This window comes from Salvelinus fontinalis, chromosome 29, assembly GCF_029448725.1.
Source record: "Salvelinus fontinalis isolate EN_2023a chromosome 29, ASM2944872v1, whole genome shotgun sequence".
Lineage (NCBI taxonomy): Eukaryota > Metazoa > Chordata > Actinopteri > Salmoniformes > Salmonidae > Salvelinus > Salvelinus fontinalis.
In genome coordinates, this window is record NC_074693.1 from 30,121,804 (window position 1) to 30,265,982 (window position 144,179).

Genomic DNA, 144,179 nt, shown 5'->3' on the forward strand with positions numbered 1-144,179 from the left:
GTAAGTTTTTGAATATGCAATTTAAAAGAGAGGCCGTCATCAATTAGAATTCCAAGATATTTATATGAGGTTACAACCTCACTCTCCTTGCCCTGACAGGTAGTAATAGGTGAAAGGTTCAGAGGTCTATTTCTTGCATTAGAAAACACCATTAGTTTAGTTTTGTCAGTATTGAGGATAAGCTTCAATTGACACAAGGAATGTTGAACAGTATAAAAAGCAGTTTGCAAGTTCTGGAAAGCTTTTGTAAGAGATGAGGCACAACAGTAAATAACATTATCATCAGCATAAAAATGAAGTTGTGCATTTTGGACATTTTTGTCTAAATAATTTATATAAATAGTGAATAAGAGAGGACCAAGTACAGAGCCTTGGGGCACACCATTCAGGACAGACAATTTAACAGACATAAGCCCATCAAATTGAGTGCACTGAGTTCTATCAGACAGATAGTTAGCAAACCATGCAACTGCATGCTCCGAAAGACCTACACTCAACAATCTCTGCCTTAGTATAGCATGATCAACTGTATCAAAAGCCTTAGAGAGATCAATAAAAAGTGAGACACAGTGCTGTTTTTTGTCAAGGGCTTCAGTGATATCATTTAAAACCTTCATGGCTGCTGTAATTGTGCTATGCTTCTTCCTGAAGCCCGATTGGTACATTGATAAAATAGAGTTAGTAAATAAAAACTACTATAGCTGTTCACTTACAAGGGTTTCAAGTATTTTCACCAGGGGTGGCAGCTTTGAGATTGGCCTATAATTATTTAAGAGTTGGATCTCCCCCTTTTAAAAGTGGTAGGACAAATGCTGATTTCCAGATCTTTGGAATTTCATTACATTCCAGGGTTAGATTGAACAGATATGTAAGTGGTTCAGCTATGAAATCAGCTGCCAGATTTAAAAAGCAGGGATCCAAAAGATCAGGACCTCCAGGCTTTCTTTGATCTAAGGATTTCAGGGCTTTATGTACCACCTGCACTGAGAATGGCAGAAAGCTAAAAGTTTGACCAGCTCTCACTGGTTCATCCATACAGGGTTGTACAGAGACAGAGGACACTGATTCAAACAGCCTACCAGATGATACAAAGTGCTCATTGAAACAATTCAGCATTTCAGTTTTGTCATATATAGCAACAGAGTCCTGTCCTTCTCAGCCTTCGCTCAGCTCCAGTATGGAGCTGAGCGAAGGCTGAGAACAGGGCTCGCTTATTTCATTATTTAGTCTTCACATCACTTCTCATTACAGGCACTCCATTATACCAAGCCAATTTCACTGATTCTCCCCACATAGTTGTGTGCGTGCATAAGGGGAGACTGGTGCGTAGGTGTACAGTACCAGTCAAAAGTTTGGACACCTACCCAATGTAACTCCAAGTCAATCACACTTCTGTGAAATCAAACTGTCCACTTAGGAAGCAACACTGATTGACAATACATTTCACATGCTGTTGTGCAAATGGAATAGACAAAAGGTGGAAATTATAGGCAATTAGCAAGACACCCCCAAAAAAGGAGTGATTCTGCAGGTGGTGACCACAGACCACTTCTCAGTTCCTATGCTTCCTGGCTGATGTTTTGGTAACTTTTGAATGCTGGCGGTGCTCTCACTCTAGTGGTAGCATGAGACGGAGTCTACAACCCACACAAGTGGCTCAGGTAGTGCAGTTCATCCAGGATGGCACATCAATGCAAGCTGTGGCAAAAAGGTTTGCTGTGTCTGTCAGCGTAGTGTCCAGAGCATGGAGGCGCTACCAGGAGACAGGCCAGTACATCAGGAGACGTGGATGAGGCCATAGGAGGGCAACAACCCAGCAGCAGGACCGCTACCTCCGCCTTTGTGCAAGGTGGTGCACTGCCAGAGCCCTGCAAAATGACCTCCAGCAGGCCACATGTGCATTGCTATTTGACCAAGAAGGAGAGTGATGGAGTTCAAATGACCTGGCCTCCACATTCACCTGACCTCAACCCAGTTGAGATGGTTTGGGATGTGTTGGGCTGCAGAGTGAAGGAAAAGCAACCAACAAATACTCAGCATATGTGGGAACTCCTTTAAGAATGTTGAAAAAGCATTCCTCATGAAGCTGGTTGAGAAAATGCCAAGTGTGCAAAGCTGTCAAGGCAAAGGATTGGTAAAATATATTTTGATTAAAACAAATACAAATGTGGGTTACTACATGATTACATGTGTTATTTCATAGTTTTGATGTCTTCACTATTATTCTACAATGTAGAAAATAGTAAAAATAAAGATAAACCCTTGAATGAGTAGGTGTGTACAAAATGTTCACTGGTGCTGTATGTGTAGAGATACGTTACCGTTCAAAAGTTTGTGTCCATTAAAATAACGTCAAATTGATCAGAAATACAGTGTAGACATTGTTAACGTTGTAAATGATTATTGTAGCTGGAAATGGCAGATTTTCAATGGAATATCTACATAGCAGTACAGAGGCCCATTATCAGCAACCACCACTCCTGTGTTCCAATGGCACGATGTGTTAGGTTAATCCAAGTTTATCATTTTAAAAGGCTAATTGATCATTAGAAAACCCTTTTGCATTTATGTTAGCACAGCTGAAAACTGTTGTTTTGACTAAAGAATCAATAAAACTGGCCTTCTTTAGACTAGTTAAGTATCTGGAGTATCAGAATTGGTGGGTTCGATTACAGGCTCTAACCAGAATAGAAAGAGTGGGAGGTCCCGGTGCACAACTGAGCAAGAGGATAAGTACATTAGAATGTCTAGTTTGAGAAAACAGACGCCTCCCAAGTCCTCAACTGGCAGCTTCATTAAATAGTAGCCGCAAAATACCAGTCTCAATGTCAACAGTGAAGAGGATGCTGGCCTTCTAGGCAGAATTGCAAAGAAAAAGGCTGAGACTGGCCAACAAAAAGAAAAGATTAAGATGGGCAAAAGAACAGACACTGGACAGAGGAACTTTTGAATGGCAGTGTATGTGTAGAGGTGTGTGTAGGTTTATGTTTAGAGGTGTGCATGTGTAGAGAGCTGTGCATGTGTAGAGAGGTGTGTATGTGTAGAGAGGTGTTTGTGTGTGTGTAGAGGTGTATGTGTGTTTTGTATACGCCACAGACGCTGAGCCCTGGCTGTGGTCAACTGAAACACACATCACATCCCTCTGTTGTTTTCCCCCAGTCTCTTCACAACGAGCTGAAAGCAAAGAGCTTCCATTCCATAATATGTCATTGATTGACAGAATCCTAACAAGCACACCCTTCATACAGGTCCAAAAGACACAATCACCCATTTACCTGGAATCAGCAGAAGATTATTTAATGTCAATTGACAATCCTGGGCTTCACTGCCAGGGTTGTGACTGACGAGGTATGTGTGGAATGCTGGCAGGGAATGCTGCCAGGTAGGGCCCTATAGAGAGCGGTATAGAAAAAGAGAGGAAGCGAGAGAGAAGGAAAAAGAGAGTGGATGGTGGGTGCATTTGTGTGTCTGTGGGCCCTACAGCCTAAGTGGGCATTGCCAGTCTGACTGGCGACACACTGATACATCTACTCTCTCACCATGGCCCACTTCTCTGTTCCAGTACGTGGTATGGAGACACACACAGGAGATTGACTGTATATATGAATATGGCCCAATTCCTTTAATGGGACATTTCTAAAAATGTTTACTTTAATTAATCATTTCCAGCAACACCCCAACATCAACATATGTAAAAATGGAGATTCACTTTGAGGCAAGCAACACTGAAGCATGCATGAGAGCACCAGCTGTTCTGGACGACTGTGTGATAACTCTCGGTAGACGATGTGAGCAAGACCTTTAAACAGGTCAACATTCAAAAAGCTGCGTGGCCAGCCGGATTACCACCACGTGTACTCAGCATGCGCTGACCAACTGGCAAGTGTTTTCACAGACATTTTCAACCTGTCCCTGACCGAGTGTGTAATGTCTACACGTTTCAAGCAGGTCACCGTAGTCCCTGTGCCCAAGGAAGTTAGGTAACCTGTCTAAATGATTACCGCCTGCAGCAATCACGTCGTAGCCATAACATGCTTTTGAAAGGCTGGTCATGGCTGACATCAACAGCATCATCCCGGATACCGTAGACCCACTCCAATTCGCATACCGCCCCAACAGATTCACAGATGACACAACCTCAATCGCACTCCACAATGCCCCTTCCCACCTGGACAAAATGAACAACTATGTGAGAATGTTGTTCATTTCCTACAGTTCAGCGTTCAACACCATAATGCCCACAAAGCTCATCACTAAGCTAAGGACTGGGACTAAACACCTCCCTCTGCAACTAGATCCTGGACTTCCTGACGGGCCGCCCCAGGTGATAAGGGTAGGCAACAACACGTCTGCCACGCTGATCCTCAAACACTGGGGCCCCTCAGGGGTGCGTGCTTAGTCCCCTCCTGTACTCCCTGTTCACCCACGACTGCGTGGACGAACACGACTCCAACACCAAGTTTGCTGACGACGCAACAGTGGTAGGCCTGATTACCGACAACGATGAGACAGCCTATAAGGAGGAGGTCATAGACCTGGCAGTGTGGTGCCAGGACAACAACATATACCTTCATGTGATCAAGACAAAGGAGCTGATTGTGGACTACAGGAAAAGGCGGGCCGAACAGGCCCCCATTAACATCGATGGGGCTGTAGTGGAGCGGGTTGAGAGTTTCAAGTTCTGTGGTGTCCACATCACCAATGAACTATCATGGTCCAAACAAACCAAGACAGTCGTGAAGAGGGCACAACAAAACCTTTTCCCCCTCAGGTGACAAAAGATTTGGCATGGGTCCTCAGATCCTCAAAACGTTTTACAGCTGCACCATCGAAAGCATCCTGACCGCCTGGTATGGCAACTGCTCGGTATCTAACCGCAAGGCACTACATAGGGTAGTGCTAACGGCCCAGTACATCACTGGTGCCAAGCTTCCTGCCATCCAGGACCTATATACTAGGTGATGTCAGAGGAAAGCCCCAAAAATGGTCTAAGACTCCAGTCACCCAAGTCATAGACTGTTTTCTCTGCTACTGCATGGCAAGCGGTACCGGAGCGCCAAGAGTAAGACCAAAAGGCTTATTAACAGCTTCTACACACAAGCCATAAGACTGCTGAACAATGAATCAAATGTCCACCAGACTATTTACATTGACCCCCCTCCCACATTTGTTTTTATACTGCTGCTACTCGCTGTTTATTATCTATGCATAGTCACTTCACGCCTACCTACATGTACAAATTACCTCGACTAAGCTGTACCACCGCACATTAACTCGGTACCCCCTGTGTGTAGTCTCGTTATTTTGTGTTACTTAAAAAAAAATATATATATTTGAGTTTATTTGGAAAATATTTTCTTAAGCAACAATGCAGTTCAAGAAAGAGTTAAGGGCTTGTAAGTAAGCATTTCATGGTAAGGTCTACAACACCTGTTTTATTCGGCTCATGTGACAAGTAAAGTTTGATTTGTGTTTCCTTTACGTGTCTGTTGCTTACTTACTGAGGACCTTTTTTCTTTCCTGGTCACTGATCTGAAGGATAATAGGTGATGATAGTATCATGATCTGCTCCAGCCAAATGGATTCCAATATAACAATTCCTGTTGCTCACGCAAAAGACCTGGTCCAAATTTTTATGAGCAGTTTATTTCCCTTGCCTTGTTTCTTTGACTAGCTATTGATCTAAAAGGAAGATAAGATTATAATAACATGGCGATCTTTAGAACTCAAGATAATGCGACAGTGTGAATGCATTGCACAACACAATAACCTAACCAATCACACCCATGAAGAAAACAAAAGAAAAACCCCAAAAGATAATGAGTTATTATAGACAGCCATGCAGATTCCATCATCTTATTCACATTCTTTCATCCACTCTTGGTTCAAGGGCTCAGCCTTTTGTTTAGCATCCCCTGACAAAACAGTTGGTTAAAGAATGCATCACCGAAACACTGTTGTTGTGGAACGAGAGAGCGAAGAGAGCTGAGGAAGAAAAATAATGACGCAGCTGGCATGTGAGCTCCCTAGGATGCTGGTAAAGCGTTCTTGTATCCCGAGGTGGAGATCACATGACGATATTATATTGTCATGGCGACCAAGGTCAAGTGTTCTGGTAACAGAAGCTCACAGTGTTTTGATTAGTGTAATACTGTTTTCTTCATTCACATCTGCCTTAGATAGAACAACAATGCTGTCTGGCAACTATCTGCCTGTCTATATGCCTGTGTGCGTGCGCCTATGTTTGTCCGTCTGTATGTATCTGTCTGCTGTCTGATCAAGTCTTTGTAGTGTGGTAGTTGTGGCCCTCAGACTGAACACCGAGACATACAGAGAATCAGTGGGCCTACACTGTTGCTGTGATGAAACAGGAAAAACTTATGGGAAAAAACTGTTTTGCAACATTCTTACTTCCTAATGCATGTTCTTATGTACAGTGAACTGTATTACGACTGAGGGTAGCGGACAGTAATCTGAGTTGCGTAACCACTCAGACTCTTTGAACTGCCTCCTACTGTTAGACAACTGAGAGAGGGTTACACCTGTGTAGCTCCCGCACCCTGCTAACCAGGCCGGCTGACACCTGAGCAGCAGTGGTTGTCAGAACCCCCTCTATTGGTTTGACCCGAGTGTGTGTCCCCTGTCCCGACCCATCCCCCCAGTCAGAAATGTCAAGTTTCCCTGCCAACGGCCAGTCTAAGTCTGGCTGGTGGACCCAGTAGAAACGTCAGTGAAGATCTCAACCACTCACCCCTTGTCTGTTATTATGACCTCCACATAGTTGAAAGGAGACGAGGCGCTAGCTCCCGGGGCGGAGAGGTGATGGATGACTTAAAGCAGCCTAATAGTGCTCCTGCTCAGAATGAAGCAGAACAAATATCTGCTTGCTCTCTGACAGATGTTTGTGGCCTTTGTGTCCATCATACCACTGGTGTACCATTCTGTTGTTGGTTTCCCTGAGAGGGAGAGTTAGAGACAAAGGGGAAGTGGCGAGGGAGAAAGAAAGGGATAAGGAGAGAGAGATCTGAGTTCCTCTGTCCGACAGACATCCCTGTGTCATTTTCCCTGGTCTGAAAAGGATCATTCTAAACGTGACATATCTCCTTAATGCTACAGAATGACTTAACTACTCTCCTCCATTCCCATACCACCATCTCCACACCTGTTCCTTCAGAGACTGTATTCTGTCTTTATGTGCAACGTGACCATCTACAATATAGTATTGATTTGAAACACCAATACAAAACCATACTCTCCTAAAGACCTCCATTTACATGGCTCCATCCCCACCCACTCTTGATATATACTCTGGCCACGATCTATATATCTATAGGATATCTATAGGTAGCCTAGTGGTTAGTGCTGACAAGGTGAAAATCTGTCGTTCTGCCCCTGAACAAGGCGGTTAAACCTCTGTTCCCTGGTAGGCAGTCATTGTAAATAAGAATTTGTTCTTAACTGACTTGCCCAGTTAAATAAAGGTTAAATTAACAAAATTATATCTATATGATATCTAAACTACCATTCAAAAGTTTGGGATCACTTAGATATTTCCTTGTTTTTGAAAGAAAAGCACATTTTTGTTGATTTAAAATAACAATAAATTGAACATGAATATAGTGTAGAAATTGTTAATGTCACCGGGAAAAACCTAATGCCAACTTGTATGGAGAGATCCTAGATCAGCACTATTACGCTTTGTGGATACGGGCCCAGATCTGGATGAGGTGACAACCCTTTATAAAGTGATTTAAGCAGCTGACAAAGTACTATGTTATAATCATCATCATGATTTTGCCCTGCTGAACAGAACAAAGTTCAATGTAACAGTCACAACTACATAAGACCTATATAAGCCCAGTATACTGTATAATGCTGTTTCTGAGTTTCAATGTTTTTGACTTAGGGAACATTTATTGTTGTTTTTCTGGAAATATTTTCTGGAAACTATTCTGATTCCTTAGAATTTTGTTTGGATTGTTGTTTTCCACAGACATTTAAGAGGTAGGACAGAATCCATGTCTGTTTAACCCTCCTGCTGTGTTCCGGTCAAAGTTTTCTCTCTGAAACATGTAGTTCATTTCATCTGATTGTCATAAGGTTCTATGACTTTGTCTTGTCAAAAATGACCGGTCATTAGAAATGAATGAGTGAGACTACAATTAGTGTATAAAATTGAGTTCAGGCACATGCCCATTCATCAGATGGACACACTTCCTCTCCCAGACCCCCACATGCATGTGTGTTTGAACACACACACAAACCTCACTCCCCTTCTTGGTTTCCATGGAAACTCCCACAGGAATCTTTCCCCAATAGAATCTTTCCCCCACGGGAACTACACCTGTTGGCATTCTCACAAACAATCGCAACATTGTTTCAATAATATATAGAACTTTTCTCGCAGCTCTGGTATATAAAGATTTTTTGAGGCCTTGCTCACAATTCATTGTGTGGCAGCACAATGACCAAACGATATACTGTATGTGAGGCTCTTGATCATATCTTTGATCATGACACTGGTGAAGAGGAGAGAGGCCAGGAAACTGACAGTGAAGATGCATTAGAGGAGGACGTGTCAGAAGTTGAAGACAACACAGAATATGATTCAGACCAAGAGACAACCGATGTGGAACAATCCGGTGATGAGGAAGAGGGCCCTGCTGAGGTTGTTGTTACATTCCAGTGATGAGGAAGAGGGCCCTGCTGAGGTTGTTGTTACGTTCCAGTGATGAGGAAGAGGGCCCTGCTGAGGTTGTTGTTACAATCCAGTGATGAGGAAGAGGGCCCTGCTGAGGTTGTTGTTACAGTACAGTGATGAGGAAGAGGGCCCTGCTGAGGTTGTTGTTACAATCCAGTGATGAGGAAGAGGGTCCTGCTGAGGTTGTTGTTACAATCCAGTGATGAGGAAGAGGGCCCTGCTGAGGTTGTTGTTACGTTCCAGTGATGAGGAAGAGGGCCCTGCTGAGGTTGTTGTTACGTTCCAGTGATGAGGAAGAGGGCCCTGCTGAGGTTGTTGTTACGTTCCAGTGATGAGGAAGAGGGCCCTGCTGAGGTTGTTGTTACAATCCAGTGATGAGGAAGAGGGCCCTGCTGAGGTTGTTGTTACGTTCCAGTGATGAGGAAGAGGGCCCTGCTGAGGTTGTTGTTACAGTACAGTGATGAGGAAGAGGGCCCTGCTGAGGTTGTTGTTACAGTACAGTGATGAGGAAGAGGGCCCTGCTGAGGTTGTTGTTACAGTACAGTGATGAGGAAGAGGGCCCTGCTGAGGTTGTTGTTACATTCCAGTGATGAGGAAGAGGGCCCTGCTGAGGTTGTTGTTACGTTCCAGTGATGAGGAAGAGGGCCCTGCTGAGGTTGTTGTTACAATCCAGTGATGAGGAAGAGGGCCCTGCTGAGGTTGTTGTTACAGTACAGTGATGAGGAAGAGGGCCCTGCTGAGGTTGTTGTTACAATCCAGTGATGAGGAAGTTGGTCCTGCTGAGGTTGTTGTTACAATCCAGTGATGAGGAAGAGGGCCCTGCTGAGGTTGTTGTTACGTTCCAGTGATGAGGAAGAGGGCCCTGCTGAGGTTGTTGTTACGTTCCAGTGATGAGGAAGAGGGCCCTGCTGAGGTTGTTGTTACATTCTAGTGATGAGGAAGAGGGCCCTGTTGAGGTTGTTGTTACGTTCCAGTGATGAGGAAGAGGGCCCTGCTGAGGTTGTTGTTACGTTCCAGTGATGAGGAAGAGGGCCCTGCTGAGGTTGTTGTTACATTCCAGTGATGAGGAAGAGGGCCCTGCTGAGGTTGCTGTTACAATCCAGTGATGAGGAAGAGGGCCCTGCTGAGGTTGTTGGTACAATCCAGTAATGAGGAAGAGGGCCCTGCTGAGGTTGTTGTTACATTCCAGTGACGAGGAAGAGGGCCCTGCTGAGGTTATTGTTACAGTACAGTGATGAGGAAGAGGGCCCTGCTGAGGTTGTTGTTACGTTCCAGTGATGAGGAAGAGGGCCCTGCTGAGGTTGTTGTTACATTCCAGTGATGAGGAAGAGGGCCCTGCTGAGGTTGTTGTTACGTTCCAGTGATGAGGAAGAGGGCCCTGCTGAGGTTGTTGTTACGTTCCAGTGATGAGGAAGAGGGCCCTGCTGAGGTTGTTGTTACGTTCCAGTGATGAGGAAGAGGGCCCTGCTGAGGTTGTTGTTACGTTCCAGTGATGAGGAAGAGGGCCCTGCTGAGGTTGTTGTTACGTTCCAGTGATGAGGAAGAGGGCCCTGCTGAGGTTGTTGTTACGTTCCAGTGATGAGGAAGAGTGCCCTGCTGAGGTTGCTGTTACATTCCAGTGATGAGGAAGAGGGTCCTGCTGAGGTTGTTTTTACGTTCCAGTGATGAGGAAGAGGGCCCTGCTGAGGTTGTTGATACATTCCAGTGATGAGGAAGAGGGCCCTGCTGAGGTTGTTGTTACATTCCAGTGATGAGGAAGAGGGTCCTGCTGAGGTTGTTGTTACGTTCCAGTGATGAGGAAGAGGGCCCTGCTGAGGTTGTTGTTACATTCCAGTGATGAGGAAGAGGGCCCTGTTGAGGTTGTTGTTACATTCCAGTGATGAGGAAGAGGGCCCTGCTGAGGTTGTTGTTACGTTCCAGTGATGAGGAAGAGGGCCCTGCTGAGGTTGTTGTTACGTTCCAGTGATGAGGAAGAGGGCCCTGCTGAGGTTGTTGTTACGTTCCAGTGATGAGGAAGAGGGCCCTGCTGAGGTTGTTGTTACAGTACAGTGATGAGGAAGAGGGCCCTGCTGAGGTTGTTGTTACATTCCAGTGATGAGGAAGAGGGCCCTGCTGAGGTTGTTGTTACGTTCCAGTGATGAGGAAGAGGGCCCTGCTGAGGTTGTTGTTACAATCCAGTGATGAGGAAGAGGGCCCTGCTGAGGTTGTTGTTACATTCCAGTGATGAGGAAGAGGGCCCTGCTGAGGTTGTTGTTACGTTCCAGTGATGAGGAAGAGGGCCCTGCTGAGGTTGTTGTTACAATCCAGTGATGAGGAAGAGGGCCCTGCTGAGGTTGTTGTTACGTTCCAGTGATGAGGAAGAGGGCCCTGTTGAGGTTGTTGTTACAGTCCAGTGATGAGGAAGAGGGCCCTGCTGAGGTTGTTGTTACAGTACAGTGATGAGGAAGAGGGCCCTGCTGAGGTTGTTGTTACAGTACAGTGATGAGGAAGAGGGCCCTGCTGAGGTTGTTGTTACATTCCAGTGATGAGGAAGAGGGCCCTGCTGAGGTTGTTGTTACAATCCAGTGATGAGGAAACGGGCCCTGCTGAGGTTGTTGTTACAATCCAGTGATGAGGAAGAGGGCCCTGCTGAGGTTGTTGTTACAATCCAGTGATGAGGAAGAGGGCCCTGCTGAGGTTGTTGTTACGTTCCAGTGATGAGGAAGAGGGCCCCGCTGAGGTTGTTGTTACAGTACAGTGATGAGGAAGAGGGCCCTGCTGAGGTTGTTGTTACAATCCAGTGATGAGGAAGAGGGTCCTGCTGAGGTTGTTGTTACAATCCAGTGATGAGGAAGAGGGCCCTGCTGAGGTTGTTGTTACGTTCCAGTGATGAGGAAGAGGGCCCTGCTGAGGTTGTTGTTACGTTCCAGTGATGAGGAAGAGGGCCCTGCTGAGATTGTTGTTACATTCTAGTGATGAGGAAGAGGGCCCTGTTGAGGTTGTTGTTACGTTCCAGTGATGAGGAAGAGGGCCCTGCTGAGGTTGTTGTTACGTTCCAGTGATGAGGAAGAGGGCCCTGCTGAGGTTGTTGTTACATTCCAGTGATGAGGAAGAGGGCCCTGCTGAGGTTGCTGTTACGTTCCAGTGATGAGGAAGAGGGCCCTGCTGAGGTTGTTGTTACGTTCCAGTGATGAGGAAGAGGGCCCTGCTGAGGTTGTTGTTACAATCCAGTGATGAGGAAGAGGGCCCTGCTGAGGGAATTTGTCCTGGTCTTCATCCCCACCTGAGAGGAGAGGTCGGCTGTCGGCTGAAAGTGTTATCAGGATGACCCCAGGGTCAACGAGATACGCCATATCCCGTGTTGATGACATAAAATCCTGCCACTATTTAAACATTTGAAATGGTTTCATAACAAATGTCCTTGTTAAACTTTGACACAAGTACTCTGTGATAAATAGCACAAAATGTTTCATCTGAGTATTTGTTATAGTCAAACTAATCCATACATTATGCTTTTTTTACTCAAAAACGAGTTGTATGAACTCATGTCAATGAGCCCTACAGGCCATAAATAGCAAATAGAAGTTAAAAATGTATAATGTTCACAAGAACTTAAGTTGATAAAAAGATCTAACACAACATTAGGTGATAATGTATGTATTATTATGGATTTATAATCAGCTATAATGAGGCGGTCATTTTGGACCGGGAACACGTAATTAATTAACATGAAACAAACACACAGGAGGGTTAAAAATCTCTTTCCATACACGCACACACACAGACACACCATGCAAACTCTTTTACAATACCATTAATATTTCCATAAAAGTCCTTTTGTATCAGTACCTCCTACAGAGATTTACTAGAGCACCCTGGTAGGGTGACATCACCTCATTTTGCTCACTTGGAGCCATGTTCCACAGCTATGTGTGGAAGAATGACAAAGGTATCAAAGTTATTTTGTCATGTTAGAGTACATTTCCATAACATAAAGAAGTTCCTTCCTCAGAGAGAGGCTGCTGGTATTTCCAATCTAAATTTCAGTGTAATTCCACTCTGGGACGAGTGATGAGGTGCTGTAGCCAGCTCAGTTCTGTGTTTGCTAAAAGTTTGGTTGCACTCTCCTGAGAGAATACTTGGCTAGGTGTCAAATTACTTTTAATATAGGATGCAATGTCTGGACAGGATATTATAGTATAAAAAGCTGCTTTGTTGATCTGTGCTGACATGGTTAGAAGTTTGAATGTGAGTCATTATCCAGAACAGAGCATGTTTGTTCACCACAAGAAAACAATCCGGCTTCTGGGGCTTCCACACAGCCCATTAAAAAGTAATGAACCAATTTGAGCTCATAAAGAATTTCAAACACTGCTGTCTTTAAAAAACCACCGGGACGGTGTCTCTGCAGCTCGTCAACAAACGAACGTGAATCCGTTTGGTTGATTGGTGCGTCACCGGGAAAGCCTAATGCTAAATTTTATGTCAAGGATTGTCTAAAACCTTGGCTACATTTCATACCAAATAAACTTAACGATGTCGATTAAAATGTAGCTAGGTAAGTTGTGCTGTAATAACTTGGTTAATAACAAAAGGCTAAATTTTTCTCTTACTTTTCTGTTTCATTTGTGTGAAAATACTGGCCTGCAGCGAGAAACCTGGATAAAATACAAATGTGTAGAACATAGCATAAAAAATGTAGAATCTTTAAAGTGCTAACATTGTCTCACCTACAACATATGCACACACACACACCCTTGCTGCTCCTGCTGGTTCCCATGGAAATGTGAAACGCGTGAACAGGCGATAATGTTCAAGAGAGGTATGTTTGTAAATGAGAGATCCTAGGATCATGTGTGTATAGGAACACACCATAGTTGTATATCTATTATAGGAACACACCATTGTTAAATATCTTTTATAGTAACAAACCGTAGTTTCAAAATATATGTTATATTTTAGATTCTTCAAAGTAGCCACCCTTTGCCTTGATGACAGCTTTGGACACTCTTGGCATTCTCTCAACCAGCTTCATGAGGAATGCTTTTCTAACTTGAGGAGTTGAGGAAACAGAGGAGTTCCCTCATATGCTGTACACTTGTTGGCTGCTTTTCCTTCACTCTGCGGTCCAACTCATCCCAAACCATCTGAAATGGGTCGAGGTCGGGTGATTGTGGAGGCCAGGTCATCTGATGCAGCACTCCATCACTCTTCTTCTTGGTCAAGTAGCCCTTACACAGCCTGGAGGTGTGTTGGGTCATTGTCCTGTTGAAAAACAAATGATTGTCCCACAAAGCCAGCAGCATACCACCCTGCATACCACTGCTGGCTTGCTTCTGAAGCTAAGCAGGGTTGGTCCTGGTCAGTCCCTGGAGACCAGATGCTGCTGGAAGTGGTATTGGAGGGCCAGTAGGAGGCACTCTTTCCTCTGGTCTAATAAAATATCCCAATGCCCCAGGGCAGTGATTGGGGACACTGCCCTGTGTAGGGTGCCGTCTTTCGGATGGGACGTAAAACGGGTGTCCTGACTCTCTGAGGTCATTAAAGATCCCATGGCACTTATCGTAAGAGTAGGGGTGTTAACCCCGGTGTCCTGGCTAAATTCCCAATCTGGCCCTCAAACCATCATGGTCACCTAATAATCCCCAGTTTACAATTGGCTCATTCATCCTCCTCCTCTCCCCTGTAACTATTCCCCAGGTCGTTGCTGCAAATGAGAATGTGTTCTCAGTCAACTTACCTGGTAAAATAACGGTAAAATAAATAAAAGAAAAAATAAAATAAAAATAAGCACAAACCAGATGGGATGGCGTATCGCTGCAGAATGCTGTGGTAGCCATGCTGATTAAGTGTGCCTTGAATTCTAAATAAATCACTGACAGTGTCACCAGCAAAGCACCATCACACCTCCTCCTCCATGTTTCACAGTGGGAACCACACATGCTGAGATCATCCGTTCACCTACTCTGTGTCTCACAAAGACATGACGGTTGGAACCAAAAATCTCCAATTTGGTCTCATCAGACCAAAGGAGAGATTTCCACTGGTGTCCATTGCTCGTGTTTCTTGGCCCAAGCAAGTCTCTTCTTGTTATTGGTGTCCTTTAGTAGTGGTTTCTTTGCAGCAATTCGACCATGAAGTCCTGATTCACGCAGTCTCCTCTGAACAGTTGATGTTGAGATGTGTCTGTTACTTGAACTCTGTGAAGCATTTATTTGGGCTGCAATCTGAGGTGCAGTTAACTCTAATGAACGTATCCTCTGCAGCAGAGGCAATTCTGGGTCTTCCTTTCCTGTGGCGGTCCTCATGAGAGCCAGCTTCATCAAAGCACTTGACTGCACTTAAAGAAACTTTATACATTTTTGAAATGTTCTGTATTGACTGACCTTCATGTCTTAAAGTAATAATGGAATGTAATTTCTCTTTGCTTATTTGAGCTGTTCTTGCCATAATATGGTCTTGGTCTTTTACCAAATAGGGCTATCTTCTGTATACCATCCCTACCTTATCACAACACAACTGACTCAAACATGAATTAATCCACAAATTAACTTTTAACAAGGCACAACTGTTAATTGAAATGCATTCCCGGTGACTGCCTCATGAAGCTGGTTGAGAGAATGCCAAGAGTGTCCAAAGCTGTCAAGGCAAAGGGTGGCTACTTTGAAGAATTTCAAATAGAAAATACATTTTGATTTGTTTAACACTTTTTTGCTAACTACATGATTCCATGTGTGTTATTTTCTATGTTAATCTACAATGTAGAAAATAGTAAAACATATAGAAAAACCCTTGAATGAGTAGGTGTTCAAACTTTTGACTAGTACTGTATATACAGTATATCTATCGTAGTTACTCACCATAGTTATACATCTATCATAGTAATACACCGTAGTTATATATCTATCATAGTAATACACCGTAGTTATATATCTATCATAGTAATACACCGTAGTTATATATCTAGCATAGCAATACACCGTAGTTATATATCTATCATAGTAATACACCGTAGTTATATATCTATCATAGTAATACACCGTAGTTATATATCTATCATAGTAATACACCGTAGTTATATATCTATCATAGTAATACACCGTAGTTATATATCTATCATAGTAATACACCGTAGTTATATATCTATCATAGTAATACACCGTAGTTATATATCTATCATAGTAATACACCGTAGTTATATATCTATCATAGTAATACACCGTAGTTATATATCTATCATAGTAATACACCGTAGTTATATATCTAGCATAGCAATACACCGTAGTTATATATCTATCATAGCAATACACCGTAGTTATATATCTAGCATAGCAATACACCGTAGTTATATATCTATCATAGTAATACACCGTAGTTATATATCTATCATAGTAATACACCGTAGTTATATATCTATAATAATAACACAGTTTAGTTTATATGGCTAACCAATATAGAATTGTAATGATGATGACCTTTTACATGTATCAAAACACCTGACAAAGATTTGTAAGTAACTGATATGATCCACATTTGAGAAAGATTGTTCCAGAAAGTTCTACGTACATCGGATGTCTCAGATTCTATTCAGTGGACCTTGTGTATCATAGACATAGAATCCACCTCCCACGACAAATGCCATTCTATTTAATTGATGTGTACGTCCTCTTCCTTCAAATAAGCTGAACCCTGTTTTACAATTTCACAATAGCCAGTACCCAAACAATAGGGGCCAACTCTTACTAATCGCTGTACTGCGTACGCTCTGTATCTGTCCTCTATCCCAATGCAGCACCAGCGACTAGAGGAGCCAGGATTAATGCATGTGCCATAATGTTAGTATGCTGTGCCTATAAACCCAACACCAAATAAAAGTTAACCACAAGCTTGACATGGCATCTGAGAAGTATCTGTTCATTATTATTTATCTAGGCGAGTCAGTTAAGAACAATTCTTATTTACAATGACAGCCTACCCCAGCCAAACCCGGACGACGCTGGGCCTATTGTGCACTGCTCTATGGAACTCCCAATCACAGCTGGATGTGATGCAGCCTGGATTCAAACCAGGTACTGTAGTGACGCCTCTTGCACTGAGATGTAGTGTCTTAGACCACTGCGCCACTCGGGGGCACAGACAACCTCTTCATGTAGGGTATCTGCTCCCCGTGTTGGGTTGGAGACTTCTTACTGCTCCTGCAGACAGGCCTAGCTGTAAATTAGTTGCTGTTTATTCATGTTTCTAACTCATAATATGGTATTTTCTTAGGTTTTCCAACATGGCAACCCGGTACAACATGGAAACCCAGTCCATCATTGAAACCCAGTCCAAGCAACCTGTTTGTCTTCTCTCTCTCGTTCCCCCTCTCTGTTTAGTCGTTCTTTTTTCACTCTGTCTGTTCACAGCTCCTCAGCGGTCATAACAAGCAGGTGATTAAGTCTCTGTGTCTCTGTGTACTGTGTGTGTGTGTGTATCCATCTGTGTGATGTCTAATGCCTCCCCTACTGTATGCTTCCATGGGTTCATTATCAAAATGTCAGTGTTCTAGACTGGCCTGTGAACTACCATGTTCTCTCTCTCTCCCTCACGATTCTCTCTCTCTCCACCTTTCCCTCTCCTTTCTCTCTCTCCTCCCTCTCTTCTCTCTCTCTCTCTCTGATAGTTATATGGACTCATACTCACAGACATACTTTCTGGAAGCTTTAATGTTTATAACTGCCTGTCTGCTTCTTTCTTTCTCCTTTAATCTAGCTGTTTCTCTATTACTTTCTCCCTCTCTCTCCACCCCCTCTCTCTCGCTGTTTCTCTCACCCCTCTCTCCTCTCTTTCTATCGCTGTTTCTTCACCCCCCTCTTCCTCTCTCCAGCCATGCAGAGTGTTTGTGTCATTGCTTGGCACAGACACCAACATATATAGAAGTAGTCAGGAGCTGTTATGAACCACATGTGATCCAGGCTCTGGGTCCGTGGTTGCAGACAGACACAGACAGACAGACAGACAGACAGACAGACACCAGCTATCACACCATGTCATTAGTGGGAGAGAGACAGGCAGAAGCCACGGAGAGGAGGAGGGAGGAGGAGAGATATAATTAGGTTAAGAAAGGGAAGAGAGTGAGAAAGAGAGGGATGCTGTGCTGAACGCTATGTCTTGGTGAGTTCTCAGTGCTCTGGCCCGTGCTTGACTTTCTCTGTGGTGTTGCAAGCCATACTTGGCAGACTGAACGAGTAGACTTTCTCACGCTTGAATGTGCGTTCAGGGTTTGTTTTGATCAGGCTCTATGGGGACTATGAGTTATTAAAATATGCTTTCGGTCGAATAAGTTCAGGCTCTGGGTGTAACTAGTGGTGCCAATTCCATTTACATCAACTGTAAAAAGAGTCTGAACCAATGTTGAAATGTTTTTATGTATCAAAGATATTGGGTGCTATTGAACAGGAATGGTATGTTTAAGCAATATGCCCTGAGGTGGTGTGGTATATGACCAATATACCACGGCTGAGGGCTGTTCTTATGTACGATGCAACACGGAGTGCCTGGACACAGCCCTTAGCCGTGGTATATTGGCCATATACCACAAACCCCGATGTGCCTTATTGCTATTATAAACTGGTTATCAACGTAATTAGAGCAGTAAAAATACATGTTTTGTCATACCCGTGGTATACGGTCTGATATACCATGTCTGTCAGCCAATCAGCATTCAGGTCTCAAACCACCCAGTTTATAATACAAAATAACAATGACCGGAGTTGAATTGAAATGGAATTGTCTCCAACTCTGGTAATGAAATTTATTTAGCGCTCAGAAGTTTCTGAATTGTGAAAACCGATGAGGACCAGCCACATTTTACATTACTCTATGTTGGTATATTTGGTTGTTGCTGTCATAGCCTGGTCCTCACAGTCATTTCAGTCACCCCTATGAAAGTCATTACCAGAGCCAAACTCTGCTTTCAACATTGAGAAATGTTAGTGTCTGTAAAATAATGATAGTTTGATAGTTTGGTAGAACCATAATGGTGGACACAGACGCTGGACCACTATGGCTGTCAGCCTGCCACTGATACATCCAGACCCAAAATGGTGCTTTCTGGACACTGGATAGAGGTTAAGACTAGGTTACAGTTAGAATCAATGGTTTTGTGTATCCGGCAGGTCACAAGAGAATTTTAAGTGGCTTTATGTGGGTCACAGTGCACACAAGTTTGGGTACTAGTGACCAAGAGAACTATACCCAACTCTCAGTCCCTCCCTGAGTGCACGTTTAGTTTTTTACTCTAGCACCACACAGCAGATTCAAATAACCAACTCATCATCAAGCTTTGATTATTTGAATCAGCTGTCTAGTGCTAGGGCAAAAAACAAAACTTACACCGGACTGAGTTTGGTCCAACCTGACATCTCTATGGTTTCTGCACTCACAAAAGTAAATGTTTGGCAGGGTTGGGTTCCATTCCATTAAAATTCCAGTCATTCAGGTAGTACAATGACATTCCAATTCTCTTCAATGCTTTTCAATTAGGAACATTTGAAATTGTATTTGGAATTTGGTTAACTTCCTGAATTGAATGGAATTTAAATGGAAATAACTACAAACATGGTCTTTGGTGGTTCAAAATCCAAAAGTGTACTTTGGTGCATAATACGTTTCTATCAACTTATTGTCCCCAATGAGACGTTGAATATGTCTCTCACGTCTTGTCTCTCACGTTGAATATGTCTCTCACGTCTTGTCTCTCACGTTGAATATGTCTCTCACGTCTTGTCTCTCACGTTGAATATGTCTCTCACGTCTTGTCTCTCACGTTGAATATGTCTCTCACGTCTTTCGTTTGGTGGCCACCTTTTCCTCATCCTATGCAGCTGTGATGTCTTGCCTACTTTACTTAAATGATGTCATCTGGACAACACCTCACCTGTGACTCAATCATTACTGTCACGCCCTGGCCTTAGTATTCTTTGTTTTCTTTATTATTTTAGTTAGGTCAGGGTGTGACATGGGGAATGTTTATGTTTTGTTAGTTTTGGGTGTTTATATGGTAAAGGGGTTATGGGGTGTAGTATATGGGTTTGTGTTGAGTGTAGATGTCTAGCGTTGTCTATGTATGTTTAGTTGTCTAGGAGAGTCTATGGTTACCTGAATGAGTTCCCAATTAGAGACAGCTGATTTCGGTTGTCTCTGATTGGGAGCCTTATTTAGGGTAGCCATAGGCTCTCATTGGTTGTGAGTAATTGTCTATGTAGAACGTTTGTAGCCTGTATGTATGTGCACAACGTTTGTAGCTTCACGGTCGTTTTGTTGTTTTGTTCGTTTTGTTAAAGTGTTTCGTGTTTATTTTTGTCATCTTTTAAAATAAAAGAAGATGGCTTATTTTCCAACTGCTGCGTTTTGGTCCGTCAATACCCCCACTCGATCGTGACAGAATTACTCACCATAGGACCAAGCGGCATGGAAGGCGGCAACAGGACCTACCTACACAGGATTTCTGGAGTTGGGAGGACGAATTGGAAGGAGATGGACCTTGGGATCAACCTGGAGAATATCGCCTCCCTCGTGAAGAGCTGGAGGCAGCGAAAGCCGAGAGGAGGCGATATGAGGAGGCAGCACGGAGACAAGGCTGGAGACCCGTGAGTACAACCCAAAAATTTCTTGGGGGGGGCCTTAAAGGGAGTGTGGCGAAGTCAGGTAGGAAACCTGCGCCTACTCCCTGTACTTACCGTGGAGAGCGGGAGTACGGGCAGACACCGTGTTACGCAGTAGAGCGCACGGTGTCTCCTGTACGCGTGCATAGCCCGGTTCGGTACATTTCAGCTCCACGTATCGGCCGGGCTAGACTGAGCGTTGAGCCGTATGTCATGAAGCCGGCCCAACGCATCTGGTCACCAGTGCGTCTCCTCGGGCCGGCGTACATGGCACCAGCCTTACGCATGGTGTCCCCGGTTCGCCTACATAGGCCGGTGCGGGTTATTCCACCTCCCCGCACTGGTCAGGCGACGGGGAGCATACAACCAGGTAAGGTTGGGCAGGCTCGGCGTTCAAGGGAGCCAGTACGCCTGCACGGTCCGGTATTTCCGGCGCCACCTCCCCGCCCCAATCCAGTACCACCAGTGCCTCCTCCACGCACTAGCTATATGGTGCGTGTCTCCAGCCCTTTACCACCAGTGTCTAAACCACGCACCAAGCCTCCTGTGTGTCCCCAGAGTCCTGTGCGTCCTGTTGCTGCTCCCCGCACTAGCCCTGAGATGCGTGTCCCCAGCCCGGTGCCACCAGTCCCGGCACCACGCACCAGGCCTACAGTGCGCCTCAGCCGGCAGGAGTCTGCCGTCTGCACAGCGATGACTGAACTGCTCGTCTCCCCAGCGCCATCTGAGCCATCCGTCTCCCCAGCGCCATCTGAGCCATCCGTCTCCCCAGCGCCATCTGAGCCATCCGTCTGCAATGAGCCTGCAAAGCCGCCCGTCTGCCATGAGCCTGCAAAGCCGCCCGTCTGCCATGAGCCCACTGAGCCGTCCGCCAGACAGGAGCCGCTAGAGCCGCCAGCCAGACAGGAGCCGCTAGAGCCGTCCGTCAGACAGGATCTGCCAGAGCCGCCAACCAGACAGGATCTGCCAGAGCCGCCAACCAGACAGGATCTGCCAGAGCCGCCAACCAGACAGGAGCAGCCAGATCCGTCAGCCAGCCATGAGCAGCCAGATCCGTCAGCCAGCCATGAGCAGCCAGATCCGTCAGCTAGCCATGAGCAGCCAGATCCGTCAGCTAGCCATGAGCAGCCAGATCCGTCAGCTAGCCATGAGCAGCCAGATCCGTCAGCTAGCCATGAGCAGCCAGATCCGTCAGCTAGCCATGAGCAGCCAGATCCGTCAGCTAGCCATGAGCAGCCAGATCCGTCAGCTAGCCATGAGCAGCCAGATCCGTCAGCTAGCCATGAGCAGCCAGATCCGTCAGCTAGCCATGAGCAGCCAGATCCGTCAGCTAGCCATGAGCAGCCAGATCCGTCAGCCAGCCATGAGCAGCCAGATCAGTCAGCCAGCCATGAGCAGCCAGATCAGTCAGCCAGCCATGAGCAGCCAGATCAGTCAGCCAGCCATGAGCAGCCAGATCAGTCAGCCAGCCATGAGCAGCCAGATCCGTTAGCCAGCCATGAGCAGCCAGATCTGTCAGCCAGCCATGGGCCGTCCCTCAGTCCGGAGCTGCAGTCCCTCAGTCCGGAGCTGCAGTCCCTCAGTCCGGAGCTGTCATTCCTCAGTCCGGAGCTGCCCCTTACCCTGGTGCTGCCCCTTACCCTGGTGCTGCCCCTTACCCTGGTGCTGCCCCTTACCCTGGTGCTGCCCCTTACCCTGGTACTGCCCCTGACCCTGGTACTGCCCCTTACCCTGGTACTGGCCCTTAGTCCGGAGCTGTCCCTTAATGCAATGGGATTAATGTGGAGAGGGGTCATTTTGAAGAGGCTAAGGAGGTGGTTAGGGACTGTGGTGAAGTGGGGACCACGACCAGAGCCGGAGCCGCCACCGTGGAGGGAAGCCCACCCAGACCCTCCCCTAGACTGTGTATGGTGCGCCCGGAGTTCGCGCCTCAAGGGGGGGGTTATGTCACGCCCTGGCCTTAGTATTCTTTGTTTTCTTTATTATTTTAGTTAGGTCAGGGTGTGACATGGGGAATGTTTATGTTTTGTTAGTTTTGGGTGTTTATATGGTAAAGGGGTTATGGGGTGTAGTATATGGGTTTGTGTTGAGTGTAGATGTCTAGCGTTGTCTATGTATGTTTAGTTGTCTAGGAGAGTCTATGGTTACCTGAATGAGTTCCCAATTAGAGACAGCTGATTTCGGTTGTCTCTGATTGGGAGCCTTATTTAGGGTAGCCATAGGCTCTCATTGGTTGTGAGTAATTGTCTATGTAGAACGTTTGTAGCCTGTATGTATGTGCACAACGTTTGTAGCTTCACGGTCGTTTTGTTGTTTTGTTAAAGTGTTTCGTGTTTATTTTTGTCATCTTTTAAAATAAAAGAAGATGGCTTATTTTCCAACTGCTGCGTTTTGGTCCGTCAATCCCCTACACGATCGTGACAATTACGGGTCAATTGTATAGTGTCATTTTCCGAGCCTCAAACTGACTGCGCTGACTGAACATACATGCAAGTACGGATGTACACACAAACACACACAAGTACGCACACATGCATGCACAAACTCACACACATGCATGAACAAACTCACACACATGCATGAACAAACTCACACACACACATAAACAGTCCTCATAATAGAAGTGCTTGGTAATACAATAACATAAAGTAACAGGGAAGCCCTGAGTTGAGCTACGAGGTTAAGAGGGGGAAGGACCCCTACCAGGTAGAACCCCTACCTGTCCCAGACCTGCTGTTTTCAACTCTTAATGATCGGCTATGAAAAGCCCACTGACATTTATTCCTGATTATTATTTGACCATGCTTGTCACTTATGAACATTTTGAACATCTTGGCCATGTTCTGTTATAATCTCCACCCGGCACAGCCAGAAGAGGACTGGCCACCCCTCATAGCCTGGTTCCTCTCTAGGTTTCTTCCTAGGTTTTGGCCTTTCTAGGGAGTTTTTCATAGCCACCGTGCTTCTACACCTGCATTGCTTGCTGTTTGGGGTTTTAGGCTGGGTTTCTGTACAGCACTTCGAGATATTAGCTGATGTACGAAGGGCTATATAAAATAAACTTGATTTGATGGAGAGTGAAAAGAGAGAGAAACGAAAGGAGAGAAATAAAATAAAGTTGTGATGAAAATGATTGATTGAGATAGAAAGACAGAAACACTGTGAGAGAGGCAGAACGAGAGAGACAGAGGAGTGAGTGAAAGAGCTTGTTTGTTCAGGCATTGATCCAGGACTCCCTGGGTCCAAGTCCTCCATTTACCAATTTGTGTTTTACCCTCGCCACCTCCCTCGCTCTTTCTTCCTTCCTCTGGGAACAAACAGCGTCGCTCGGGAACACCGGACCCCTGGTTGCTAAGCAACAGCACACTGACTTGATGGAGTAGAGGCAACTTCAGAGTGCTCCATGAAGAGGGTATCAAGGCCTTTATTAGACCTTAGCCCCATAACCCCAGACGTGCACACACACACGCATGCGTACATGGACACACGCACGCATTCGTGCACATGCACTGGTCACAAAACGCCACCTTGCTCCCTTCACCCCACACAGGCTGATAACCATGTCTTTCTGTGCCAAAACAATACAAATATACCCCAACATGTAGAAAGGCACATGTTAAATAGATAAATAGCTACATGTACACTGAGTGTATAATCAGTAGGAACATCTTCCTAATATTGAATTGCACCCCTTCACCCCTCCCCTTTTGCCCTAAGAACAGTCTCAATTCATCAGGGCATAGACTCTACAAGGTGTCGAAAGCGTTCCATAGGGATGCTGGCCCATGTTGACTCCAATGATTCCCATAGTTGTGTGAAGTTGGCTGGATGTCCTCTGGGTGGTGGAACATTCTGATACACACGGGAAACTATTGCGTGTGAAAAACCCAGCAGCGTTGCAGTTCTTGACTCAAACCGGTGCGCCTGGCACCTACTACCATACCCTGTTCAAAGGCACTTCAATATTTTGTCTTGCCCATTCACCCTCTGAATGGTACACATACACAATCAGTCTCAAGGCTTAAAAATCCTTATTTAACCTGTCTCCTCCCCTTCATCTACACTGATTGAAGTGGATTTAGCAAGTGACATCAATAAGGGATCATTAGGTTTCACCTGGTCAGTGTATGTCAAATAAAGAATGTTTTGTCCAGTCAGTCTATACTGAACCCGTGCACTCTATTATAATTACAGTATTGTTTACTATCATTATCAGGTATTGTTTACTAGCATTACAGTATTGTTTATTATAATTATCAGTATTGTTTACAATCGTTATCGGTATTGTTTACTATCATTACATTATTGTTTACTATCATTACATTATTGATAGCTATCATTATCTGTATTGTTTACTGTCGTTGCATTATTGATAGTTATCATTACATTATTGTTTACTATCATTATAGTATTGTTTACTACCGCTACATTCTTGTTTATTATAATTACAGTATTGTTTACTACCAGTAGAGTATTGGTTACTATCATTGTAGTATTGTTTATTATAATTACAGTATCGTTTATTATAATTACAGTATTATTTACTATCATTACAGTATTGTTCACTATCATTACATGATTACTTACTATAATTACAGTATTGTATACTATCATTATAGTATTGTCTACTATCATTACAGTATTGTTCACTATCATTACATTATTACTTACTATCATTACAGTATTGTATACTACCATTATAGTATTGTTTACTATCATTACAGTATTGTATACTATCATTATAGTATTGTTTGCTATCATTACAGTATTATTTACTATCATTACAGTATTGTATACTATCATTACAGTATTGTATACTATCATTATAGTATTGTTTACTATCATTACAGTATTATTTACTACCATTTCAGTATTATTTACTATCATTACAGTATTGTATACTATCATTATAGTATTGTTTGCTATCATTACAGTATTATTTACTACCATTACAGTATTATTTACTATCATTACAGTATTGTATACTATCATTATAGTATTGTTTACTATCATTACAGTATTATTTACTATCATTACAGTATTGTTCACTATCATTACATTATTACTTACTATCATTACAGTATTGTTCACTATCATTACATTATTACTTACTATCATTACAGTATTGTATACTATCATTATAGTATTGTTCACTATCATTATAGTATTGTTCACTATCATTACAGTATTGTTCACTATCATTACAGTATTGCTTGCTATCATTACAGTAGTGTATACTATCATTATAGTATTGTTTACTATCATTACAGTATTATTTACTATCATTACAGTATTGTTCACTATCATTACATTATTACTTACTATCATTACAGTATTGTATACTATCATTATAGTATTGTTCACTGTCATTACAGTATTGTTCACTATCATTATAGTGTTGCTTACTATCATTCCAGTATTGTTTACTATCATTACAGTATTGTTTACTATCATTATAGTATTGTTTACTATCATTATAGTATTGTTTACTATCAGTACAGTATTGTTTACTATCATTACATTATTATTTACTATCATTACATTATTATTTACTATCATTACATTATTGTTTACAATCATTACAGTATTGTTTACTATAATTATCAGTATTGCTTACAATCGGTATCGGTATTGTTTATTTTCATTACAGTATTGTTTACTGTAATTATTGGTATTGTTTCATATCATTATCGGTATTTTTTACTATCATTACATTATTATTTACTATAATTTCATTATTGTTTACTATCATGAAATTATTTTTTACTATCATTACAGTATTGTATACTATCAATACATTATTGTTTACCTTCAGTATCCGTATTGTTTATTATCATTACAGTCTTGTTTACTATCATTATCATTTTTTAAACTATCATTACACTATTGTTTACTATCAGTACATTATTGTTTACTATAATTACAGTATTTTTTACTATCATTACCAATATTGTTAACTATCATTATCGCTATTGTTTACTATCATGACATTATTGTTGACTATCATTACAGTATTGTTAACCTTCATTATCCATATTGTTTATTATCATTATCGGTATTGTTTAATGTCATTATCAGTATTCTTTACTATCATTATTGTTTGTATTACCTATATTTTACATTTCAGAACTCTCAGTTCAAATGTCGGTCTCCGTCTTTCCTTTCAGCACCCTCTCCTCTTTTACGAGGTAAAGATGGATGAGTTCCTCTGTCTTCCCTGGTTAAAGAGGGGTATAGCTGTGATAATAACAGACAGGATTAAGGGGGAATTGGACTCACTGATCCACTCTCTAATTCTGTCCTACTGTGCACCACACCACATCAACCAGAGCTGTGGACTTTCTCTTGTGGTTACTACTTCATGCTGGGCCATGAGTGTGCGTTGGGTTGAAACTCCTGTTTCTTTCTCCCCAGTGGCCTTGCGTGTGAGAGTGTTTGAGTATGTGTGCATTCGCGTGCGTGCATGCTTGCATGTGAGCACATGCGGGCAATCACATAAAACACACACACTCCACAGAGACTGGCCCTTAAAAGTGGTTGCCGTCTGTACTGCTCGTTGAGAAGAAAGGCAGCGAGAAAGCCATCATTCAGTGATTGGCCTTGGGAGTGCTTAACCTGTTGGGGATGGGGGCGCTGTTTAGACTATTTATGCTAATGTGGCTAATTTTTTAAACGGCTTCCCACAAAATCCTTGATCGTACAATATGCATATTATTATTATTATTGGATAGAAAACAGTCTATAGTTTCTATAGGAGTTGAAATTTTGTCTCTAAGTGGAACAGAGCCCATTCTACAGCAATTTCCCTGACATGGAGTCAGATTTGAGAAATGTTGGCCACTTTTCTGAAGTCAGTTAAAAGGGCACTGTCGTTGCTATGACTATACGGACACTTCTTACGTCTTCCCCTGGATGCCTTTACGTGATGACGATTCCAACGGGGTCGATTGCTCGTTCACAGGCCCTACAAATGAAAAAAACCTTTAGCTAGCAAGTCTTTTCTTGCTGCGTAACGCGCGTGGAAGACACCGACCCTCTCCTGTTCCAAGCGTTAGTTTAGCCTGTTATATTTCTCCGGTCATCTTTTCACTCGTTATAGGAGTTAAAAACATCATAAGGTAGTTAATTTAAAGCGTTTTATAGCAATTTATATCCGTTTAGTGCGATTTTGGGACATTTATTTTTGCAACGATGTGAAAAGTTGGGCATGCTTTTCAGTTCATCCCGAACTCAGTTGACATTTCCACATGGCAAGAGGACAGCTTTCCACCAAAAGACGATTTCTCCCAAGAAAGGATCCTTTGCCCAAGATACTGATGGAAGAACAGCTCAAGGTAGGACATTTTTATTATGATAAATCGTGTTTCTGTCGAAACATTTTAGTGGCTTAGGACGCCATGTTTTTTGACGTAGCTTCGCTTGGCGCAAACTGTATTGAAAAGTAAGGATAAATTAAAAAATGTAATAACGCAATTGTATTAAGAATTAAATTGTCTATCAATCCCTGTCCACCCTATATTTTTTAGTCACGTTTATGAGTATTTATGTATAAGAGTAGATCACTGTCTAAGTGGCGCAAGGACATTTTCTGACCAGCTGAGCTACATTTCACATTGTCTAACCATGATTTTGGTGGCTAAATATAAACATTTTCGATCAAACTGTATATGCATGTTGTAATGTGATGTTACAGGAGTGTCATCGGAAGAATTCTGAGAAGGTTAGTGAAAAAATTAATATCTTTTGGCGATGTTGACTTTTATCGCTCACTTTGGCTAGAATCAATGCTGGGCTGCTAATTGCTATGTGCTAAGCTAATATAACGATTTATTGTGTTTTCGCTGTAAGACACTTAGAAAATCTGAAATATTGTCTGTATTCACAGGATCTGTGTCTTTCGATTCGTGTATGCTGTGTATTTTTACGAAATGTTTGATGATTAGTAGTTAGGTAAACACGTTGCTCATTGTAATTATTCTAGTCCATTTGTGATGGTGGGTGCAATTGTAAACTATGCCATCTACCTGAAATATGCACTTTTTTCTAACAAAACCTATCCCATACCATAAATATGTTATCAGACTGTCATCTAATGAGTTTTTTTGTTGGTTAGGGGCTATAAATATCTTAGTTTAGCCGAATTGGTGATGGCTACTGGTGTTGGTGGACAAATAAAAGATGGTGGATTATGCTAATGTGTTTTTTAGGTAATAGATGTACATCTTTACATATTGTGTCTTCCCTGTAAAACATTTTAAAAATCGGAAATGTTGACTGGATTCACAAGATCTGTGTCTTTCATTAGCTGTATTGGACTTTAATGTGTGAAAGTTAAATATTTAAAAAAAATATTTTTTTTGAATTTCGCGGCACTGGTTTTTCAGTGGGGGGGGGGGGGGGGTGTGCCGCTAGCGCCACGCTGATCCTAGACAGGTTAACCTGTCTAGGATCAGCGTGGCGCTAGCGGCACACCCCCCCCCCCCCCCACTGAAAAACCAGTGCCGCGAAATTCAAAAAAAATATTTTTTTAAAATATTTAACTTTCACACATTAAAGTCCAATACAGCTAATGAAAGACACAGATCTTATGAATCCAGTCAACATTTCCGATTTTTAAAATGTTTTACAGGGAAGACACAATATGTAAAGATGTACATCTATTACCTAAAAACACATTAGCATATTCCACCATCTTTTATTTGTCCACCAACACCAGTAGCCATCACCAATTCGGCTAAACTAAGATATTTATAGCCCCTAACCAACAAAAAAACTCATTAGATGACAGTCTGATAACATATTTATGGTATGGGATAGGTTTTGTTAGAAAAAAGTGCATATTTCAGGTATATGGCATAGTTTACAATTGCACCCACCATCACAAATGGACTAGAATAATTACAATGAGCAACGTGTTTACCTAACTACTAATCATCAAACATTTCGTAAAAATACACAGCATACACGAATCGAAAGACACAGATCCTGTGAATACAGACAATATTTCAGATTTTCTAAGTGTCTTACAGCGAAAACACAATAAATCGTTATATTAGCGTAGCACATAGCACATAGCAGCCCAGCATTGATTCTAGCCAAAGTGAGCGATAAAAGTCAACATCGCCAAAAGATATTAATTTTTTCACTAACCTTCTCAGAATTCTTCCGATGACACTCCTGTAACATCACATTACAACATGCATATACAGTTTGATCGAAAATGTTTATATTTAGCCACCAAAATCATGGTTAGACAATGTGAAATGTAGACAAGCTGGTAAAGAAAACGTCCTTGCGCCACTTAGACAGTGATCTACTCTTATACATAAATACTCATAAACGTGACTAAAAAATATAGGGTGGACAGGGATTGATAGACAATTTAATTCTTAATACAATTGCGTTATTACATTTTTTAATTTATCCTTACTTTTCAATACAGTTTGCGCCAAGCGAAGCTACGTCAAAAAACATGGCGTCCTAAGCCACTAAAATGTTTCGACAGAAACACGATTTATCATAATAAAAATGTCCTACCTTGAGCTGTTCTTCCATCAGTATCTTGGGCAAAGGATCCTTTCTTGGGAGAAATCGTCTTTTGGTGGAAAGCTGTCCTCTTGCCATGTGGAAATGTCAACTACGTTCGGGATGAACTGAAAAGCGTTCCCAACTTTTCACATCGTTGCAAAAATAAATGTCCCAAAATCGCACTAAACGGATATAAATTGCTATAAAACGCTTTAAATTAACTACTTTGTGATGTTTGTAACTCCTATAACGAGTGAAAAGATGACCGGAGAAATATAACAGGCTAAACTAATGCTTGGAACAGGAGAGGGTCGGTGTCTTCCACGCGCGTTACGCAGCAAGAAAAGACTTGCTAGCTAAAGGTTTTTTTCATTTGTAGTGCCTGTGAACGAGCAATCGAGCCCGTTGGAATCGTCATCACGTAAAGGCATCCAGGGGAAGACGTAAGAAGTGTCCGTATAGTCATAGCAACGACAGTGCCCGTTTAAATGACTTCAGAAAAGTGGCCAACGTTTCTCAAATCTGACTCCATGTCAGGGAAATTGCTGTAGAATGGGCTCTGTTCCACTTAGAGACAAAATTTCAACTCCTATAGAAACTATAGACTGTTTTCTATCCAATAATAATAATAATATGCATATTGTACGATCAAGGATTTTGTGGGAAGCCGTTTAAAAAATTAGCCACATTAGCATAAATAGTCTAAACAGCGCCCCCATCCCCAACAGGTTAACTCTCCTCTCTTTAAGTTTAGAGGTAAAAAGTGAAATAGGATTTGGATGACTTGTCTTACTTTTTCTATGCTGGGCAAGTTGTGGAAAGTTATATCAAGGGTGTTTTATCATATTCCAGTGTGATTCAGATCATGGACTGTTTGGAAAAATCCTGTACAAAGTCAATCTTGTCATTTGCCTGATCTAAGTGTTAACGGGGATTGTGACGAGTTAGTGCATGTCACCTGGCACTTCAATCTTTAGGGAGTATCTACGACAGTGACCAGGTGCAGGGATCTTAGATGTTGGACAGGGATGTGAGATGATGGACGTGTGGTATAGAAGCATGGTGTCATTGCTATGAATCATTATTTGAAGAATTTGCAAGTGAAATATGCATCACGGATATTGACGCACAAGTCAACAATACATTGCATTCGGGGCCTCCCGGGTGGCGCAGTGGTCTAAGGCACTGCATCGCAGTGCTAGTTGTGCCACCAGACACTCTGGGTTCGAGCCCAGGCTCTGTCGCAGCCGGCAGCAACCGGGAGGCCCATGGGGCAACGCACAATTGGCTTAGCGTTGTTAGGGTGGGTTTGGCCGGCAGGGATATCCTTGTCTCATCGCGCACTAGTGACTCCTGTGGCGGGCCGGGCGCAGTGCGCGCTGACCAGGTCGCTAGGTGTACGGTGTTTCCTCCGACACATTGGTGCGGCTGGCTTCCGGGTTGGAGGCGTGCCGTGTTAAGAAGCAGTGCGGCTTGGTTGGGTTGTGTTTCGGATGACGCATGGCTCTCGACCTTCGCCTCTCCCGAGCCTGGAGTTGTAGCGATGAGACAAGACAGTAACTACTAACAATTGGATACCACGAAATTGGGGAGAAAAAGGGGTTAAAAAAATAAAAAATAAAAAAATACATTGCATTCAATTTACAAGACATATGTGTGGGGTGAGGACCAGGAAACGGTTGTTGTCCAGAACAGAACAAAACATAACAGCTGCTGGGAGGAGCTATAGGAGGACAGGCTCATTGTAATGGCTGAAATGGAATACATGGAACGTTCTCTAACAGATCCAACATATGGAAAGAACATGTTTGACTCCGTTCCTGCCACCAGCCTCCTAGGATGGTGCTGTTCCATGTACATCACAGAGATGGAGGGAGGGGAGGAGAATATTTGGTCCACACTGTAATCACTGATCTCATAAGCAGAGCTACAAATGATAAAACCTGACTTTAAGGGCTGTGACAACCCTGTCCAGGAGAGGAATCTGTGTGTGCGACCCATTGGTCCCTCATATGGACCCAGTCACCCGGGCCAGGCAGCTTATGTAAGGCCCTAGTGTTTCATCTGTGTGAGGTAGGTAATAGCTTTTCTAATGTGAATGTGTCCCGGTGATGTCTGCCTCCTAGGTATTTGTCTCTACAGCCTAGTACTCTAATACCTGGGATCCTCTTAGCAGGCCAGAGGTCAGTTAACCATGATTAAAATGTTAACAGTAAAGGTGACGTACGTATGTGTGTACGTTTGTACGTGTGTGGGTGTGTGGGGGGGGGGGGGGTGAGTGTGCGTGCGCATGCGTATGTTTGTGTATAGGTCTGCGTGTGTGTGTGTGTGTATAGGTCTGCGTGTGTGTGTGATTAGAGGTCACATCTGTGTTCCAGCGAGTATCAAGGCTAAAAGCAGACTGTATCAGAGAACTCAATATATTGTGTATTATGATTGACTTGTAGAAGTGTTGATCTAGGATCAGTTTTTCCTTTTATATTATAATTAATGGAACTAGATCCACACTCTGAGAAGGTTTCTGAATATGGGCCCTGATCAGGAGTGTGAGGTGACAGTCTTGAGAGGAACTGAGGCTGTGGTCACATTAGCCTGTAAGGCACCGCTTCTTGTCAGCCTGTAAGACATTTGGAATGGAGCACTATGTATGCCTATTCAAATCTCAGCTCTCTGTGACCTCCACAACACCACAACTGATCAGCAATAATAGTTACCTTTAATACAAAATACGTGGTGCTATTTATGCTGAAAAACAGGTTGTTTTGCAACGGTGTCCTTCATATATTTTCATCACTTCAACCTACCTCTTTGTGAAAGTCTTTCGCTCACAAATTGTTGGTCCAAATCCCCAATAGTTATTACATAGCCAGCAATCACCTGGACTGTCTGTTCAACCCTCCCTCCCTCATCCTTTACTCCTCATTCCTCCCTCCACCTCGGCTCAGGAACTAAGACTAGGACAGACGTGGTGCAGCCTAGGAAGGCAGGGGCAGTCCCTGGACAAATAAAAAAGACAGGATTATTAGATTGAGAAAGAGAGAGATTGTTTCTTCGTCACGCTGTAAGCATGGCAGATTTCAACTGGAACAGATATGTGTATGTGGGAGACTCTCCAGTGGGTTACAATACCTTTAGATTGGTTCTGACATTGCTCTTATGTAGTTATTATGAGTGTATTTGTTGATTAGTATGTGACAAATAGGTCGGGAAGGTTTTGGAGGTGGAGGTGCTATGAGAAGGTGTTAAAATATATAAACAATTTTACACAACATTAAGGTGAGATACTCTCTCTCCAAACCCAACGCCCCCCATGCCACTCGCTCTCTCTCTCACTTTCTCTCTCTCTCCCCCTCTCCCTCTCTATGAGTAATTCGTTCACACAGTAAAGTGCAGTTGATTGGTCCCTGGTTGTCAGGATCCCCTGTTGTATTCTGGGTAATGGAGTTAATGTCCATGTCTGCGCATTAAAATTAATCAATTATTGTGTACGGTTCTGCGAGCAGTACAGAGTTCAGATACATATGTCTACAGGCAATCACGGATTACAAGGGGAAAACCAGCCATGTCACAGACACCGACATCTTGCTCCCCCGGACAAGCTAAACAACTTCTTTGCCCTCCAGTCTTTTGACCAATGTCCAGTATCTTGACAACAAGGTAGATGAAATTTGAGCAAGGGTTGCCTTCCAGAGAGACATCAGAGATTGTAACATTCTCTGTTTCATGGAAATATGGCTCTCGGGATATGTTGTCAGAATCGGTTCAGCCACCGGGCTTCGCCATGCATCGCGCCGACAGAGATAAACACCTCTCTGAGAAGAGGAAGGGTGGGGGTGTATGGTTCATGATTAATGACTCATGGTGTAATCATAACAACATACAGGAACTCAAGTCCTTCTGCTCACCTGATCCAGAATTCCTCACAATCAAATCATATTACATTCCAAGAGAATTCTCGTCAGTTATCGTCACAGCTGGGTACATTCACCATCAAGCAGACACCAAGATAGCCCTAAAGGAACTTCACTGGACTCTATGTAAACTGGAAACCATATATCCTGAGGCTGCATTTATTGTAGCTGGGGTTTTTAACAAAGTAAATTTGAGAACAAGGCTACCTAAATTCTATCAGCATATTGATTTCAATATGCGCGGGGGTAATACACTCAACCACTGCTACTCTAACTTCCGCAATGCATACAAAGCCCTGCCCTGCCCTCACTTCGGCAAATCCAACCACAATGCCATCTTGCTCCTACCATCTTATAGGCAGAAACTCAAACAGGATGTACCAGTGACTAGAACCATTCAACGCTGGTCTGACCAATCGGAATCCACGCTTCAAGATTGTTTTGATCATGCTGACTGGGATATGTTCCGATCAGCCTCAGAGAAAAACATTGATCTATATGCTGACTCTGTGATGGAACTTATAAGAAAGTGCATTGGAGATGGTTTACCCACTGTGACTATTAAAACCTACCCTAACCAGAAACTGTGGATGGATGGCAGCACTCGGGCAAAACTGAAACTGCAAACCACCGCATTTAACCATGGAAAGAGGTCTGGGAATATGGCTGAATATAAACAGTGTAGTTATTCCCTCCACAAGGCAATCAAACAAGTGAAATGCCGGTACAGGGACAAAGTGGAGTCGCAATTCAACGGCTCAGACACGAGACGTATGTGTCGGGATCTACAGGAAATCACGGACTACAAAAAGAAAACCAGCCACGTCACAGACACCAACGTCATACTTCCAGACAAACTAAACACCTTCTTTGCCCGCTTTGAGGATAATGTAGTGCCACCGTTGCGGCCCGCTAACAAGAACTGCGCCCCCCCACCCCCACCCTCTCCTTTTCCGTGGCCGACGAGAGTAAAACATTTAAACGTGTTAACCTTCGCAAGGCTGCTTGCCCAGACGGCATCCCAAGCCGCATCCCTAGATGAACTAAATGACTACTGCCCCGTAGCACTCACTCCTGTCATCATGAAGTGCTTTGAGAGACTAGTCAAGGATCATATCACCTCCACCTTACCGGCCACCCTAGACCCATTTCAGTTTGCATACCGCCCTAACAGGTCCACAGACGATTCAGTCACCATCACACTGCCCTACCTCATCTGAACAAGAGGAATACCTATGTTAGAATGCTGTTCATTGACTACAGCTCAGCATTCAACACCATAGTACCCTACAAGCTCATCATCAAGCTGGAGGCCCTGGGCCTCAACCCCGCCCTGTGTAATTGGGTCCTGGACTTTCTGACGGGCCGCCTCCAGGTGGTGAAGGTAGTTAACAACATCTCCACCTCGCTGACCCTCAAAACTGGGGCCCCACAAGGGTGCGTTCTGAGCCCTCTCCTGTACTCCCTGTTCACCTACGACTGTGTGGCCATGCACGCCTCCAACTCAATCATCAAGTTTGCAGACGACACAACAGTAGTGTGCTTGATTACCAACAACGACAAGACGGCCTACAGGGAGGAGGTATGGGCACTCAGAGTGTGGTATCAGGAAAACAACCTCTCACTCCACATCAACAAACAAAGGAGATGATTGTGGACTTCAGGAAACAGCAGAGGGAGCACCCCCCTATCCACATCGAAGGGACAGCAGTGGGGAAGGTGGAAAGTTTTAAGTTCCTCGGTGTACACATCAATGACAAACTGAAATGGTTCACCCACACAGACAGTGTGGTGAAGAAGGCGCAACAGAGCCTCTTCAACCTCAGAAGGCTGAAGAAATTTGGCTTGTCACCCAAAACCCTGATTAACTTTTACAAATCCACAATCAAGAGCATCCTGTCGGGCTATATCACAGCCTGGTACGGCAACTGCTCTGCCCTCAACCGCAAGGCTCTCCAGAAGGTGGTGCGGTCTGCACAACACAACACCGGGGGAAAACTACCTGCCCTCCATGACACCTACACCACCCGAATTACAGGAAGGCAAAAAAGATCATCAAGGACAACAACCACCTGAGCCGCTGCCTGTTCACACTGCTACCATCCAGAAGGCGAGGTCAGTACAGGTGCATCAAAGCTGGGACCGAGAGACTGAAGAACAGCTTCTATCTCAAGGCCATCAGACTGCTAAACAGAAATCACTAACTCAGAGAGGCTGCTGCCTACATTGAGACCCAATCACTGGCCACTTTAATAAATGGATCACTGGTCACTTTAAACAATGCCACTTTAAATAATGCCACTTTAATAATGTTTACATATCTTACATTACTCATATCACATGTATATACTGTATTTTATACCATCTATTGCACCTTGCCTATGCCGCTTGGCCGTCGCTCATCCATATATTTACATGTACATATTCTCATTCACCCCTTTAGATTTGTGTGTATTAGGTCGTTGTTGGGGAACTGTTAGATTACTTGTTAGATATTACTGCGTTGTTGGAACCAGAACCACAAGCATTTCGCTACACTCGCGTTAACATCTGCTAACCATGTGTGTGACAAATAACATTTTATTTTATTTTAACACAGTGCCACCAACGCGGCCCGCTTCGGAGGACTGTGGGCTCTCGTTCTCCGTGACCGACATGAGCATGAGTAAGACATTTAAGCGTGTTAACCCTCGCAAGGCTGCCAGCCCAGACATCCCTAGCCACGTCCTCAGAGAATGTGCAGACCAGCTGGCTGGAGTGTCTACGGACATATTCAATCTCTCCCTGTCCCAGTCTGCTGTCCCCACTTGTCCCCACTTGCTTCATGTCTACCATTGTTCCGGTACCCAAGAAAGCAAAGGTAACTGAACTAAATGATTATCGCCCCGTAGCACTCACTTCCGTCATCATGAAGTGCTTTGAGAGGCTAACTAAGGATTATATCACCTCCACCTTACCTGACACCCTAGACCCACTTCAGTTTGCATACCGCCCTAACATGTCTACAGACGACGCAATCACACTGCCTTTTCCCATCTGGACAAGAGGAATACCTATGTAAGAATTATATTAATTGACTACAGCTCAGCCTTCAACACCATATTACCCTCAAGCTCATCATTAAGCTTGGGGTCCTGGACTTCCTGACGGGCCGCCCCCAGGTGGTTAAGGTAGGAAACAACACCTGCGCTACGCTTATCCTCAACACAGGTACCCCACAAGGGTGCATGCTCAGCCCCCGCCTGTACTCCCTGTTCCCCCATGACTGCGTGGCCACACATGCCTCCAACCCAATCAGCAAGTTTGTAAATGACACAACAGTAGTAGGTCTGAAAATCAACAATGACGAGACAGCCTACAAGGAGGAGGTGAGAGCCCCGACGGTGTGGTGCTAGGAAAATAACATCTCCCTCAACGTCAACAAAACAAAGGAACTGATTGTGGACTTCAGGAGACCGCAGACGGAGCACGCCCCCATCCACATCGAGGGGCCACAGTGGAGAAGGTGAAAAACTTCAAATTTCTCGGCGTACACGTCATTGATAATCTGAAATGGTCCAATCGCACAACAGCGCGTCTTCAACCTCAGGACGCTGAAGAAATTTAGCTTGGCCCCTAAGGCCATCACAAACTTGTACAGATGCACAATTTAAAGTATCCTGTCTGGCTGTATCATCGCCTGGTACGGCAAATGCACCACCCGCAACCGCAGGGCTCTCCAGAGGGTGGTGCGGTCGGCCCAACACGTCACTGGGGGAACACTGCCTGTCCTCCAGGACACCTACAGCACCCAATGTCACAGAAAGGCCAAAAAGATCATCAAGGACATCAACCACCCGAGCAATGGCCTGTTCACCCCGTTATCATCTATATGGCAAAGTCAGTACAGGTACATTAAAGCTGGGACCGAGTGACTGAAAAACAGCTTCTATTTCAAGGCCACCGGCTACCACCCGCTTACTCAACTCTGCACCTTAAAGGCTGCAGCCCTATGTACAGCCATCTAATCACTGGTTACTTTAATAATGTAACACTGGTCTATTCAACTATTGCTGGATGAATGAATGAAAATTAATGAATGAAAATAAATTTGTATTTTTATGTCAAATCGCCAGTTAGCAACCCATCCCTTATGGGAATAATTGACACATAAACAAACAATACAATAATTCACTGTGATAATTCAGTGATAATTATTCTGGTGTTCTCTGCAGTGCGCTTCGCATAAAGAGTGAAGAAAAAATATATAATATATTTTTTAATTTAAATATATATATAAAATAGTAAATAAGGTTAGCAAAACAATAATTATAAATACAGAAAAATGATTCAGAAGGCATTTGAACCCAGTGTGGCACAAAGATAAGATTCATGCGGGAGACATTGTCACATAGAAGCTAAACATTTTTATAATTTAATTGAATGTGTCCCTTTTTTATTCCAGGCTTTATCTAATTATTCCACAAATGGAAATACACAAACAAAAAACATTTCAGTTTCTCCTCATATATATACTAAATACTATATTCTATATACGGTGCATTCAGAAAGTATTCAGACCCATTCACTTTTTCCACATTTTCTTACATTACAGCCTTATTATAAAATGTATTAATTAAAACATTGTCCACATTAATCTACACACAATGCCCCATAATGACAAACTCAAAACAGTTTTTTGGAAATTTTTGCAAATGTATAAAAAAAAAAAAATGAAATATCTTAATTACGTAAGTATTCAGACCCTTTGCTATGAGACTCGATATTGCGCTCAGGTGCATCCTGTTTCTTTTGATCATCCTTGAGATGTTTCTGCAACTTGATTGGACAAGTTGTATTCACACCCTTTACTCAGTACTTTGTTGAAGCACCTTTGGCAGTGATTACAGCCTTAGGTTTTCTTGCATATGACAAGCTTGGCACACCTGTATTTAGGGAGTTTCTCCCATTCTTCTCTGCAGATCCTCTCAAGCTCTGTCAGGTTGGATGGGGAGCGTTGCTGAACAGCTACTTTCAGGTCTCTCCAGAGATGTTTGATCAGGTTCAAGTCCGGGCTCTGGCTGAACCACTCAAGGACTTTCAGAGACTTGTCCCGTAAGCCACTCCTGTGTTGTCTTGGCTGTGTGCTCAGGGTCGTTGTCCTATTAGAAGGTGAACATTCGCCCGAGTCTAAGGTCCTGAGCACTCTGGAGCAGGTTGTCATCAAGGATCTCTCTGTACTTTGCTCTCTCGATATTTCTCTTTATCCTGACTAGTCTCCCAGTCCCTGCAGCTGAAAAACATCCCCACAGCATGATGCTGCCACCACCATGCTTCACCGTAGGGATGGTGCCAGGTTTCCTCCAGACGTGACGCTAGGCATTCAAGCCAAAGAGTTCAATCTAGGTTTCATCATCCAGAGAATCTTGTTTCTCATGGTCTGGAAGTCTTTAGATGCCTTTTGGCAAACTCCAAGTGGGCTGTCATATGTATTTTACTGAGGAGTGGCTTCCTTCTAGCCACTCTACCATACAGGCCTAATTGGTGGAGTGCTACATAGATGGTTGTCCTTCTGGAAGGCCCTCCCATCTCCACAGAGGAACTCTGGAGCTGTATCAAAGTGTCCATCGGGTTCTTCGTCACCTCCCTGACCAAGGCCGTTCTCTCCAGGATGTTCAGTTTGGCCGGGTGGCCAGCTCTAGGAAGAGTCTTGGTGCTTCCAAACTTCTTCCATTTAAGTATAATGGAGGCCACTGTGTTGTTGGGGACCTTTAATGCTGCAGAAATGTTTTGGTACCCTTCCCCACATCTGTGGCTCGACACAATCTCTACGGACAATTGACTTGACTTGGTTTTTATCTGACATGCACTGTCAACTGTGAGACCTTATATAGACAGGTGTGTGCCTTTCCAAAGGATGCCCATTCAAATGAATTTACCACAGGTGGACTCCAATCAAGTTGTAGAAACATCTCAAGGATGATCAATGGAAACAGGATGCACCTGAACTCAATTTTGAGTCTCATAGCAAAGTGTCTGAAAGCTTCTATAAATAAGGTATTTCTGTTTTTTAATTTTAATACATTTGCAAACATTTCTAAAACCCTGTTTTTGCTTTGTCATTATGGGGTAAAAGTTTTATTTCCTCCCTTCTAAACTCCCCTGTGGTAGTGTGCTCCATACTGTCAACAACTAGAATTATTTAAGAAGATCAGAAGTGGGGCTTTTATTTTCTTCATGGTAAATTACCATCTAGTTTTTCACATGCAAATAGCATTTTCCTGTAGTGCTCTAAGCATGCCATTTCTGAGAGCAGCATTTATTTTTCAACTCAAAGCAATGAGCCCAATCAGTCCTCCATGACAACAGATTTAGAAACAACCTTGTAGGCTAATTAGTCCTTAGTTTTTGGGTTATGTTCAGGTAAAACAATTTGGTTAATCTATATTTCCATATTTCCAAGTCCTGTTCGTGAAGATCAAGGGCGATTAACTTAATTGGAATGACTGGAAAGCAGAGAGACTCCGTTTTTTTATTATAAAGATATAACCTAATAGTATTATTATCTGTAGTAGAAAGCAGTGGGTTAGTAGAAGCCTACATAACCAACCCATAAAGTAAAATACAACATCCATGTATGGCCAGCTATGTAAACTCTAACATTGATTATCCTGCAATAGATGTCATTCAATTAGTAATAAAGTAATATTAATTTTTGACTTCTTAAAGGCCAGGTTGACATTTATTAGGACGAGTCGTGCCCTGGAGGCAGAACTGAGCAATTTCCACTAGATGTGCAGCTGCAAAGTCAAAATTGGCTATTTGTAAACAAAATTAGCAATTTTTTTCTTCATTTAAGGTTATGGTTAGGCATAGCAGTGGGGCTAAGGTTAGGGTGAGGTTTAAAATCAGATTTTAAGACTTTGCAGCTGTGCCATCTACAGGGTTGGGGAGTGACGGATTACATGTAATCCGTTACATTTAAGGGATTAGCAAAAAACGGTAACTGTAATCCGTTACGTTACCAGCAAACATATTGTAATCAGATTACAGATATTTTTGAGAAACTTTAGGACTACTTCAAGGAATACTTTGGGAAGGATGTTTGGGTAAAACTATCTGGCACTGTGTGCAAAGCTGTCATCAATGCAAAGGGTGGCTATTTGAAGAATCTCAAATATAAAATATATTTTGATTTGTTTAACACTTTTCTGGTTATTGCATGACTCCATATGTCTTATTTCATAGTTTTGATATCTTCATTATTATTCTACAATATAGTAAAAATAAAAAACCCTTGAATGAGTAGGTGTTCTAAAACATTTGACCGGTAGTGTACTGTATATATTTCCATTGATTATTGAAGAATATAACTTATAAATGCCTCATGAGCTTAGTTCATCTGTCACACTCCATGAGAACCCAAAATATATGCTTGTTTAAATCCAATGTTTGTAAATGTAAACAAACACTGTATAGCCTCACAACACTGTTAAAACAATAATTTTGGATGATCAATCCTTGGGTCCATAGCTCTGTCTATTAATCTGAGAGTGGTTACATTTTTCCAGGCCCGTCCCTCATCTTTTTATATCAAAACAGAGCCAGGGCGAACGTTTTGTTATCGTTTCATCTGTGGATTTGCCCTTTAAACAGCTGCATATTATCAAGATATCATAGTGTCACCAACAAATAGGAAAACAATAGGCCTATAGCAAATGCAGCATATGGCATTCATTTTTCACATGTAAATAGCACTTTTCAGTAGCGCTCAAAGCATGCCAAAGCGATGGGTTAGAAGAAGCCTACATAACCAACCCATAAAGTCAAATTTAGCATCCATATATGGCCAGCTATGTAAACTTTAACATTGATTTATCCTGCAATAGATGTCGTTCAATTGGTGACATACATTTTTGTCTTCTAATGCCTCTAAAAGGGAAAGTAATCTAAAAGTAACTGAATGTAATCAGATAACGTTACTGAGTTTGGGTAATCCAAAAGTTACGTTGTGATTACAATTTTGGATAGGTAACTTGTAACTATAACAGATTACATTTAGAAAGTAACCTACCCAACCCTGGCCATCTACTAACCTGCACCTCTTAAGGGGGTTAAAATGACTTGCTTCCAGGTAACTAGTAACTGTAACGGATTACATTTAGAAGTAACCTACCCAACCCTGGTGTACATTTTGGTGTATGGTCTAAGCATTTCTTATCCACAGTGCCTGGAGCGCAGCAGTAGCTTTTGGCCTTGGTGTGTTTCACCATGAAAACTTAGGCTGTTAGGGAGCCCGAGGGGAGACCGGGGGTGGACCAGGGAAGAGGTGGTCAAGATGAATTGGGAACAGACCAAAATGACATTCCAATAAGCCTGAGAGCATCGCATGGACCTGCCTCGGATGCTGCCCCAGGCCACCGAGTGTGTTGTGTGTGTGTGTGTGTTTGTGAGTGAGGTGTACTCTGTACAGCTGGCAGTGGACACCGGGGATACTGCCCATGTGTTCCAGAGTTATGGGGAAAGTGGGAGAAAGTTTTATGCCTGTAGGTGGATTATATCTCGCTCTGTTTCTCTCCCTCTGTATGTGTGTGTGTGAGAGTATATTTTGCCTGGAGTTGGATTTCCCATCTCTTCCGATGCAGCTGGGCAGGTTGTAGATTGTGTGTGTGGACAAAAAGGAAAGCTTTGTTTGCATGTTTATTATTTGGGAAATTGTATTTAGACGAGCTTCAGATGTTACCCATTGTTTTTCCAAATGTCATTTCATTGACATTCCAAGAAGAAAAGTTGCTGGAAAAACATGTTTCTATCCCACAAATAAAGCGGAAGCAAAAACGTCAAATAATATCAAACTCATAACAGTTCCCTGGGTGACCTATTAGTGCTTCAGTAAGCATTATGAGTGTCTGTTGAAATATAACCAGCATTTCTCCGGAACGAGGTCGAGTTTCCGATGATTCTCAGATGGCTGGCGTATCATTCCAATTTTCCAGCCGCTTTTTAGCCGGGAACATTTCCCCCTGATGTTTTATGTACCCAGTTGGATCAAAACAACACATTTACAACAACTGATTTTAAGAGACAACCTTTCTCAACATTTATCACGGCTGTAGTCTAAGAAATTGGGAACGTCCCAGTGTTATAGATGTCTACTGGCGTTTACGTACGACAGTGCTCATTTGAAGTTGACTGTGGAGAGTTGGATGAAACTAAGCTCCATCTTGTTATTGTCTGGGTTAAATCACCTTAAACAACATTTACTGAGGTTCTTTCAGGATGAATTACAGAGAAATGACTGAGTGGATGACGATGATATATTTGGGTAGCGATTACACAAACATGCTAAGAATGTGACATTTGATGTAAAGGTGAAATCTCTGGTCTGATGATGTCACATTTGAAGGTGACATCATTAGCTTAACTGTCCTTTTGTGTGTTCTTAAACATACTGATCTTCAAACACAACCATTACACTAAAAACAGCCCTGGAAACTTAGTAGATCATTTATGAGACAGATTGGCTACAGATTGTGCTTCTATCGTCAGTTAAGTAGAACATTCAACCAAAGTCAAAACAGGAAAGCCATGCTAGTGATTTTATTGTGGAAATGATGTCTTGGCTTACCATTGATGTGTTTAGCCAAACATGCCTTCTTCAGCGTCAGTTAAAGACTAGACCATTTACTGTCTAAATCATCCCACCAGACACCAGACCCTGAGCCCCAGTCTGTGGTGAGGCAGAACAGCAGCAGAGGCTAAACTTCTGTCTGGATAAGTGGGTTTTATTGAATGTTTCTCCATCAGGATCGATGGCTGGCTGTTGCGTGATATTCAGTTGGGCACTTACCTTACCACCTCAGCACCAGCCTCGGGACCTCTCCTCTCTCTCCTCCGAGGTGCTGCTTCCTCATCCGTCAGGTAAACCCACCAATCAGAGAGCCAGGAGAGCCCTGAACCCATCGCACTCGTTCCTCATTCACGCATGAGCCGGCGGGTGATTGACAGCTGGGACAAAATATGGTTCACGCCGGCATCCAATTAGCAGCAGAAATTGAATAATTGACCTGAGGTAGAGGGAAGAGCGAGGAGACCTGAGGAGTGTGTTTATGTGTGTGTGTGCTCATGTTCTACATTTTCTCACTGCCAATGTACTAGTACACAACCACCTGTTTAGCCAACCTCCCTGTGATAGGAACTCATACCTTCAACTGTCTATCCCCCAACTTATACCTTCAACTGTCTATCCCCCAACTTATACCTTCAACTGTCTATCCCCCAACTTATACCTTCAACTGTCTATCCCCCAACTTATACCTTCAACTGTCTATCCCCCAACTTATACCTTCAACTGTCTATCCCCCAACTTATACCTTCAACTGTCTATCCCCCAACTTATACCTTCAACTGTCTATCCCCCAACTTATACCTTCAACTGTCTATCCCCCAACTTATACCTTCAACTGTCTATCCCCCAACTTATACCTTCAACTGTCTATCCCCCAACTTATACCTTCAACTGTCTATCCCCCAACTTATACCTTCAACTGTCTATCCCCCAACTTATACCTTCAACTGTCTATCCCCCAACTCATACCTTCAACTGTCTATCCCCCAACTTATACCTTCAACTGTCTATCCCCCAACTTATACCTTCAACTGTCTATCCCCCAACTTATACCTTCAACTGTCTATCCCCCAACTTATACCTTCAACTGTCTATCCCCCAACTTATACCTTCAACTGTCTATCCCCCAACTTATACCTTCAACTGTCTATCCCCCAACTTATACCTTCAACTGTCTATCCCCCAACTCATACCTTCAACTGTCTATCCCCCAACTCATATCTTCAACTGTCTGTCCCCCAACTTATACCTTCAACTGTCTATCCCCCAACTTATACCTTCAACTGTCTATCCCCCAACTTATACCTTCAACTGTCTATCCCCCAACTTATACCTTCAACTGTCTATCCCCCAACTCATATCTTCAACTGTCTGTCCCCCAACTCATACCTTCAACTGTCTATCCCCCAACTTATACCTTCTGTGATAGGAACTCATACCTTCAACTGTCTGTCCCCCAACTCATACCTTCAACTGTCTATCCCCCAACTCATACCTTCAACTGTCTATCCCCCAACTTATACCTTCTGTGATAGGAACTCATACCTTCAACTGTCTGTCCCCCAACTCATACCTTCAACTGTCTGTCCCCCAACTCATACCTTCAATTGTCTATCCCCCAACTTATACCTTCAACTGTCTGTCCCCCAACTTATACATTCAACTGTCTATCCCCCAACTTATACATTCAACTGTCTATCCCCCAACTTATACATTCAACTGTCTATCCCCCAACTTATACATTCAACTGTCTATCCCCCAACTTATATCTTCAACTGTCTATCCCCCAACTCATACCTTCAACTGTCTGTCCCCCAACTCATACCTTCAACTGTCTATCCCCCAACTTATACCTTTAGCCAAGCAATATACACCACATGATGTGACAGCCCGACGCAGCTCTATCACCAGGCGTACCCTCCCATGGCATTACAGCCCGACCCAGCTTTATCACCAGGCGCACCCTCCCATGGTATTACAGCCCGACCCAGCTTTATCACCAGGCGCACCCTGTTACATTCCCCAGTTTCTGTGTTCTGTTTTGTATTTTAGTGTGTGTGTTTTAGGAGATGGCTTCCTGAAGTACTCCCCAACCAGCTGATTGGTCGACCCCAGACTAATTGGTGATTGGAGCTGACCCCGCCCCCTCGTCAAGAAGCAGCTGACACTAATCACCATTGCCACCTGAAGATAAAAGCCAGTGTTCTGGCCCAGGAGTTTTGGAGAGAGAGAGAGATGAGATAAGGAGTAGAGATTTGGAGATTGAGAGAAAGAAAAATTAGATTGTGATATAGTGTGGGTTGTGTATCAGAAAGTGTTGTATGTACTGTTGTTGGTAGCAGTTTTTCTATGTCCTGTGTTTGAGTGTTTGTGAAATCATTAATAATTACTCTGTTTCATTTGTTCCCAGGGGGGAAGGAGAAGGCACTTTGGGAGTGCTTAGGCAAGAGGCCCGCGGGCATACATATACCCGTAGTATATTTACTGTCTAGACACACTAGGTAAGACCTGGGCGGACCACCCCCTGTATTTTGGTTAGGGCACCAGACGGTGCTAAGTTAGGTAAGTTAAGTGGGTAGGCAGGTTAGATAGGAGAGGGGGAACTTTGATATTTACTTTCTTTGCTTTGGTTCCGTCCAGCCCCTTTTCCCCATATTACCGTGTAAGAAAATAAATCCTAGTAACGGTAAAATCTGCTTTTGTGTTATCCTTACTCGCACCTACAGTCCATACCTCTTGCACTTCAGAGAGTTGAGTTGTAGCAGGGAGTTGCGTTCCCTCTTCTTAGAGGCGTGCGTAACACACCCTCCCATGGCATTACAGCCCGACGCAGCTCTATCACCAGGCGCACCCTCCCATGACATTACAGCCCGACCCAACTTTATCACCAGGCGCACCCTCCCATGGCATTACAGCCCGACCCAGCTTGATCACCAGGCGCACCCTCCCATGGTATTACAGCCCGACCCAGCTTTATCACCAGGCGCACCCTCCCATGGTATTACAGCCCGACCCAGCTTTATCACCAGGCGCACCCTCCCATGGCATTACAGCCCGACCCAGCTCTATCACCAGGCGCACCCTCCCATGGCATTACAGCCCGACCCAGCTTTATCACCAGGCGCACCCTCCCATGACATTACAGCCCGACCCAGCTCTATCACCAGGCGCACCCTCCCATGACATTACAGCCCGACGCAGCTCTATCACCAGGCGCACCCTCCCATGGCATTACAGCCCGACCCAGCTTTATCACCAGGCGCACCCTCCCATGGTATTACAGCCCGACCCAGCTTTATCACCAGGCGCACCCTCCCATGACATTACAGCCCGACGCAGCTCTATCACCAGGCGCACCCTCCCATGGCATTACAGCCCGACCCAGCTTTATCACCAGGCGCACCCTCCCATGGCATTACAGCCCGACCCAGCTTTATCACCAGGCGCACCCTCCCATGGCATTACAGCCCGACCCAGCTCTATCACCAGGCGCACCCTCCCATGGCATTACAGCCCGACCCAGCTCTATCACCAGCTGCACCCTCCCATGGCATTACAGCCCGACCCAGCTCTATCACCAGCCGCACCCTCCCATGTCTACCTGCACATCTGCCTGCCTTATTCAACCTACATTGACTGGGGGACAATTCTTCCTTCTCTCTCTGTATCTGCTGTATCTGGTTCTGTATCTGGTGCTGTATCTATTTTATCGGGTGCTACATCTGGTGCTGTGTCTGGTGCTGTATCTGGTGCTGTATATGCTGTATCTGGTGCTGTATCTGGTGCTGTATTTGCTTTATATGGTGCTGTATCTGGTGCTGTATCTCGTGCTGTATCTGCTGTATCTGGTGCTGTAAATGGTGCTGTATCTGGCATGGTAATTGGTGCTGTATCTGGTGCTGTATCTCCTGTATCTGGTGCTGTATCTGCTTTATCTGGTGCTGTATATGGTGCTATGTCTAGTGCGGTATATGCTGTATCTGGTGCTGTATCTGCTTTATCTGGTGCTGTATATGGTGCTATGTCTAGTGCGGTATATGCTGTATCTGGTGCTGTATCTGATTTATCTGGCGCTGTATCTGGTGCTGTATCTGGTGCTGTATCTGGTGCTGTATCTGGTGATGTAAATGGTGCTGTATCTGGCATGGTAATTGGTGCTGTATATGGTGCTGTATCTGGTGCTGTATCTCCTGTATCTGGTACTGTACTGGAGGGCTGTATCTGGTGCTGTAAATGGTGATGTATCTGGTGCTTTACCTCGTGCTGTATATGGTGCTGTGTATGGTGCTGTATCTGGTGCTGTAACTGTTGCTGTATCTGGCACTGTATCTGGCACTGTTTCTGGTGCTGTATCTGGTGCTGTAACTGGCACTGTATCTGGTGCTGTAACTGGATCTGTACCTGGTGCTGTATCTGGTGCTGTATCTGGTGCTGTAACTGGTTCTGTACCTGGTTCTGTACCTGGTGCTGTATCTGGTGCTGTATCTGGTGCTGTATCTGGTGCTGTAACTGTTGCTGTATCTGTTGCTGTATCTGGTGCTGTATCTGTTGCTGTATCTGGTGCTGTAAATGGTGATGTATCTGGTGCTGTAACTGTTGCTGTATCTGTTGCTGTATCTGGTGCTGTATCTGGTTCTGTATCTGGCGCTGTATATGGTGTATCTGGTGCTGTATATGGTGTATCTGGTGCTGTATCTGGTGTATCTGGTGCTGTATATGGTGCTGTATATGGTGTATCTGGTGCTGAATCTGGTGCTGTATATGGTGTATCTGGTGCTGTATCTGGTACTGTATATGGTGTATCTGGTACTGTATTGGGTGTATCTGGTGCTGAATTTTCTGTGTCTTGTGCTGTATCTGGTGCTGTATCTGGTGCTGCCTGGCCGTCTCCTCTCCAGTGATATTAGGAGCTGTTCACCTTTAAAGAGACACCAGACACAGCCAGCTCAGTCAATACTGGAGGTGTGCAGCAGAATATATTACAGCCAGGGATTTCAGCTGGGCCATGTGTGTGTGTGTTTTGTAACACTTCTATATGTGTGTCTTGGTTTATTTACTGTTTATGTGCCACACCCTCTTTTAATGTTCTGTATCTGAATATCTATTTCATTTCTCTCCAGATAATAAATCAAACCAAATGACGAAACACTGTTGAGTCAGTTCACACTACAGACCTCTCTCTATATATATTTCAATTCAAAGGGCTTTATTAGCATGGGAAACATATGTGTACATTGCCAATGCAGGTTTAATAAATAATAAATACAAGTGAAATCAACAATAAAAAATGTACAGTAAACATTACACTAATAAAAGTTCCAAATACAGACATTACAAATGTCATGTTATGGCTATATACAGTGCAAATAGTTAAAGTCCAAAAGGGAAAATAAGTAAACAGAAATAAGAGATGTATTTACAATGGTGTTTGTTCTCACTGGTTGCCCTTTTCTTGTGGTAACAGGTCACAAATCTTGCTGCTGTGATGGCACACTGTGGTATTTCACCCAATAGATATGTGAATATCAAAATTGGATTTGTTTAAAAAAAATGTCTGGGTCTGTGTAATCTGAGGGAAATATGTGTCTCTAATATGGTCATACATTTGGCAGGAGGTTAGTGCAGCTCAGTTTCCACCTCATTTTGTGGCCAGTGTCTGTCTTCTCTTGAAAGTCAGGTCTGCCTACAGCGACCTCTCTCAATTGCAAGGCTATGCTCACTGAGTCTGACCATAGTCAAAGCTTTCCTTAATTTTGGGTCAATCACAGTGGTCATGTATTCTGCCACTGGGTCTGTTTAGGGCCAGTTAGTGGTCAGGTATTCTGCCACTGGGTCTGTTTAGGGCCAGTTAGTGGTCAGGTATTCTGCCACTGGGTCTGTTTAGGGTCAATCACAGTGGTCAGGTATTCTGCCACTGGGTCTGTTTAGGGCCAGTTAGTGGTCAGGTATTCTGCCACTGGGTCTGTTTAGGGCCAGTTAGTGGTCAGGTATTCTGCCGCTGGGTCTGTTTAGGGCCAGTTAGTGGTCAGGTATTCTGCCACTGGGTCTGTTTAGGGCCAGTTAGTGGTCAGGTATTCTGCCGCTGGGTCTGTTTAGGGCCAGTTAGTGGTCAGGTATTCTGCCACTGGGTCTGTTTAGGGCCAGTTAGTGGTCAGGTGTTCTGCCACTGGGTCTGTTTAGGGCCAGTTAGTGGTCAGGTGTTCTGCCACTGGGTCTGTTTAGGGCCAGTTAGTGGTCAGGTGTTCTGCCACTGGGTCTGTTTAGGGTCAATCACAGTGGTCAGGTATTCTGCCGCTGGGTCTGTTTAGGGCCAGTTAGTGGTCAGGTGTTCTGCCACTGGGTCTGTTTAGGGCCAGTTAGTGGTCAGGTGTTCTGCCACTGGGTCTGTTTAGGGCCAGTTAGTGGTCAGGTATTCTGCCACTGGGTCTGTTTAGGGCCAGTTAGTGGTCAGGTGTTCTGCCACTGGGTCTGTTTAGGGTCAATCACAGTGGTCAGGTATTCTGCCGCTGGGTCTGTTTAGGGCCAGTTAGTGGTCAGGTGTTCTGCCACTGGGTCTGTTTAGGGCCAGTTAGTGGTCAGGTATTCTGCCGCTGGGTCTGTTTAGGGCCAGTTAGTGGTCAGGTGTTCTGCCACTGGGTCTGTTTAGGGTCAATCACAGTGGTCAGGTATGCTGCCACTGGGTCTGTTTAGGGCCAGTTAGTGGTCAGGTGTTCTGCCACTGGGTCTGTTTAGGGTCAATCACAGTGGTCAGGTATTCTGCCACTGGGTCTGTTTAGGGCCAGTTAGTGGTCAGGTATTCTGCCGCTGGGTCTGTTTAGGGCCAGTTAGTGGTCAGGTATTCTGCCACTGGGTCTGTTTAGGGCCAGTTAGTGGTCAGGTGTTCTGCCACTGGGTCTGTTTAGGGTCAATCACAGTGGTCAGGTATTCTGCCGCTGGGTCTGTTTAGGGCCAGTTAGTGGTCAGGTGTTCTGCCACTGGGTCTGTTTAGGGTCAATCACAGTGGTCAGGTATTCTGCCACTGGGTCTGTTTAGGGCAAGTTAGTGGTCAGGTATTCTGCCGCTGGGTCTGTTTAGGGCCAGTTAGTGGTCAGGTATTCTGCCACTGGGTCTGTTTAGGGCCAGTTAGTGGTCAGGTATTCTGCCGCTGGGTCTGTTTAGGGCCAGTTAGTGGTCAGGTGCTCTGCCACTGGGTCTGTTTAGGGTCAATCACAGTGGTCAGGTATTCTGCCACTGGGTCTGTTTAGGGCCAGTTAGTGGTCAGGTGTTCTGCCGCTGGGTCTGTTTAGGGCCAGTTAGTGGTCAGGTATTCTGCCACTGGGTCTGTTTAGGGCCAGTTAGTGGTCAGGTATTCTGCCACTGGGTCTGTTTAGGGCCAGTTAGTGGTCAGGTATTCTGCCACTGGGTCTGTTTAGGGCCAGTTAGTGGTCAGGTATTCTGCCACTGGGTCTGTTTAGGGCCAGTTAGTGGTCAGGTATTCTGCCACTGCGTCTGTTTAGGGCCAGTTAGTGGACAGGTGTTCTGCCACTGGGTCTGTTTAGGGCCAGTTAGTGGTCAGGTGTTCTGCCACTGGGTCTGTTTAGGGCCAGTTAGTGGTCAGGTGTTCTGCCACTGGGTCTGTTTAGGGCCAGTTAGTGGTCAGGTGTTTTGCCACTGGGTCTGTTTAGGGTCAATCACAGTGGTCAGGTATTCTGCCGCTGGGTCTGTTTAGGGCCAGTTAGTGGTCAGGTGTTCTGCCACTGGGTCTGTTTAGGGTCAATCACAGTGGTCAGGTATTCTGCCGCTGGGTCTGTTTAGGGCCAGTTAGTGGTCAGGTGTTCTGCCACTGGGTCTGTTTAGGGCCAGTTAGTGGTCAGGTATTCTGCCACTGGGTCTGTTTAGGGCCAGTTAGTGGTCAGGTATTCTGCCACTGGGTCTGTTTAGGGCCAGTTAGTGGTCAGGTATGCTGCCACTGGGTCTGTTTAGGGCCAGTTAGTGGTCAGGTATTCTCCCACTGGGTCTGTTTAGGGCCAGTTAGTGGTCAGGTATTCTGCCACTGGGTCTGTTTAGGGCCAGTTAGTGGTCAGGTATTCTGCCACTGGGTCTGTTTAGGGCCAGTTAGTGGTCAGGTATTCTGCCACTGGGTCTCTTTAGGGCCAGTTAGTGGTCAGGTATTCTGCCACTGGGTCTGTTTAGGGCCAGTTAGTGGTCAGGTATTCTGCCACTGGGTCTGTTTAGGGCCAGTTAGTGGTCAGGTATTCTGCCACTGGGTCTGTTTAGGGCCAGTTAGTGGTCAGGTATTCTGCCACTGGGTCTGTTTAGGGCCAGTTAGTGGTCAGGTATTCTGCCACTGTGTCTGTTTAGGGTCAAATTGCTGTTTTTTTGTTAATTCTTTCCAATGTGTCAAGTAATTATCTTATCTGTTTTCTAATGATTTGGTTGGGTCTAATTGTGTTGCTGTCCTGGGCCTCTGTTTGTGTTTGTGAACAGAGCCACAGGACTAGCTTGCTTAGGGGACTCTTCCCCAGGTAAATTTCTCTGTAGATGATGGCTTTGTTGTGGAAAATTTGACAATCGCTTCCTTTTAGGTGGTTTTCTGGATTTTGATAGTTAGTGGGTATCGGAGTCTCAATTTGGTGTTTGTCCCATTTTTTAAATTCCTGGTTGGTGAGTGGACCCCAGACCTGAAAACCAACTGATTCAAGTATTTTTAGCCAGATCCTAATTGGTATTTTGAATTGTATGTTCCTTTTATGGCATAGAAGGCCCTTCTTGCCTTGTTTTTCAGATCGTTCACAGCTTTGTGGAAGTTACCTGTGGAGCTGATGTTTATGCCGAGGTATATATAGTTTTATCTGTGCTCTAGGGCAACGGTGTCTAGATTAAATTTGAATTTGTAGTCCTGGCAACTGGACCTTTTTTGGAACACCATTATTTTTGTTTAATTAAGATTTACTGTCAGGTCCCAGGTCTGACAGAATCTGTGCAGAAGATTTAGGTGCTGCTGTAGGCCCTCATTGGTTGGAGACAGAAACACCAGATAATCTGCAAGCAGTAGACATTTGACTTCAGATTCTGGTAGGGTGAGGCCGAGTGCTGCAGACTGTTCTAGTGCCCTCGCCATTTTTTTGTGCAGTATGCTGGGAGGTCTACCCCGCGGGTTGGTGATAAAGGGGAGGTACGTGCTGCGGCGTTGGGTCCCTCTGCAGGGAGTACTCGGGCTGGGCAACCCGACGCTGATGGCACCAATTATGGGAGAGTGCCAACCAGCTGTGCAGGCCACATAAATGGAGCAACGTGGCACACTGTGGGATGAAAAAGGAGAGGCAGGGAGTGAGCCTACAGATGGGAACGAAGCTCCGGGGGCACAGTACCAAATAAGACGAGGTAGCCCAGAAGAAGGACTGAGCCAACCCTAAGTTATTGTTTGTTTATTTTATGTAGCCCAGTAAGAGGTGTTTCTGACTAGAACCTCCCAGTCTAAGTGTCCATCTTTGTGTGCTCAAACCCAACACCCCACGGTTTACCACATATGGAGGAGAATGCGGGCAACTCAGTAACTTTGGGTGCCATGGGGTCGAGCGTACAGAGATGGCCATAGAGGAACTGGTGACTCAGTTTATCCTCAGCCAGCTGAAGCAACAAGCTCTGCAATAGCAAGCGCTGAGAGGAACAGCGCCAACAAAAACACCAATTTGTAGCAGAGATAGTCCAGCTAAAAGTTGATACGACCCAGGACTCTAGCCCGAATCAGTTCATAGTCAAGTTAATGGAGGAAGATAATGTAGAGACGTATTTGTGCACCTTCGAGAGGACAGCGCAGCGGGAAAGGTGGCCCAAGCCTAACTGGGTCAGCCTTTTACCACCCTACCTTCCCAGGAAGACCCAAAAGGCCTACTTTGACATGAACGCCAACCAGGTAGCGAATTATGAGGGACTCAAACTCAAGATCCTGAGCCATTATGGATTCAGCCTCGCAAGTTGTGGTCCACGACCGGGCCTTCCATTCCACCATCTCTTCCCACGCCCAGATTAGCGACCTGATGCACCTTACCAAGGGCTGGCTACTGACCGACGTACCATCCCTCCCGATAATCGATAGGTCTTCCTTGATTGGTACCTTGAGGCCCTCCCCTACGAGATGAGGAAGGCGGCGAGTATGCAGAACCCCGAAACCCTGGAGGATTTGCTGGCCAGAACACGCAGGATCTGCTGAAAGGGGCCCGGGCGGAGAGAGTAGATGTGGGGAGGGGGAAAAAAAGCACAGAGAGAGACGAGGGGCTGAAGGGGGCCCAGATAGAACCAGCCGTGGCCGTGAAGTGGGAGGGCGAACCAAACCGACAACAACGTCCACTGCTAGACCCAGATCAGAGGCGCTGCTATGAGTGTGGCGAGCCGGGACACCTTGGGTGGAGCTTCCCCGGTCGGGAGGAGTCCATGCCCTCCAACAAGTTATGTCACCTCCTGTTGGGCACACACCAAGACGGCTCCTCCGATGGTTCCAGTATGAATGTCTGGCATCAACACCAGTGCTCTGCTGGACTCCGGCAGCATGGTGACCCTGGCCCAACTGCAGTGGCTACCATGAGAGGGGAAAGTGGAGGTGACGGTGTCATGTGTACACGGGGACACAAGGAAGTATCCAACCATGGGGGGAGTGCCAGATACATGTGGGGGTCGTTCATAACCTGCACATGCCCATTTTCCTTGGCAGAGATTTCCCTCTCTTCCAAGCGCTGTGGAGGTGCGACCTGGGGAGACGGACGCTCAAGGAAGGAAGGAGAGGCAAAAGGACAGTCGCCTGCTCAACCCACGCACGCCACGAGAGGTGTCCACTGGGCCCGTGTCAGACCAGGAGGAGGGAGACGACCCCGCACTGGGAAACGAGCCATTGCCCGAGGAGTACTTTAGGTTCCCCTTTATGGAGATGGCGGGACCAGACGGGCCACCCAAAATGGAAGGCCTCACAGGCCAATTCGGGACGGCCCAATTAGGCCCCTCGCAACCTCCAGAATGCGAGGGACCAGGTTGTCGTGGTGGATGGTGAGCTGTTACCCGTGGTAAGTGAGTTGTGCTACCCACAGTTCACCATAAAGCCAAATTAATTATATCAGGTAGTAAACCACAATGTGGAGACAAAATACTTGTTACTCCTACCTACCCAGTATGTTAATACTGTCTTGCAGCTCGCCTACACCCACCTGCTCGGGGCCCACCTGGGGATGGAGAAAACCAGGGAGCAGATCAGGAATCGTTTCCACTGGCCCGTAGTGAAGCGCATCGTAGAGGACTACTGCTGTACCTGCCTGGAGTGCCAGATCACAGCCCTGAGGACACATTATTAAAACCCTTTGATTCATCTGCCCATTATAGGGGTGCCATTTGAGTGGGTGGCGATGGATCTGGTGGGTCCGTTAGTGAAGACCACGAGGGGACACCAATACATCCTGGTACTCATGTATTATGATACCTGATATCCAGAGGCGTTCCCCTTACGCACGGCAGCAGCGAAAGGTATCGCACGGGGGCTCTTCCATGTATTAATGGGGTGGCAGGTAGCCTAGTGGTTAGAGCATTGGGCCAGTAACCGAAAGGTTGGTGGTTTGAATCCCCGAGCTGACAAGGTAAAAATCTGTCGTTATGCCCCTGAACAAGGCAGTTAACCCACTGTTAAATAAAGGTTAAATAAAAAATAAAAAATATTCAGCCAGGTGAAAACCCTCGGGAAATTCTGACAGACCAGGGCACCGCATTCGTGTCTTGTGTAATGAAATATGTCTTCAATCTTTACGAATCAAACAGGTGAGGACCAGCGTGTACCATCCACAAATGGATGGGCTAGTTGAATGTTTCAATAAGACCCTAAAGCAGATGCTGAAGAAGGTCATCGAGAAAGATGGGAGGAACTGGGACCAGCTGCTGCCCCACCTGATGTTCTCTGTGTGTGACGTGCCCCAAGCGTCCACTGAGTTCTACACCTTCAAACTCCTGTATGGCCGTGGGCCCTGCGGATTGCTGGACCTAGCCAAGGAGGTCTGGGAGGAACAACCGACCCCCCCCCCCCCCCCCCCCCTGCGCAGTGTGGTGAACACGTTGAAGGAGAGGATAAAGGCGATTTGGCCAGTGGTGAGGGAGCACATGGCCCAGGTGCAACGTGCCCAGGAATGTGTACACAACCAGGGGGACCAACCACAAGAGTTCCACCCGGGTGAGAAGATCTTGGTGCTGATCCCCACAACGGAGAGAAAATTCCTGGCTACGTGGCATGGGCCTTACGACATCGTCGAGCGGGTAGGCAACGTCAATTACAAGGTCCGCCAACCGGGTCGGAGAAAACCCATCCAGCTTTACCATGTGAACCTACTGAAGAGATGGCACGCAGAGAGGTGCTGTGCGCAACGTGGACCTGGCCACAGCAGAACCCCTCCGTCGAAGTTGGTCCAGTGGAATACGTCCATGTTCTCTGGATACCAAAAGCCTGGAGTGAAGCGGTCCAGCGGAAAGTGACAACAATGCTAGAGATGGGCCTACTGGAAGAGTCCCACAGTGAGTGGTCTAGCCCTATAGTGCTGGTACCAAAACCGGATGGACCGTCCACTTTTGCAACGACTTCCGGGGCCTGAACTAGGTCCTAACCCCCCACAACTGCAACTTGGGCTACTCCGAGGTGGAGTACCTGGGCTATAGAATCGGGCAGGGAAACGTGAAGCCCCATGAAAAAAAACATAGCCGCCATTAGGGAATGGCTGGCCTCCTGAACCAGCAGGGGAAGTCTTCCTGGGGTTAGCAGGCTACTACAGTCGATTTGTACCTAACTTATCAGCAATAGCTTCTCCCCTGACAGACCTACCCCAGAAGGTGCGGTGGACAGAGGACAGAGCCTACAGATGGGAACAAAGCTCCCGGGACAAGGAATCGAATAAGACGAGGCGGCCCAGAAGAAGGACCGAGCCAGCCCTAAGTTATTTTTTTGTTATGTTTATTTTATATTGCCCAGTAAAGGCGTGTCTTCTGACTAGAACCTCCCTGTCTCTGTGCCCATTTCTGTGCGCTCAAACAAAACACCCAACGGTTTACCACATTTGCTATATATATATGTTAAAGAGGGTGGGGCTCAAGTTGCATCCCTGTCTCACCCCAGGGCCCTGTGGAAAGAAATGTAATTTATGTTAACTTTCTTAGGTTGTCTGCTTGAAATGAATCTACATTACTACTGCTAAAGGACGAGCTGTAGGTATAACCCGTTTTTGTTGGTTGTTTTGTCAAAGTTGTGTCTAGGGGGCATATTTGGAAGGGAATGCTGTCACCTCCAGGTAGGTGTTTGTCCCCCTGTGTGCTCTCTCTCCGTGTCTCTATTTCTCGCTCTCTCTCTTTCTAAGTGATGGACAAAGATGAAGATCACTCTGAGAATACTTTAATTTCAACGGAATTCTTTGCCAGTGAGGGTGTGTATGAGTGTGTGCATGTTCAAGTGTGTGTGAGGGTTTGCGTGTGGGTGTTTGTGTGCATGACCATATCCTATAACTGTTGGCTTCAGATTGACCCTGTGTGGTTCCCTGTTATTTTCTTCAGATTGACCCTGTGTGGTTCCCTGTTATTTACTTCAGATTGACCCTGTGTGGTTCCCTGTTATTTACTTCAGATTGACCCTGTGTGATTCACTGTTATTGGCTTGAGATTGACCCTGTGTGGTTCACTGTCATTGGACACCATAGCAAACTGAGCACACCAAGACGAGTGTTTACACAGACAATATCCCACAAGTTGGTCTTCATTATGACACACAGACAATGTCCCACAAGTTCGTCTTCATTATGACACACAGACAATATCTCACAAGGTGGTTTTCATTGTAAAATACAAAGTCCCACAATTTGGTCTTCATTGTAACACACAGACAATATCCCACAAGTTAGTCTTCATTATAACACACACAATATTCCACAAGTTAGTCTTCTATTATTATAACATCCTGCTTTATTAGGGATGTATGAGGCATCAATAGGAGTATGTCCGCTCAGCTGTAACTCATTGGCGGGGTCAGAGGTTACTTGGCAGTATAGTGTGAGGTTCTGGCAGGAAGCATGGCCTCTACTTCCCTGTGCTGTCACTACAGGAGGAGGTGCCCTCTTTTATCTCCAACCAATCATCATTATGGAGATGGGATGTGTTTTTGCGTTATCATTCTGTTGCTACAGAACACCTTTTTTTTGCCTACCTGGTGGTGTAGCGGTCTAAGGCACTGCATCACAGTGCAAGAGACTTTACTACAGACCCGGGTTCAATCCCTGTATCACACAATTGTATCGAACAATTGGCCCAGCTTCGTCAGGGTTTGGCCGGGGGGGCTTTGCAAGTAGGCCGTCATTGTCAATAATAATTTGTTCTTAAATTACTTGCCTAGTTAAAGGTTAAATAAAATAACATCTTTGACATGGTTATTTAGCAGATGCTTTAAACCAAAGTGTTATCAGGGTGTGGTCAGTAGGCCTTGGTGCAGAAAGATCCAGTCATGTGATCAGGTTGTGGTCAGTAGACCTTGGTGCAGAAAGATCCAAACATGTTATCAGGGTGTGGTCAGTAAGCCTTGGTGCAGAAAGATCCAGTCATGTGATCGGGTTGTGGTCAGTAGACCTTGGTGCAGAAAGATCCAGTCATGTGATCAGGTTGTGGTCAGTAGACCTTGGTGCAGAAAGATCCAGTCATGTAATCAGGTTGTGGTCAGTAGACCTTGGTGCAGAAAGAACCAGACATGTTATCAGGGTGTGGTCAGTAGGCCTTGGTGCAGAAAGATCCAGACATGTTATCAGGGTGTGGTCAGTAGGCCTTGGTGCAGAAAGATCCAGACATGTTATCAGGGTGTGGTCAGTAGGCCTTGGTGCAGAAATATCCAGACATGTTATTAGGGTGTGGTCAGTAGGCCTTGGTGCAGAAAGATCCAGACATGTTATCAGGGTGTGGTCAGTAGGCCTTGGTGCAGAAATATCCAGACATGTTATCAGGGTGTGGTCAGTAGGCCTTGGTGCAGAAAGATCCAGACATGTTATCAGGGTGTGGTCAGTAGGCCTTGGTACAGAAAGATCCAAACATGTTATCAGGGTGTGGTCAGTAGGCCTTGGTGCAGAAAGATCCAGACATGTTATCAGGGTGTGGTCAGTAGGCCTTGGTACAGAAAGATCCAGTCATGTTATCAGGGTGTGGTCAGTAGGCCTTGGTACAGAAAGATCCAGTCATGTTATCAGGGTGTGGTCAGTAAGCCTTGGTACAGAAAGATCCAGTCATGTTATCAGTCTGGTCAGTGGTCAGCCTGGTGATGCCTGGAGCCTTGAAGCAAGGCCAGGGATGAGGCCAGGAATGAGGCGCTTGGCAATGCAGTCTGAGTACATTATGAAGACTAAACAAGAGAAAGTGATGCCCTTGTCATGGAGAGATGTAGGGGGTGATGTAGGAGGGAGGGAGAACACATACACTGAGAAAGAGACAACTCCTAGAAAGAGTGATGAGAAAGAGAGAGAAGAAGCCCAGACACACTGACCATACTGGAAGCCCAGACACACTGACCATACTGGAAGCCCAGACACACTGACCATACTGGAAGCCCGGACACACTGACTTTATTGAAAGCCCAGACACACTGACCATACTGGAAGCCCAGACACACTGACCATACTGGAAGCCCGGACACACTGACTTCACTGAAAGCCCGAACACACTGACCATATTGGAAGCCCAGACACACTGACCATACTGGAAGCCCAGACACACTGACCACACTGGAAGCCCAGACACACTGACAATACTGGAAGCACAGACACACTAACCATACTCGAAGCACAGAACCACTGACCATACTGGAAGCCTGGACACATTGACCATACTGGAAGCCCGGATACACTGACCATACTGGAAAACCGGACAACACTGACCATACTGGAAGCCCAGACACACTGACCATACTGGAAGCCCGGACACACTGACCATACTGGAAGCACAGGCACACTGACCATACTGAAAGCCTGAAAACACTGACCATACTGGAATCTCGGACATACTGGAAGCCCGAACACACTGACCATACTGGAAGCCCAGACACACTGACCATACTGGAAGCCGAGACACACTGACCATACTGGAAGCCCAGACACACTGACCATACTGGAAGCCCAGACACACTGACCATACTGGAAGCCCAGACACCCTGACCATACTGGAAGCACAAACACACTGATCATACTAGAAGTACGGACATACTGACCATACTGGAAGCCCAGACACACTGACCATACTGGAAGCCCGGACACACTGACCATACCGAAAGCACAGACACACTGACCATACTGAAAGCCTGAACACACTGACCATACTGGAATCCCGGACATACTGACCATACTGGAAGCCTGAACACACTGACCAAACTGGAAGCCCAGACTCACTGACCATACTGGAAGCCCAGACACACTGACCATACTGGAAGCCCAGACACACTGATCATACTGAAAGCCGAGACACACTGACCATACTAGAAGTCCAGACACTGACCATACCGGATGCCCAGACACACTGACCATACTGGAAGCACAGACACACTGATCATACTGGAAGCACAAACACACTGATCATACTAGAAGTACGGACACACTGACCATACTGGAAGCCCAGACACACTGACCATACTGGAAGCCCGGACACACTGACCATACCGGAAGCAAAGACACACTGACCATACCGAAAGCCTGAACACACTGACCATACTGGAATCCCGGACAAACTGACCATACTGGAAGCCCAGACACACTGACCATACTGGAAGCACAGACACAGACCATACTGGAAGCCTAGACACACTGACCATAATGGAAGCCCAGACACACTGACCATACTGGAAGCACAGACACACTGATCATACTAGAAGCCCGGACACACTGACCATACTGAAAGCCCAGACACACTGACCATACTGGAAGCCCGAACACACTGACCATACTGGAAACCCGGACACACTGACCATACTGGAAGCCCGGACACATTGACCATACTGGAAGCCCGGATACACTGACCAAACTGGATGCCCAGACACACTGATCATACTGGAAGCCGAGACACACTGACCATACTAGAAGCCCAGACACTGACCATACCGGATGCCCAGACACACTGACCATACCGAAAGCCTGAACACACTGACCATACTGGAATCCCGGACAAACTGACCATACTGGAAGCCCAGACACACTGACCATACTGGAAGCACAGACACAGACCATACTAGAATCCTAGACACACTGACCATAATGGAAGCCCAGACACACTGATCATACTAGAAGCCCGGACACACTGACCATACTGGAAGCCCAGACACACTGACCAGACTGGAAGCCCGAACACACTGACCATACTGGAAGCCCGGACACACTGACCATACTGGAAGCTCGGACACATTGACCATACTGGAAGCCCGGATACACTGACCAAACTGGATGCCCAGACACACTGATCATACTGGAAGCCGAGACACACTGACCATACTAGAAGCCCAGACACTGACCATACTGGAAGCCCAGACACACTGACCATACTGGAAGCCCAGACACACTGACCAGACTGGAAGCCCGGACACACTGACCATACTGGAAGCCTAGACACACTGACCATACTGGAAGCCCGGACACACTGACTTTATTGAAAGCCCAGACACACTGACCACACTGGAAGCCCAGACACACTGACCACACTGGAAGCCCAGATACACTAATCATAGTAGAAGCCCATACACACTTACCATCATGGAAGCCCAGACACACTGACCATACTGGAAGCCCAGACACACTGACCATACTGGAAGCACAGACACACTGACCATACTGGAAGCACAGACACATTGACCTTACTGGAAGCCCAGACACACTGACAATACTGGAAGCACAGACACACTTACCATACTCGAAGCACAGAACCACTGACCATACTGGAAGCCTGGACACATTGACCATACTGGAAGCCCGGATACACTGACCATACTGGAAAACCGGACAACACTGACCATACTGGAAGACCAGACACATTGACCATACTGGAAGCCCGGACACACTGACCATACTGGAAGCACAGGCACACTGACCATACTGAAAGCCTGAACACACTGACCATACTGGAATCCCGGACATACTGGAAGCCCGAACACACTGACCATACTGGAAGCCCAGACACACTGACCATACTGGAAGCCGAGACACACTGACCATACTGGAAGCCCAGACACACTGACCATACTGGAAGCCCAGACACCCTGACCATAATGGAAGCACAGACACACTGACCATACTGTAAGCACAAACACACTGATCATACTAGAAGTACGGACATACTGACCATACTGGAAGCCCAGACACACTGACCATACTGGAAGCCCGGACACACTGACCATACCGAAAGCACAGACACACTGACCATACTGAAAGCCTGAACACACTGACCATACTGGAATCTCGGACATACTGACCATACTGGAAGCTTGAACACACTGACCAAACTGGAAGCCCAGACTCACTGACCATACTGGAAGCCCAGACAAACTGACCATACTGGAAGCCCAGACACACTGATCATACTGGAAGCCCAGACACTGACCATACTGGAAGCCCAGACACACTGACCATACTGGAAGCCCAGACACACTGATCATACTAGAAGCCCGGACACACTGACCATACTGAAAGCCCAGACACACTGACCATACTGGAAGCCCGGACACTGACCATACTGGAAGCACAGACACACTGAAAATACTCGAAGCACAGACACACTGACCATACTGGAAGCCCGTACACATTGACCATACTGGAAGCCCGGATACACTGACCATACTGGAAGCACAGACACACTGACCATACTGTAAGCACAAACACACTGATCATACTGGAAGCCCAGACACCCTGACCATACTGGAAGCACAGACACACTGACCATACTGTAAGCACAAACACACTGATCATACTAGAAGTACGGACATACTGACCATACTGGAAGCCCAGACACACTGACCATACTGGAAGCCCGGACACACTGACCATACCGAAAGCACAGACACACTGACCATACTGAAAGCCTGAACACACTGACCATACTGGAATCCCGGACATACTGACCATACTGGAAGCCTGAACACACTGACCAAACTGGAAGCCCAGACTCACTGACCATACTGGAAGCCCAGACAAACTGACCATACTGGAAGCCCAGACACACTGATCATACTGGAAGCCCAGACACTGACCATACTGGAAGCCCAGACACACTGACCATACTGGAAGCCCAGACACACTGATCATACTAGAAGCCCGGACACACTGACCATACTGAAAGCCCAGACACACTGACCATACTGGAAGCCCGGACACTGACCATACTGGAAGCACAGACACACTGAAAATACTCGAAGCACAGACACACTGACCATACTGGAAGCCCGGACACATTGACCATACTGGAAGCCCGGATACACTGACCATACTGGAAGCCTGGACACACTGACCATACTGGAAGCCCGGACACACTGACCATACTGGAAGCCCAGACACACTGACCATACTGGAATCCCGGACATACTGACCATACTGGAAGCCCAAACACACTGACCATACTGGAAGCCCAGACACACTGATCATACTGAAAGCCGAGACACACTGACCATACTAGAAGTCCAGACACTGACCATACCGGATGCCCAGACACACTGACCATACTGGAAGCACAGACACACTGATCATACTGTAAGCACAAACACACTGATCATACTAGAAGTAGGGACACACTGACCATACTGGAAGCCCAGACACACTGACCATACTGGAAGCCCGGACACACTGACCATACCGGAAGCAAAGACACACTGACCATACCGAAAGCCTGAACACACTGACCATACTGGAATCCCGGACAAACTGACCATACTGGAAGCCCAGACACACTGACCATACTGGAAGCACAGACACAGACCATACTGGAAGCCTAGACACACTGACCATAATGGAAGCCCAGACACACTGACCATACTGGAAGCACAGACACACTGATCATACTAGAAGCCCGGACACACTGACCATACTGAAAGCCCAGACACACTGACCATACTGGAAGCCCGAACACACTGACCATACTGGAAGCCCAGACACACTGACCATACCGAAAGCCTGAACACACTGACCATACTGGAATCCCGGACACACTGACCATACTGGAAGCCCAGACACACTGACCATACTAGAAGCCCAGACGCTGACCATCCTGGATGCCCAGACACACTGACCATACTGAAAGCCCAGACACACTGACCATACTGGAAGCCCGAACACACTGACCATACTGGAAGCCCGGACACACTGACCATATTGGAAGCCCAGACACACTGACCATACTCGAAGCACAGAAACACTGACCATACTCGAAGCACAGACACACTGACCATACTGGAAGGCCGGACACATTGACCATACTGGAAGCCCGGATACACTGACAATACTGGAAGCCCAGACACACTGACCATACTCGAAGCACAGACACACTGACCATACTGGAAGCCCGGACACATTGACCATACTGGAAGCCCGGATACACTGACCATACTGGAAGCCTGGACACACTGACCATACTGGAAGCCCGGACACACTGACCATACTGGAAGCCCAGACACACAGACCATACTGGAAGCCTAGACACACTGACCATAATGGAAGCCCAGACACACTGACCATACTGGAAGCACAGACACACTGATCATACTAGAAGCCCGGACACACTGACCATACTGAAAGCCAAGACACACTGACCATACTGGAAGCCCGAACACACTGACCATACTGGAAGCCCGGACACACTGACCATACTGGAAGCCCGGACACATTGACCATACTGGAATCCCGGATACACTGACCAAACTGGATGCCCAGACACACTGATCATACTGGAAGCCGAGACACACTGACCATACTAGAAGCCCAGACACTGACCATACCGGATGCCCAGACACACTGACCATACTGGAAGCCCAGACACACTGACCAGACTGGAAGCCCGGACACACTGACCATACCGGAAGCACAGACACACTGACCATACCAAAAGCCTGAACACACTGACCATACTGGAATCCCGGACACACTGACCATACCGGAAGCACAGACACACTGACCATACCAAAAGCCTGAACACACTGACCATACTGGAATCCCGGACACACTGACCATACTAGAAGCCCAGACGCTGACCCTCCTGGATGCCCAGACACACTGACCATACTGAAAGCCCAGACACACTGACCATACTGGAAGCCCGAACACACTGACCATACTGGAAGCCCGGACACACTGACCATACTGGAAGCCCAGACACACTGACCATACTCGAAGCACAGACACACTGACCATACTCGAAGCACAGACACACTGACCATACTGGAAGCCCGGACACATTGACCATACTGGAAGCCCGGATATACTGACAATACTGGAAGCCCAGACACACTGACCATACTCGAAGCACAGACACACTGACCATACTGGAAGCCCGGACACATTGACCATACTGGAAGCCCGGATACACTGACCATACTGGAAGCCTGGACACACTGACCATACTGGAAGCCCGGACACACTGACCATACTGAAAGCCCAGACACACTGACCATACTGGAATCCCGGACATACTGACCATACTGGAAGCCCAAACACACTGACCATACTGGAAGCCCAGACACACTGATCATACTGAAAGCCGAGACACACTGACCATACTAGAAGTCCAGACACTGACCATACCGGATGCCCAGACGCTGACCATACTGGATGCCCAGACACACTGACCATACTGAAAGCCCAGACACACTGACCATACTGGAAGCCCGAACACACTGACCATACTGGAAGCCCGGACACACTGACCATACTGGAAGCCCAGACACACTGACCATACTGGAAGCACAGACACACTGACCACACTGGAAGCCCATACACACTGACCATACTGGAAGCCCAGACACACTGACCATACTGGAAGCCCGAACACACTGACCGTACTGGACGCCCAGACACACTGTCCATACTGGAAGCCCGAACACACTGACCATACTGGAAGCCCGAACACACTGACCGTACTGGACGCCCAGACACACTGTCCATACTGGAAGCCCGAACACACTGACCATTACTGGGCAAAGCTAAGTGCAGGTCACTCCAGTCATCAGGACAGCCTTCTCTTTCCCACCAGAATGCTGTACTCTGTGGTTCCATAGGTGGTTGTCAGTGGGGTGGAGGGGGGACCCAGAGGGGTAAATCTAAAGGAAGACAGGAACAAGATGCTCCATCTCTGACATTATCAAAGACCAGGGAGCTTTAAAAGGTCGGCGTTGCCATATTCTCACCTTCTGCCGTACTGACACTTGGCATTTCTCTCATCTTTTGCTCTAATTAAAAAAGAAAGAAAAACAGTTGCCAAGGCTGTTGCTGTGGTTCAGTGTGGTTGTGTTCCCTTACATAATGAGAGAGGCTGTTGCTGTGGTTCAGTGTGGATGTGTGTTCCCTTACATAATGAGAGAGGCTGTTGCTGTGGTTCAGTGTGGTTGTGTTCCCTTACATAATGAGAGAGGCTGTTGCTGTGGTTCAGTGTGGTTGTGTTCCCTTACATAATGAGAGAGGCTGTTGCTGTGGTTCAGTGTGGATGTGTTCCCTTACATAATGAGAGAGGCTGTTGCTGTGGTTCAGTGTGGTTGTGTTCCCTTACATAATGAGAGAGGCTGTTGCTGTGGTTCAGTGTGGTTGTGTTCCCTTACATAATGAGAGAGGCTGTTTCTGTGGTTCAGTGTGGATGTGTGTTCCCTTACATAATGAGAGAGGCTGTTTCTGTGGTTCAGTGTGGATGTGTGTTCCCTTACATAATGAGAGAGGCTGTTGCTGTGGTTCAGTGTGGTTGTGTTCCCTTACATAATGAGAGAGGCTGTTGCTGTGGTTCAGTGTGGTTGTGTTCCCTTACATAATGAGAGAGGCTGTTGCTGTGGTTCAGTGTGGATGTGTGTTCCCTTACATAATGAGAGAGGCTGTTGCTGTGGTTCAGTGTGGTTGTGTTCCCTTACATAATGAGAGAGGCTGTTGCTGTGGTTCAGTGTGGATGTGTGTTCCCTTACATAATGAGAGAGGCTGTTGCTGTGGTTCAGTGTGGTTGTGTTCCCTTACATAATGAGAGAGGCTGTTGCTGTGGTTCAGTGTGGATGTGTGTTCCCTTACATAATGAGAGAGGCTGTTGCTGTGGTTCAGTGTGGTTGTGTTCCCTTACATAATGAGAGAGGCTGTTGCTGTGGTTCAGTGTGGATGTGTGTTCCCTTACATAATGAGAGAGGCTGTTGCTGTGGTTCAGTGTGGATGTGTGTTCCCTTACATAATGAGAGAGGCTGTTACTGTGGTTCAGTGTGGATGTGTGTTCCCTTACATAATGAGAGAGGCTGTTGCTGTGGTTCAGTGTGGATGTGTGTTCCCTTACATAATGAGAGAGGCTGTTACTGTGGTTCAGTGTGGATGTGTGTTCCCTTACATAATGAGAGAGGCTGTTACTGTGGTTCAGTGTGGATGTGTGTTCCCTTACATAATGAGAGAGGCTGTTGCTGTGGTTCAGTGTGGATGTGTGTTCCCTTACATAATGAGAGAGGCTGTTACTGTGGTTCAGTGTGGATGTGTTCCCTTACATAATGAGAGAGGACAACATTCCGATGACTCCTCAAGATGTACATTATCAGTTTTCTCCAAATGGTTACCCCCCCCACCCCCTTTCTCCACAACTCTTTCTTTCTTCTGGAAACACGTAAAGATCAGATACAGTCGTTCAGCTGAGGGTTCAAGCTTTTCCCCTCTTTCAGATTTCCAGGAACTCAAGTGGACCTTCAGCGGTCAGCACAGCGCCACTGAATGTAAAAGGACACATAACGGAACATAGTGGCTTGATGGGTAATTTCCAACATGGCCGCCAGCTGTGGTGTTCAGTTTCTACACATATGTAAGATGTTAGAGGGACGTTAAAGGATAGTAGGATGATCTTATTAGAGTAGCATCATGGCTTTAGATTGCATGTCTGGACAGAGAGGAGCAGAGAGAGGCAGAGCGGAGCGGGTGCCTTGGCAAAGCTGAGGTAAAAACACAACAGCCAGACAGACAGACAGACAGACAGGTACATTTGAGTATTCCATTATGGTAGCAAAAAGGCTGTTTACATTAGACATGTAGCGTAGTTATACCTATTCAAACATGCAGGGTGGAGACACTGTTTCAATTACTCTGTTAAAGGTGAACTCTTTGACACTAATTCTACTTGCTGTCATTGTGTAAGCATGCCTGTATGTGTCTAAACGGGCTTGTACGTCTCAACATATGTGCATCCAGTAGCAATCTATTTTATGTAGATATTATGTTTCAAATGTATATATTCAACAGTAGGTTTACATGTTCAGACCTTATCAGTCTGTATCAGTAGATGTTTCCATACTGTATGTTTGCGTGTGTGTCTGTCTGCCTGCCTATCTGTTAGTCAGTTAATGTGTTTTTGCAAGGGGAGCGAGCCTGCCTGCTTACACAAACATGTGTGTCCGTTTGTGTGTGTGTGTGTTTTAGTGTGTGCATGTGTGTGTGTGTGTTTTAGTGTGTGCATGTGTGTGTGTGTGTGTGTGTGTGTGTGTGTGTGTGTGTGTGTGTGTGTGTGTGTGTGTGTGTGGACCATGCACTGCAGTAGATGGTCTTGTTGTACAGTAGTGTTGCTGTACATTAAGCCCTGCTGGACAGCTGTGGTTCTCAGAGGTCACCTCAGTCCACAGCAGATAGAGATTAGGCTGTTGATCCTGTCTCTCTCTCTCTCTCTCCCTCTCTCTCTCTCTCTCTCTCTCTCTCTCTCTCTCTCTCTCTCTCTCTCTCTCTCTCTCTCTCTCTCTCTCTCTCTCTCTCTTCTCTCTCTCTCTCTCTCTCTCTCTCTCTCTCTCACAGACAGACAGACAGACAGACAGACAGACAGACAGACAGACAGACAGACATGAATCAGTGCTTCTGACAGTCTAAGCCACTTAAGTGGCAACATCTCAATAATTATTTTTTTATCCCTCTGAAACCTGTCTGATTCTCTCACAAAGCACCAATTCCCCTAATGAAGTACTATAATTACAGTCGTGAACATTTAACATGTAGCTACATTATCTCTCTGAAACCTGAACATTTAAAAGGTAGCTACATTATCCCTCTGAAACCTGATGACTGAGTAGATCCCCATGTGTCTCCCCAAGGTCTTGGTTCTCTTGTTATCTCAACTCCATCTCTCCTCTGTGTGGACAGAGAGGATGCATGCTGGCAGACAATGTGCTGATTCTCTCATTTCATTTTGGAGTGCTGGCGATGCCATCGTTAGAGAGTGTGAGGGGGCGTGCTGGTGATTTACACCCGCTTCTTTTGTTCTGCACGGAAAATAGATACAACAGGATATATCTATATATATATAGTAATTCAGAAATATTTTATTCACACTATACATTTTGGAAATAAACACAGTGGAGGTTTAATGTTCCCTATAAAGCTACCAGTAGAAATGTTTGTGAGTGACCAAATGCAAACCAATCATGGCAGGGTTTACCATCGCTCGTCACAGGAGTCATCTCCCATCTCAATTCAAATGGAAAAACTGCTGATTATTGATAATACCTTCTGTCTGTTTATGGTTTGGTCCTGTATGGTTACTGTTTTTGTTTTTTACGACGGTGGCAGAATGTTTGTATAATGTTGTGGAGGTGGTTCCATCCAGTATCATTGTGTTCAGATATTGTTGCCTTCTCTTTCCCTCCTCCAGTGCTCTTGGCCCCTGTCGTCATCATCCCTAGTGGTCACATGGTCCCGTCTCTTCTCCGAGACTCCCACACCAACAGGCTGAAGCTATAGATAAATCACCCAACCCTGAGCCTCTCTGGCTGGGATCAGCTCCCCGCCCCTGCCCCTCCTGGCCCAGGGCTCTGTAGGTAGTGCTAGAGGTTAGCGGCTACTGGAGAGGATTTCTGTGAACCCCAGAGCGCCTGGACGGGTGGGAAGAAGTCTTATCACCTAATCCTGTTAAATAGATGGCCTGTATTTGGGCTGTCAGAGGATGGCAATAAAAGAGACAAAGAAGATGTTTAGTGTTGCTGAGATAAATCTTTTCTCTTTTCCTTCTGTCTTCCTGATGAGAGGTAATGAGAGGAGGGTGGAACTCACTCGTTTCTCCCCTTCGTACAGGATGAGTTAGGAGATAGTGAGATGTTCTGTACCATAAATACACTTTATCCTTACAGTATGTAGACCAGAGAGATCATATATCTCCTTGCTATTACATTTTTTAAAATGATGGTGAGAAAAGAAGAGAGAGAATAATACGGGAGGCAGAGATAGATGGAGAGAGGGATTCACAGTGAGAGAAACAGAGAGAAGTGAGTGACGAAGGGTGGCGAAGGGATGCAGGGACAGAAAGAGAGGATGTGTAAGTGCCAGTGGAGTGGGCAGACCCTGGCTGGTGGCCTACGTTTGTTTAGCTGGTGAATTCTTCCTCCTAATCCAGTGACTCAGCCTGTGGTAGAGCCCAAAACCCAGTCCGCACACGCACATTACACACACACACACACACACACATCAACAAATGCATGCACACAGCCCAGAGCCCAGAACAACCAGGGAGTGAGGATCCAAACAGAGCACCACACAGTGGATGGTTTCAGGACAGAGTGACTTAATATCATATTTACCTCGTCATGTGAAGCATCTTTCAGTTGGAGAAAAGTTATTTATATATCAACAGTCTAATATGGTAATACTGTTATAATTGAAGTTATAACTAATGACATGTTTTGGTGCTAGTTTATGTTGCTGAGTTTAGTTTAGTTTATTCATTCGACCATTTAAAAAAAACAAGCATACATAAAACTTAAAAAAGCCGTACATGCACATGAATAAAATCATTAAAGATAACGCACAATAAAGTCTGGGATTTATTTCCATTGTTAAATCATGGTCGATAACACACAATAAAGTCTGGGGCTTATTTCCATTGTTAGATCATGGAGGTTAACACACAATAAAGTCAGATTTATTTCCATTGTTAAATCTTGGAGGATAACACACAATAATGTCTGGGACTTCTTGACCTTAGTTATCTATGTTTTCTTTATTATTTTGGTTAGGTCATAGTGTGACTAGGGTGGGTATGCTAGTTTTGTATTGTCTCTGGTTTTTTGTAGGTCTTGGTATTTGTAAATCTATGGTGACCTGATTATGGTTCCCAATCAGAGGCAGCTGTTTATCGTTGTCTCTGATTGGGGACCATATTTAGGTAGCCATTTCCCTTGGGTATTTGTGGGTTCTTGTCTATGTGTAGTTGCCTGTTAGCAGTCATTTGTATAGCTTTACGGTTCGTTTTGTTATTTTGTTAGTTTTGTTTAGTGTTCATTCTTATAATAAAGAAGAACGTACACATACCACGCTGCGTCTTGGTCTCCGCCTTTTGACGGCCGTGACAGAAGAACCCACCATAAAAGGACCAAGCAGCGTGAAAAGGAGGAGCAGCGTTTTTATGGAGAAATGGACCTGGGAGGAGATTTTGGACGGAGCAGGACTCTGGACGCAGGCTGGGGAGTATCGCCTTCCGAAGGTGGAAATAGAGGCAGCGAAAGCGGAACGGCGATATTATGAGGAGAAATACAAACAAGGCAAGCACGAGAGGCAGCCCCAATAAATAAATAAAAATGGGGGGGGGGGGGGGGGGCACACAAGGAGATTGGCTGAGTCAGGTTGGAGACATGAGCCAACTCCTCGTGCTTACCGTGGTCAGGCACCGTGTTATGCAGAGATGCGCACAGTGTCTCCAGTTCGCATTCATAGCCCGGTGTGCTCTATTCCAGCTCCTCGCATTTGCCGGGCTAGAATGGGCATCCAGCCAGGACGCATTGAGCCAGCTCTACGTTCCAGATCTCCAATGCATCTCCACGGCGCAGTGTATCCTGTGCCTCCTCCCCGCACTCGCCCTGAGGTGCGTGTCCCCAGCCCGGTACCACCAGTGCCGGCACCACGCACCAGGCCTCCAGTGCGCCTCCAGAGTCCAGTACGTTCTGTTCCTGCTCCTCGCACTCGCCCTGAGGTGCGTGTCCTCAGCCCGGTACAACCTGTTCCAGCACCACGCATCAGGCCTCCAGTGCGCTTCCACAGTCTAGTACGGCCTGTGCCTCTTCCGCGCACTCGCCCTGAGGTGCGTGTCCTCAGCCCGGTACCACCAGTTCCGGCACCACGCATCAGGCCTCCAGTGCCCTTCCACAGTCCAGTACGGCCTGTGCCTCTTCCCCGCACTCGCCCTGAGGTGCGTGTCCTCAGCCCAGTACCATCAGTTCCGGCACCACACATCAGGCCTCCAGTGCGCTTCCACAGTCCAATACGGCGTGTGCCTCTTCCCCGCACTCGCCCTGAGGTGCGTGTCCCCAGCCCGGTACCACCAGTGCCGGCACCACGCACCAGGCCTCCAGTGCGCCTCCAGAGTTTAGTACGTCCTGTTCCTGCTCCTCGCACTCGCCCTGAGGTGCGTGTCCTCAGCCCGGTACAACCTGTTCCAGCACCACGCATCAGGCCTCCAGTGCGCTTCCACAGTCTAGTACGGCCTGTGCCTCTTCCGCGCACTCGCCCTGAGGTGCGTGTCCTCAGCCCGGTACCACCAGTTCCGGCACCACACATCAGGCCTCCAGTGCGCTTCCACAGTCCAATACGGCCTGTGCCTCTTCCCCGCACTCGCCCTGAGGTGCGTGTCAGTCCAGAGTCCAGAGCTTTACAAGAAAGCACATTTCCAAGCATTACTCCTGAACCTGTATAAGCACACATCAGCAACACCTGATCTGGTGCTGCGATTGTGTGCATCCCTAACACGAGGAAAGTAATCACTCAGATATCTGGGCACGGGGCCATAAAAACTCCTGTAAACCAAACCTAGTCTAATCTGGGACACCCTAGCCTCAACAGGCAGCCAGTTTAGTTCCTGAAAGCAGCTCCTGCCTATGTGAGTACGTGGACTCACCTTCAATACTACCCTAATCAGCTTATTCTGGACTATCTGGAGCTTCCCCTTCATAAGTTTAGATAAACCCCCAAACCAGGAAGTACTAGTATAGTCAAAATGGCATTGAATGAGGGCAGTAGCTAGCACTTTCATGGAGTTCTTATCAAACAGCTTGGACTTTCTAGCCAAAAACTTAGTCCTGGCATTAAATTTCCCTAGCACCTTATTGGCCATGCTCACACCTCCCAAGCTTCCATCAAGGATACATCCCAAGTAGCTAACAAAGGTTTTAGTAGTCAATACTTCACCCCCTAACTCCACTCTGATTTCAGACGACCTACACAATTTGGGTCTGGATCCAAAAATAATTGCTTCAGCTTTCCGTAAGTGCAGAGATAGCTTATTATCTCCAAGCCATTTGCTAATGTTAGTAAGCTCTGTGCTAAGTATGCTCTCCAACGTAGTTTTACTTTGGTGAGACACCAGAAGCGTAGAGTCATCCGCATAAAGAAAAAGACGGCAAGAACAAGCATCTTTCATATCGTTAATATACAATAAAAACAGCAGAGGCCCAAGCACGCTCCCCTGCGGAACGCCACAACTCATTGGTTTTGCCTGAAACAGTGAACCATTAACCTCTACTACTTGCTCCCTTCCTGATAAATAGGACTTTACCCAGCCTAGAGGGATACTGCTTAACCCCAGTGCCTCCAGTTTAAAGATTAGGAGACAGTGGTTAACTGTATCAAAGGCCTTCTGCAGGTCAAACATACATGTGAGAGAGAGAGAGAGAGAGAGAGAAAGAGAGAGAGGGAGAGAGAGAGAGGGAGAGGGAGAGGGAGAGGGAGAGCGAGAGAGACGGAGAGAGAAATTAATAGGATGAGACATATCTAGGCCAATGTGGAAGCATGCAGGTAAAAACAGTCCAATAACACCTGGAGGTCCCAGCAATACTAACAGAGAGGGGAGAAGAGGGAAAGAAAGAATGAGAGGGAAAGATAAAAGGAGAGAGAGAGTGCATGAGAGAGTGTTTAGGAATGGTGTGGTCATGTGTGAGAGACAGACTTTGCTGGACCAAGGGGACACGCAGGGGTGTGAGCAAGAGTACTGGCAGTACTAAGAACTGGAGCGGTGTGTGTGTGTGTGTGTGTGTGTGTGTGTGTGTGTGTGTGTGTGTGTGTGTGTGTGTGTGTGTGTGTGTGTGTGTGTGTGTGTGTGTGTGTGTGTGTGTGTGTGTGTGTGTGTGTGTGTGTGTGTGTGTGTGTGTGTGTGCGCGCGTGCGTGCGTGCGTGCGTTCGTTCGCATGTATGCACATTTGTGTTTGTGAGTATGTGTGTGTGTGGCATGGGACGCAGATGGACTGAGCTGACGTTACACTGAGGGATGAAAACACTTCTGTTGCTAGGGAAATAAAGGATGATTGCTTTATGCCTGTTTAACAACCCTTGTAGAAACACACAGTACTATGCTGACCTCCCAAGACACTATGCTGAATAGTACTGGTCACTTTCTAATGGTGATCAGTGGTGTTGTGGTGTTGCATTACGGAGATAGAGAATGAGAGAAACACCTTCCACACAAGGATGGACACAGAAAACAAGGAGGGAAAGTTTACACTTTCAATTAAGGTGGAATACATTTACCCCATCAAACCCAGTATTGGCTGCATGGTTCTCGAATACCTCCCTGTTTATGTATGTGGTGCCTGATTCCTCCTAGTCTCAGACTGGGTGAACTTATTGGTACCCCTCCCCCAGACAAGGGTTGGGAGTAGGTGGGGAGGAGGGCTCCTGCAGTGTCATAGCGGCTGGCTGGGAGTGTGTGTATGTTTCACCTCCCTTGTGTGAAAATGTGTGCGTCTTTGGCCTGAAGTGGGCAACGCTATTTACAGATTATCACCTTGGGGAAAGCTAGGCGATAACTTTAGGCCTTCAACCCAGTAATACAGTATCACAGTGGCATTATAGATCAAAATACAATGCTTTTCACTTCAAACTCCAGTGAGAATTTTCATATTAATGGATTTACAGAACATTTATATTGCACTTCTCCAAGAGCTCAGAACACTTCACATGGTAAGAAATTCATACTAATATGCTTACTCATGCATACACTGAGTGTACAAAACATTAAGAGCAATTTCCTTTTTTCCCTTCAGAACTGCCTTAATTCGTCTGGGGATGGACTCTACAAGGTGTCGAAAGCTTTCTACAGGGATTATGGCCCATGTAGACTCCAATGCTTCTCACAGGCGTGTCAAGCTTGCTGGATGTCCTTTGGGTGATGGACCATTTTTGATACACACAGGAAACTGTTGAGCATGAAAAACCCAACAGCGTTGTAGTTCTTGACCCAAACGGTGCACCTGGCACCTACTACCATTGTAACGGTTTTCTTCCTGGGATGAAGGAGAGGACCAAAACGCAGCACGGCTAGTGTTCAACATGTTTAATAAAGAATAATAACGTGAACACTACAAGCTACAAAACAATAAATGTGAAAACCGAAAACAGTCCTATCTGGTGCAGAACACAAAGACAGAAAACAATCACCCACAAACCAACAGTGCAAACAGGCTACCTTAATATGGTTCCCAATCAGAGACAATACAAAACACCTGCCTCTGATTGAGAACCATATTAGGCCAAACAACAAACCCAACATAGAAACACAAAACATAGACTACACCCACCCAGCTCACGTCCTGACCAACTAAACAAAGACTAAACAAAGGAAATAAGTTCAGGAACGTGACAACCATACCACGTTCAAAGGCACTTTGTATTTTGTCTTGCCCATTCACCGTCTGAATGGCACACATACACAATCCATGTCTCAGTTGTCTCAAGGCTTAAAAATCCTTCTTTAACCTGTCTCCTCCCCTTCATCTACACTGATTGAGTTGAATTTAACAGATGACATCAATAAGGGATCATTAGCTTTCACCTGGTCAGTCTATGTCATGGAAAGAGGAGGGGTTCCTAATGTTTTGTACACTCAGTGTAGATGTTCCCTTCCCAATGTACTAATGTTGCAGATAGGTAAGCATGCTGCACGAGTTTTGATCAAAAGAGCAATGGAGAGTTACAAACTAATGTGAACCATTTTTCTGGATCATTCTTAATAACTAGGATGTTCATTCTGATCTGAGAATAATACCAGGACAGTCAAACAAAAGAACAGTTACACACCTATATAATAGAAAAGATTAGAGGTTTACACATGGATGTTGCTTTTTCAATTATGTGGTGCTGTGTTCTCAGGATTTATCAATATTTATTTTTAGGTGTTGAATTTTAAATCACACGTTATATAATGATTTGATTATGTATCCAATGATATACTTGGACAGGGGTAGCTATGTGTGTGTGTTGTGTGTGTGTGTGCATGTGTTTGTGTGTCTATGTGTGTATGTGAGACACTATGCTTCTAAGTATGAGCTGCAGGGCAGTTCCATAAAGTTGAATTATATGTTGAATTCCCTATGGAAGGGCTGAGATTAAACCAAATTAAATTGTATTGGTGCATAAAACATTTATGTGCTGCAGAGCACACACACACACATACACAGAGTCACGAGTGATGCTCCACCACAAAATGTACAAAGAGTGGAGTATCTGTTTTTATAGTGACTGACTCAATGGTGCTGATGGTCATTACATCAGAGTATTGAGCTGTGATGGTTCCAGTGCTGATGGTCATTACATCAGAGTATTGAGCTGTGATGGTTCCAGTGCTGATGGTCATTACATCAGAGTATTGAGCTGTGATGGTTCCAGTGCTGATGGTCATTACATCAGAGTATTGGGCTGTGATGGTTCCAGTGCTGATGGTCATTACATCAGAGTATTGAGCTGTGATGGTTCCAGTGCTGATGGTCATTACATCAGAGTATTGAGCTGTGATGGTTCCAGTGCTGATGGTCATTACATCAGAGTATTGAGCTGTGATGGTTCCAGTGCTGATGGTCATTACATCAGAGTATTGAGCTGTGATGGTTCCAGTGCTGATGGTCATTACATCAGAGTATTGAGCTGTGATGGTTCCAGTGCTGATGGTCATTAAATCAGAGTATTGAGCTGTGATGGTTCCAGTGCTGATGGTCATTACATCAGAGTATTGAGCTGTGATGGTTCCAGTGCTGATGGTCATTACATCAGAGTATTGGGGTGTGATGGTTCCAGTGCTGATGGTCATTACATCAGAGTATTGAGCTGTGATGGTTCCAGTGCTGATGGTCATTACATCAGAGTATTGGGCTGTGATGGTTCCAGTGCTGATGGTCATTACATCAGAGTATTGAGCTGTGATGGTTCCAGTGCTGATGGTCATTACATCAGAGTATTGAGCTGGCAGTAGTTATTAGACATGTGAGGACTCTGTAAATACTTATTGGATGACAAAAGTGGTAATTCTACCACAATAACTGGTGTTTTAGTTAGTTTAGGTCAAAGTTCAGTTCATAGACTCTTGTGGTCCGGGTGACATGGTTGATCAGAGATATAAGTGATGCAATTAATATTCAGTTTACATTCCAAAATCTTGATTCAGTCCCACACATCAAATCAAATCAAATGTTATTGGTCACATACACATGGTTAGCAGATGTTAATGTGAGTGTAGCGAAACGCTTGTGCTTCTAGTATTGACAGTGCAGTAATATCTAACAAGTTATCTAACAAATTGTTATGAATTTTATGAATAATGACTAAATGATGTATACATTTAACGTAGAACTATAACTAACATAATTCTACCCTGTCTCTGTATAATGATAAATAATGTTTGTCCATGAGAAAGAGGGACTGTTAGCAGGCAAGGAACTGTGGCAGACAACTTGTGACCACTGAAGAACTGATAACAGGGAAGGAAGTCTCCCCACCCAGGGAGGGGAGAAACCTTGGGCTTGTAGTAGATTGTTTAACAGGTGGCAGGCAATGTATGAGTAGGAGAAGACTTGTGAACTATATTGTCATTGTCTTAGAGGAGGAGGGACATTTATGACGAAATAAGAGGTATATAAACCAATGTACATGTAAGGATGGACATTCTGACTATTGTAGACTGGGCTCTGTCTGTTTCATTTCAACAAGAACCTTACAAATTCTTGGTAACCGAGTAGTTTAATTGAAGTTCAGTTTATGAACATTGAGAACATAATTCTAATAACACAAATTCACAACGACTACCTTATACACACAATGTAAGGGGATGGAATAAGATTATGTACCGTACATATAAATATATGGATGCGCGATGGCCTTGCGACATAGGCAAGATGCAATAGATGGTATAAAATACAGTATATACATATGAGATGAGTAATGGAGGATATGTAAACATTATTAAAGTGGCATTATTTAAAGTGACTAGTGATAACTTTATTAAATACATTTTTTAAAGTGGCCAGTGATTTGAGTCTGTATGTTGGCAGCAGCCTCTCTATGTGAGTGTTGTCTGTTGGTCTTGAGATATAAGCTATTTTTCAGTCTCTCGGTCCCAGCTTTGATGCACCTGTACTGACCTCGCCTTTTGGATGATAGCGGGCAGTGGCTCAGGTGATTGTTGTCCTTGATGATCTTTTTGGCCTTCCTGTGACATCGGGTGCTGTAGGTGTCCTGGAGGGCAGGTAGTTTGCTCCCGGTGATGCGTTGTGCAGACCACACTACCCTCTGGAGAGCCTTGCGGTTGAGTGCGGTGCAGTTGCCGTACCAGGCCGACGGGATGCTCTCGATTGTGCACCCGTAAAAGTTTGTGAGGGTTTTAGGTGACAAGACAAATTTCTTCAGCCTCCTGGGGTTGAAGAGGTGCTGTTGCGCCTTCTTCACCATGCTGTCTGTGTGGGTGGACCATTTTATTTTGTCCGTGATGTGTACGCAGAGGAACTTAAAGCTTTCCACCTTCTCCACTACTGTTCCATCGATTTGGATAGGGTGGTGCTCCCTCTGCTGTTTCCTGAAGTCCACGATCATCTCCTTTGTTTTGTTGACGTTGAGTGAGAGGTTATTTTCCACACCCCGAGGGCCCACACCTCCTCCCTGTAAGTTGTCTCGTCGTTGTTGGTAATCAAGCCTACCACTGTTGTGTCGTCTGCAAACTTGATAATTGACTTGGAGGCGTGCATGGCCATGCAGTCATGGGTGAAGAGGGATTACAGGAAAGGGCTGTAAAAGTACCCTTGTAGGGTCCCACTGTTGAGGATCAGCGGGGTGGAGATGTTGTTTCCTACCCATCAGAAAGTCCAGGACCCAGTTGTCCAGGGCAGGGTCGAGACACAGGGTCTCAAGCTTAATGATGAGTTTGGAGGGTACTATGGTGTTGAATGCTGAGCTGTAGTCAATGAACAACAGCATTAGGTATTCCTCTTGTCCAGATGGGATAGGGCAGTGTGCAGTGTGATGGCGATTGCATCGTCTGTGGACTTATTGTGGTGGTAAGCAAATTGGAGTGGGTCTAGGGTTTCATGTAGGATGGAGGTGATGTGTTCCTTGACTAGTCTCTCAAAGCACTTCATGATGACAGAAGTGAGTGCTACGAGGTGATAGTAATTTAGTTCAGTTATCTTTGCCTTCTTGGGTACAGGAACAATGGTGGCAATCTTGAAGCATGTGGGGAAGGCAGACTTGGATAGTGGTTGATTGAATATGTCCGTAAACACACCAGCCAGCTGGTCTGCGCATGCTCTGAGGACACAGCTAGGGATGTCATCTGGGCCGGCAGCCTTGCGAGGGTTAACACGTTTTTCTCACTTTGGCCACGTAGCAGGAGATCCCACAGGCTTTGGTAGCAGACTGTGTCAGTGGCACTGTATTGTCCTCAAAGCACACAAAGAAGTTCTTTAATTTGTCTGGGAGCGAGACGTCTGTAGACCCTGCCACACACGTCTTGTGTTTGAGCCGTTGAATTGCAACTCTACTTTGTATCTATACTGACGCTTTGCTTGTTTGAATGCCTTGCATAGGGAATAGCTACACTGTTTGTATTAGGTCATGTTTCCAGTTACCTTGCCATGACTAAATGCGGTGGTTCGCGCTTTCAGTTTTGCGCGAATGCTGCCATTTATCCACGGTTTCTGGTTAGGGTAGGTTTTAATAGTCACAGTGGGTACAACATCTCCAATGCACTTCCTAATAAACTCACTCACAGAGTCAGCATATATGTCGATGTTATTGTCCGAGGCTACCCGGAACATTACCCAGTCCACGTGATCAAAACCATCTTGAAGCGTGGAATCCGATTGGTCAGACCAGTGTTGGATAGACCTAAGCACGTGTGCGTCTTGTTTTAGTTTCTGCCAATAGGAGGGGAGCAACAAGATTAATTAATGGTCAGATTTGCCAAAGGGAGGGTGGGTGTGGGCCTTGTATGCATCGTGGAAGTTAGAGTAGCTGTGGTCCAATGTTTTGCTCGAGCGGGTACAGCAGTCAATGAACTGGTAGAATTTAGGTAGTCTTGTTCTCAAATTAGCTTTGTTTAAATCCCCAGCTACAATAAATGCAGCCTCAGGATATATATTTTTTCCAGTTTACATAGAGTCCAATGAAGTTCTCTCAGGGCAGTCGAGGTATCTGCTGAAGAAACCCGGTGGCTGTGAAACAGAGAATGCTACAATCTCTGATGTCTCTCTGGAAGGCAAGTCCCTAATTTCGTCCACCTTGTTGTCTAGAGACTGGACATTGGCGAGTAATATGCTCGGAAGCTGTGGATGGTTTGCTCACCTTCTAAGTCTGACCAGGAGGCCACTCTGCCTCTCCTGCGGCGACGACATTGTTTTGGGTCGGCCTCTGGGATTAGATCCAATGTCCAGGGTGGAGGTCCGAACAAAGGATCAGCTTCGGCAAAGTTGTGTTCCTGTAATGTTGGTAAGTTGACGTCGGTCTTATATCCAATAGTTCTTCCCGGCTGTATGTAATAACACTTAAGATTTTATGGGCTAACAATGTAACAATGTAAGAAATAATACATAAAAAAACAAATAAATGCATTTCTAAGGACGTGAAGTGAGGCAACCAACTCTGTCGGTGCCATCTTGCTACATGAGCGAGAGAGAGAGAGAAAGAGAGCGAGAGAGAGAAAGAGAGCGAGAGAGAGAGCTCTGTCTCGCTCTTTCTCGCTCTCTTTCTCGATCTCTTTCTCTCGCTCTCTCTCTCGCTCTCTTTTTCTCGCTCTCGCTCTCTCTCGCTTTCTCTCTTGCTCTCTTTCTTTCTAGTGAGCCCCTGAAAACACCCTTCCCCTGCGATCTCAGTACGGAGTGACAGTAATAAGGCTTCTGGATGGAACTGTGGGAAACACAAAGAAGACAGAGATGACTGCTAATAATGATGGGAATGTAGGGATTGGGATTTTTCTGTTGTTTTTGTAATGTTACAGAAATAGGCTACTGTAATTGTGATCTTAGTACCTGAGGTAGCCTGAGTTATGGACTTTATACACAAGTGTGTGTGGGCAAGCGCGCGTGTGTGTTTCCACTCCATCTTGTTAGCTGCTCCATACCCTTATTACAATGCTTAACACCATCACACATAGGGTTGAGTCCATGACATTGGAGAGGGAATATACACCAGGCTGATGTACAAGTGGAACTATCTGAAAAGTATCACCAATCCATTAAGGCTGTAGTTGAGAGAGCCCTTCAGTTGTGTGTCAAGGTAACACCTGTCCCCAAGAGGGGTCACTGCACTCTCTCAGTGGAATTTAATGGTTCCTGTCTCGCTGTCCTACCCCGACCCTGAACTCTGCCGTTGGCGGAGGAGTGGTGTGGACATCAATTCAATTACAGAGCCCTTTCACTCCCAGCGCTCTGCCTGCCGCACTGCTCATATACCTGCCTTACCGTGTGAGTGTTTGTGCTTGTGTGCATGCGTATGTGTCTGTGTGTGTGCGTGCGTGCTTACATGCTTACATGTGTGGGTGTATGCATGCCAGCGTGTGTGTGTGTGTGTGTGTGTGTGTGTGTGTGTGTGCGTGCGTGCGTGCGTGCGTGCGTTCCCTTCCCTATTCTTTTCTAAGCTGAACTCAGGGACAAGTTACAGGAGAATGCCACCGCTTTGTGAGAAGCATTGTGGGAAAAAGAGGCGTGGTCGTGTTGAGAAGATGGCAGAGACGTGTCCAGACTCACAACACAGAATAAAATAAATCATATTGTAATAATAATGGCCATAGAACACAAGGACAGAGTGTCAGAGGCTGGAGCTCTTTCTCAAGTGGCTATAATGTAGTTGTTTGTCTGAGACTTGAAAGAAAAATGCTATACAAACTGCAGTGGTCCTATTTGGCTCGGTAAAGCATGGGTCTTGCAATGCCAAGTGTCATGGGTTCGATTCCCGCTAGGACCACCCATACGCAGTGGTGTAAAGTAACCACCCATACGCAGTGGTGTAAGTAAAAATATTTTGATATATTTTGAAGTACTAAGTCGCAATGACTCGAACGAATTGCAAAAATCACTGGAGCTGGAGACTCATATCTCCCTCACTAACTTTAAGCATCAGCTGTCAAAACAGCTCACAGATCACTGCACCTGTACATAGCCATCTGTAAATAGCCCATCCAACTACCTCATCCCCATACAGTTTTTTTCTTTGTTGCTCCTTTGCACCCCAGTATCTCTACTTGCACATTCATCTTCTATCACTCTAGTGTTTAAATTGCTAAATTGTAATTATTTCACCACTATGGCCTATTTATTGCCTTATCTTACCTCATTTGCACATACTGTACATATACTTTTTTTCTATTGTGTTATTGACTGTATGTTTGTTTATTCCATGTGTACCTCTGTGTTTTGTTTGTGTTGCACTGCTTTGATTTATCTTGGCCAGGTCGCAGTTGTAAATGAGAACTTGTACTCAACTAGCCTACCTGGTTAAAAAAAGGTGAAATAAAAAAAAATATATATATAGGGTACTTTACTATTTATATTTTGACAACTTTGTGGTTTACTTCACTACATTCCAAAAGAAAATATGTACTTTTTACTCTATACATTTCCCCTGACACCCCCCCAAAAGTATGCAGAACAGGAAAATGGTCAAATTCATGCACTTATCAAGAGAAAGTGCGTTCATCCCTACTGCCGCTGGTCTGGCAGACTAAACACAAATGCTTAGTTTGTAAATTATGTCTGAATGTTGGAGTGTGTCCCTGGCTATCCCAAAACTGCAAAAACAAAATGGTGCCGTCTGGGTTGCAGGAATTTTAAATGATTTATAGCATGTACAGTGCATTCGAAAAGTATTCAGACCCTTTGACTTTTTCCACATTTTTTTACGTTACAGTCTTATTCTGAAATGGATTAAATCATTTTTTCCCCTCATCAATCTACACACAATACCCCATAATGACAAAGCAAAACAGGTTTTTATACAATTTTGTTAAAATATAAAAAATAAAAACCTTAAATATGACATTAACATAAGTATTCATACCCTTTACTCAGTACTTTGTTGAAACACCTTTGGCAGCGATTAGAGCTTTGAGGCTTCTTGGGTATGACACTACAAGCTTGGCACACCTGTATTTGGGGAGCTTCTCCCATTCTTCTCTAAAGATCCTCTCAAGCCCTGTCAGGTTGGATGGGAAGCGTCGCTGCACAGCTATTTTCAGGTCTCTCCAGAGATGTTTGATTGGGTTCAAGTCCAGGCTCTGGCCGTAACCACTCCGGCGTTGTCTTGGCTGTGTGCTTAGGGTCGTTGTCCTGTTGGAAGGTTAACCTTCGCCCCAGTCTGAGGTCCTGGGTGCTCTTGAGCAGATTTTCATCAAGGACCTCTCTGTAATTTGCTTCGTTCATCTTTCCCTTTCCCTCCGTTCATCTTTCCCTCATGGTCTGAGAGTCCTTTAGGTGCCTTTTGGTAAAGTCCAAGTGGGCTGTCATGTGCCTTTTATTGAGGAGTGGCTTCCGTCTAGCCACCCTACCATTAAAACCTGATTGGTGAAGTGCTGCAGGATGGTTGTCCTTCTGGAAGGTTCTCCCATCTCGACAGAGAAACTCTGGATCTCTGTCAGAGTGACCATCGGGTTCTTGGTCATCTCTCTGACCAAGGCCAGCTCTAGGAAGAGTCTTGGTGGTTCCAAACTTCTTCCATTTAAGCGTGATGGAGGCCACTGTCTTCTTGAGGACCTTCAATGCTGCAGAAATGTTTTGGTACCCTTCCCCACATCTGTGTCTCGACACAATCCTGTCTCTGAGCTCTACGGACAATTCCTTCGACCTCATGGCTTGGTTTTTTATCTGACATGCACTGTCAACTGTGGGACCTTATATAGACAGGTGTGTGCCTTTCCAAATCATGTCCAATCAGTTCAATTTACCACAGGTGGACTCCAATCAAGTTGAAGAAACATCTCAAGGATGATCAATGGAAACAGGATGCACCTGAGCTCAATTTCAAGTCTCATAGCAAAGGGTCTGAATACTTATGTAAATAAGGTATTTCTGTTTTTTAATTTTAATACATTTGCAAAATTTCTAAAAACCTGTTTCGCTTTGTCGTTATGGGGTATTGTGTGTAGACTGATGAGGAAAATGTTGTATTTAATCCATTTTAGAATAATGCTGAAACATAATAAAATATGGAAAAAGTCAAGAGGTCTGAATACTTTCTGAATGCACTGTAATTCCCTCCAGGTCATCAGAAGGGATCCGCCAATGAATTTATACTTGAGCAAACATTCCATAACTGCAGGTAGCACCAAATCGTAAACCTTGGCTTTATACCTGTTCAAACAACACACTCCAGTTGGCAGTATGCACCCTTTCAGTTTGTGTGCCATCTCATGGAAGTAGTAGAAGAAGAAAATGGACTACTTCAAAATGCCATAATGTGACAGATACAAAACTGTGATATCTACCTATGTCTATTGCCTTGACCTCGTTGTGGTCAAAAGAGTCAGGACAGCCATTGTTGCCACCAGTGTGTCCAGAGTCTGTTATATCCAGCTACTGCTGCTGCCAACTCTCCCTCTTTGGGATTATGGAGGATGTGAATTATACTGAGAACTTAACCACTGAGGATAATGAGCCATGGCAGCCAGAGTACAGTGAGACCTATAAACACTGGGAAAGCTTGGAGGTTCACCCAGAGCTGTGGTCAGAGGAATATTATGGTCTGGAGCAGGCAGTGGGAGGACATACAGGCAGGAAAATAGAATGCTAATCTTTTTAGCGACGTGGCGAGATTTAGAGATATTAATTTAACATCGGTTGGCATAGTGGAAGAATGTAGCGGAAAAAAACGAGAGAGCTTATTACCTCAGAGCTGTTTAAACAGGTTTAGGATTTAATTTCAAAGAGAAGGATAGAGACTTCATCTTGTATTTGATAGGCCTATTGTTTGTAGATCCATGCCTGTCAGCAGAAAGTTCTATGGTAATATATCAGCCAGGTCACCTGTGGTACAAGTCAGTATTTGAAGTCTATCTATGTCTGAGGACATCGGATGAGGCCACGGAAACTGGCCACTAGGGACAACAGTGAGCGCTGTTACCTTCAAATAGGTCTGGGTTTGTGGACGGGATGGACATAAGCATCTGCCTCTGATTCCAAAGCTTGCAACTCGAATCCAGCGATTGAAAGTTATCTCAAACCTTAACCCTTATTTTAACCATTTGGAGTTAAATGCCTGATCTTAACCTTAAATACTTCAGAATGTGATGTTTGAAAAGCATGAATGTACGTCTAGTTCTGATGTGAGACTGTGAGAGCTGGTTGAATATATTCAGTACATCCATCTCATAGCACCTGTCAACTATCCCCTTAACCACCAGTGGCCAGGAAGGAAAGGAAGCAAGGCGAGGAGACAGTTCAGGAGTATAAGCCCTATCTCTCCCCTGTCCACACCTTGACCAGGGTCAGGATGGGTGTATGGTTGATCCAGTCAGAGACAGGGGAGTGCAGGCTGGACCAATCAGAAGACAGAGGCCAGGGAACTAGGGCACACCCACCTGCTGAGAGCCTGGAGGAGGTCTAGGCCACAGGAATTCAATACCTGAGACAGAGAACGGTGTGAGACATCTAGGACGGGGGCTGTGTGTGTGTGTGTTCTTTTTCTTTACTCTAGAATTTGATACCGCCTGTAGAAGCTGTCAATGGCAATGCATTAACACTACTTTATCCCAGTATCGAATAAATAATCCGTTGTTTGCTCCCTTCATCCTGCCATTGGCTGGGCCAGTGTTTCTCTTCCTGCTATAACTTGTTGTCACATCTTGATTGATCAATGGGTCAACCTCTCTAACAATGGGCCAATCTCTCTAACAATGGGTCAACCTCTCTATCAATGGGCCAATCTCTATATCAATGGGTCAACCTCATTATCAATGGGCGAACCTCTCTAGCAATGGGTCAACCTCTCTAGCAATGGGTCAATCTCTCTAGCAATGGGTCAACCTCTCTAGCAATGGGTCAACCTCTCTAGCAATGGGTCAACCTCTCTAGCAGTGGGCCAACCTCTCTATCAATGTGTCAACCTCTCTATCAATGGGCCAATCTCTCTAGCAATGGGTCAACCTCTCTAGCAATGGGCCAACCTCTCTATCAATGGGTCAACCTCTCTAGCAATGGGTCAACCTCTCTAGCAATGGGCCAACCTCTCTATCAATGGGTCAACCTCTGTAACAATGGGCCAACCTCTCTAGCAATGTGTTAACCTCTCTAGCAATGGGCCAACCTCTATCAATGGGTCAACCTCTCTATCAATGGGTCAACCTCTATCAATGTGTAAACCTCTCTATCAATGTGTTAACGTCTCTAACAATGGGCCAACCTCTCTAACAATGGGTCAACATCTCAAGTACTGTAGACGATTCATGGTACACACACACACACAAACAAGCATGCACCGTACTGAATGAGTGACTTTACGCAGCCTCCAGTGTGTGAGACATGGTTTTAGCCTGACAGGGGCAGGATGGCTTTAGTCTGACAGGGGCAGGATGGTTTTAGCCTGACAGGGGCAGGATGGCTTTAGTCTGACAGGGGCAGGATGGCTTTAGCCTGACAGGATGCAGGATGGTTTTAGCCTGACAGGATGCAGGATGGTTTTAGTCTGACAGGGGTAGGATGGTTTTAGCCTGACAGGGGCAGGATGGTTTTAACCTGACAGGGTGCAAGATGGTTTTAGCCTGACAGGATGCAGGATGGCTTTAGCCTGACAGGGGCAGGATGATTTTAACCTGACAGGGTGCAGGATGGTTTTAGCCTGACAAGGTGCAGGATGGTTTTAGCCTGACAGGGGTAGAATGGCTTTAGCCTGACAGGGGCAGGTTGGTTTTAGCCTGACAGGGGCAGGATGGTTTTAGCTTAAAAGGGGCAGGGAGGCGTTAGCCTGACAGGATGCAGGATGGTTTTAACCTGACAGGATGCAGGATGGCTTTAGCCTGACAGGGGCAGGATGGTTTTAACCTGACAGGGTGCAGGATGGCTTTAGCCTGACAGGATGCAGGATGGTTTTAACCTGACAGGGTGCTGGATGGTTTTAGCCTGAGAGGGGCAGGATGGTTTTAACCTGACAGGGTGCAGGATGGTTTTAGCCTGACAGGATGCAGGATGGTTTTAACCTGACAGGGTGCTGGATGGTTTTAAACTGACAGGGTGCAGGATGGTTTTAGCCTGACATGGTGCAGGATGGTTTTAGCCTGACAGGGTGCTGGATGGTTTTAACCTGACAAGGTGCAGGATGGTTTTAGCCTGACAAGGGCAGGATGGCTTTAGCCTGACAGGGTGCAGGATCGTTTTAGCCTGACAAGGTGCAGGATGGTTTTAAACAGACAGGATGCTGGATGGTTTTAACCTGACAGGGTGCTGAATGGTTTTAACCTGACAGGGTGCAGGATGGTTTTAGCCTGACAGGGTGCAAGATGGTTTTAACCTGACAGGGTGCAGGATGGTTTTAGCCTGACAAGGGCAGGATGGTTTTAACCTGACAGGATGCTGGATGGTTTAGCCTGACAGGGTGCAGGATGGTTTTAGCCTGACAAGGTGCAGGATGGTTTTAGCCTGACAAGGGCAAGATGGTTTTAGCCTGACAAGGTGCAGGATGGTTTTAGCCTGACAAGGGCAAGATGGCTTTAGCCTGACAAGGTACAGGATTGTTTTAGCCTGACAAGGTGCAGGATGGTTTTAGCTTGACAGGTTGCAGGATGGTTTTAGCCTGACATGGTGCAGGATGGTTTTATCCTGACACGGTGCAGGATGGTTTTAACTTGACAAGGTGCAGGATGGTTTTAGCCTGACAGGGTGCAGGGTGGTTATAGCCTGACAGGGGCAAGATGGTCTTAGCCTGACAGGGTGCTGTATGGTTTTAACCTGACAGGGGCAGGATGGTTTTAGCCTGACAGGGTGCAGGATTGATGCCTGGTCATGTAACCTTTCAGAGGCACAATTAACATCTGTCCAAGCGCTCATAAGGCATGCAAATCCATGCAAACACATGGGGGCCTGCTGTCTGACCTCAGCAAGGACTCTTACCTTCTCACAGAGAAAGAGGGGGGGGGGGGGGGGGGGGGCGGGGGGAGAGAGAGACCGAGTGAGAGGGAGACAAAGTGATAGAGAGAGAGAGAGACTGGGTGAATGAGTGAGTGAGTGAGAGAGAGAGAGAGAGAGAGACGAAGTAAGAGAGAGATTTTTTTAAATAAAGATTGCTTTAGACTGACAGGATGCAGGATGGTTTTAACCTGACAGGGTGCAGGATGGTTTTATCCTGACAGGGTGCAGGATGGTTTTATCCTGACATGAAGCTGGATGGTTTTAACTTGACAGGGTGCAGGATGGTTTTAGCCTGACAGGGTGCAAGATGGTCTTAGCCTGACAGGAAGCTGGATGGCTTTAGCCTGACAGGGTGCAGGATGGTTTTAGCCTGACAGGGTGCTGGATGGTTTTAGCCTGACAGGGTCAGGATGGTTTTAACCTGACAGGGTGCTGGATGGATTTAGCTTGACATGGTGCTGGATGGTTTTAGCCTGACAGGGTGCAAGATGGTTTTAGCCTGACAGGGTGCTGGATGGTTTTAGCCTGACATGGTGCTGGATGGTTTTAGCCTGACAGGGTACAGGATGGTTTTAGCCTGACAGGGTGCTGGATGGTTTTAGCCTGACAGGGTGCTGGATGGTTTTAACCTGACAAGGTGCAGGATGGTTTTAGCCTGACAAGGGCAGGATGGCTTTAGCCTGAAAGGGTGCACGATCGTTTTAGCCTGACAAGGTGCAGGATGGTTTTAACCTGACAGGATGATGGATGGTTTTAACCTGACAGGGTGCAGGATGGTTTTAACCTGACAGGGTGCAGGATGGTTTTAACCTGACAGGATGCAGGATGGTTTTAGCCTGACAGGGGCAGGATGGTTTTAGCCTGACAGGGTGCAAGATGGTTTTAACCTGACAGGATGCAAGATGGTTTTAACCTGACAGGATGCAGGATGGCTTTAGCCTGACAGGGGCAGGATGGTTTTAACCTGACAGGGTGCAGGATGGTTTTAGCCTGACAGGATGCAGGATGGTTTTAACCTGACAGGGTGCTGGATGGTTTTAGCCTGAGAGGGGCAGGATGGTTTTAACCTGACAGGGTGCAGGATGGTTTTAGCCTGACAGGATGCAGGATGGTTTTAACCTGACAGGGTGCTGGATGGTTTTAAACTGACAGGGTGCAGGATGGTTTTAGCCTGACAAGGTGCAGGATGGTTTTAGCCTGACAGGGTGCTGGATGGTTTTAACCTGACAAGGTGCAGGATGGTTTTAGCCTGATAAGGGCAGGATGGCTTTAGCCTGACAGGGTGCAGGATCGTTTTAGCCTGACAAGGTGCAGGATGGTTTTAACCTGACAGGATGCAGGATGGTTTTAAACAGACAGGATGCAGGATGGTTTTAACCTGACAGGGTGCTGGATGGTTTTAACCTGACAGGGTGCAGGATGGTTTTAGCCTGACAGGGTGCAAGATGGTTTTAACCTGACAGGGTGCAGGATGGTTTTAGCCTGACAAGGGCAGGATGGTTTTAACCTGACAGGATGTTGGATGGTTTAGCCTGACAGGGTGCAGGATGGTTTTAGCCTGACAAGGTGCAGGATGGTTTGAGCCTGACAGGGGCAGGATTGTTTTAGCCTGACAAGGGCAAGAAGGTTTTAGCCTGACAAGGTGCAGGATGGTTTTAGCCTGACAAGGGCAAGATGGCTTTAGCCTGACAAGGGTGCAGGATGGTTTTAGCCTGACAGGGGCACGATGGTTTTAACTTGACAGGGTGCAGGATGGTTTTATCCTGACAGGGGCAGGATGGTTTTAGCCTGACAGGATGCTGGATGGTTTTAACTTGACAGGGTGCAGGATGGTTTTAGCCTGACAGGGGCAGGATGGTTTTAACCTGACATGATGCAGGATGGTTTTATTCTGACAGGGGGGGGGGGGGGGGGGGGGAGAGAGACCGAGTGAGGGGGAGACAAAGGGATAGAGAGAGAGAGACTGGGTGAATGAGTGAGAACGAGAGAAGCGAAGTAAGAGATCATTTAAAAAAATTAAGATTGCTTTAGCCTGACAGGATGCTAGATGGTTTTAACCTGACAGGATGCTGGATGGTTTTAACCTGAAAGGGTGCAGGATGGTTTTAACCTGACAGGGTGCAGGATGGTTTTAACCTGACAGGATGCAGGATGGTTTTAGCCTGACAGGGGCAGGATGGTTTTAGCCTGACAGGGTGCAAGATGGTTTTAACCTGACAGGATGCAAGATGGTTTTAACCTGACAGGATACAGGATGGCTTTAGCCTGACAGGGGCAGGATGGTTTTAACCTGACAGGGTGCAGGATGGTTTTAGCCTGACAGGATGCAGGATGGTTTTAACCTGACAGGGTGCTGGATGGTTTTAGCCTGACAGGGTGCAAGATGGTTTTAAACTGACAGGGTGCAGGATGGTTTTAGCCTGACAAGGGCAGGATGGTTTTAACCTGACAGGATGCTGGATGGTTTAGCCTGACAGGGTGCAGGATGGTTTGAGCCTGACAGGGGCAGGATTGTTTTAGCCTGACAAGGGCAAGATGGTTTTAGCCTGACAAGGTGCAGGATGGTTTTAGCCTGACAAGGGCAAGATGGCTTTAGCCTGACAGGGTGCAGGATGGTTTTAGCCTGACAGGGGCACGATGGTTTTAACTTGACAGGGTGCAGGATGGTTTTAGCCTGACAGGGGCAGGATGGTTTTAGCCTGACAGGATGCTGGATGGTTTTAACTTGACAGGGTGCAGGATGGTTTTAGCCTGACAGGGGCAGGATGGTTTTAACCTGACATGATGCAGGAGAGTTTTAGCCTGACAGGGGCAGGATTGTTTTAACCTGACAGGGTGCAGTATGGTTTTAGCCTGACAGGGGCAGGATGGTTTTAGCCTGACAGGATGCTGGATGGTTTTAACTTGACAGGGTGCAGGATGGTTTTAGCCTGACAGGATGCAGGATGGTTTTAACCTGACAGGGTGCAAGAGGTTTTAGCCTGACAGGATGCAGGATGGTTTTAACCTGACAGGGTGCAAGAGCGTTTTAACCTGACAGGGTGCAGGAAGGTTTTAGCCTGACAGGATGCAGGATGGTTTTAGCCTGACAGGGGCAGGATGGTTTTAGCCTGACAGGGTGCAAGAAGGTTTTAACCTGACAGGGTGCAGGATGGTTTTAGCCTGACAGGATGCAGGATGGTTTTAACCTGACAGGATGCAGGATGGTTTTAACCTGACAGGGTGCAGGATGGTTTTAGCCTGACAGGGTGCAAGATGGTTTTAGCCTGACAGGATGCTGGATGGTTTTAACCTGACAGGGTGCAAGATGGTTTTAGCCTGACAGGATGCTGGATGGTTTTAACCTGACAGGGTGCAGGATGGTTTTAGCCTGACAGGATGCAGGATGGTTTTAACCTGACAGGGTGCAGGATGGTTTTAGCCTGACAGGGTGCAGGATGGTTTTAACCTGACAGGGTGCAGGATGGTTTTAACCTGACAGGGTGCAGGATGGTTTTAGCCTGACAGGGGCAAGATGGTTTTAGCCTGACAGGGTGCTGTATGGTTTTAACCTGACAGGGGCAGGATGGTTTTAGCCTGACAGGGTGCAGGATAGATGCCTGGTCATGTAACCTTTCAGAGGCACAATTAACATCTGTCCAAGCGCTCATAAGGCATGCAAATCCATGCAAACACATGGGGGCCTGCTGTCTGACCTCAGCAAGGACTCTTACCTTCTCACAGAGAAAGAGGGGGTGGCGGAGGGAGAGAGAGACCGAGTGAGAGGGAGACAAAGTGATAGAGAGAGAGGGAGACTGGGTGAATGAGTGAGTGAGTGAGAGAGAGAGAGAGAGAGAGAGACGAAGTAAGAGAGAGATTTTTTTAAATAAAGATTGCTGTAGACTGACAGGATGCAGGATGGTTTTAACCTGACAGGGTGCAGGATGGTTTTATCCTGACAGGGTGCAGGATGGTTTTATCCTGACATGAAGCTGGATGGTTTTAACTTGACAGGGTGCAGGATGGTTTTAGCCTGACAGGGTGCAAGATGGTTTTAGCCTGACAGGGTGCTGGATGGTTTTAGCCTGACAGGGGCAGGATGGTTTTAACCTGACAGGGTGCTGGATAGTTTTAGCTTGACATGGTGCTGGATGGTTTTAGCCTGACAGGGTGCAGGATGGTTTTAGCCTGACAGGGTGCTGGATGGTTTTAGCCTGACATGGTGCTGGATGGTTTTAGCCTGACAGGGTACAGGATGGTTTTAGCCTGACAGGGTGCTGGATGGTTTTAGCCTGACAGGGTGCTGGATGGTTTTAGCCTGACAGGGTGCTGGATGGTTTTAGCTTGACAAGGTGCTGGATGGTTTTAGCCTGACAGGGTGCTGGATGGTTTTAGCCTGACATGGTGCAGGATGGTTTTAGCCTGATAGGGTGCTGGATGGTTTTAGCCTGACAGGGGCAGGATGGTTTTAGCCTGACAGGGTGCAAGATGGTTTTAACCTGACAGGATGCAAGATGGTTTTAACCTGACAGGATGCAGGATGGCTTTAGCCTGACAGGGGCAGGATGGTTTTAACCTGAGAGGGTGCAGGATGGTTTTAGCCTGACAGGATGCAGGATGGTTTTAACCTGACAGGGTGCTGGATGGTTTTAGCCTGAGAGGGGCAGGATGGTTTTAACCTGACAGGGTGCAGGATGGTTTTAGCCTGACAGGATGCAGGATGGTTTTAACCTGACAGGGTGCTGGATGGTTTTAAACTGACAGGGTGCAGGATGGTTTTAGCCTGACAAGGTGCAGGATGGTTTTAGCCTGACAGGGTGCTGGATGGTTTTAACCTGACAAGGTGCAGGATGGTTTTAGCCTGACAAGGGCAGGATGGCTTTAGCCTGACAGGGTGCAGGATCGTTTTAGCCTGACAAGGTGCAGGATGGTTTTAACCTGACAGGATGCAGGATGGTTTTAAACAGACAGGATGCAGGATGGTTTTAACCTGACAGGGTGCTGGATGGTTTTAACCTGACAGGGTGCAGGATGGTTTTAGCCTGACAGGGTGCAAGATGGTTTTAACCTGACAGGGTGCAGGATGGTTTTAGCCTGACAAGGGCAGGATGGTTTTAACCTGACAGGATGCTGGATGGTTTAGCCTGACAGGGTGCAGGATGGTTTGAGCCTGACAGGGGCAGGATTGTTTTAGCCTGACAAGGGCAAGATGGTTTTAGCCTGACAAGGTGCAGGATGGTTTTAGCCTGACAAGGGCAAGATGGCTTTAGCCTGACAGGGTGCAGGATGGTTTTAGCCTGACAGGGGCACGATGGTTTTAACTTGACAGGGTGCAGGATGGTTTTAGCCTGACAGGGGCAGGATGGTTTTAGCCTGACAGGATGCTGGATGGTTTTAACTTGACAGGGTGCAGGATGGTTTTAGCCTGACAGGGGCAGGATGGTTTTAACCTGACATGATGCAGGATGGTTTTAGCCTGACAGGGGCAGGATTGTTTTAACCTGACAGGGTGCAGTATGGTTTTAGCCTGACAGGGGCAGGATGGTTTTAGCCTGACAGGATGCTGGATGGTTTTAACTTGACAGGGTGCAGGATGGTTTTAGCCTGACAGGATGCAGGATGGTTTTAACCTGACAGGGTGCAAGAGGTTTTAGCCTGACAGGGTGCAGGATGGTTTTAGCCTGACAGGGTGCTGGATGGTTTCAGCCTGACATGGTGCTGGATGGTTTTAGCCTGAAAGGGTACAGGATGGTTTTAGCCTGACAGGGTGCTGGATGGTTTTAGCCTGACAGGGTGCTGGATGGTTTTAGCCTGACAGGGTGCTGGATGGTTTTAGCTTGACAAGGTGCTGGATGGTTTTAGCCTGACAGGGTGCTGGATGGTTTTAGCCTGACATGGTGCAGGATGGTTTTAGCCTGATAGGGTGCTGGATGGTTTTAGCCTGACAGGGGCAGGATGGTTTTAGCCTGACAGGGTGCAAGATGGTTTTAACCTGACAGGATGCAAGATGGTTTTAACCTGACAGGATGCAGGATGGCTTTAGCCTGACAGGGGCAGGATGGTTTTAACCTGACAGGGTGCAGGATGGTTTTAGCCTGACAGGATGCAGGATGGTTTTAACCTGACAGGGTGCTGGATGGTTTTAGCCTGAGAGGGGCAGGATGGTTTTAACCTGACAGGGTGCAGGATGGTTTTAGCCTGACAGGATGCAGGATGGTTTTAACCTGACAGGGTGCTGGATGGTTTTAAACTGACAGGGTGCAGGATGGTTTTAGCCTGACAAGGTGCAGGATGGTTTTAGCCTGACAGGGTGCTGGATGGTTTTAACCTGACAAGGTGCAGGATGGTTTTAGCCTGACAAGGGCAGGATGGCTTTAGCCTGACAGGGTGCAGGATCGTTTTAGCCTGACAAGGTGCAGGATGGTTTTAACCTGACAGGATGCAGGATGGTTTTAAACAGACAGGATGCAGGATGGTTTTAACCTGACAGGGTGCTGGATGGTTTTAACCTGACAGGGTGCAGGATGGTTTTAGCCTGACAGGGTGCAAGATGGTTTTAACCTGACAGGGTGCAGGATGGTTTTAGCCTGACAAGGGCAGGATGGTTTTAACCTGACAGGATGCTGGATGGTTTAGCCTGACAGGGTGCAGGATGGTTTGAGCCTGACAGGGGCAGGATTGTTTTAGCCTGACAAGGGCAAGATGGTTTTAGCCTGACAAGGTGCAGGATGGTTTTAGCCTGACAAGGGCAAGATAGCTTTAGCCTGACAGGGTGCAGGATGGTTTTAGCCTGACAGGGGCACGATGGTTTTAACTTGACAGGGTGCAGGATGGTTTTAGCCTGACAGGGGCAGGATGGTTTTAGCCTGACAGGATGCTGGATGGTTTTAACTTGACAGGGTGCAGGATGGTTTTAGCCTGACAGGGGCAGGATGGTTTTAACCTGACATGATGCAGGATGGTTTTAGCCTGACAGGGGCAGGATTGTTTCAACCTGACAGGGTGCAGTATGGTTTTAGCCTGACAGGGGCAGGATGGTTTTAGCCTGACAGGATGCTGGATGGTTTTAACTTGACAGGGTGCAGGATGGTTTTAGCCTGACAGGATGCAGGATGGTTTTAACCTGACAGGGTGCAAGAGGTTTTAGCCTGACAGGATGCAGGATGGTTTTAACCTGACAGGGTGCAAGAGCGTTTTAACCTGACAGGGTGCAGGAAGGTTTTAGCCTGACAGGATGCAGGATGGTTTTAGCCTGACAGGGGCAGGATGGTTTTAGCCTGACAGGGTGCAAGAAGGTTTTAACCTGACAGGGTGCAGGATGGTTTTAGCCTGACAGGATGCAGGATGGTTTTAACCTGACAGGGTGCAAGATGGTTTTAGCCTGACAGGGTGCAAGATGGTTTTAACCTGACAGGGTGCAGGATGGTTTTAGCCTGACAGGGTGCAGGATGGTTTTAGCCTGACAGGATGCAGGATGGTTTTAACCTGACAGGGTGCAGGATGGTTTTAGCCTGACAGGGTGCAAGATGGTTTTAGCCTGACAGGATGCTGGATGGTTTTAACCTGACAGGGTGCAAGATGGTTTTAGCCTGACAGGATGCTGGATGGTTTTAACCTGACAGGGTGCAGGATGGTTTTAGCCTGACAGGATGCAGGATGGTTTTAACCTGACAGGGTGCAGGATGGTTTTAGCCTGACAGGGTGCAGGATGGTTTTAACCTGACAGGGTGCAGGATGGTTTTAACCTGACAGGGTGCAGGATGGTTTTAGCCTGACAGGGGCAAGATGGTTTTAGCCTGACAGGGTGCTGTATGGTTTTAACCTGACAGGGGCAGGATGGTTTTAGCCTGACAGGGTGCAGGATAGATGCCTGGTCATGTAACCTTTCAGAGGCACAATTAACATCTGTCCAAGCGCTCATAAGGCATGCAAATCCATGCTAACACATGGGGGCCTGCTGTCTGACCTCAGCAAGGACTCTTACCTTCTCACAGAGAAAGAGGGGGGGGGGGGGGCGGAGGGAGAGAGAGACCGAGTGAGAGGGAGACAAAGTGATAAAGAGAGAGAGAGACTGGGTGAATGAGTGAGTGAGTGAGAGAGAGAGAGAGAGAGACGAAGTAAGAGAGAGATTTTTTTAAATAAAGATTGCTGTAGACTGACAGGATGCAGGATGGTTTTAACCTGACAGGGTGCAGGATGGTTTTATCCTGACAGGGTGCAGGATGGTTTTATCCTGACATGAAGCTGGATGGTTTTAACTTGACAGGGTGCAGGATGGTTTTAACCTGACAAGGTGCAGGATGGTTTTAGCCTGACAAGGGCAGGATGGCTTTAGCCTGACAGGGTGCAGGATCGTTTTAGCCTGACAAGGTGCAGGATGGTTTTAACCTGACAGGATGCAGGATGGTTTTAAACAGACAGGATGCAGGATGGTTTTAACCTGACAGGGTGCTGGATGGTTTTAACCTGACAGGGTGCAGGATGGTTTTAGCCTGACAGGGTGCAAGATGGTTTTAACCTGACAGGGTGCAGGATGGTTTTAGCCTGACAAGGGCAGGATGGTTTTAACCTGACAGGATGCTGGATGGTTTAGCCTGACAGGGTGCAGGATGGTTTGAGCCTGACAGGGGCAGGATTGTTTTAGCCTGACAAGGGCAAGATGGTTTTAGCCTGACAAGGTGCAGGATGGTTTTAGCCTGACAAGGGCAAGATGGCTTTAGCCTGACAGGGTGCAGGATGGTTTTAGCCTGACAGGGGCACGATGGTTTTAACTTGACAGGGTGCAGGATGGTTTTAGCCTGACAGGGGCAGGATGGTTTTAGCCTGACAGGATGCTGGATGGTTTTAACTTGACAGGGTGCAGGATGGTTTTAGCCTGACAGGGGCAGGATGGTTTTAACCTGACATGATGCAGGATGGTTTTAGCCTGACAGGGGCAGGATTGTTTTAACCTGACAGGGTGCAGTATGGTTTTAGCCTGACAGGGGCAGGATGGTTTTAGCCTGACAGGATGCTGGATGGTTTTAACTTGACAGGGTGCAGGATGGTTTTAGCCTGACAGGATGCAGGATGGTTTTAACCTGACAGGGTGCAAGAGGTTTTAGCCTGACAGGGTGCAGGATGGTTTTAGCCTGACAGGGTGCTGGATGGTTTCAGCCTGACATGGTGCTGGATGGTTTTAGCTTGACATGGTACTGGATGGTTTTAGCCTGACAGGGTGCTGGATGGTTTTAGCCTGACAGGGGCAGGATGGTTTTAACTTGACAGGGTGCAGGATGGTTTTAGCCTGAAAGGGTGCAAGATGGTTTTAGCCTGACAGGAAGCTGGATGGTTTTAGCCTGACAGGGGCAGGATGGTTTTAGCCTGACAGGGTGCAAGATGGTTTTAACCTGACAGGATGCAAGATGGTTTTAACCTGACAGGATACAGGATGGCTTTAGCCTGACAGGGGCAGGATGGTTTTAACCTGACAGGGTGCAGGATGGGTTTAGCCTGACAGGATGCAGGATGGTTTTAACCTGACAGGGTGCTGGATGGTTTTAGCCTGACAGGGTGCAAGATGGTTTTAAACTGACAGGGTGCAGGATGGTTTTAGCCTGACAAGGGCAGGATGGTTTTAACCTGACAGGATGCTGGATGGTTTAGCCTGACAGGGTGCAGGATGGTTTGAGCCTGACAGGGGCAGGATTGTTTTAGCCTGACAAGGGCAAGATGGTTTTAGCCTGACAAGGTGCAGGATGGTTTTAGCCTGACAAGGGCAAGATGGCTTTAGCCTGACAGGGTGCAGGATGGTTTTAGCCTGACAGGGGCACGATGGTTTTAACTTGACAGGGTGCAGGATGGTTTTAGCCTGACAGGGGCAGGATGGTTTTAGCCTGACAGGATGCTGGATGGTTTTAACTTGACAGGGTGCAGGATGGTTTTAGCCTGACAGGGGCAGGATGGTTTTAACCTGACATGATGCAGGAGAGTTTTAGCCTGACAGGGGCAGGATTGTTTTAACCTGACAGGGTGCAGTATGGTTTTAGCCTGACAGGGGCAGGATGGTTTTAGCCTGACAGGATGCTGGATGGTTTTAACTTGACAGGGTGCAGGATGGTTTTAGCCTGACAGGATGCAGGATGGTTTTAACCTGACAGGGTGCAAGAGGTTTTAGCCTGACAGGATGCAGGATGGTTTTAACCTGACAGGGTGCAAGAGCGTTTTAACCTGACAGGGTGCAGGAAGGTTTTAGCCTGACAGGATGCAGGATGGTTTTAGCCTGACAGGGGCAGGATGGTTTTAGCCTGACAGGGTGCAAGAAGGTTTTAACCTGACAGGGTGCAGGATGGTTTTAGCCTGACAGGATGCAGGATGGTTTTAACCTGACAGGATGCAGGATGGTTTTAACCTGACAGGGTGCAGGATGGTTTTAGCCTGACAGGGTGCAAGATGGTTTTAGCCTGACAGGATGCTGGATGGTTTTAACCTGACAGGGTGCAAGATGGTTTTAGCCTGACAGGATGCTGGATGGTTTTAACCTGACAGGGTGCAGGATGGTTTTAGCCTGACAGGATGCAGGATGGTTTTAACCTGACAGGGTGCAGGATGGTTTTAGCCTGACAGGGTGCAGGATGGTTTTAACCTGACAGGGTGCAGGATGGTTTTAACCTGACAGGGTGCAGGATGGTTTTAGCCTGACAGGGGCAAGATGGTTTTAGCCTGACAGGGTGCTGTATGGTTTTAACCTGACAGGGGCAGGATGGTTTTAGCCTGACAGGGTGCAGGATAGATGCCTGGTCATGTAACCTTTCAGAGGCACAATTAACATCTGTCCAAGCGCTCATAAGGCATGCAAATCCATGCAAACACATGGGGGCCTGCTGTCTGACCTCAGCAAGGACTCTTACCTTCTCACAGAGAAAGAGGGGGTGGCGGAGGGAGAGAGAGACCGAGTGAGAGGGAGACAAAGTGATAGAGAGAGAGGGAGACTGGGTGAATGAGTGAGTGAGTGAGAGAGAGAGAGAGAGAGAGAGACGAAGTAAGAGAGAGATTTTTTTAAATAAAGATTGCTGTAGACTGACAGGATGCAGGATGGTTTTAACCTGACAGGGTGCAGGATGGTTTTATCCTGACAGGGTGCAGGATGGTTTTATCCTGACATGAAGCTGGATGGTTTTAACTTGACAGGGTGCAGGATGGTTTTAGCCTGACAGGGTGCAAGATGGTTTTAGCCTGACAGGGTGCTGGATGGTTTTAGCCTGACAGGGGCAGGATGGTTTTAACCTGACAGGGTGCTGGATAGTTTTAGCTTGACATGGTGCTGGATGGTTTTAGCCTGACAGGGTGCAGGATGGTTTTAGCCTGACAGGGTGCTGGATGGTTTTAGCCTGACATGGTGCTGGATGGTTTTAGCCTGACAGGGTACAGGATGGTTTTAGCCTGACAGGGTGCTGGATGGTTTTAGCCTGACAGGGTGCTGGATGGTTTTAGCCTGACAGGGTGCTGGATGGTTTTAGCTTGACAAGGTGCTGGATGGTTTTAGCCTGACAGGGTGCTGGATGGTTTTAGCCTGACATGGTGCAGGATGGTTTTAGCCTGATAGGGTGCTGGATGGTTTTAGCCTGACAGGGGCAGGATGGTTTTAGCCTGACAGGGTGCAAGATGGTTTTAACCTGACAGGATGCAAGATGGTTTTAACCTGACAGGATGCAGGATGGCTTTAGCCTGACAGGGGCAGGATGGTTTTAACCTGAGAGGGTGCAGGATGGTTTTAGCCTGACAGGATGCAGGATGGTTTTAACCTGACAGGGTGCTGGATGGTTTTAGCCTGAGAGGGGCAGGATGGTTTTAACCTGACAGGGTGCAGGATGGTTTTAGCCTGACAGGATGCAGGATGGTTTTAACCTGACAGGGTGCTGGATGGTTTTAAACTGACAGGGTGCAGGATGGTTTTAGCCTGACAAGGTGCAGGATGGTTTTAGCCTGACAGGGTGCTGGATGGTTTTAACCTGACAAGGTGCAGGATGGTTTTAGCCTGACAAGGGCAGGATGGCTTTAGCCTGACAGGGTGCAGGATCGTTTTAGCCTGACAAGGTGCAGGATGGTTTTAACCTGACAGGATGCAGGATGGTTTTAAACAGACAGGATGCAGGATGGTTTTAACCTGACAGGGTGCTGGATGGTTTTAACCTGACAGGGTGCAGGATGGTTTTAGCCTGACAGGGTGCAAGATGGTTTTAACCTGACAGGGTGCAGGATGGTTTTAGCCTGACAAGGGCAGGATGGTTTTAACCTGACAGGATGCTGGATGGTTTAGCCTGACAGGGTGCAGGATGGTTTGAGCCTGACAGGGGCAGGATTGTTTTAGCCTGACAAGGGCAAGATGGTTTTAGCCTGACAAGGTGCAGGATGGTTTTAGCCTGACAAGGGCAAGATGGCTTTAGCCTGACAGGGTGCAGGATGGTTTTAGCCTGACAGGGGCACGATGGTTTTAACTTGACAGGGTGCAGGATGGTTTTAGCCTGACAGGGGCAGGATGGTTTTAGCCTGACAGGATGCTGGATGGTTTTAACTTGACAGGGTGCAGGATGGTTTTAGCCTGACAGGGGCAGGATGGTTTTAACCTGACATGATGCAGGATGGTTTTAGCCTGACAGGGGCAGGATTGTTTTAACCTGACAGGGTGCAGTATGGTTTTAGCCTGACAGGGGCAGGATGGTTTTAGCCTGACAGGATGCTGGATGGTTTTAACTTGACAGGGTGCAGGATGGTTTTAGCCTGACAGGATGCAGGATGGTTTTAACCTGACAGGGTGCAAGAGGTTTTAGCCTGACAGGGTGCAGGATGGTTTTAGCCTGACAGGGTGCTGGATGGTTTCAGCCTGACATGGTGCTGGATGGTTTTAGCCTGAAAGGGTACAGGATGGTTTTAGCCTGACAGGGTGCTGGATGGTTTTAGCCTGACAGGGTGCTGGATGGTTTTAGCCTGACAGGGTGCTGGATGGTTTTAGCTTGACAAGGTGCTGGATGGTTTTAGCCTGACAGGGTGCTGGATGGTTTTAGCCTGACATGGTGCAGGATGGTTTTAGCCTGATAGGGTGCTGGATGGTTTTAGCCTGACAGGGGCAGGATGGTTTTAGCCTGACAGGGTGCAAGATGGTTTTAACCTGACAGGATGCAAGATGGTTTTAACCTGACAGGATGCAGGATGGCTTTAGCCTGACAGGGGCAGGATGGTTTTAACCTGACAGGGTGCAGGATGGTTTTAGCCTGACAGGATGCAGGATGGTTTTAACCTGACAGGGTGCTGGATGGTTTTAGCCTGAGAGGGGCAGGATGGTTTTAACCTGACAGGGTGCAGGATGGTTTTAGCCTGACAGGATGCAGGATGGTTTTAACCTGACAGGGTGCTGGATGGTTTTAAACTGACAGGGTGCAGGATGGTTTTAGCCTGACAAGGTGCAGGATGGTTTTAGCCTGACAGGGTGCTGGATGGTTTTAACCTGACAAGGTGCAGGATGGTTTTAGCCTGACAAGGGCAGGATGGCTTTAGCCTGACAGGGTGCAGGATCGTTTTAGCCTGACAAGGTGCAGGATGGTTTTAACCTGACAGGATGCAGGATGGTTTTAAACAGACAGGATGCAGGATGGTTTTAACCTGACAGGGTGCTGGATGGTTTTAACCTGACAGGGTGCAGGATGGTTTTAGCCTGACAGGGTGCAAGATGGTTTTAACCTGACAGGGTGCAGGATGGTTTTAGCCTGACAAGGGCAGGATGGTTTTAACCTGACAGGATGCTGGATGGTTTAGCCTGACAGGGTGCAGGATGGTTTGAGCCTGACAGGGGCAGGATTGTTTTAGCCTGACAAGGGCAAGATGGTTTTAGCCTGACAAGGTGCAGGATGGTTTTAGCCTGACAAGGGCAAGATAGCTTTAGCCTGACAGGGTGCAGGATGGTTTTAGCCTGACAGGGGCACGATGGTTTTAACTTGACAGGGTGCAGGATGGTTTTAGCCTGACAGGGGCAGGATGGTTTTAGCCTGACAGGATGCTGGATGGTTTTAACTTGACAGGGTGCAGGATGGTTTTAGCCTGACAGGGGCAGGATGGTTTTAACCTGACATGATGCAGGATGGTTTTAGCCTGACAGGGGCAGGATTGTTTCAACCTGACAGGGTGCAGTATGGTTTTAGCCTGACAGGGGCAGGATGGTTTTAGCCTGACAGGATGCTGGATGGTTTTAACTTGACAGGGTGCAGGATGGTTTTAGCCTGACAGGATGCAGGATGGTTTTAACCTGACAGGGTGCAAGAGGTTTTAGCCTGACAGGATGCAGGATGGTTTTAACCTGACAGGGTGCAAGAGCGTTTTAACCTGACAGGGTGCAGGAAGGTTTTAGCCTGACAGGATGCAGGATGGTTTTAGCCTGACAGGGGCAGGATGGTTTTAGCCTGACAGGGTGCAAGAAGGTTTTAACCTGACAGGGTGCAGGATGGTTTTAGCCTGACAGGATGCAGGATGGTTTTAACCTGACAGGGTGCAAGATGGTTTTAGCCTGACAGGGTGCAAGATGGTTTTAACCTGACAGGGTGCAGGATGGTTTTAGCCTGACAGGGTGCAGGATGGTTTTAGCCTGACAGGATGCAGGATGGTTTTAACCTGACAGGGTGCAGGATGGTTTTAGCCTGACAGGGTGCAAGATGGTTTTAGCCTGACAGGATGCTGGATGGTTTTAACCTGACAGGGTGCAAGATGGTTTTAGCCTGACAGGATGCTGGATGGTTTTAACCTGACAGGGTGCAGGATGGTTTTAGCCTGACAGGATGCAGGATGGTTTTAACCTGACAGGGTGCAGGATGGTTTTAGCCTGACAGGGTGCAGGATGGTTTTAACCTGACAGGGTGCAGGATGGTTTTAACCTGACAGGGTGCAGGATGGTTTTAGCCTGACAGGGGCAAGATGGTTTTAGCCTGACAGGGTGCTGTATGGTTTTAACCTGACAGGGGCAGGATGGTTTTAGCCTGACAGGGTGCAGGATAGATGCCTGGTCATGTAACCTTTCAGAGGCACAATTAACATCTGTCCAAGCGCTCATAAGGCATGCAAATCCATGCTAACACATGGGGGCCTGCTGTCTGACCTCAGCAAGGACTCTTACCTTCTCACAGAGAAAGAGGGGGGGGGGGGGGCGGAGGGAGAGAGAGACCGAGTGAGAGGGAGACAAAGTGATAAAGAGAGAGAGAGACTGGGTGAATGAGTGAGTGAGTGAGAGAGAGAGAGAGAGAGACGAAGTAAGAGAGAGATTTTTTTAAATAAAGATTGCTGTAGACTGACAGGATGCAGGATGGTTTTAACCTGACAGGGTGCAGGATGGTTTTATCCTGACAGGGTGCAGGATGGTTTTATCCTGACATGAAGCTGGATGGTTTTAACTTGACAGGGTGCAGGATGGTTTTAACCTGACAAGGTGCAGGATGGTTTTAGCCTGACAAGGGCAGGATGGCTTTAGCCTGACAGGGTGCAGGATCGTTTTAGCCTGACAAGGTGCAGGATGGTTTTAACCTGACAGGATGCAGGATGGTTTTAAACAGACAGGATGCAGGATGGTTTTAACCTGACAGGGTGCTGGATGGTTTTAACCTGACAGGGTGCAGGATGGTTTTAGCCTGACAGGGTGCAAGATGGTTTTAACCTGACAGGGTGCAGGATGGTTTTAGCCTGACAAGGGCAGGATGGTTTTAACCTGACAGGATGCTGGATGGTTTAGCCTGACAGGGTGCAGGATGGTTTGAGCCTGACAGGGGCAGGATTGTTTTAGCCTGACAAGGGCAAGATGGTTTTAGCCTGACAAGGTGCAGGATGGTTTTAGCCTGACAAGGGCAAGATGGCTTTAGCCTGACAGGGTGCAGGATGGTTTTAGCCTGACAGGGGCACGATGGTTTTAACTTGACAGGGTGCAGGATGGTTTTAGCCTGACAGGGGCAGGATGGTTTTAGCCTGACAGGATGCTGGATGGTTTTAACTTGACAGGGTGCAGGATGGTTTTAGCCTGACAGGGGCAGGATGGTTTTAACCTGACATGATGCAGGATGGTTTTAGCCTGACAGGGGCAGGATTGTTTTAACCTGACAGGGTGCAGTATGGTTTTAGCCTGACAGGGGCAGGATGGTTTTAGCCTGACAGGATGCTGGATGGTTTTAACTTGACAGGGTGCAGGATGGTTTTAGCCTGACAGGATGCAGGATGGTTTTAACCTGACAGGGTGCAAGAGGTTTTAGCCTGACAGGGTGCAGGATGGTTTTAGCCTGACAGGGTGCTGGATGGTTTCAGCCTGACATGGTGCTGGATGGTTTTAGCTTGACATGGTACTGGATGGTTTTAGCCTGACAGGGTGCTGGATGGTTTTAGCCTGACAGGGGCAGGATGGTTTTAACTTGACAGGGTGCAGGATGGTTTTAGCCTGAAAGGGTGCAAGATGGTTTTAGCCTGACAGGAAGCTGGATGGTTTTAGCCTGACAGGGTGCATGATGGTTTTAGCCTGACAGGGTGCTGGATGGTTTTAGCCTGACAGGGTGCTGGATGGTTTTAGCCTGACAGGGTGCTGGATGGTTTTAGCCTGACATGGTGCAGGATGGTTTTAGCCTGACAGGGGCAGGATGGTTTTAGCCTGACAGGGTGCAAGAAGGTTTTAACCTGACAGGGTGCAGGATGGTTTTAGCCTGACAGGATGCAGGATGGTTTTAACCTGACAGGGTGCAAGATGGTTTTAGCCTGACAGGGTGCAAGATGGTTTTAACCTGACAGGGTGCAGGATGGTTTTAGCCTGACAGGGTGCAGGATGGTTTTAGCCTGACATGGTGCAGGATGGTTTTAGCCTGACAGGGTGCAGGATGGTTTTAGCCTGACAGGGTGCTGGATGGTTTTAGCCTGACAGGGTTCTGGATGGTTTTAGCCTGACAGGGTGCTGGATGGTTTTAGCTTGACATGGTGCTGGATGGTTTTAGCCTGACAGGGTGCTGGATGGTTTTAGCCTGACAGGGTGCAGGATGGTTTTAGCCTGACAGGGTGCTGGATGGTTTTAGCTTGACATGGTGCTGGATGGTTTTAGCTTGACAGGGTGCTGGATGGTTTTAGCCTGACAGGGTGCAGGATGGTTTTAACCTGACAGGGTGCTGGATGGTTTTAGCCTGACAGGGTGCAGGATGGTTTTAGCCTGACAGGGTGCAGGATGGTTTTAGCCTGACAGGATGCAGGATGGTTTTAGCCTGACAGGGGCAGGGTGGTTTTAGCCTGACAAGGGTGCAGGATGGTTTTAGCCTGACAGGGGCAGGATGGTTTTAACTTGACAGGGTGCAGGATGGGTTTAGCCTGACAGGGGCAGGATGGTTTTAGCCTGACAGGATGCTGGATGGTTTTAACTTGACAGGGTGCAGGATGGTTTTAGCCTGACAGGATGCAGGATGGTTTTAACATGACAGGGTGCAAGATGGTTTTAGCCTGACAGGATGCAGGATGGTTTTAACCTGACAGGGTGCAAGATGGTTTTAACCTGACTGGGTGCAGGAAGGTTTTAGCCTGAGAGGATGCAGGATGGTTTTAGCCTGACAGGGGCAGGATGGTTTTAGCCTGACAGGGTGCAAGAAGGTTTTAACCTGACAGAGTGCAGGATGGTTTTAGCCTGACAGGATGCAGGATGGTTTTAACCTGACAGGGTGCAAGATGGTTTTAGCCTGACAGGGTGCAAGATGGTTTTAACCTGACAGGGTGCAGGATGGTTTTAGCCTGACAGGATGCAGGATGGTTTTAGCCTGACAGGGGCAGGATGGTTTTAGCCTGACAAGGGTGCAGGATGGTTTTAGCCTGACAGGGTGCAAGATGGTTTTAGCCTGACAGGGTGCAAGATGGTTTTAGCCTGACAGGATGCAGGATGGTTTTAACCTGACAGGATGCAAGATGGTTTTAGCCTGACAGGATGCAGGATGGTTTTAACCTGACAGGGTTAGGATGGTTTTAACCTGACAGGATGCTGGATGGTTTTAACCTGACAGGATGCTGGATGCTTTTAACCTGACAGGGTGCAAGATGGTTTTAACCTGACAGGGGGCAAGATGGTTTTAGCCTGACAGGATGTTGGATGGTTTTAGCCTGACAGGATGCTGAATGGTTTTAGCCTGACAGGATGCTGGATGATTTTAGCCTGACAGGGTGCAAGATGGTTTTAACCTGACAGGTTGCTGGATGGTTTTAGCCTGACAGGGTGCAGGATGGTTTTAACCTGACAGGGTGCAGGATGGTTTTAGCCTGACAGGATGCAGGATTGTTTTAGCCTGACAGGATGCAGGATGGTTTTAGCCTGACAGGATGCAGGATGGTTTTATCCTGACAGGATGCAGGATGGTTTTAGCCTGACAGGATGCAGGATGGTTTTAGCCGGACAGGATGCAGGATGGTTTTAGCCTGACAGGATGCAGGATGGTTTTAGCCTGGCAGGATGCAGGATGGTTTTAACCTGACAGGGTGCAAGAGGGTTTTAGCCTGACAGGATGCAGGATGGCTTTAGCCTGACAGGATGCTGGATGGATTTAGCCTGACAGGATGCAGGATGGATTTAGCCTGACAGGATGCTGGGTGGTTTTAGCTTGACAGAGTGCTGGATGGTTTTAACCTGACAGGGTTAGGATGGTTTTAACCTGACAGGATGCTGGATGGTTTTAGCCTGACAGGATGCAGGATGGCTTTAGCCTGACAGGATGCAGGATGGTTTTAGCCTGACAGGATGCAGGATGGCTTTAGCCTGACAGGATGCAGGATGGTTTTAGCCTGACAGGATGCTGGATGGATTTAGCCTGACAGGGTGCAAGATGGTTTTAACCTGACAGGGTTAGGATGGTTTTAACCTGACAGGATGCTGGATGGTTTTAGCCTGACAGGATGCAGGATGGCTTTAGCCTGACAGGGTGCAAGATGGTTTTAGCCTGACAGGATGCAGGATGGCTTTAGCCTGACAGGATGCAGGATGGTTTTAGCCTGACAGGATGCAGGATGGTTTTAGCCTGACAGGATGCAGGATGGCTTTAGCCTGACAGGATGCAGGATGGTTTTAGCCTGACAGGATGCAGGATTGTTTTAGCCTGACAGGGTGCTGGATGGTTTTAGCCTGACAGGGTGCTGGATGGTTTTAGCTTGACAGGGTGCTGGATGGTTTTAGCCTGACAGGGTGCTGGATGGTTTTAGCCTGACAGGGTGCTGGATGGTTTTAACCTGACAGGGTTAGGATGGTTTTAACCTGACAGGGTGCTGGATGGTTTTAAACTGACAGGATGCTGGATGGTTTTAGCCTGACAGGGTGCAGGATTGATGCCTGGTCATATAACCTTTCAGAGGCACAATTAACACATGGGGGCCTGCTGTCTCACCTCAGCAAGGATTCTTACCTTCTCACAGAGAGAGGGGGGAAGAGAGGGAGAGGGAGAGGGAGAGGGAGAGGGAGAGGGAGAGGGAGAGGGAGAGGGAGAGAGAGAGAGACCATTTTTCAAAAATAAATTGGCAAAAAGTACTGAAAATTAACACAGGAGGAAAAGATTGACAGAGTGTGAGTTAAAAGACCATTTTTAATAGTGCTAGCTCGCTAAATTCAAATTTGTCAGCTAGCTTACTGGGTCGCTCCAACTGTTTACTGATGGTAACCATAACAACATGGCCACTGAGGCAGAGCTAGCAGCACCAGCGGCAGCAGAGACTGTGAGATTTACCCCCCTCTTTTTTTGAATTTCCAGCAGAAATTAAATCAGAGAAATAATCAATTTTAAACACAGAATTCAGAGGGAGAACCCAGAAGTTTTGTTTGCCGACTTCTCGCACAACAGGACTGTTACAAACCTGTTATTTTACACAGACCACACTACTGCTTTAACCAGGCTTTTCAGCTATATAACAAAGAAAGGCATCTGCAAAGGAAGGCAAAGATACATTTTTGAGGACAGCGAAAAGGACCAGGTTTCTGACGGTAAACGTGTACCAGAACAGCACTGTCATGGTCCAGGGCATAAAGAACAGCACTGTCATGGTCCAGGGCATAAAGAACAGCACTGTCATGGTCCAGGGCATAAAGAACAGCACTGTCATGGTCCAGGGCATAAAGAACAGCACTGTCATGGTCCAGGGCATAAAGAACAGCACTGTCATGGTCCAGGGCATAAAGAACAGCACTGTCATGGTCCAGGGCATAAAGAACAGCACTGTCATGGTCCAGGGCATAAATAACAGCACTGTCATGGTCCAGGGCATAAAGAATAGCACTGTCATGGTCCAGGGCATAAAGAACAGCACTGTCATGGTCCAGGGCATAAAGAATAGCACTGTCATGGTCCAGGGCATAAAGAACATCACTGTCATGGTCCAGGGCATAAAGAACATCACTGTCATGGTCCAGGGCATAAAGAACAGCACTGTCATGGTCCAGGGCATAAAGAACATCACTGTCATGGTCCAGGGCATGAAGAACAGCAATGTCATGGCCCAGGGCATAAAGAACAACACTGTCATGGCCCAGGGCATAAAGAACAACACTGTCATGCTCCAGGGCAGTGAGGCTGCACTCAGCTCTTTTGTGTAGGACCTCCCCACCCTGGAGAAGATAGCGGAAACCGTAAAGGACAGCACTGGCTCTGAGAGACAGGCTGGCTCTGTTAGAGGTATGGGTTACCAAGCTAAAGGAGCAGACCTCAGCTACACCCCCTCCAGCCCAGACACAGAGCTTCTACAGGACCAGATCAACCAGTGCAGGACCCAGCTGAAAAACGTTGTCCTGAGAGAGAGCCTTACCACAGCGCTTGAGGAGGTAAAGGCCACCATGAGGAGAGAGCTGGTGCAGGTAAAGGAGGAGATGGAAAAAGATTTGTCTGTCATCAAGAGGGTGCTACAGCACAGAGAACAGACTGCAGAGACTCCTAGAGAGAAGCTGCAGCTGCTCATCACCCCATCACTCTTTACCACACGTTTCCAGTCAACAAGGAGGATCGCTTGGAGACACCTACTACAGAGAGAAGCTCTCCCCCCTTGAAATACACCCACATACCCCTCCTTGTAAACAGGCCCTATGTACCCCAGCCCCACACCGTAAACACACTAATCTGGTAAAACCCACTAAGGTGGCCATCCTCATTGACTCAAATGGGAATTTCATCCAAGAAGATAAACTCTTCCCCCACCACAAGGTGTACAAAATATGGTGCCCAAAAACACAGGATGCACTCCACATCCTGTCCCAGCCTGACTTAGGCACACCAGGCCACATTATTATTCACACCGCACCAACAACCTGCGAGAGGAGCAGGAGAGAGTAGGCAGCCTGGTCAACAGAGTAGCAGAGAGGGCCTCTGTGTGGTTCCCAACTCCCACATCACCATCTCCGCTTTGCTGCCCCGCAAAGACTTTCATCCCGTACCATTCAGAAATTCAATGCTGACATCTGTCGTAGGTGAATCAGAATTAGTTAGGTAACATAGATAAATAAGATGTTTTTTTTACTATCATAATATGCTTATGAGAGATACTTGTCATGAGAATGTCTTCTTTTTGGACTATACTGTCGGCAGTTGTATTTTCCTTTCTCCTCTAGGGAAAAGTCACTTGGGGCCCAGAGAGGGGAGAGGTCAGGCTTGTCTTTTACATGTCTGGTAATATGCAGAATATCAGAATGGAACATTGTCTTCATATGTGAACAGGTTTGAACATTGTCTTCATATGTGAATGTATCTGTTAAACCATGTGAAGGGCTCCACAATGTCTACTCCAGTCACTCCCTCCTTTTCCCATTGGGGGGATGAGTATGGCAGTGTCTGGAAGCATTGTATTACCCCTCTGAAGTTGAACTTATCTTGACCTAGTATACGACCTAGAAGTCACTCCCCTCAATGAGCTTGTCCAGGGGTGGGGTATATTTGAGATGGAAGTATCTAAAGTTGACAATTGATATATGCCATTGGGTGAGGTAATGTTTTGGTACTATGAAGTACCAAGAACGAGATTAGAAACTCATCTTAGAGAGCAAACTGAATGATAATTTATAGCTAATGCTATCTGGCTATGGGATACTCCTCTCTCAAGTAAAAGGCCCTTTGTGAAGTTTCTGAGATCTGTGGTTCGTCATGTAAGTTGAGAGGGGTGTATCTTGGCTATAAAAGATCTTTGTATTCTCTTATAGGCACTCTCAGAATTCATTTATAGACACTGAATTGATCTGAGAGTCAAAGGGCTATGGTGAAGCTCATTTGATTAAAGATGAAGTTTAAATATAACTCTGACTTGTGTGTGGTTTGTAAACTCTCCTCATTTAGTAATACAGGAAATTACCACGACCCATCACCAGAGGGTGTGGCCTACTCAGGAATGTGCACATTACTCACCACCCAACAATCACACCGGAGCATCTGCACGACCATTCCCACCTGAGGAAGCAGACAGTAGGGATGTTTGCCAAGTCTCTAATGGACATGGCACTTGGTAGACAAACACCCCATGCCACACTGGACAGAGGACCACCCAGAGACCCCTACCAGACCGCTGCAGCACCAAGGAGCCCCAGGCCCCTTCAACGCCTCACCAGACCCAGCGCACCCCCCCACCACCAAAGCATCACCACCTCAATCGGCGCAGCCAGACTGGACCCGTGCCCAGCCTACTACCCCACACCAGTCCACCACCTCCAACAGACCAGAGAGGCAGCCCCCCCGGTCCAGACCCCCCCCCCCCCCCCCACCCCCCACAGGGCCCAACAGCAGGACAAGCGCAGCCACGCGGAGGCCCTCAGAGGACAGGAGTACTTTGTAGGATTGAGTGAGATTCAACAGCTCATCCAATACATCTGTACTAAACTGCACTTAACACACACACACACACACACACACACACACACACACACACACACACACACACACACACACACACACACACACACACACACACACACACACACACACACACAGCTATTGTACTAAAAGTTTACTTGTTCAATGAATAGGAAGAAGGAAAAAATACATGTTTGCTGTTATTCTGTTCATCTCACTCTTAACAACTAAGTAGTTAACAATTTAGTAGTTAGTAGTTACTGTATTTCTGACTGCTATTCTTTTTTTTGCAGCATAAAATCTTTATCAGTTAGCATATGGAACATTTAGGGCCTAAACATCAACCTTTGGACTGAAGAGTTTAGCACTGGAGTAAAAACAAAATCTTCAAGATGTTGACATCATCATTCTGCAGGAGACATGGTGTAAGGCTGACATTGTCACTCACTGTCCCACAGGCTACAGACAGGAATTTGTGCCATCACAGCTCTGTCAATAGAGGCAGAGACTCTGGAGGATTGATTATTTGGTACAAACTATAAAATGTAATTGATCCCCCTGAAAATTGGTAAATATCACATTTGGTTAAAACTGAGAAAATAACTGGTATTGACCAAAAAATATGTCCCCCCCGCACACAGGAACACTACCTGTTCTAATGACCTCAAGAGGGAAAGTCCGTGTAATTAACCTTTATTTAACTAGGCAAGTCAGTTAAGAACAAATTCTTACTTACAATGACGGCCTACCCCGGCCAAACATGGACGACGCTGGGACATATGTATGCCGCCCTACGTGACTCCCAATCACAGCCAGATGTGATACAGCCTGGAATCAAACCAGGGACTGTAGTGATACTAGTGATACTTCTTGCACTGAGATGCAGTGCCTTAGACCGGGAGGCCTAAGTGGGCATACTGTTTCTAACTGTCTTAATCTCCCCCATAGAAACAACAGTGACAGCACCATCAACTAAAACGGAAGGGATCTGTTGCAGATCTGTCGAAGCCTGGGTCTGTACTTAGTCAATAGTAGGTTACAGGGGGACTCTTTGGGGAGATTCACCTATTGCTGACCTCTTGGCCACAGCACAGTAGATTCACCGTCAAGCCACTAACACCTCTGTCTGATCTCAGCCAAATTACCTTGTTCCTCAAAAGAACAGACATTGAAACAACCACACATTCACAGTAAGCTGTACAAAATCAGAAATTAATACAGATGGGCCCAAAACAGCACAGAAGAATACCAGAAAGCAACCAGTAACCAAAAAATCCAACCACTCTTAGATAACTTTCTGGATACCACATTCACTCACAGTAAAGGAGGCATCACTCTAGCAGTAAAAAACATCAACAATATATTCAGGCAAACAGGAAAAGAAGTGTAACAGTTTAACTTTAGACCGTCCCCTCGCCCCGACCTGGGCACAAACCAGGGACCCTCTGCACACATCAACAACTGACACCCACGAAGCGTCGCTACCCATCGCTCCACAAAGGCTGCAGCCCTTGCAGAGCAAGGGGAACCACTACTTCAAGGTCTCAGAGCAAGTGATGTCACCAACTGAAAGGCTGCTAGCGCGCACCACGTCAACTAGCTAGCCATTTCACATCGGTTACATTCACCCCCCTTTCGACCTCCTCCTTTTCCGCAGCAACCAGTGATCCGGGTCAACAGCATCAATGTAACAGTATAACTTTATGGCATCCCCTCGCTCTGACCCGGGCACGAACCAGGGACCCTCTGCACACATCAACAACAGTTACCCACAAAGCGTCGTTACCCATCGCTCCACAAAAGCTGTGGCCCTTGCAGAGCAAGGGGAACCACTACTTCTAGGTTTCAGAGCAAGTGAAGTCACCGACTGAAAGGCTGCTGGCGTGCACCACCGCTAACTAGCTAAACATTTCACATCCGTTACAGAAGCACAACTGAAATTGATCAAAATCAAACCAAAAAAGACCACAGATGACAACTGGTTTGATGCAGACTGTGAAATTATAAGGAAAATATTTAGAACACTATCTAACCAAAAGCACAGAGACACAAATAATGGTGAATTACGCCTTAATTACTGTGAGACAGCTGACATTAATTGAAGAGTCCATAAACATAATGTAACGTCCTGACTAGAGTTCTTATGTGTTTGCTTGTTTAGTGTTGGTCAGGATGTGAGCTGGGTGGGAATTCTATGTTGTGTGTCTAGTTAGTCTTTTTCTGTGTCCAGCCTAATATGGTTCTCAATCAGAGACAGCTGTCAATCGTTGTCCCTGATTGAGAATCATATATAGGTGGCTTGTTTTGTGTTGGGGATTGTGGGTGGTTGTTTCCTGTCTCTGTGTTTGTATTCTGCACCAGATAGGACTGTTTCGGTTTGCCACATTTTGTTATTTTGTTCGTTGTAAGTGTTCACTGTTTTTGTTTAATTAAACATGTTGAGCACTGGCTACGCTACGTGTTGGTCCGATCCCTGTTTCACCCTCTTATAGTGAAGAGAGGGAAGGCTGCCGTTAACACAAACTTCTGGCAAAATTTGAAAACCCCCTAAAAAATCTAAACGAGAGGAATTACGATACAAAATGGTGACATATAGACAACCCATTTTAAAACACTCTACAACACCGTTCAAATTGATGCAAACAAAGAACAATGGCAAATTAATGAGAAGTTGAATGGATTAGAAAAGCTATAAAGGACAATCCAAATCCATTGGACTCCCCAAGTACTGACCAGGAGCTCTATAAGAAACTTGGTTATATTAAAACTGTTTAATTTGACCCTGAGTAGGTTATTTCTCTGACATCTGGAATCTGAAACCCCAATTTTTAAGAACAGAGACAAATTTAAGTGAACAGTAACCTGGGGAATGTTTTCTGTCGTATTATAAATGAGTAAAAGCCAAATTGGATTGTCCACCAAAATAATACCAATTGCATTTGGCATACAGGACTGTTTTACAAAGTTATTGAAAGGGGTGTAGTTGGTAAAACATATTACTTATTAAATCAATGTAAATATATTACTTATTAAATCAATCACTAACATTGAGTGGCTGCTGCCAATATACTGAATCAAATCTCTAGCCACTTTAATAATTAAACATTGGATATAATAAATGTATCACTAGCCACTTTAAACAATGCCACTTTATATAATGTTTACATACCTTACATTACTCATCTCATATGTATATACTGTACTCTATACCATCTACTGAATCTTGCCTATGCCGTTCGGCCATCGCTCATCCATTTATTTTTATGTACATATTCTTATTCATTCCTTTACACTTGTGTCTATAAGGTAGTTGTTGGGAAATATCTACTTGTTAGATATTAATGCATGGTCGGAATTAGAAGCACAAGCATTTCGCTACACTCACATTAACATCTGCTAACCATATGTATGTGACAAATACAATTCGATTTGATTTGATTTATACTGGCAATATGTGCAGCATCAACATTGGCAAGGAAATAACATCATTCTTTAACCAGGGGTGGGGCCTTCGTCAGGGTTGCAATGTGTGCCCTGCACTCTTCAATATTTACATCTACAAATTGCCCACTATTCTAGGAAGATCCTCAGCCCCTGGTGTTAGTCGCCACAATTCAGAGGTTAAATGCCTACTCTTGGCAGATGACCTGTGCCTGCTGTCACCTGCAGCACATGGCCTACAGCAGAGCCTGGACCTGCTAGAGCAGAACTGCCAGACCTGGGCCCTGGCAGTAAATGCCAAAAATGCAAAAATAATGATTTTCCAGAGAAGATCCAGATCTCAGGGAATTAGACCAAAGTTCTCAATTGGGCAAAAATATATAGAGTACTGCACACACTAGAATTACTTACGTTTAAAAATAAGCTCAACAGGATACCTTAATGAGGCAGTGAATGAACTGAGAGAGAAAGCATGCAGGGCATTCTACGCCATTAAAAAACTAATTCAAATTGAAATACATTTGGCTAAAACTATTGAATGTGTCATTGAACCAATGACACATTGGTTATGGCAGCGAGAAGTGGGGTCCAATTGCAAAACAAGCTTTCACCTAATGGGATAAACATCCCATTAAAACCCTGCATGCAGAGTTCAGGAAGATTTTCCTACATTTCTAGGTGAAAACTACAAACAATGGGCTGAATTAAGTCAATAAATACTACATTAAAAAAAACAAAAAAATAGCAATTCAGTTTTGGAGTTTTGGAAACAGTGACCCTCTCTTATATCACTACCAAGCCGTGCAATGCCAAGAGCTGAGCAAAGAAAAGAGTCCCCTCATCCAGCTGGTCCTGGGGCTGAGTTCACAAACCTGTTCTACTTACACATTGAAGCCTCAGGACCAGAACATCCAATCAATCAGAATAAACCAAATTACAACACAGTCAAAACAAAACTACATTGCTTATTGGAAAACACAAGCACAATACAAAATGCAGTGCTATCTGGCCCCAAATCGACAGTACACCCTGTTTGACCATGGTTAATGATCAAAACCTTAGAAAAACAGAAGATAGCCCTATTTGGTAAAAGACCAAGTCCATATTATGGCGAGAACAGCTCATATAAGCAAAGAGAAACGACAGTCTGTCATTGCTCTAAGACATGAAGGTCAGTCAATACGGAACATTTCAGGGACTTTGAACGTTTCTTCAAGTGGAGTCACAAAACCAATCAAGCTCTATGATGAACATGGCTCTCATGAGGACCGCCACAGGAATGGAAGACCCAGAGTTACCTCTGCTGCAGAGGATAAGTTCATTAGAGTTACCAGCCTCAGAAATTGCAGCCCAAATAAATGCTTCACAGAGTTCAAATAACAGACACATCTCAACATCAACTGTTCAGAGGAGATTGTGAATCAGGCCTTCGTGATGGAATTGCTGCAAAGAAACCACTACTAAAGGACACCAATAACAAGAAGAGACTTGCTTGGGCCAAGAAACACGAGCAATGGACATTAGACCGGTGGAAATTTGTCCTTTGGTCTGGAGTCCAAATTGGAGATTTTTGGTTCCAACCACCATGTCTTTGTGAGACGCGGTGTGGGTGAACGGATGATCTCCGCATGTGTATTTCCCACCGTAAAGCATTGAGGAGGTGGTGTTATGGTGTGGAGGTGCTTTGCTGGTGACACTGTGATTTATTTAGAATTCAAGGCACACTTAACCAGCATGGCTACCACATCATTCTACAGCGATACACCATCCCATCTGGTTTGGGCTTAGTGGGATTATCATTTGTTTTTCAACAGGACAATGACCCAACACACCACCAGGCTGTGTAAGGGCTATTTTACCAAGAAGGAGAGTGATGGAGTGCTGCATCAGATGACCTGGCCTCCACAATCCTCCGACCGCAACCAAATTGAGATGGTTTGGGATGAGTCGGGCCGCAGAGTAAAGGAAAAGCAGCCAACAAGTGCTCAGCATCTATGGGAACTCCTTCAAGACGGTTGGAAAAGCATTCCAGGTGAAGCTGTTTGAGAGAATGCCAAGAGTGTGCAAAGCTGTCATTAAGGCAAAGGGTGGCTATTTGAAGAATCTCAAATCTCAAATATATTTTGATTTGTTTAACACTTTTTTGGTTACTACATGATTCCATATGTGTTATTTCATGGTTTTGATGTCTTCACTATTATTCTATAATGTAAAAAATGTAAAAATAAAGAAAAACCCTTGAATGAGTAGGTGTTCTTAAACTTTTGACTGGTAGTGTGTATATGATATATATATATATGAGAGAGAGATAGACAGAGACAGAGACAGAGACAGGCAGAGAGAGACAGAGAGAGAGAGACAGAGAGAGAGAGACACAGAGAGAGACAGAGACAGAGAGAGAGACAGCGAGAGAAGCCTGGATGTCCCTGCAGCCCTTAGTAGAACTGTGTAATAGACATGCTAAGACACTCAGAAAGGCTCAGTGATAGAATAGACATACAGGGCATTCGGAAAGTATTCAGACCCCATGACTTTTTCCACATTTTGTTACGTTACAGCCTTATTCTAAAATTGATTAAATAAAAAATGTGTCCTCAGCAATCTACACACAATAATGACAAAGCAAAAACAAGTTTTAGAAATGTTTGCAAATGTATAAAAAAATAAAAACAGAAATACTTGATTTACATAAGTATTCAGACCCTTTGCTATGAGACTCGAAATTGAGCTCAGGTGCATCCTGTTTCCATTGATCATCCTTGAGATGTTTCTGCAACTTGATTAGAGTCCACCTGTGGTACATTCAATTGATTGGACATGATTTGGAAAGTCACACTCCTGTCTATATTTATTTTATTTTATTTCACCTTTATTTAACCAGGTAGGCAAATTGAGAACACGTTCTCATTTACAATTGCGACCTGGCCAAGATAAAGCAAAGCAGGATATAAGGTCCCTCAGTTGACAGTGCATGTCAGAGCAAAAACCTAGACATGAGATCGAAGTAATTGTCTGTAGAACTCAGAGACAGGATTGTGTCGAGGCACAGATCTGGGTAAAGGTACCAAAAAATGTATGCAGGATTGAAGGTCCCCAAGAAGACAGTGGCCTCCATCATTCTTAAATGGAAGAAGTTTGGAACTACCAATACTCTTCCTAGAGCTGGCCACCCGGCCAAACTGAGCAATCGGGAGAGAAGGGCCTTGGTCAGGGAGGTGACCAAGAACCCGATGGTCACTCTGACAGAGCTCCAGAGTTCCTCTGTGGAGATGGGAGAACCTTCCAGAAGGACAACCATCTGTGCAGCACTCTACCAATCAGGCCTTTATGGTAGAGTGGCCAGACGGAAGTCAGTCCTCAGTAAAATGCACATGACAGCCCGCTTGGAGTTTGCCAAAAGGCACCTAAACTACAATCAGACCATGAGAAACAAGATTATCTGTTCTGATTAAACCAAGATTGAAATCTTTGGCCTGAATGCCAAGCGTCATGTCTGGAGGAAACCTGGCATCATCCCTACGGTGAAGCATTGTGGATGTCAGCATCATGCTGTGGGGATGTTTTTCAGCGGCAGGCACTGGAAGACTAGTCAGGATCGAGGCAAAGATGAGAGAGTACAGAGAGATAAGAGAGATCCTTGATGAAAACCTGTTCCAGAGTGCTCAGGACCTCAGACTGGGGCAAAGGTTCACCTTTCAACAGGACAATGACCCTAAGCACACATCCAAGAAAACGCAGGAGTGGCTTCAGGACACGTCTCTGAATGTCCTTGAGTGGCCCAGCCAGAGCCCGTGCTTGAACCCGATTGAACATCTCTGGAGAGACCTGAAAATAGCTGTGCAGTGACACTCCACATCCAACCTGACTGAGCTTGAGAGGATTTGCAGAGAAGAATTGGAGAAACTCCCCAAATACAGGTGTGCCAAGCTTGTAGCGTCATAGCCAAAAAGACTCGAAGTTGTAATTGCTGCCAAAATTGCTTCAACAAAGTACTGAGTTAAAGGTCTGAATACTTAAGGAAATGTGATATTTCCGTTATTATTTTTAATAAATCTCATGTAAATTTAAATATTGCTTTCCTGGCTATGTGTGGTATGCATGAACAACGTTGTCACTCAGAGATTGAAACATTGGAGAACTTGGCATTGGCGCCCACTCGTGAATGGCCACGTAGTTTCAAAGGTTATCGTTCTGATTTTATAAAGCTGTGTATAAAATATGTAAATATGACAGAGAGCACTGCAGTATCTCATCCACACACATACTAAACCCTTCACCTTCCATTAAAACATCACAGAATCACATATCAACACGGCTTCCACAGAACATAACTGGTCATAACTGGTAACTACTTCTCATCAAACAAGCTGTTTGCACATGCAAAGACGATGGCCATGTTATTCCGTGCCCCCTACCAAGCTCAGCTCTAGCTCTAATAACCTACACAAACACAAAGCGGTTTGGGAGAACGATATTAGCGGCGTCTCCCTCCCAGCTTCTCCAAGTGTACTTTTCAAGGTGCGGGGCTTGGGTATCTCCATGGCAACAGCGAAGCAACCAAGAACAGGGGAGGGTGTGTGTGTGGGGGTGGGGGTGGGGGGGGGGTGGGGGTGGGGTTAGGGTTTGGAACAATGTGACATTTGCAAGCGACGGCACGAACGGCAAGTGCTGATGAAAGGACGGGGCTCACTTTACAAGGAGTGTGTGTATGTGAGCGCATCTGTCCGTGCGTGTGCGTGCATGGATAGGCTGAAGGCGATTCTACAAAGCCTTGAGTGTGTGAAGTAGATGGAGATCGCTGGTGAAACATCACCTCTCTCTCTCTCTCTCTCTCTCTCTCTCTCTCTCTCTCTCTCTCTCTCTCTCTCTCTCTCTCACACACAAAAATACATACGCAGGTGTCCAAATACCTTTGGTCATCTAGTGTATGTCGGGGTTGTGCTGTGTCACAAATGGATGTTATATTCTGATTTAGTAGATGAGGTTTTAGGTAGCTACCCTCCATTACGTGCATACACACTCAGATAGATAGACAGACAGACAGACAGACACACACACAAACACACAATAACACAAACACACACTCACACAAAAACACAAACACACACACACACACACACACACACACACACACACACACACACACACACACACACACACACACACACACACACACACACACACACACACACACACACACACACACACACACACACACACACACACACACACACACAGAGGGTCCGTGTCTCCAGGTGTTATTGGACTGTTTTTAACCTGCCTGCTTCCACATTGGCCCAGAAATGTCTAACCCTATCTATTCCTCTCTCTCTCTCTCTCTCTCTCTCTCTCTCTCTCTCTCTCTCTCTCTCTCTCTCTCTCTCTCTCTCTCTCTCTCTCTCTCTCTCTCTCTCTCTCTCTCTCTCTCTCTCTCTCTCTCTCTCTCTCTCTCTCTCTCTCTCTCTCTCTCTCTCTCTCTCTCTCTCTCTCTCTCTCTCTCTCTCACACACACACCGTGGGCGGTAGGTGCTAATGTGATGACAGCCCCATGCTATAAAGGGTAACGAAGCCTGATGTAACACAGGTGCAGGAATTCACTGCAAGAGAGGAGAGGAGGGAGATCAGACCCCAACACCACCAGAAAACAGATACACAAGATCCCACCACCACCAGATAACAGAGAGACCAGACCCCAACACCACCAAATAACAGAGACCAGACCCCACCACCAGGTAACAGAGAGACCAGACCCCACCACCACCAGGTAACAGAGAGACCAGACACCAACACCACCAGGTAACAGAGAGACCAGACCCCACCACCACCAGATAACAGAGAGACCAGACCCCAACACCAGATAACAGAGAGACCAGACCCCACCACCACCAGGTAACAGAGAGACCAGACGCCAACACCACCAGATAACAGAGACCAGACCCCAACACCACCAGATAACAGAGAGACCAGACCCCACCACCAGATAACAGATACACAAGACCCCACCACCACCAGATAACAGAGACCAGACCCCACCACCACTAGGTAACAGAGAGACCAGACCCCACCACCAGATAACAGATACACAAGACCCCACCACCACCAGATAACAGAGAGACCAGACCCCAACACCACCAGATAACAGAGAGAACAGACCCAACCACCACCAGATAACAGATACACAAGACCCCACCACCACCAGATAACAGAGAGAACAGACCCAACCACCACCAGATAACAGAGAGACCAGACCCCAACACCACCAGGTAACAGAGAGACCAGACCCCAACACCACCAGATAACAGAGAGACCAGACCCCAACACCACCAGATAACAGATAGACAAGACTCCACACCACCAGATAACAGAGCAACCATACCCCAACACCATCAGATAACAGATAGACCAGACCCCAACACCACCAGAAAACAGAGAGACCAGACCCCAACACCACCAGATAACAGATAGACAAGACCCAACCACCACCAGATAACAGAGAGACCAGACCCCAACACCACCAGATAACAGATACACAAGACCCAACCCCCACCAGATAACAGAGAGACCAGACCCCACCACCACTAGGTAACAGAGAGACCAGACCACACCACCAGAAAACAGAGAGACCAGACCCAAACACCACCAGATAACAGATACAAAAAACCCAACCACCACCAGATAACAGAGAGACCAGACCCCAACACCACCAGATAACAGATAGACAAGACCCCAACACCACCAGGTAACAGAGAGATCAGACCCCACCACCAGATAACAGATAGACCAGACCCAACACAACCAGATAACAGATAGACAAGACCCCACCACCACCACCACCACCACCACCACCACCACCACCACCACCACCACCACCACCAGGTAACAAAGAGATCAAACCCCACCACCAGATAACAGATAGACAAGACCCCACTACCACCAGGTAACAGAGAGACCAGACCCCACCACCACCAGATAACAGGGAGACCAGACCCCACCACCACCAGGTAACAGATAGACAAGACCCCACCACCACCAGATAACAGAGAGATCAGACCCCACCACCACCAGGTAACAGAGAGACCAGACCCCACCACCACCAGGTAACAGAGAGACCAGACCCCACCACCACCAGATAACAGATAGACAAGACCCCACCACCACTAGGTAACAGATAGACAAGACCCCACCACCACCAGGTAACAGAGAGACCAGACCCCACCACCAGATAACACAGAGATCAGACCCAACCACCACCAGGTAACAGAGAGACCAGACCCCACCACCACTAGGTAACAGAGAGACCAGACCACACCACCAGATAACAGATACACAAGACCCCACCACGACCAGGTAACAGAGAGACCAGACCCCACCACCAGGTAAGAGAGAGATCAGACCCCAACACCACCAGATAACAGATAGACAAGACCCCACCACCACCAGGTAACAGAGAGATCATACCCCAACACCAGATAACAGATACACAAGACCCCACCACCAGGTAACAGAGAGACCAGACCCCACCACCAGGTAACAGAGAGATCAGACCCCAACACCACCAGATAAAAGATAGACAAGACCCCACCACCACCAGGTAACAGAGAGATTAGACCTCAACACCACCAGATAACAGATAGACAAGACCCCACCACCACCAGGTAACAGAGAGATCAGACCCCAACACCACCAGATAACAGATAGACAAGACCCCACCACCACCAGGTAACAGAGAGATAAGACACCAACACCACCAGATGACAGATAGACGAGACCCCACCACCACCAGGTAACAGAGAGATCAGACCCCAACACCACCAGATAACAGATAGACAAGACCCCACCACCACCAGGTAACATAGAGATCAGACCCCAACACCAACAGATAACAGAGAGATCAGACCCCACCACCACCAGGTAAAAGAGAGACCAGACCCCACCACCAGGTAACAGAGAGATCAGACCCCACCACCACTAGGTAACAGAGAGACCAGACCCCACCACCACCAGGTAACAGAGAGACCAGACCCCACCACCAAGAGGTAACAGAGAGACAAGACCCCACCACAACCACCACCACCACCAGGTAACAGAGAGACCTGACCCCACCACCACCAGATAACAGATAGATCAGATTCCACCACCACCAGGTAACAGAGAGACCAGACCCCACCACCACCACCAGATAACAGATAGACAAGACCCCACCAACCAACAGGTAACAGAGAGACAAGACCACACCACCACCAGGTAACAGAGAGATCAGACCCCAACACCACCAGATAACAGACAGACAAGACCCCAACACCACCAGATAACATAGAGACCAGACCCCAACACCACCAGATAACAGATAGACCAGACCCCAACACCACCAGATAACAGATACACAAGACCCCAACACCACCAGATAACAGATAGACGAGACCCCACCACCACCAGATAAAAGAGAGACCAGACCCCACCACCACCAGATAACAGAGGGACCAGACCCCAACACCACCAGATAACAGATAGACAAGACCCACCACCACCAGATAACAGAGAGACCAGACCCAACACCACCAGATAACAGATAGACAAGACCCCAACACCACCACCACCACCACCACCACCACCACCACCACCACCACCACCAGGTAACAGAGAGATCAGACCCCACCACCAGATAACAGATAGACAAGACCCCACTACCACCAGGTAACAGAGAGACCAGACCCCACCACCACCAGATAACAGGGAGACCAGACCCCACCACCACCAGGTAACAGATAGACAAGACCCCACCACCACCAGATAACAGAGAGATCAGACCCCACCACCACCAGGTAACAGAGAGACCAGACCCCACCACCACCAGGTAACAGAGAGACCAGACCCCACCACCACCAGATAACAGATAGACAAGACCCCACCACCACTAGGTAACAGATAGACAAGACCCCACCACCACCAGGTAACAGAGAGACCAGACCCCACCACCAGATAACACAGAGATCAGACCCCACCACCACCAGGTAACAGAGAGACCAGACCCCACCACCACCAGGTAACAGAGAGACCAGACCCCACCACCACTAGGTAACAGAGAGACCAGACCACACCACCAGATAACAGATACACAAGACCCCATCACCACCAGGTAACAGAGAGACCAGACCCCACCACCAGGTAACAGAGAGATCAGACCCCAACACCACCAGATAACAGATAGACAAGACCCCACCACCACCACCAGGTAACAGAGAGATCAGACCCCAACACCAGATAACAGATACACAAGACCCCACCACCAGGTAACAGAGAGACCAGACCCCACCACCAGGTAACAGAGAGATCAGACCCCAACACCACCAGATAAAAGATAGACAAAACCCCACCACCACCAGGTAACAGAGAGATTAGACCTCAACACCACCAAATAACATATAGACAAGACCCCACCACCACCCGGTAACATAGAGATCAGACCCCAACACCACCAGATAACAGATAGACAAGACCCCACCACCACCAGGTAACAGAGAGATAAGACACCAACACCACCAGATGACAGATAGACGAGACCCCACCACCACCAGGTAACAGAGAGATCAGACCCCAACACCACCAGATAACAGATAGACAAGACCCCACCACCACCAGGTAACATAGAGATCAGACCCCAACACCACCAGATAACAGAGAGATCAGACCCCACCACCACCAGGTAAAAGAGAGACCAGACCCCACCACCACCAGGTAACAGAGAGACCAGACCCCAACACCACTAGGTAACAGAGAGACCAGACCCCACCACCACCAGGTAACAGAGAGACCAGACCCCACCACCAAGAGGTAACAGAGAGACAAGACCCCACCACCACCACCACCACCACCACCACCACCACCACCACCAGGGAACAGAGAGACCAGACCCCACCATCACCAGATAACAGATAGATCAGATTCCACCACCACCAGGTAACAGAGAGACCAGACCCCACCACCACCACCACCACCAGATAACAGATAGACAAGACCCCACCAACCAACAGGTAACAGAGAGACAATACCCTATCACCACCAGGTAACAGGTAGACAAGACCCCACCAACCAACAGGTAAAAGACAGACAAGACCCCAACACCACCAGATAACATAGAGACCAGACCCCACCACCACCAGATAACAGAGAGACCAGACCCAACACCACCAGATAACAGATAGACAAGACCCCAACACCACCACCACCACCACCACCACCACCACCACCACCACCACCACCACCAGGTAACAGAGAGATCAGACCCCACCACCAGATAACAGATAGACAAGACCCCACTACCACCAGGTAACAGAGAGACCAGACCCCACCACCACCAGATAACAGGGAGACCAGACCCCACCACCACCAGGTAACAGATAGACAAGACCCCACCACCACCAGATAACAGAGAGATCAGACCCCACCACCACCAGGTAACAGAGAGACCAGACCCCACCACCACCAGGTAACAGAGAGACCAGACCCCACCACCACCAGATAACAGATAGACAAGACCCCACCACCACTAGGTAACAGATAGACAAGACCCCACCACCACCAGGTAACAGAGAGACCAGACCCCACCACCAGATAACACAGAGATCAGACCCCACCACCACCAGGTAACAGAGAGACCAGACCCCACCACCACCAGGTAACAGAGAGACCAGACCCCACCACCACTAGGTAACAGAGAGACCAGACCACACCACCAGATAACAGATACACAAGACCCCATCACCACCAGGTAACAGAGAGACCAGACCCCACCACCAGGTAACAGAGAGATCAGACCCCAACACCACCAGATAACAGATAGACAAGACCCCACCACCACCACCAGGTAACAGAGAGATCAGACCCCAACACCAGATAACAGATACACAAGACCCCACCACCAGGTAACAGAGAGACAAGACCCCACCACCTCGTAACAGAGAGATCAGACCCCAACACCACCAGATAAAAGATAGACAAAACCCCACCACCACCAGGTAACAGAGAGATTAGACCTCAACACCACCAGATAACAGATAGACAAGACCCCACCACCACCCGGTAACATAGAGATCAGACCCCAACACCACCAGATAACAGATAGACAAGACCCCACCACCACCAGGTAACAGAGAGATAAGACACCAACACCACCAGATGACAGATAGACGAGACCCCACCACCACCAGGTAACAGAGAGATCAGACCCCAACACCACCAGATAACAGATAGACAAGACCCCACCACCACCAGGTAACATAGAGATCAGACCCCAACACCACCAGATAACAGAGAGATCAGACCCCACCACCACCAGGTAAAAGAGAGACCAGACCCCACCACCACCAGGTAACAGAGAGACCAGACCCCACCACCACTACGTAACAGAGAGACCAGACCCCACCACCACCAGGTAACAGAGAGACCAGACCCCACCACCAAGAGGTAACAGAGAGACAAGACCCCACCACCACCACCACCACCACCACCACCACCACCAGGTAACAGAGAGACCAGACCCCACCACCACCAGATAACAGATAGATCAGATTCCACCACCACCAGGTAACAGAGAGACCAGACCCCACCACCACCACCACCACCAGATAACAGATAGACAAGACCCCACCAACCAACAGGTAACAGAGAGACAATACCCTATCACCACCAGGTAACAGGTAGACAAGACCCCACCAACCAACAGGTAAAAGACAGACAAGACCCCAACACCACCAGATAACATAGAGACCAGACCCCAACACCACCAGATAACAGATAGACCAGACCCAAACACCACCAGATAACAGATACACAAGACCCCAACACCACCAGATAACAGATAGACAAGAACCCACCACCACCAGATAAAAGAGACCAGACCCCACCACCACCAGATAACACAGAGACCAGACCCCAACACCACCAGATAACAGATAGACAAGACCCACCACCACCAGATAACAGAGAGACCAGACCCAACACCACCAGATAACAGATAGACAAGACCCCACCACCACCACCACCACCACCACCACCACCAGGTAACAGAGAGATCAGACCCCACCACCAGATAACAGATAGATAAGACCCCACTACCACCAGGTAACAGAGAGACCAGACCCCACCACCACCAGATAACAGGGAGACCAGACCCCACCACCACCAGGTAACAGATAGACAAGACCCCACCACCACCAGATAACAGAGAGATCAGACCCCACCACCACCAGGTAACAGAGAGACCAGACCCCACCACCACCAGGTAACAGAGAGACCAGACCCCACCACCACCAGATAACAGATAGACAAGACCCCACCACCACCAGGTAACAGAGAGATAAGACACCAACACCACCAGATGACAGATAGACGAGACCCCACCACCACCAGGTAACAGAGAGATCAGACCCCAACACCACCAGATAACAGATAGACAAGACCCCACAACCACCAGGTAACATAGAGATCAGACCCCAACACCACCAGATAACAGAGAGATCAGACCCCACCACCACCAGGTAAAAGAGAGACCAGACCCCACCACCACCAGGTAACAGAGAGACCAGACCCCACCACCACTAGGTAACAGAGAGACCAGACCCCACCACCACCAGGTAACAGAGAGACCAGACCCCACCACCAAGAGGTAACAGAGAGACAAGACCCCACCACCACCACCACCACCACCACCACCACCACCAGGTAACAGAGAGACCAGACCCCACCACCACCAGATAACAGATAGATCAGATTCCACCACCACCAGGTAACAGAGAGACCAGACCCCACCACCACCACCACCAGATAACAGATAGACAAGACCCCACCAACCAACAGGTAACAGAGAGACAATACCCTATCACCACCAGGTAACAGGTAGACAAGACCCCACCAACCAACAGGTAAAAGACAGACAAGACCCCAACACCACCAGATAACATAGAGACCAGACCCCAACACCACCAGATAACAGATAGACCAGACCCAAACACCACCAGATAACAGATACACAAGACCCCAACACCACCAGATAACAGATAGACAAGAACCCACCACCACCAGATAAAAGAGAGACCAGACCCCACCACCACCAGATAACAGAGAGACCAGACCCCAACACCACCAGATAACAGATAGACAAGACCCACCACCACCAGATAACAGAGAGACCAGACCCAACACCACCAGATAACAGATAGACAAGACCCCACCACCACCACCACCACCACCACCACCACCACAAGGTAACAGAGAGATCAGACCCCACCACCAGATAACAGATAGATAAGACCCCACTACCACCAGGTAACTGAGAGACCAGACCCCACCACCACCAGATAACAGGGAGACCAGACCCCACCACCACCAGGTAACAGATAGACAAGACCCCACCACCACCAGAAAACAGAGAGATCAGACCCCACCACCACCAGGTAACAGAGAGACCAGACCCCACCACCACCAGGTAACAGAGAGACCAGACCCCACCACCACCAGATAACAGATAGACAAGACCCCACCACCACTAGGTAACAGATAGACAAGACCCCACCACCACCAGGTAACAGAGAGACCAGACCCCACCACCAGATAACACAGAGATCAGACCCCACCACCGCCAGGTAACAGAGAGACCAGACCCCACCACCACCAGGTAACAGAGAGACCAGACCCCACCACCACTAGGTAACAGAGAGACCAGACCACACCACCAGATAACAGATACACAAGACCCCACCACCATCAGGTAACAGAGAGACCAGACCCCACCACCACCAGATAACAGATAGACAAGACCCCACCACCACCACCAGGTAACAGAGAGACCAGACCCCACCACCAGGTAACAGAGAGATCAGACCCCAACTACACCAGATAAAAGATAGACAAGACCCCAACACCACCAGGTAACAGAGAGATTAGACCTCAACACCACCAGATAACAGATAGACAAGATCCCACCACCACCAGGTAACAGAGAGATCAGACCCCAACACCACCAGATAACAGATAGACAAGACCCCACCACCACCAGGTAACAGAGAGATAAGACACCAACACCACCAGATGACAGATAGACGAGACCCCACGACAACCAGGTAACAGAGAGATCAGACCCCACCACCACCAGGTAACATAGAGATCAAACCCCAACACCACCAGATAACAGAGAGATCAGACCCCACCACAAACAGGTAAAAGAGAGACCAGACCCCACCACCTCCAGGTAACAGAGAGACCAGACCCCACCACCACTAGGTAACAGAGAGACCAGACCCCACCACCACTAGGTAACAGAGAGACCAGACCACACCACCAGATAACAGATACACAAGACCCCACCACCACCAGGTAACAGAGAGACCAGACCCCACCACCACCAGATAACAGATAGACAAGACCCCACGACCACCACCAGGTAACAGAGAGACCAGACCCCACCACCAAGAGGTAACAGAGAGACAAGACCCCACCACCACCACCACCACCACCACGACCACCAGGTAACAGAGAGACCAGACCCCACCACCACCAGATAACAGATAGATCAGATTCCACCACCACCAGGTAACAGAGAGACCATACCCCACCACCACCACCAGATAACAGATAGACAAGGCCCCACCAACCAACAGGTAACAGAGAGACAATACCCTATCACCACCAGGTAACAGGTAGACAAGACCCCACCAACCAACAGGTAAAAGACAGACAAGACCCCAACACCACCAGATAACATAGAGACCAGACCCCAACACCACCAGATAACAGATAGACCAGACCCCAACACCACCAGATAACAGATACACAAGACCCCAACACCACCAGATAACAGATAGACAAGACCCCAACACCACCAGATAAAAGAGAGACCAGACCCCACCACCACCAGATAACAGAGAGACCAGACCCCAACACCACCAGATAACAGATAGACAAGACCCACCACCACCAGATAACAGAGAGACCAGACCCAACACCACCAGATAACAGATAGACAAGACCCCACCACCACCACCACCACCACCAGGTAACAGAGAGATCAGACCCCACCACCAGATAACAGATAGACAAGACCCCACTACCACCAGGTAACAGAGAGACCAGACCCCACCACCACCAGATAACAGGGAGACCAGACCCCAACACCACCAGGTAACAGATAGACAAGACCCCACCACCACCAGATAACAGAGAGATCAGACCCCACCACCACCAGGTAACAGAGAGACCAGACCCCACCACCACCAGGTAACAGAGAGACCAGACCCCACCACCACCAGATAACAGATAGACAAGACCCCACCACCACTAGGTAACAGATAGACAAGACCCCACCACCACCAGGTAACAGAGAGACCAGACCCCACCACCAGATAACACAGAGATAAGACCCCACCACCACCAGGTAACAGAGAGACCAGACCCCACCACCACCAGGTAACAGAGAGACCAGACCCCACACACCACTAGGTAACAGAGAGACCAGACCACACCACCAGATAACAGATACACAAGACCCCACCACCACCAGGTAACAGAGAGACCAGACCCCACCACCACCAGATAACAGATAGACAAGACCCCACCACCACCACCAGGTAACAGAGAGACCAGACCCCACCACCAGGTAATAGAGAGATCAGACCCCAACACCACCAGATAAAAGATAGACAAGACCCCACCACCACCAGGTAACAGAGAGATCAGACCCCAACACCACCAGATAACAGATAGACAAGACCCCACCACCACCAGGTAACAGAGAGATAAGACACCAACACCATCAGATGACAGATAGACGAGACCCCACGACCACCAGGTAACAGAGAGATCAGACCCCAACACCACCAGATAACAGATAGACAAGACCCCACCACCACCAGGTAACATAGAGATCAGACCCCAACACCACCAGATAACAGAGAGATCAGACCCCACCACCAACAGGTAAAAGAGAGACCAGACCCCACCACCTCCAGGTAACAGAGAGACCAGACCCCACCACCACTAGGTAACAGAGAGACCAGACCCCACCACCACTAGGTAACAGAGAGACCAGACCACACCACCAGATAACAGATACACAAGACCCCACCACCACCAGGTAACAGAGAGACCAGACCCCACCACCACCAGATAACAGATAGACAAGACCCCACCACCACCACCAGGTAACAGAGAGACCAGACCCCACCACCAGGTAACAGAGAGATCAGACCCCAACACCACCAGATAAAAGATAGACAAGACCCCACCACCACCAGGTAACAGAGAGATTAGACCTCAACACCACCAGATAACAGATAGACAAGACCCCACCACCACCAGGTAACAGAGAGATCAGACCCCAACACCACCAGATAACAGATAGACAAGACCCCACCACCACCAGGTAACAGAGAGATAAGACACCAACACCACCAGATGACAGATAGACGAGACCCCACGACCACCAGGTAACAGAGAGATCAGACCCCAACACCACCAGATAACAGATAGACAAGACCCCACCACCACCAGGTAACATAGAGATCAGACCCCAACACCACCAGATAACAGAGAGATCAGACCCCACCACCAACAGGTAAAAGAGAGACCAGACCCCACCACCTCCAGGTAACAGAGAGACCAGACCCCACCACCACTAGGTAAAAGAGAGACCAGACCCCACCACCACCAGGTAGCAGAGAGACCAGACCCCACCACCAAGAGGTAACAGAGAGACAAGACCCCACCACCACCACCACCACCACCAGGTAACAGAGAGACCAGACCCCACCACCACCAGATAACAGATAGATCAGATTCCACCACCACCAGGTAACAGAGAGACCAAACCCCACCACCACCACCACCAGATAACAGATAGACAAGACCCCACCAACCAACAGGTAACAGAGAGACAATACCCTATCACCACCAGGTAACAGGTAGACAAGACCCCACCAACCAACAGGTAACAGACAGACAAGACCCCAACACCACCAGATAACATAGAGACCAGACCCCAACAACACCAGATAACAGATAGACCAGACCCCAACACCACCAGATAACAGATACACAAGACCCCAACACCACCAGATAACAGATAGACAAGACCCCACCACCACCAGATAAAAGAGAGACCAGACCCCACCACCACCAGATAACAGAGAGACCAGACCCCAACACCACCAGATAACAGATAGACAAGACCCACCACCACCAGATAACAGATAGACAAGACCCCACCACCACCACCACCCCCACCACTGCCACCACCACCACCATCACCACCAGGTAACAGAGAGATCAGACCCCACCACCAGATAACAGATAGACAAGACCCCACCACCACCAGATAACAGAGAGATCAGACCCCACCACCACCAGGTTACAGAGAGACCAGACCCCACCACCACCAGGTAACAGAGAGACCAGACCCCACCACCACCAGATAACAGATAGACAAGACCCCACCACCACTAGGTAACAGATAGACAAGACCCCACCACCACCAGGTAACAGAGAGACCAGACCCCACCACCAGATAACACAGAGATCAGACCCCACCACCACCACCAGGTAACAGAGAGACCAGACCCCACCACCACTAGGTAACAGAGAGACCAGACCCCACCACCACCAGATAACAGATAGACAAGACCCCACCACCACCACCAGGTAACAGAGAGACCAGACCCCACCACCACCAGATAACAGATAGACAAGACCCCACCACCACCACCAGGTAACAGAGAGATCAGACCCCAACACCACCAGATAACAGATAGACAAGACCCCACCACCACCACCAGGTAACAGAGAGATCAGACCCCAACACCAGATAACAGATACACAAGACCCCACCACCAGGTAACAGAGAGACCAGACCCCACCACCAGGTAACAGAGAGATCAGACCCAAACACCACCAGATAACAGATACACAAGACCCCAACACCACCAGATAACAGATAGACCAGACCCAAACACCACCAGATAACAGATACACAAGACCCCAACACCACCAGATAACAGATAGACAAGAACCCACCACCACCAGATAAAAGAGAGACCAGACCCCACCACCACCAGATAACAGAGAGACCAGACCCCAACACCACCAGATAACAGATAGACAAGACCCACCACCACCAGATAACAGAGAGACCAGACCCAACACCACCAGATAACAGATAGACAAGACCCCACCACCACCACCACCACCACCACCACCACCACAAGGTAACAGAGAGATCAGACCCCACCACCAGATAACAGATAGATAAGACCCCACTACCACCAGGTAACTGAGAGACCAGACCCCACCACCACCAGATAACAGGGAGACCAGACCCCACCACCACCAGGTAACAGATAGACAAGACCCCACCACCACCAGAAAACAGAGAGATCAGACCCCACCACCACCAGGTAACAGAGAGACCAGACCCCACCACCACCAGGTAACAGAGAGACCAGACCCCACCACCACCAGATAACAGATAGACAAGACCCCACCACCACTAGGTAACAGATAGACAAGACCCCACCACCACCAGGTAACAGAGAGACCAGACCCCACCACCAGATAACACAGAGATCAGACCCCACCACCGCCAGGTAACAGAGAGACCAGACCCCACCACCACCAGGTAACAGAGAGACCAGACCCCACCACCACTAGGTAACAGAGAGACCAGACCACACCACCAGATAACAGATACACAAGACCCCACCACCATCAGGTAACAGAGAGACCAGACCCCACCACCACCAGATAACAGATAGACAAGACCCCACCACCACCACCAGGTAACAGAGAGACCAGACCCCACCACCAGGTAACAGAGAGATCAGACCCCAACTACACCAGATAAAAGATAGACAAGACCCCAACACCACCAGGTAACAGAGAGATTAGACCTCAACACCACCAGATAACAGATAGACAAGATCCCACCACCACCAGGTAACAGAGAGATCAGACCCCAACACCACCAGATAACAGATAGACAAGACCCCACCACCACCAGGTAACAGAGAGATAAGACACCAACACCACCAGATGACAGATAGACGAGACCCCACGACAACCAGGTAACAGAGAGATCAGACCCCACCACCACCAGGTAACATAGAGATCAAACCCCAACACCACCAGATAACAGAGAGATCAGACCCCACCACAAACAGGTAAAAGAGAGACCAGACCCCACCACCTCCAGGTAACAGAGAGACCAGACCCCACCACCACTAGGTAACAGAGAGACCAGACCCCACCACCACTAGGTAACAGAGAGACCAGACCACACCACCAGATAACAGATACACAAGACCCCACCACCACCAGGTAACAGAGAGACCAGACCCCACCACCACCAGATAACAGATAGACAAGACCCCACGACCACCACCAGGTAACAGAGAGACCAGACCCCACCACCAAGAGGTAACAGAGAGACAAGACCCCACCACCACCACCACCACCACCACCACCACCACCAGGTAACAGAGAGACCAGACCCCACCACCACCAGATAACAGATAGATCAGATTCCACCACCACCAGGTAACAGAGAGACCATACCCCACCACCACCACCAGATAACAGATAGACAAGGCCCCACCAACCAACAGGTAACAGAGAGACAATACCCTATCACCACCAGGTAACAGGTAGACAAGACCCCACCAACCAACAGGTAAAAGACAGACAAGACCCCAACACCACCAGATAACATAGAGACCAGACCCCAACACCACCAGATAACAGATAGACCAGACCCCAACACCACCAGATAACAGATACACAAGACCCCAACACCACCAGATAACAGATAGACAAGACCCCAACACCACCAGATAAAAGAGAGACCAGACCCCACCACCACCAGATAACAGAGAGACCAGACCCCAACACCACCAGATAACAGATAGACAAGACCCACCACCACCAGATAACAGAGAGACCAGACCCAACACCACCAGATAACAGATAGACAAGACCCCACCACCACCACCACCACCACCAGGTAACAGAGAGATCAGACCCCACCACCAGATAACAGATAGACAAGACCCCACTACCACCAGGTAACAGAGAGACCAGACCCCACCACCACCAGATAACAGGGAGACCAGACCCCAACACCACCAGGTAACAGATAGACAAGACCCCACCACCACCAGATAACAGAGAGATCAGACCCCACCACCACCAGGTAACAGAGAGACCAGACCCCACCACCACCAGGTAACAGAGAGACCAGACCCCACCACCACCAGATAACAGATAGACAAGACCCCACCACCACTAGGTAACAGATAGACAAGACCCCACCACCACCAGGTAACAGAGAGACCAGACCCCACCACCAGATAACACAGAGATAAGACCCCACCACCACCAGGTAACAGAGAGACCAGACCCCACCACCACCAGGTAACAGAGAGACCAGACCCCACACACCACTAGGTAACAGAGAGACCAGACCACACCACCAGATAACAGATACACAAGACCCCACCACCACCAGGTAACAGAGAGACCAGACCCCACCACCACCAGATAACAGATAGACAAGACCCCACCACCACCACCAGGTAACAGAGAGACCAGACCCCACCACCAGGTAATAGAGAGATCAGACCCCAACACCACCAGATAAAAGATAGACAAGACCCCACCACCACCAGGTAACAGAGAGATCAGACCCCAACACCACCAGATAACAGATAGACAAGACCCCACCACCACCAGGTAACAGAGAGATAAGACACCAACACCATCAGATGACAGATAGACGAGACCCCACGACCACCAGGTAACAGAGAGATCAGACCCCAACACCACCAGATAACAGATAGACAAGACCCCACCACCACCAGGTAACATAGAGATCAGACCCCAACACCACCAGATAACAGAGAGATCAGACCCCACCACCAACAGGTAAAAGAGAGACCAGACCCCACCACCTCCAGGTAACAGAGAGACCAGACCCCACCACCACTAGGTAACAGAGAGACCAGACCCCACCACCACTAGGTAACAGAGAGACCAGACCACACCACCAGATAACAGATACACAAGACCCCACCACCACCAGGTAACAGAGAGACCAGACCCCACCACCACCAGATAACAGATAGACAAGACCCCACCACCACCACCAGGTAACAGAGAGACCAGACCCCACCACCAGGTAACAGAGAGATCAGACCCCAACACCACCAGATAAAAGATAGACAAGACCCCACCACCACCAGGTAACAGAGAGATTAGACCTCAACACCACCAGATAACAGATAGACAAGACCCCACCACCACCAGGTAACAGAGAGATCAGACCCCAACACCACCAGATAACAGATAGACAAGACCCCACCACCACCAGGTAACAGAGAGATAAGACACCAACACCACCAGATGACAGATAGACGAGACCCCACGACCACCAGGTAACAGAGAGATCAGACCCCAACACCACCAGATAACAGATAGACAAGACCCCACCACCACCAGGTAACATAGAGATCAGACCCCAACACCACCAGATAACAGAGAGATCAGACCCCACCACCAACAGGTAAAAGAGAGACCAGACCCCACCACCTCCAGGTAACAGAGAGACCAGACCCCACCACCACTAGGTAAAAGAGAGACCAGACCCCACCACCACCAGGTAGCAGAGAGACCAGACCCCACCACCAAGAGGTAACAGAGAGACAAGACCCCACCACCACCACCACCACCACCAGGTAACAGAGAGACCAGACCCCACCACCACCAGATAACAGATAGATCAGATTCCACCACCACCAGGTAACAGAGAGACCAAACCCCACCACCACCACCAGATAACAGATAGACAAGACCCCACCAACCAACAGGTAACAGAGAGACAATACCCTATCACCACCAGGTAACAGGTAGACAAGACCCCACCAACCAACAGGTAACAGACAGACAAGACCCCAACACCACCAGATAACATAGAGACCAGACCCCAACAACACCAGATAACAGATAGACCAGACCCCAACACCACCAGATAACAGATACACAAGACCCCAACACCACCAGATAACAGATAGACAAGACCCCACCACCACCAGATAAAAGAGAGACCAGACCCCACCACCACCAGATAACAGAGAGACCAGACCCCAACACCACCAGATAACAGATAGACAAGACCCACCACCACCAGATAACAGATAGACAAGACCCCACCACCACCACCACCCCCACCACTGCCACCACCACCACCATCACCACCAGGTAACAGAGAGATCAGACCCCACCACCAGATAACAGATAGACAAGACCCCACCACCACCAGATAACAGAGAGATCAGACCCCACCACCACCAGGTTACAGAGAGACCAGACCCCACCACCACCAGGTAACAGAGAGACCAGACCCCACCACCACCAGATAACAGATAGACAAGACCCCACCACCACTAGGTAACAGATAGACAAGACCCCACCACCACCAGGTAACAGAGAGACCAGACCCCACCACCAGATAACACAGAGATCAGACCCCACCACCACCACCAGGTAACAGAGAGACCAGACCCCACCACCACTAGGTAACAGAGAGACCAGACCCCACCACCACCAGATAACAGATAGACAAGACCCCACCACCACCACCAGGTAACAGAGAGACCAGACCCCACCACCACCAGATAACAGATAGACAAGACCCCACCACCACCACCAGGTAACAGAGAGATCAGACCCCAACACCACCAGATAACAGATAGACAAGACCCCACCACCACCACCACCAGGTAACAGAGAGATCAGACCCCAACACCAGATAACAGATACACAAGACCCCACCACCAGGTAACAGAGAGACCAGACCCCACCACCAGGTAACAGAGAGATCAGACCACAACACCACCAGATAAAAGATAGACAAGACCCCACCACCACCAGGTAACAGAGAGATTAGACCTCAACACCACCAGATAACAGATAGACAAGACCCCACCACCACCAGGTAACATAGAGATCAGACCCTAACACCACCAGATAACAGATAGACAAGACCCCACCACCACCAGGTAACAGAGAGATAAGACACCAACACCACCAGATGACAGATAGACGAGACCCCACCACCACCAGGTAACAGAGAGATCAGACCCCAACACCACCAGATAAGAGATAGACAAGACCCCACCACCACCAGGTAACATAGAGATCAGACCCCAACACCACCAGATAACAGAGAGATCAGACCCCACCACCACTAGGTAACAGAGAGACCAGACCCCACCACCACCAGGTAACAGAGAGACCAGACCCCACCACCAAGAGGTAACAGAGAGACAAGACCCCACCACCACCACCACCACCACCACCACCACCAGGTAACAGAGAGACCAGACCCCACCACCACCAGATAACAGATAGATCAGATTCCACCACCACCAGGTAACAGAGAGACCAGACCCCACCAACCAACAGGTAACAGACAGACAAGACCCCAACACCACCAGATAACATAGAGACCAGACCCCAACACCACCAGATAACAGATAGACCAGACCCCAACACCACCAGATAACAGATACACAAGACCCCAACACCACCAGATAACAGATAGACAAGACCCCACCACCACCAGATAAAAGAGAGACCAGACCTCACCACCACCAGATAACAGAGAGACCAGACCCCAACACCACCAGATAACAGATAGACAAGACCCACCACCACCAGATAACAGAGAGACCAGACCCAACACCACCAGATAACAGATAGACAAGACCCCACCACCACCACCACCACTGCCACCACCACCACCAGGTAACAGAGAGATCAGACCCCACCACCAGATAACAGATAGACAAGACCCCACTAATACCAGGTAACAGAGAGACCAGACCCCACCACCACCAGATAACAGAGAGATCAGACCCCACCACCACCAGGTAACAGAGAGACCAGACCCCACCACCACCAGGTAACAGAGAGACCAGACCCCACCACCAGATAACAGATAGACAAGACCCCACCACCACTAGGTAACAGATAGACAAGACCCCCCCACCACCAGGTAACAGAGAGACCAGACCCCACCACCAGATAACACAGAGATCAGACCCCACCACCACCAGGTAACAGAGAGACCAGACCCCACCACCACTAGGTAACAGAGAGACCAGACCCCACCACCACCAGATAACAGATAGACAAGACCCCACCACCACCACCACCACCAGGTAACAGCGAGACCAGACCCCACCACCACCAGATAACAGATAGACAAGACCCCACCACCACCACCAGGTAACAGAGAGATCAGACCCCAACACCACCAGATAACAGATAGACAAGACCCCACCACCAGGTAATAGAGAGACCAGACCCCACCACCAGGTAACAGAGAGGTCAGACCCCAACACCACCAGATAAAAGATAGACAATACCCCATCAACACCAGGTAACAGAGAGATTAGACCTCAACACCACCAGATAACAGATAGACAAGACCCCACCACCACCAGGTAACATAGAGATCAGACCCCAACACCACCAGATAACAGATAGACAAGACCCCACCACCACCAGGTAACAGAGAGATAAGACACCAACACCACCAGATGATAGATAGACGAGACCCCACCACCACCAGGTAACAGAGAGATCAGACCCCAACACCACCAGATAACAGAGAGATCAGACCCCACCACCACCAGGTAAAAGAGAGACCAGACCCCACCACCACCAGGTAACAGAGAGACCAGACCCCAACACCACTAGGTAACAGAGAGACCAGACCCCACCACCACCAGGTAACAGAGAGACCAGACCCCACCACCAAGAGGTAACAGAGAGACAAGACCCCACCACCACCACCACCACCACCAGGTAACAGAGAGACCAGACCGCACCACCACCAGATAACAGATAGATCAGATTCCACCACCACCAGGTAACAGAGAGACCAGACCCCACCACCACCACCAGATAACAGATATACAAGACCCCACCAACCAACAGGTAACAGAGAGACAATACCCTATCACCACCAGGTAACAGGTAGACAAGACCCCTCCAACCAACAGGTAACAGACAGACAAGACCCCAACACCACCAGATAACATAGAGACCAGACCCAAAAACCACCAGATAACAGATAGACCAGACCCCAACACCACCAGATAACAGATACACAAGACCCCAACACCACCAGATAACAGATAGACAAGACCCCACCACCACCAGATAAAAGAGAGACCATACCCCACCACCACCAGATAACAGAGAGACCAGACCCCAACACCACCAGATAACAGATAGACAAGACCCACCACCACCAGATAACAGAGAGACCAGACCCAACACCACCAGATAACAGATAGACAAGACCCCACCACCACCACCACCATCACCACCACCACCACCACCACCACCACCAGGTAACAGAGAGATCAGACCCCACCACCAGATAACAGATAGACAAGACCCCACTACCACCAGGTAACAGAGAGACCAGAACCCACCACCACCAGATAACAGGGAGACCAGACCCCACCACCACCAGGTAACAGATACACAAGACCCCACCACCACCAGATAACAGAGAGATCAGACCACCCCACCACCACCAGGTAACAGAGAGACCAGACCCCACCACCACCAGGTAACAGAGAGACCAGACCCCACCACCACCAGATAACAGATAGACAAGACCCCACCACCACTAGGTAACAGATAGACAAGACCCCACCACCACCAGGTAACAGAGAGACCAGACCCCACCACCAGATAACACAGATATCAGACCCCACCACCACCAGGAAACAGAGAGACCAGACCCCACCACCACCAGGTAACAGAGAGACCAGACTCCACCACCACTAGGTAACAGAGAGACCAGACCACACCACCAGATAACAGATAGACAAGACCCCACCACCACCACCAGGTAACAGAGAGACCAGACCCCACCACCAGGTAACAGAGAGATCAGACCCCAACACCACCAGATAAAAGATAGACAAGACCCCACCACCAGGTAACAGAGAGATTAGACCTCAACACCACCAGATAACAGATAGACAAGACCCCACCACCACCAGGTAACAGAGAGATCAGAACCCAACACCACCAGATAACAGATAGACAAGACCCCACCACCACCAGGTAACAGAGAGATAAGACACCAACACCACCAGATGACAGAGAGACGAGACCCCACCACCACCAGGTAACAGAGAGATCAGACCCCAACACCACCAGATAACAGATAGACAAGACCCCACCACCACCAGGTAACATAGAGATCAGACCCCAACACCACCAGATAACAGAGAGATCAGACCCCACCACCACCAGGTAAAAGAGAGACCAGACCCCACCACCTCCAGGTAACAGAGAGACCAGACCCCACCACCACTAGGTAACAGAGAGACCAGACCCCACCACCACCAGGTAACAGAGAGACAAGACCCCACCACCACCACCACCACCACCACCAGGTAACAGAGAGACCAGACCCCACCACCACCAGATAACAGATAGATCAGATTCCACCACCACCAGGTAACAGAGAGACCAGACCCCACCACCACCACCAGATGACAGATAGACGAGACCCCACCACCACCAGGTAACAGAGAGATCAGACCCCAACACCACCAGATAACAGATAGACAAGACCCCACCACCACAAGGCAACATAGAGATCAGACCCCAACACCACCAGATAACAGAGAGATCAGACCCCACCACCACCAGGTAACAGAGAGACCAGACCCCACCACCACTAGGTAACAGAGAGACCAGACCCCACCACCACCATATAACAGAGAGACCAGACCCCACCACCAAGAGGTAACAGAGAGACAAGATCCCACCACCACCACCACCACCACCACCACCAGGTAACAGAGAGACCAGACCCCACCACCACCAGATAACAGATAGATCAGATTCCACCACCACCAGGTAACAGAGAGACCAGACCCCACCACCACCACCAGATAACAGATAGACAAGACCCCACCAACCAACAGGTAACAGAGAGACAATACCCTATCACCACCAGGTAACAGGTAGACAAGACCCCACCAACCAACAGGTAACAGACAGACAAGACCCCAACACCACCAGATAACATAGAGACCAGACCCCAACAACACCAGATAACAGATAGACCAGACCCCAACACCACCAGATAACAGATACACAAGACCCCAACACCACCAGATAACAGATAGACAAGACCCCACCACCACCAGATAAAAGAGAGACCAGACCCCACCACCACAAGATAACAGAGAGACCAGACCCCAACACCACCAGATAACAGATAGACAAGACCCACCACCACCAGATAACAGAGAGACCAGACCCAACACCACCAGATAACAGATAGACAAGACCCCACCACCACCACCACCACCACCACTGCCACCACCACCACCATCACCACCAGGTAACAGAGAGATCAGACCCCACCACCAGATAACAGATAGACAAGACCCCACCACCACCAGATAACAGAGAGATCAGACCCCACCACCACCAGGTTACAGAGAGACCAGACCCCACCACCACCAGGTAACAGAGAGACCAGACCCCACCACCACCAGATAACAGATAGACAAGACCCCACCACCACTAGGTAACAGATAGACAAGACCCCACCACCACCAGGTAACAGAGAGACCAGACCCCACCACCAGATAACACAGAGATCAGACCCCACCACCACCACCAGGTAACAGAGAGACCAGACCCCACCACCACTAGGTAACAGAGAGACCAGACCCCACCACCACCAGATAACAGATAGACAAGACCCCACCACCACCACCAGGTAACAGAGAGACCAGACCCCACCACCACCAGATAACAGATAGACAAGACCCCACCACCACCACCAGGTAACAGAGAGATCAGACCCCAACACCACCAGATAACAGATAGACAAGACCCCACCACCACCACCAGGTAACAGAGAGATCAGACCCCAACACCAGATAACAGATACACAAGACCCCACCACCAGGTAACAGAGAGACCAGACCCCACCACCAGGTAACAGAGAGATCAGACCCCAACACCACCAGATAAAAGATAGACAAGACCCCACCACCACCAGGTAACAGAGAGATTAGACCTCAACACCACCAGATAACAGATAGACAAGACCCCAACACCACCAGGTAACATAGAGATCAGACCCCAACACCACCAGATAACAGATAGACAAGACCCCACCACCACCAGGTAACAGAGAGATAAGACACCAACACCACCAGATGACAGATAGACGAGACCCCACCACCACCAGGTAACAGAGAGATCAGACCCCAACACCACCAGATAACAGATAGACAAGACCCCACCACCACCAGGTAACATAGAGATCAGACCCCAACACCACCAGATAACAGAGAGATCAGACCCCACCACCACTAGGTAACAGAGAGACCAGACCCCACCACCACCAGGTAACAGAGAGACCAGACCCCACCACCAGATAACACAGAGATCAGACCCCACCACCACCACCAGGTAACAGAGAGACCAGACCCCACCACCACTAGGTAACAGAGAGACCAGACCCCACCACCACCAGATAACAGATAGACAAGACCCCACCACCACCACCAGGTAACAGAGAGACCAGACCCCACCACCACCAGATAACAGATAGACAAGACCCCACCACCACCACCAGGTAACAGAGAGATCAGACCCCAACACCACCAGATAACAGATAGACAAGACCCCACCACCACCACCAGGTAACAGAGAGATCAGACCCCAACACCAGATAACAGATACACAAGACCCCACCACCAGGTAACAGAGAGACCAGACCCCACCACCAGGTAACAGAGAGATCAGACCCCAACACCACCAGATAAAAGATAGACAAGACCCCACCACCACCAGGTAACAGAGAGATTAGACCTCAACACCACCAGATAACAGATAGACAAGACCCCAACACCACCAGGTAACATAGAGATCAGACCCCAACACCACCAGATAACAGATAGACAAGACCCCACCACCACCAGGTAACAGAGAGATAAGACACCAACACCACCAGATGACAGATAGACGAGACCCCACCACCACCAGGTAACAGAGAGATCAGACCCCAACACCACCAGATAACAGATAGACAAGACCCCACCACCACCAGGTAACATAGAGATCAGACCCCAACACCACCAGATAACAGAGAGATCAGACCCCACCACCACTAGGTAACAGAGAGACCAGACCCCACCACCACCAGGTAACAGAGAGACCAGACCCCACCACCAGATAACACAGAGATCAGACCCCACCACCACCACCAGGTAACAGAGAGACCAGACCCCACCACCACTAGGTAACAGAGAGACCAGACCCCACCACCACCAGATAACAGATAGACAAGACCCCACCACCACCACCAGGTAACAGAGAGACCAGACCCCACCACCACCAGATAACAGATAGACAAGACCCCACCACCACCACCAGGTAACAGAGAGATCAGACCCCAACACCACCAGATAACAGATAGACAAGACCCCACCACCACCACCAGGTAACAGAGAGATCAGACCCCAACACCAGATAACAGATACACAAGACCCCACCACCAGGTAACAGAGAGACCAGACCCCACCACCAGGTAACAGAGAGATCAGACCCCAACACCACCAGATAAAAGATAGACAAGACCCCACCACCACCAGGTAACAGAGAGATTAGACCTCAACACCACCAGATAACAGATAGACAAGACCCCAACACCACCAGGTAACATAGAGATCAGACCCCAACACCACCAGATAACAGATAGACAAGACCCCACCACCACCAGGTAACAGAGAGATAAGACACCAACACCACCAGATGACAGATAGACGAGACCCCACCACCACCAGGTAACAGAGAGATCAGACCCCAACACCACCAGATAACAGATAGACAAGACCCCACCACCACCAGGTAACATAGAGATCAGACCC